General features: G+C 29.4%; 1 protein-coding gene across 1 annotated transcript; it reads left to right on the forward strand.

Annotated features, from left to right (window-relative positions):
* The first annotated feature begins 42109 nt into the window (after positions 1–42109).
* On the forward strand, positions 42110–118826 carry LOC129960149 (monoglyceride lipase-like). The gene is made up of 7 exons (XM_056073333.1): positions 42110–42253; positions 85465–85571; positions 105317–105453; positions 107218–107328; positions 110550–110723; positions 111431–111562; positions 112836–118826. Exons 1-7 carry the CDS (start codon positions 42141–42143, stop codon positions 112932–112934), a joined length of 873 nt encoding a protein of 290 aa, XP_055929308.1. The 5' UTR covers positions 42110–42140; the 3' UTR covers positions 112935–118826.
* Positions 118827–121269: the final 2443 nt, after the last annotated feature.

Raw genomic sequence — 121269 nt, forward strand, 5'->3', positions numbered from 1 at the left:
TGTTGTAGGGCAAATTCAATTCGTAAAACAAACTTGTCTTCTGGAGTTAACAATCAAAGTATTAAATTTACGTTATGTTATTGTGAATATAAAGCTGAATTCAGTTTTGCTTTTCATGAATATTGTTGCGGAAATAATTCCAGTGGTTGTACGGGAAATTTAGTTCAACAAGCTGGATAATGGAAAAAAGGCTTTGTTCAAAGAATATTCCATGCAACACAAAGCACAGGTAACAAAAAAAATAGCTAATATTTACACAAGGACAATACTTGTAAGCATGTACCGATTTTTATTAATTGGGAGGAATGGATGTATGCGGTAAATGTAAGTAAATTTTATATTACACAAGTTAGTTTGCAGCTGTCAAAACGATGAGCTTCTTTAAATACTTTTTGGCACAATTATCTGCCGTTGATGAACAGCTTGTTCGACCAGTTTATTGATTTTTGAGGCTGTTAAATTATTATTCTGTCTCGCTTTTTTTTAAAAAATTTTTACCTTGTTATTTGATGAGATTAAATATAGGAATCTATTTGAATCTACTGCAAATTATGCGCGTGCAAATTAAAAATTGTAGATACAGCTAAATAAATCCAACTTGCTTTGAGTCAATATCCGAAGGAAAGAACTCTTTTTTTTTTAAACTTAATTTTAACTCATACAAAAGCATACGAATGAATGTCACGACGCACGAGTATGAATTTTATCATAACATTAAAAGCATTGTTACAAACTGTGTATAAAATTAAATGTAAAATTTTAGTAAAAACGCAAAAAGAAATTCCTTGAAATGGAACTGATATCATTGAAAAAGTAATTTTTTTAAGTTTTAAGTTGAAGCAAAAGTCATTTTTGTGATATAATAGTTTGAAAGATATGAACATTGATTTCCATAAGGAAACCAGAATAATTATTTGGAGATGGTAACACGTTCACTGAATCAACTTTAGGCCCAATATTAGGAGTATCTAATAAGATAACACTTTCTTCGCTATCTCTGAACAAAAATAGAGAAGAGGTCATCTAAAAAGATAGCAGGTGTGAATTACAAGCTGCACTCAACATGCCAGTTTATTTTCGCGTTCGGTTCAGCCTTCTGTTTGACATCTATCATCTTTATATATATTTTTTATCTGGCTGAATGGAGGTTTCAAGGATTTATTCTTATTATATTTTGTAACTCTATTAGTTAGTTACCTTGAGAAGCTCTGAATGAAGCTCTGTAAAAACGTTCAACAAAACACTTAGAAACCTTTGTATGACGTTTGTTTACATTTGTTATCATGCGTCAATAAGAAATACACACGGTAACGTTTTATATACAGGGTGAGTTTGACCTGATATGCCAAACGAAAAAGAGTGTCAGAAGAGTGCAAGTGGATCATAAAACACTATGTCAATACTGTCGTATATCTTACCGTTTGCAAGTTATGGCGAATAAAGTAATTGTTCTACCAATCAGAAAAAAAAAAAAAAATCAGCCAAATTGTTTAGTTTAGCCGAATTCAGGTACAGCATATTAAAGAAACTAAACTTTATCAAGCTTTAATTAATATTTGTGCATATATATTGTGAGGATCTGCAATGAAACTATCCAGAGAATGCTAGGGCAAAAAATACTTCATGAAGTTTATGATGAATTTTTTGGCAACTATTACATTTTACTTTTATGTATAAATATTGTCTTGCTTGTTTTTATTTGTGTCTAAACAGAATTGAAAATTTTCGTGAGGAAATATAAGATAAGTTCAAATTATTGCTCTGCTCACAAACGGCTATAACTATTGAATGAATAATAATACAGATTTAATAGATGGAAGCTCAAAATGAGCGCCTCCATGGTTTCTAGCTCCATTACAGGGACATCTACTACAGATGGGATGATTTTCACAACCTTGAGATTCCCTAGTGATATGGTCTCTTTTCAGATTCACCCTCCCCTCTAGCTTTTGCTTCCGGCTATTTTACTTCTCACCTCTCGGTATTCGGAGGCCTCGGAACTGGACGGTTTCAGGTTCGAGACCCGATTCCACCGGTAAACCGTCGCGTAAGTGGATGCGGTACACTTTAAATCCGTCGGGGCCAAACATCCTCCCGTGTATGTGGTGTGGAAGTTTGGAGAGGGGTGTCAGCTCAGATGTCGTCCTCTGACAGCAGTTCAAAATTACGAGGTCCATCCCGAAATAGCCATAGCGTTGCTTTAAAACGAGACGTTAATATAACTAAACTAAACTCGGTATTCGAATTCTTGAGTACAGGGCATTTGCATACGGATCGTAAACGTCCAATAAATCATCTACAGCTAATGAATGAGAGTGATTGATGTAGATTACTAGGCTAAGTAGTTGTGGACAAAAATGCTTTGCGAGCAGATAAGGAAATGAATGATTTTTTGAGGAGTAGTAGGAGATACGAGTACAGTGATATTGCTCTATTTCTAGCCGTAAACATTTAATTAAAAATGTTAAGTTTCCTATACATATTTATTAAGAAATCTGATTTGAAATTAAGCTATTAATTAGTGAATGGTTTATTCTATTATGGTTAGAGACATCATCCCATTATACTCTTGTAATTTTTGAAAGGAAAATTCGGAGATTTTGAGGCAAAGGTCTTGCGAACCCTTTGAAGGTAACAAGCAATTTATTTTCTGCTATGAAAACCACAAGAAAAATTAACCCTCTATTTAAGAAACATAATACGCACCCCCCATTGTACCATTAAGAGATTACTGCCTAATTAAAGAAAGCCTCTTAAAAAGGTGATTTCAAAATGAAACCAACGCCTACGGAGAATTAAAATATAAAGGCAATCAAATAACAGTTTCAGGTATTCGTTGAGAGAGTAAAAACGGCTTTGAAAATGTCACTCAGAATTATTTACGAAATGCAGGTAACTATTAGTCGTTCTCTTACATGCCGGAATCCTGGCATAGGGGTAGCGCGTCTTCCCCGTGAACTGGGCGTCCCGGGTTCGAGTCCTGGTTTGGGCATGGTTGTTCTTCTGTTGTTCTATCTGTGAGATGTGTGAATGTGCCCTCCTGTAAAAAGGGGTTGTGCAAGCGAATGAGTGATGCGTGAGTAGCAAAGTCGTACTCTTGGCCCTAGTTGGCTCTGCTATAAAAAATAAGAGACGTCCCCCTCAGCCTTAAATCGCTGTCTTCGTAACAGCGGGCTTGTCGGTGGCAAGTGCCATAAGAAACAAACAAACAACGTTCTCTTACATTCTAGTGTCTAACACATTCATTGAATTAATGAATTTTCAGTATTTCAATCTACAGTTCAGTAAAATTTTAAAGAAATTTAAGATTCAAAAATCACTCGGGAAAATGCTTCGACATGTCAAGTGCACTTTATATTATTTTAGGGTTTGAAGTAACAATAATTGTTCCAAATAGGATTTGTCATCTAATTAGTAGATTAAGTAAATTCGAAAGCTGAAGGATTAAAAGAAATGACGTAGCATGAATAATTCTTTAGTTCATGAAATGATAATGTGTCTGTGGATCTGTCTAATCGTCTATGTAAAAGCTATAATTCAAAACCGCAGTAAGACAGAAGGATTAAATTTGGTATGTGATCTTGGTATCAGAATTCTAAATTTATATTGAGTTTTGCATATAATAGGTTAAAGAGAAAACATTCAAAATTAACATTCAATTTTCTTCTTTATATTATGAAACTTAAAATGAAACGCGAGTATTTTTAAAGAATGAAAATAAATGGAAGAGAAAACATTCCAGTTAGTTCTTATAATTTAAGGAATGTCTTTAAATCTGTTTTTCCACCTGCTTTTACCTCAAATGAAATGTATACTATTATAAGTGTATCACGATGCATTTTCATTCTGTCGGAAAGTTTGAGCTTTTATATCCCCTTCAAAAAATCAATGGATCATGAATAAACCTTTGTCAGTAAAGTCTTTGAATCGATTTAACCAAATAATTTAAAGCATTTGCCGAATATCTTGTTTGAGATTTAGCCAAATAAATAGAAATCTTCAGTACAAAGACCGTGTAAGTGTATCCTTGCAAATGTATGCATTTCATCAGTTTAAGTCTTGTAAGAAATATTTAATGAAGTTTCCCCACTGAGTCAACATTTTCTGCTTTATTCAGGTGGCAACAATTCTTAACATTAGATGCAGTAGGTGTAGAAATGAGTAAATCTTATCTGCGCTAAAAATTTCCTAGTTTATTTTGATGATACAATATTTCAACTGTTTTCAAACTATCAGAATATTATAACAATTTTAGTTTTTAATTGGCAATTGCTATTCCTTCTTCTGATATTTTTTTATATTTACTTTAATTCATATGTGATTTTATTTATTAATTTATTTTCTAAGGAAATATGGGTTTTGTCAAAGAGTTTCAAGTTGTGGAGCATATAATATGTGTTTTTATAAATGGGAATTAGAAATTTCACATTATTATTCGTTTACAATAAAAGCAATTTATGCCTTAAAAATTACTATTTGAATGCACTTCAATATTTTGAAAGTTTATGAAAAATATTTCTAAATTTATTTGTCCTGAAAAAATTTCACAGCTATTTTATGAGCGCCATGTGCTATAATTACTTATAAACTTTAAGTTTTTGACTGAATTATAACTAAAGTACAATTTTGATCTCACACCGATGGGTGGAAACTGCGCAACTTAAAGACAACTAGTCATGATAACTTTTCCTAGTCATGATAATTTTTACATTCCCTTTATTCTTGAAAGTATATTCTTAACGAAATTTTAATTTAAAATATAGACATTCTTTACCACAGGCAAGATGGACTTATTTTATGTTTATATTAGTCAAACTTCACCTATTGAACACTGCTAACGCTCCACACAGCAAGGCACTAAAAATTCGCAGTGAAGCCACTGCCTCGCAGTGTTTGAACATTTCGAACTGGGACAAGATGACCAGAGTGAGTTGACGACGATATCATCATGTCTTAAGTTCTTATATTTTAATATCTGGCTTTTATTTGCATTTCTTACTTATTTTGTGAGATTTTCTTGATTAACATGGTCCACAAAACTGTAAGTCGAATAGACCTACAGATAAAATTTCAATAATTTCACCTTCGAAAGGTATACCAGTTTCAAAGGAAACACATAAGGCACAACAGGAACATGTAAAGCAAAGGACACAAAATGCAAAAAAAAAAAAAAAAAAAAAGCTATTATCATTAAGAAATAGAGATTTGTTTTCTGATACTCATGACATGAGCTGAAATGTCCAATGTTCGGTTCCCGTATGTTGTGAGATCTGTTTTGACAGTCTTTTGCGAAATCAGGACTGAATATTGCAAATATACACATGACGGCACAAGACATACTCAAATTTACGAGGGAAATTTATGTTTAAATTTTAATAATAAAGTCACATCACTTTTTGCGATATTAATTTATTATAAGCTGGAATTTTGCACATGGTAACTCTTTCATGGCATACTTTTCCAGAAGACGTGCTAAGTCTAGTTTAGTTATATTAACGTCCCGTTTTAAAGCAACACTAGGGCTATTTTTGGACGGATCTAGTAATTTTGAAACGCTGTCAGATGACGTGGACGGCAACTGAGCTGGCACCCCCCCCAAACTAGAAGACGTGCTTAAGAATGCTTAATTAGTATATTAGGCTATATCTTTTAAAAATAAAAATATATTCAACTTTTATCAGGAATCGCCATCTTACAGCGAGATCAAGATTAGAAATTACAAAAATAAAAATTCACCCAACTAGTTGTAATGAAAGAAAATGTCATTTTAATAATAGATACAAAATAAAAAAAAAATCCCTCAAAAACTGAATTTATTAAAAGGGGTCAACTATTAACATCATCACCTCCTTACATACATCATGAGCTAGTTATTGTTCATTTCAGAAAGTCACATTTATTACTTTTGGACGATTTTATCCCCCAAAGTGGTGTTACGCAGTGAATTGTAAGAGCTTTTATTAAATACCCAGGCGTATATTTTCATGCATAGAAAAATTATTAGAACTATTTTTAAAACATTCCTAATTTAATCCATCTTTCCTCTCCCTCCTGTTTTGGTGAATTCAAATTTGAAAGGGGCATGCTCAAAAGAGCACCAGGTATCCATTTCTAAAAACGGACAATGTATGCTTAGCTGATTTCGTACAATTTAATTCTTCACAATTCTTTTGAAGAAAAAACATCTCAAACTGTGTTTTAATTACTACTTTTTTTGAGATTAAGGAAAAGTTCATATAAACCTAAGTCATTTTGCGTGATTTCAGAGTCACTTACTAAGCTCAATTATACTCATTGTCTTAAGCCATGAGTCTCGAATCACAACCACTAATATTACAAAGCCTCTACCATCTTCCGTGATGTCACAGTGCTAGATGAATTTCATTTATTCAGCTTTAAGTTGGTCGGAAAATTACTTTTCATTTTCGTATTTATATGTATAAACCATTTCGTTACCATATATGTAATAACACAATTCCAGATACATGCATGCACTTTCTACATAATTCAGAGAGTATGCATTATCATTTTTTGTAATATTTTCAGGGAAAGTTTAGCGATAGATGTATTTCCTATAAATTCATTAATAAATCAGAAAAATAATGAGACAAAATAAATAAAAAGTTAATGACGAATTTTTATGAAATAAATCAGAAAAATAATCAGAAAAAATAAATAAAAAGTGAATGACGAATTTTCATGAAATAAATCAAAAAAATAATGAGAAAAAATAAATAAAAACTTAATGATGAATTTTCATGAAATAAATCAGAAAAAATAAATAAAAAGTTAATGATGAATTTTCATGAAATAAATCAGAAAAATAATCAGAAAAAATAAATAAAAAGTGAAGGACGAATTTTCATGAAATAAATCAGAAAAATAATCAGAAAAAATAAATAAAAAGTGAATGACGAATTTTCATGAAATAAATCAGAAAAATAATCAGTAAAAAATAAATAAAAAGTGAATGACGAATTTTCATGAAATAAATCAGAAAAATAATCAGAAAAAATAAATAAAAAGTGAATGACGAATTTTCATGAAATAAATCAGAAAAATAACCAGAAAAAATAAATAAAAAGTGAATGACGAATTTTCATGAAATAAAACAGAAAAATAATCAGAAAAAATAAATAAAAAGTGAATGACGAATTTTCATGAAATAAATCAGAAAAATAAACAGAAAAAATAAATAAAAAGTGAATGACGAATTTTAAGAATAACTACAATCAAAATAAATTTATGAATATTTGGTGTAGCGTCAACTTTATGTATGCTCGAAAATCAATATCCAATGAAAACTTTATTGACAAATCAAAAAAAATTTTTTTGAATCTATAAGGGCTTTTGTTGTTATTTAACTATATACTGTCTCAATATTTTTTATTCGAAATAATGGACATGATAATAAAATGCATGCATATATTCCTCAAAGAAGCAGAATGAGGTCAGACTGTATGCATGAGGCGCCATTAAATAAAATAAGTAGTAGAATATCAAAATTTCAGTGTGGGTGCCTGTTACTGTGCTTATTATAAATTATCAACACAGATTGCATTTTGATAAATGCAACGACACTCATTGTTTTCCTAAGTTATATTCACATTTTCCATGAAACTATGAATCAGGGAAATAATACCTGAATTCAGTATTATATTATTTTCCTTCATTTATGGCAGCTGTTCTAATCTTCCATTCAAATTATTGATATTGTTACGAATCTGTGATGCGGCTTCCCAGCATAGTTGGTTCCATAGGAGGTCCCAGAGCTTGGCGACCATTTGGCGACTTGGCGACGACTTTGGCGCCAAAATAGATTATACCCGAAACATCGAGAATTTTCCCGATTTCCAGTAGGAACCGAGATATGCCTCAAACGTTCCTGATTGGTTGAGAGGTTTCTAGCCCCGCCTCCTGAGATCTATAAAAGGAGCTGCAGATGCCCGGGAGTAGTCGTGAATTGAGTAGAGTAGTCGGAATCGAGCCTTCCTGAGGTAAGCGGAGCAGCGACGGAGTGAAACTAGCTCTGAACTAAGCTGTGCGCTACTGTCTGCAGTAGAGTCTGGTTATATGCTGCTGTGTATGCTGTTGTTGCTGCACTTCTCGGCTGAAGATAATCGTCTTCTGTGCTGTATATAGTTGTCTTTTTTGTGCTGCCCTATGTCTTCTTGTAAATAAACGTCGTTGTTTTATTTTATACTGCCGCCTGGTGATTGAGCGTTCTTCACACCATATAACTTCCACTATCCAAACGAACCCCGGAAATTTAGTAATAATATAATTAGATTTTATTAGCAAACAAGTAATAATAGGATTATTGATGCAGTTCAATTCCCGAGCTAAGTTCATATTTTCAATAAAAGCTGACACTTCAATAATTTGACATATAATACAATAATAATGTTTATCTTGACAGATAATGCAATTTCAAGACCATGATTTAATTCGTTATTTAGAAACAAAATTTTGTTTCCTTTATGAATAATATTCCAGAAATTTGGTATATTTACTAAAGAAAAGCTTGATTGAGTTTCTCACGCTTTTTAAATACTCTTAGATCATATTTCCTCATTTCTATTGCATATCTTTCTTATCTCGTCATATTTCTTTTTTCTACAATATGTAGAAAAGGCTTTCCAGGACAGCGTTTTCTTCCAATTTATCGTTCCATTTGCTAGGAATTATTGAAGATGACAAATGCTATTTAAAAGGGTCACTTGATAATTAACCTGATTTAGAATCAAGTGTACTTCTTTCTTTTTCAATGCCATTTGCTCCAAATTGCATTTCAGAGATTTACAGCAAATTATTCCTAAGTGCTTAATTCCGTTTCTGAGAAATGTTAAATTTAATCACAGCAATATTTAATCCTTGCAACCACTTTATCACTTCAAAAGATCCTCGGAAAAGTCTTTAAAAGACTTATATATTCGTCCGATATGAAAGCAAATGTTTATAAAATCATTTATAAACTTAAATGACAATTATCATTAAACGGAAAGAGTGGTAAGATAGATTATAATTTTTGTCTTTCACAGAAGCATTTAATTTCTGTTACTGGAGCAAGTAATACTTTTATAGATTTGCCACGAATTGGAACCCAAAATATAATTAAAGTAATTATAATTTAAATAACTCAGACATTTGTAGAGCTCCTGATCGATCCTAATTTCATCGATCAGTTCATTGAAATTTGGTTTATGCGTTATGCGGCCATGAGAAAAAGAAAATTGCAGAAAAAGGTTTAAAAGAGCAATATAAACAGAATAAATAGCACATGATGAATAAATAGATAATATAGAATTTTAATATATAAAATAATGTTTGTCGTTAAAAATTTCAACAATAGACTGACTTACTTATTAAGACTAAAATTTACAAAATTAAAAAAAAAGTGAAGTATTTAATTGCTGCTTTGATAGAATACATTTTAACTTTATATATTTTATGACTGTAGGATTGTTGATTTCTAAAAGAAGTAATCAGCAAAAAAAAAAAAAAAATCTTTGAGTGTCGTTGATGCGTAAAATAAAATATTACGTTTAATTATCATAACCATTATTTCTGCAACTACTGATCAGATAAAATTTATTATGCTTATTTGTTATTAAACGGTGAAAAAGAATAGTTATCTTCATTTTTATGTTTAATTTGTTTTTGTTTTATGAATTTCTAATACACAGGAAATAAGTAATTTTTTTATACTTAATTTTTTTTATTTTTCTAACTTATATTTCCATGTAGCATGTTATGTATATATTTGTATTTATAATGAAAATTTGGAAATTTTTTTTTATAATATTTGCAGCTTAATTTCCTTATCGTATTATTTTCTGATCTTCACACTTTTATAGTTTTGCTTTGATGTCCCTACTTTTGATAGAAATTTTTTTTAAATTCTGCTTTACTTTTTAATACATTAGAAAGAAAATGTTAATTTTTTTTGTTTTTGATTTCATCATTTTCTGTTTTATATTCTGTAATTTATAATTGGTTATTAAAAATATTATAGAATCTTGTAATCAGTTTTTTCCAAATTTTTTGGCAAATTTCTGATAGCATAAATTAAAAAAAAAAATCAACAAGTTTTCTGAGAAACTTTGATATATTTAATATATTTTTTTAGCCTTTTTGAAATAAAGTGTCGATAACTTTTAAGTACCTAATGTTTTAAAGTTCTCAGGAGTAGGTGCTTTTAACTAATACATTTCTAATGTTTTTTTAATGTTTTTAAAATTATTTACATTTGGGTATTTGAATTTCTGATGTTTTAGCGTATTTAAGATAGACGATATTCAGCTTTTACCTTTCTAATTATACGTTTTGAATCCGTTTTTAAAAATTTTGAGATTGAATACTAGTAGCTTTTATTTTTAATGCTTTTATAATGACTACAATTACATATAAAATACCTGATTCATTTTTTATTTTTTTCTGTTATTACTTTTAGCTTTTATTTTTTATATGTTAGATTTCCATTTTGTAACGCATTCTATAACTGGAATCTTTTTCTGTAGTATATATTTGCTTTTTAAATAAATAAATTCACACTGTCATTTATAATAAAGGAAACAGAAAGATGAAAACACTCAATAAATAAATAAATTCTTAATACATTTTTCAGAAACACATTTTTATTTGTTATTAAAAAGTAGATTTTTATTTATATTATTTTTTTTCCTTTTCGTCTTTTATTTTTAATTTATTACTATAAAATGTTCAAATCAATTTTTCTCAAATTCCCTATTTTGTAGCTTCATTTGTATGGACACAAAATTTATTTAAAATCAATTGATTAACTGAATGTAAACTTTTGAAAAAAAGAAAATTGTTCATTGTCATCGAGAACATATAACTGTATAAAACTTCAGAAGTCTTACACATCAGGAAGTTAGTGCTAAACTGATATACTAACTGCATATTTACAAACATGAAACAACTAAAATGAAATAAAATAGTATAAAAAGTGTAATTTTTTCTATCTGAATTAAAAGTTCTTGAGTTAAAATATCATATTTTGATTTAATTTAATTATAATTTGGGTTTTTTTTTATTTCGAAAAATGCTACATAAATTTTACCAATTGAGCACTGAAACTGGATGCTGAAATATTAATTATATGACTAAGAATTGTTTCAAACATTTCTTAAACATATAATTAATATTTCAGTTAATATGTTGGCAGCCACGTGACTCGCATGTAATCAGATGATCGCTTTCTTCCTATCTCTAACAATAGGAGAGTAGTAGCCATCTAATTCCATTATACATGTAAATCAGAGCTATATCACGTATTAGTCAAAATGTTAAAGCAATCCTTTATACTTAGTCTTATGCTAATTACGGAAGAAAAACTTCCATAAATTGTGTTGTTTAACACTGGAAATCGTAAAAATTAAAATATTTTTTAATATATCATATAATAAACTAAACAGTTGAACAAATAGTTGACATTTTTTTAATCACCAGGAGGAATTACTTCATATTGAATAACCATTCTGTTTTTTACTTTTAAAATAAAAGCAAGCCGGTGTCCTGGTATAGGGGTAGCGCGTCTTCCCCGTGACCTGGGCGTCCTGGGTTCGAGTCCCGGTTCGGGCATGGTTGTTCTTCCTGTTTTATCTGTGAGAGGTGTGAATGTGCCCCCCTCTAAAAAAAGGGGTTGTGCAAGCGAATGTGATGCGTGAGTAGCTAAGACGTACTCTTGGCCTTAGTTCGCGCTACTAAAACAAGAGACGCTCCCTTGGTTTAAAATCACTGACTTCGTCAGTGAGCTTGTCCATGGTAAGTGCCATTATAAACAACAAAATAAAAGCATAATAGTACCGATGTTACGAGTTCGGACACATGTCGACAGTTAGTGGATACAGTTAAACCTTAATGCGAAACCATTGTACATTATACTATATCGTACAAGATACTGGTTTTGTAGGAAGTTTTTAACTTTGAAACTTCCGAGAAGAACAAAGCATATGCCAATTCCTATAATTATGCCATGCCCTTTGAAATTTGGGAGCCACTGCTCATCTCGGGAAAGAAAAAAAAAAGACGCGATGTCACATTACAGAGTGATGTAAAGTGACATTACATGCCATGCGCTGTGACGTTTGAAATGTGACGGTATTATGTATGCATGTATCTGTGGTACAACGTATGTATCAAGTCATTTATTTATTGCACCATTAAATAGTATATTACACCATTTTTCATTTTCTCAGTTTGACGTGTGGGTGCGCATATGTACCGTACCGTTTTAAGTGTGGATGTTGCTGTTAATCTTGGGAAAAAAGAGGAATGGCATCATATCACACTGTAAATTAACATGCCAGTAAATAACATGCGCAGTTATGTTTGACATGTGGTCATGACGTCGTATGATTGATTCCATTAAATATTTATTCAGTCATTACGATTTGCCCTGCCTTTTCTCAGACTTTACAATATGCACAAGTGCACCTCGCTATTTTAAATCTGGAAGCCATAGCCAGTTCATTTGGGGGGGGGGAGAGGAGTGACTTTCATCACAGATATTAAGATAACATGACATGCGCAATTACATTTTACTTCATGCCATTTATTTTCAAGTGAAATCTTTTCATTATTTATACGCTCAATCGTTTTGGTTTATCCTGGCATTTCACAGACAACATAATGCACTCGAGTATATGCCACCATTTTAAATTTGAAAGCGTAAGTTAATATGGTGTTATATGACATGCACATATACATTTGATATATGAGCGTGCCATTATATCAATCGACTTAATTAAGTATTAGCTCAGTCGTTAGTCTTGCTCTGCCTTTTCTCAGACTATTTTTCATTTTACAAAAACAATAACCTCATGGCGGTTCTTCTCTTGAATATCATTAATGAAACTACGTTACCTGACCTTTCAAGTAGGGTGAGACATCGCTGTCTTATATAATTTATGCTTAAAATGAAAGAAGTAAAGAATAGCTTCGAAGAACTGATATTAATGAATCATTCTATTATGCTTTTGTTTTCAAATCCTTAATGCTCCTTTAAAACATAAAAAAAGGGCGAGTTTTACGTTTAAGGAAAACATATCGCCTTGTAATTAATGCCGTAGGAAGGAATAGATAGTCACAAGAGAATAGCCTCTTTCATCCAAACTTGAATAAAGTTAAGAAAATGGAGAGTTCAGATTGTTAATTGATAGTTAAGTTCCAAATAAAGTTGGCATGTTAACGCTAATGGAGTACTTTCCACAAATCATATTATAAAAGAATGTTTTGGTTCTTGAAAGGTTGATGACCCACCTTTGTGTAAATAGTAATAGACAAAGAATAAACGCCCAAATATTGTTTGTATTTTTCAGAAAAATGTTTTTATCAACATAGAGAGAAATCGTCAATGACATGCTGTTTAAAAATGTCTTGTCGGTTTGGTTAGTTTAGTTATATTAACGTCCCGTTTGAAGTAACACAAGGGCTATTTTGGGACGGACCTCGTAATTTTGAATCGCGGTCAGATGACGAGGACGATACCTGAGCTGGCACCCACCTCTCTACACCACACCACACCACACCATTCCAGCGGGCGGACGTTTGGTCATAACGGATTTAACGTTCAACAGACCCCCTTACACGACGGTTCTTCGGTGGAATAGGGTCTCGAACCTGAAACCCTCCCGCTCCGAGCCGAGACCTTACCACCAGGCCACCTCGGTCTTGTCGGAACTTTGTGAATGGAGATTCGTGATGATAAGATGTAAGCAGATGATTAATTCAATAACAAAATCGAATTAGGGGATGATCCTACCATCTAATAAGCATGTTTATTGTTATAAATATGAAAAATCTATAAAAAAATTATAATATCGCTGAATAATTTCTTTCGAAAAGCATGTTTTTATCATCAAAGGAACTTTCTATAAATGTCACGCTCTTTGTAAAATACTGCTGGTCGAAACTTTATGGGATGGGATTCTTGTTGATAATTAATAAGCAGATGAGCAATACGAAAATGAGATGTAAAATGGAATATAGACCGACATTTAACTGCTATTTACCAGTAGCACTTAATGAATATTTATATTATTATAAATGTGAAATACTGATAAAAATGTATAAAACGTATACTTTCAATAGTTTTTCCGAGAACTATGTTTTATCAACAAAGAAACTGATTATAAATGACAAGCATTTTGAAAAACGCCATTTGTCGGAACTATAGCAGCAGAGGTAATGATAAGAATTAATGAGTTGAGAAATTCGAAAAAGAGATGCAAATTGGAACGTGGATTTTTCCAGAATGCAATATGTTCATAAAACTTAATGAACATTTACACTGTTATGAATGCGAAGTAGTGAAGAAAACGAATATGATATACGCTTCCAATAAATCTTCCAACAGAGAATCCCTTTTTTATCAAAAAAGAAGCCGATGATAAATAACACGTGCTTGGATCGATTGACATTCGGTGCTGATCGGATCGGCTTTGTGAGAGTGATGACAAGAATTTAACAGGTAGGCAAGCTTAAAAATGAAGCGCAAATGGGTTCCAGCTGCTACGAATGATTCCAAAAATATTTTACAAGCATTTTGTATTAGTAAATCGTCAAGACTTGTAACTTTAATCGTTAGCAATCGATTTCTATTTCTATTTTTTTCTTCTTCAAATTTGGCAGGTGAAACAGAGACAAGACATCTCGATAATTGCCCTTGAAGTTCAAAGCGGCATAACTTAGCATAAAAGTAACATTTATTTTTAAATAACCAGACACTTCCGTAGTAGAGTATGATTAAATAATCTATCTGTATATATTAAATTACTAATGACTCATAACTTTTTGACAAATGACTGGTAATGACAGATGAAAAAAGATCAATTCGACAAACGAGTGCATATACTATTGGTAATGATAGATGGAAAATATTATTTCATGCGTAACAGATAAGAATCATAGTAAATGAATTGAAAAAGAAGTTTACTTACATTATGATGTTTACATACATTAATGCAGAGGGACATAATAACTCTACCAGTACTGAAAGGCCCTGCACTCCTATCATCCATAATTATCAATATGGATGATAGGAGTGCAGGGCCTTTCAGTACTGGTAATCATGTCAATAATTATCATAGATCTTTGTAATAAGCTTCATCTTTTCAACGCTTAGTTCATTTTTACATTCTTGTATATTAAGTATAAACGGCGGGATTGGTCTCTTCAAAACTTTCTCGCATATCCTCTGATAAAAGTGGTATTCCCTTGCGCAACCCACATAAAATTAAGAACCTTGGGCAAAGACTTCAATGCTACAAGTAGTCATACTTTTATTTTCTTAATTCCGCACATGACAGTTGAGTGCTTAGTAGTATATTAAAGAAAACCGGTAGATATTTGTATATTATTAATCATATGTTATTGGCAAATAATGGCTACAAAATATCTCATTAGTACGGGATCTTTGACGATTAATCAGTGAGATACGGTTAATTGACAACTACCAGAAATCCGAATACGAGAGTCATTTTTCTAACCAATTGAAACCAAAATTTTACACAGAGCTACAATTGAGTTACAAAGGCGTACAAGAAATTTCGTATATTTAAGTAATTTAGTTTCTGAATTATGTATTTATATGCTTGTGAAAGAACAGGTTGAAAGACGGCAAAGTATTTAAAACGAAACCTAACAGAAATTCGCTTCAAAATATCAGTGGGTTGACATCTACCCAATGTCGTGTGGTTGTTGATTAATTATATACCAAAAAATAGGCATTTGACGCATAAAAGCTCATTTAATAACCACGAGCACAAAAGCAATACAACATTGTACGATCACATAAGCAAGAATGAACAGAAGAGACATAGAAAAAAACAGTCAGCAGTTACGTCATTTACTACTTCTCTTCTGATTGGAGGAGAGGGAAAGATGCATTTAGCAAGTCTTTCACAACATCCTCTCCCTTTTTGAGAAGCTAGATAGCTGCTCAAAAACTAAGTTTAAGAGTCACTAAAATTAAGTCTATTAGGTCTCTTTATTTCACGGCCGAATCTCGACACTTGAAGCAAGTTCACATCGTTGACAAAAGTCTCCATAGATGAGTCATCAGATGAACCTAGCTGTTTTTGAAAATCACTACCACTCTCCTTAAGAGGGAATATTCGTTGTAGGGGACGAACTAATGTAGAATGTTGAGTTTTTACTCTTACTGTCCTCACATGTCCATCTTTTCCAGATATCAACTCTATGACCCTGGCTAAAGGCCATTGACGCTTTTTCACATCATCATCAATTAATACAATATCTCCGGTATGTATGTTAGAAGACTGTGGATGTTGTCGATGGCGCTGAACCAACTGGCCAAGATATTCTTTTCTAAATTGCTCTCTCAGCACTTGGATCATTTTTGCTCTAAATCTCAATCTTTTACGAAGACGATTACCATCCAGCACATCTAAGTCTGTTGTTTCAGATGATTTGTTATTACATAAAAACATAGTTGGAGTGATTGGTGTAAGATCCTGCAAATCCTCTGATTGATAAGTCAATGAACGAGAATTAACTACTTTTTCGCATTCACATAAAATTGTTTTTCAATTCTTCAAATGTGAATATAGCTTTACCAAGAGTTCTTCTCAGAAGCTCCATTAAAGTTCTAACAATTCTTTTCCAAAAACCACCCCACCAAGCTGCAGTAGGAGGTAAAAACTTCCAGGTTATACGTTGTATTTCGGCATATCGTGAAACTTCATTCCAATCGACAGCCACTCACTCGTTCTAAGCACCTCGGAAATTTGTTCCGTTATCGGAATATATTACTCGAGGTCTACATCTTCTGGCTACAAAACGTCGAAATGATAACAAAAATGAATCAGTAGAAAGAGAAGAAACTAGTTCAAAATGCACAGCTCGAAAAAGGGCACATGTACAGATTACAATCTAAGACTCATCACCTCGCTTTAAGTACAGATGACCAGCTAAGTTCACACCAACCACTTCAAATACTGCTGCATCTTTAACATGGTCAGCAAGTAAGGAAGATTCAGGTTCAGCAACAAATGATTTGCTTTTAAATCGACGACACTTGACACAATTATTCCATACTTTTCGAACTGTTCGTCTTGAAACTAATACCCAATATTTCTCTCTAATTAAGCTTAAAAGCAAATGAGTTCCATTTTCAATTAAATTTGGACCTGTATACAATAATTGATTGAAACGTTTGCCGCTTTTTCGAGCGATTGAGTCAAAAACTGGCCTAATTTTTGTAGTAATACTATCATTTTTAATCACTGGTCGATGCGGTAAAAAATAAGTTTTTTATTTACTTCCAGTCTTTTCTATTACTTTTAAATCTTCCCACTCATTAAATACCGCTTGGTATTTAATGAGTGGGAAGAAGAGTAATTTGTTTAGTGCATTCACACATTCGTTTATGCCTCTTCAAGGCCAGCTCTTTATTCGAAAGCACTTCACACGCGTTTGCTCTTAAGGGTAAACTAACTTCGCATGCGCCATCCGATAAAATTTACATATTGTTTTGAAAATACTCTAAAGCTTTCAACTGCTCTTTATTTTTATTTATTTTCTCAATTGGGTCATTAATTCCAATAGTTTCAAAATCCCATAATTCGCTTATAGAAGCATTTTCAACATATAGAAAGAAAGAACACTCAAGGTTATATCACAGTTTACATTACCACCTTTACATAAATTCTTTCTCCAACATTTCCTAACCGCGTATTAATTATAAACAAACCGGATCTATTGGGACAGATTCATCCACAAACATCTGCACCCAGAATAAGTTGATTTCACAATCGCTGTTTCTCAAGTCAGCTAAAATAATCCCTTTCTTCTTTAGTTGGTTTATGAGGTTGTGATCAGTTAATTTTGGCGCACTGCCACAAATCTTACTTTCCACATAGAAGCTTTTAGAAAAAGAATATGAATCATCGAGTGTTGAAACTTTTAACTCGAACATACTATTATGAAATTGAGTTTTTGTTTTCTTTCCTCCGAACAACATATGTTGCAATTTTATTTATTTGATTTAATACCTAAGTTTTCTATTGCTTGTTTAGATATATAAAAATACTGAGATCCGCTATCAATCAAAGCCCTAAGAGTAATTGATTTACCGTCCGCATGTATTTTCACAAATAGACATTAAATATACAATATCTATCTACATTACAGTTATTAGACAATGAATTAGTTTGATTCATGATAATGATTTACTCTTAACACTATAGAATTAGCACATATTAAATAATGATGGGGTTTTTACAATATACACATTGATTCTTAACTTTACAAAATTTAGAAAAATGACCAATAATGAAACAGGCAAAACAAGCTTTTTTTCTTAACAAAATGTTCTTTTTTCTTCTAAAGGCATAGTTCTAGCTTCAAAACAGTCCTTGGAAGAGTGTTTTTTGCCGCAAAAAATACAAAGTAAGTGCCAGGGGTAAGTGCCAGAGGCGTTTTTATCAAACTTGTTTACCAACATGGAAGCAGTTCCATTATCCGGAACAGATTTTGGGCACGTATCTCGTTTTCTCTGCGAACCAGAAGCAAAACCAGATCGGGCAAGTTCAATGAGTTGTTCTCCCCTCACTTCTTTGTTTGGGAAATTAAGTAATTGTCCCAGGCTCAGAAGGAAAGGTTCATTCACATATCATGATTGAACGAGAAAATTTAACTAAAATATGACCCAGGCTCAGAAGGAAAGTTTGACGCCAGTCATACTGAAATTCTAGGAAGAGAAGAGAAGGCATGTGAGAAGATAATTATAGTATAATACAGAAACTGATTTTCCAATTCCAAATTTCTTTTAACCCATTTATTAACTTGAAAATTTTAAAAACTTTGTTGGATATAAAGAGTGCTAGGCTTTCTCATATTTGGGTATATTTCAGAATTGAGTATCCAATTCTCAAGCTCCTGGTTGCGAGTTGGATACTCAAAACCACGAATTGAAATCTTTTACTAACGAAATTACTAATTATATAATAGAAGTTCCATCTATTGCATATTACCAATGCATTGTCTTAGCATGACGAACTCCCAGATGCTCGAAGCCCTACCGATATAAAAAAGCTAATATACTCACTTCAAAAGAAAGCTGCTTGTGTTCCAGAAGGTTTAATGTTTATGATGAAATCTTAAATAAACTTTTGTGACTTCAGGAATATTTTTTTTTAATTTTAAGTATACATTATTAAACCACCGGGAATGATTTTCCCAAAACTTCCTTTCATAATTCGTAGTAGAAATTACTTTTCCCTCCCACATGAAAATATTTGAATTTAGGCGAAACCATGAACGCTGCGGTTGTTCAAGTATTTCATTTTCAGATTTCCGCACATGAACGTTTTATACTTCGTAGTATAGTAAAAAAATCGAGTACTATTTTAGACGCTTTTTTTTCATTGATTGACACCAAAATTTGATATAGATTTGCAGATTTAGTATCAAAATCGGAAACGAAATTTCATTTATCTAAGTCATTGAATTTTTGAGTTACTGCATTTACAAATTTGAAAACATACATAGTTGAATTTGTTCTTTTTCGAAGAGTTAGGTTTAAAATTTGATAATTATATTTACGATTCTAAAATTGTGTACCAAATTGTATTGATCTAGCTTTTTGCGTTTTATAATTATCGTTCACTTGCAATCGGATAAAATGGCAGAGACACATTTCGACACACAGAACCTAAACATTAAAGAGACACATTAAACTGGCAGAGACACATTTTCTTGAGAAAACATTTCGCTCAAAAATTTATAGGAATCTAAAACTTTAGTGGAAAGATCATATACCAAATGTCATCCGTTTAGCTCGAAGCATTTTTGAGTTCTGAAAAGTGGAGATTCGTCGAAATTCCAATTATGAATTTTTTAAAGATTACAGTACTACCTCTTGGTATACTTAATATACAAGAAAGTGAAAAAAAAGAACAAATATATTCGCCATATGCTAATTTCTAGCTGTATTCCATCATGTTTCTCTGTTACAATTCCGCACAGTCTTTGTGTTCTGATTCTCCCTATTGTTAGAGGAAAAAACACCGCCCAGCAGAAGCCATGTGTGTGAAGCGATCGGAAGAAACCTTTCCAATAGTAAGTCACAGGCGCCACTTGGCCGACACCGGTGAAAACATGGATGTTCTGATCTTTCAGGAAAAATACATTCTAGGAAATTCAGTTCTGGGGAACCTACATCATCCGAAATATCTGACTCTCGTACTATCTCAAATGTGAAAAGAAATAAATGAATCCGACCTAAAGACTTTATCCTCTCTAAAGAATTCCCAGAAGAACGATCTTCTGGGAATTCAAACCGAGGAATTTTCCAGTGAAAATCCTCCAAAACATTTCTCCAACAATGATCCCTCATTACCCGAGTATTGAGGGGTTTTTTTCTTCAAGAATGTTGCCTGATGAGCTCTGAATACATACAGTAGGCAAAATGATTATTTGTACACCACATTTTTTAAAGTTTTAGAAACATATAAGCAGCTATTTTATTCATTGCGACGTGTGAGCGTGAGCTTGTTGTTTATTTCTAAGTGAACGAACGAACGAACGAACGAACGAACGAACGAATAATATTTTGAAATAATTGAAAATAAAATCTAAATCTAACAAACTTGGAAAATTTCTTGCAAAAAGTATATTTGTACACCTGTATCTCCGGTAAGTATTACTATCATTTCATGTAATTTTTCACATTATAGTTAATTTTTTGGATAGTTTGTATTTTTTAAACGTTGAAGGTTATCTTTTTTAACAGTGAAGGTCACTCGCAGAGAAAAGTTGAGAAATGGCCACGAAATCAAAAGAAGTCTCTTTAGACATGAAAACTCATATTGTTAACCTTAATAAAAGTGGAAAATCTTATCGCGAAATTCAAAAGATGATTAACAACTTTACAACTATTGGTCGTAAGAAAATATAAAAATACTGGACGCGTTGAAAATGAACGCAGGCTATGCGGCCCGAGTAAATTAACTTCAAGAAATAAACGAAGATTTGTTAAAGCAGCTATTAGAAAACTACAAATTTCTGCTCAAAAAATTGCAGATGACCTTTTCGCATCTTCTAACATTAGAGTGACTGCTCAAACAATAAGAAATGTGTTACATAGTGCTGGTTTAAAAGGCAGAACTCCGAGGGAAAAAAACCCAATGATCTCTGAAGTAAATAGAAAGAAGCGTCTAGTATTTGCTATGAAATACAAAGACAAACCAAGGGACTTCTGGAAAAAGGTTATTTTTTCAGATGAGAGTAAGTTTGAAATTTTTTCACCCCTTAGTATCCGACAAATCTGGCGAAAAAATAAAACAGCCCTTGATAGTAAAAATGTACTTCAGACCCTGAAACATGGAGGTGGAAATGGGATGGTTTGGGGCTGTGTAGCTCATGGCGGTGTTGGAAAATTACACTTTATTGACACAAAATTGACAGCTTTAGGTTACATTGATGTGTTGCGGCATAACTTATTAGACAGTGCTAGAAAATTGGGTATCGGTGACACTTTCTTATTCCAACAAGATAACGATCCAAAACACACTGCGATAGTTACTAAAACATGGTTGCTTTATAATGCGCCAAGACGCCTTGAAACCCCACCACAATCCCCGGATATAAATCCAATTGAAAATTTATGGATGCTATTGGATGCTCAAGTCCGAAAAAAAATATTACAAGTAAAAATAGTTTGAAAGAAGCACTCATGGAAGCTTGGGAAGAAATAGATCAAGAAACCACCAAAAAGTTAATAGAATCAATGCCAAGACGTCTTGAAGCAATTGTAAAAGCCAATGGAATGCATAGATAGTATTAAATTTCTATAAAATAATTATAAACCTGTTTAAAATTTGTCACTAAGTAAATATACAAATACTCTTTTTGAATAGTTTTTATAAAGTTTTATTCATTAATCACCTAAAGTTTATGTGATTGTTTTTTTGTTGATAATTTATTATTATTTTACCTCACTAGAATATATTTCTGCAATTTTAACTTAGTTACCTTATTTTATTTTGCTATAATATTACAAAATTGAAGTGTACAAATAAACATTTTGTCAACTGTAGCTCTGCCATTTTTCTACCTCTACATAGCTCCTGCCAAACATGTCAAAGATTTTGTGTACTGTATTAAAAATTATTATTAAATTATAAAAAGGCGCGAACTGATATATTAAGAAAAAATATCGAATTCGGTTTGTCTTCTAGATTAGATGTAACTTTAATTCCGCAATTTTTTTTTTTACTCTAGTTCAGTAAAATATTTGAAAAGTTACGTAAGTTTATGTTGCAAAGATTTGTGGTTGAGAAGCTTCTAGCAAGTTGGTTGGTTCTCACCTTCCTGGTAGACTTACAAATAGTAAGGGATTGGCTACCCATTACAGATGACGAGACGTACCTCCCATGGGACGGGTTGTACCAGGGCCGGTGATGGCTCTTAGGACTCAATTATAGTTATTGCCAATGCTGTCTTGGAGTTCCAATCATTCAGATTTTCCATATGCCTCCGAGCGGGTCGAGTATTCAATTATTATTATGTTGCGACGGTTTAACCGTGGTTTAAGGAATTATTCTTCAGAGAAATCGTTACGAAAGAGAACAAGTGCTTACATTTAAATATCGTGTCAAAAGATTTATAGTGTTTTTTCCTGTTTTAATGCCGGTGGCAAAATATGTTATTATATCTTCTGACTAGAAATTTGTTTGGATATTATTGACTCTAAAACGTTTATTAATTTGGTTAGTTAGTTAAGTTATATTAACGTCCCGTTGTAAAGCAGCACTAGGGCTAATTTTGGAACGGACCTCGTAATTTTGAACAGCGGTCAAATGACGAGGACGACACTTGAGCTGGCATCCCCCTCTCCACACCACACCAGTAGCGGGACGCTTGGCATGACGGATTTAAAGTGCAACAGACCCCCTTACACAACGGCTCTTTAGCGGAATCGGGTCTCGAACGTGAGACCCTACGGCTCACAAGCCGGGACCTTACCACCAGGCCACCGCGGCCCATATTAACTTGGTTTAAGGCTTGATGGTGATTTTATGTTGTTACTGTCCAAATATTGCTCAAATTGAAGCACAAACTGTTGCATGAATTGAATTGTTTAAACCAATGGGATTATTATTATCTTCTGATTAATGAAATGACTCAGAAAACAGTTATATTCATTATTAGTCCCATAAACTAGAGGTGGAATAAAGAAAAAATTATAAAAAAGACATTTAAAGAACCAAATGTGGTTCCAACGGAGCAAAAAGTCTGCTTGGGTTTTGTAAGGAAGAAACGATACTTACCTAAAAATGTCGTATTTTGGTTCAAACTTTGTGTGCTGAAATGGATTTTAAAATTAGAAAATACATTTTGCTTTAATTGTACTTAAAGAGTTGGTGCCCCGATACGAGGAACAAATTTCTTTATTTGAACCAATGGCCCAATTTTTTTAATGTCATTTTATCTGCTTTAGAATTTATTTCTTAAAAATGTAATTGTATTGTTTTGAAAATGAACAAATCAGAAAAAGTTTTCTAACATATTTTTTTACAATTACTTCTCCATTATTGTACATTAAAAATATTTTGATAGTTCGACATTTTCCCACTATGTTGCTTTGGCATATCCAAATTACAATTCGTTAACAATGGGAGAATTGCAAAGGAATTCGTCTAATTTTACAGAAACAGGTTTTCTTGCTTTTGGAGATAATACGAAACACAGAACAGAAAAACTAATTTGAGCTTTCAAACGGAATGCTAATATCTGGATCAAATTTTGTACAATTTGTAGGGATCAAATCATTTTTCAAGGAAAGTGGAAACTTAGCTGAATTTTAAGTTATTAATAGTTCTTTCAAATCTTAAGACGTTCTTTAATTCCTCGAAATAACGTTTGGAAATACGTACCATCCTTGAACGTCATTTGATATATGTCACATGACTGTCATGGCAAAAAAATTAAACAAGTAAAAACACGTAGTACTTTTAAAGTCTGCTTCCTATTACATGTTAATTTTGTCTTTTGAAAGTGGTGCAAGTCTCGAAAAAATTAAATATTAGCGAATAATTCAATTAAAAAATAATTAATTATGTCAGACATCTAATGGTTCCACTAATTTATGAATATATTATTTGATTAAATAAATTTTTTTTACGCGAATTTAACTAAAACAATATATAATTACGGTCTGTAAATGGACTTAAACTTAATTAGTCGTAAAAATCATTTAATTAAAAATTAATTATATCTTAAAATATACTTCGAATGAATTCAATTTTGTTTGTAAATAATAATAAGAAATAAAATAGAAGAAGTATTTTTTATATTGAATGTTAACTATATTTATATATTGTAAACTTGAGATCTGACTTATATTTTGGATTTCAATTGTTGTAAAATAATTTTGATTTCTTATTTCTTCCTACCTGCATCCCTATCTGATGTTAAAATGAAATGATTTATTTTTGGATGAAAATAAAATGAATAAGGCTATTTTGGACACACGAGATGAATCATGTGACCCCGCCAAATATATAATGAAACTGGACTTTAAACTCAATCGCAATGCAGTGTTTTTTTATTGGCCAATATTAAACTGAACAGAGCATTGACGTTTTTTCAGATATTAAATATTAACGTGATATAAATAAAATGTTATTGCTAAATTAATCCCAAATTATTCGATTTCTCTTTTATTAATGGACTTACACCACTTTCAAAATAGACGGTTCATTTTACCGGCATTTTCTAAATCTTTTCAAAGTGTGTTCGCTATGAGAGGAATTATTGAATTTTTCTCACAGGGTACATTAACGAATACATATCACAAGATATGGTTTAAAATAAAATCAATTATTAATTAATTAGTCTTTCCATTTAGACTAATTAATTCGCATAATTAATTAGTCTAAATGGAAACCTTTTACCGTAAACATCTGAAAATATTATTAAATATCATCGTCTCAAATTCATTAAGAAATAAAGTTTTAATCTGGAGTGCCAGTTTAAGAGCAACGGAAACATTATGCTTACATGATTTTAATTATAATGTTCACCGAGGAACTTGTTTCATTCAAAATATCATATCATCTTTCCATTTTTTTTCTATAGCTCTTCCAACTGTTCTCCATTGCTGGAATGGCTCCTGGAATTTGTGGGATCGCTATTAGGTTTCTCGGTGAATTTTCTCTTTACTTCTCTATTGCTTCGAATTCCCTTTTAAAAGTGAATGTTAACTTCAAGTAAAAAATTTCACTTAATCGAAATTGGAGAGTAGAGTTTGGATTTTAGTTTTTCCCTTTTCATAAAAGTCTGGTAATTTGGAATTAATTAAAATGGAATTTTCCTTGTTATTCACCATACTTCTATAAACTTTAGTAAAAACAATACATTTATTAGACAGGTTTTAAAGATTTTCTTCGTAGTCTCAAATTAAATTAATTAAATTATTTAATTAATAATTCTCAAATCATTAATTAAAATATAAGCTTTTTTACTTATAACATGCATCATTTTAGTTCAAATTTACGGTTCTAAAATATTTTTCTTATTTATTGAGCCCTCAAAAGTTACACCTATCAATCCAAAATAATGTATACGGTGCATAAAAGCCATTAGGGAAGATTCATAGAGCATACATGTTACAACATATAAATCAGCGAGAGGTTTTATCTTGTAACATGAAAATGATTGTAACCTGAAACTTTCTCGATATCCCCCCCCCCAATAATTTTTTTATCCCTCTTGGATGCTAAACCTATGTGCCAAATTTTATCTACCCAAGGTCATTGCATTTTGAAGTTACCTTGCACCCGAGAAGTTCACCAGAAAGATTTCCTGTGAATTGTTTTCGTTCAAAATTTGATGGAAATCTACAAATTTGTTCGTAAGTATATATACCAAATTCCATTTGAGCAGCTCTAAGCGTTTTTGAGTTATGGTGTTTGTTCACAGGGAGACAGACTGACTTGCCGAGAGATACGCTGACGTACATTATACCAAAAATATACTGGCTAGAAAAATCAAAATTGAGATTAACGACTTAAAAGAATTAATATAGATCACTGATGGAAAAAACTAATACAGAAGAAATAACAGAAAATAATTATATAGAAAAGAAATAATAGAAAATAATTATATAGAAATATTTATAAGATATATGTAAAAAGAATAAAGAAATATATTAAACAGTCAAATACTCAGAAATTCCAGAGTTAAAAGTCTGTTAAGAACATTCCTTGAAAAGTTTTGCAAACTCGTGTACAAAAGGAGAGTTTTCAATCTAACTTCAGGGCTTCCTTTTCATGTTTCTGTATTTTGTACTACAAAAGAAAATTTTCAAAATACCCCTCGGCTGCTACATGGTTATACTTCTCACTTTCATCGAAGAATCTCTTCTGGTACGTTTTGAAGACACCATGTCCAGTAAAAATCTGATTAAGAAAAAGTCATATTTTAAACTTTTTAGGTTTACTTTGTCAAAAAAATTCCTTTGTAACTTTGCTTTTATAGAATTAGGCAATTTGTGCTGCCAAAGGCTCAGAGTATTTTATCTTTAATTTTTTTTAATTTGAACTTTTGAATATATAATTAAATAGTTTTTAATAACATATAATTTTTGATTGTGGCTTTGCATTTTATGTAGTCTTTTACCCAATATTATTTGATTCCTTGGATGTACTTAGTTATTTCATTTATAAGATATTTTAAGGTTTTTATTTTCTTCATTAAGTTTTTCTAATGCCATAAGAATGGATTTATAATCTGAAATGATTGTACAGTCATGCCATTGTTGTTTGATTATATATTAAATAATACACTGAATGGCCAAAACTTCAGCTATAAAGACCAAACAATGATCTGAAAGTCTATAGATTCTATTTTCCTATTCAATCCCATTAGTAAAATTAACAAAGCAACAACCAACTTTGTCATCTATTTTTGATCTATCTGCGTAAATTGTCTTTACGTCTTCTTTTTCTAGATATCCCAATTGAGCATCCCATTCGTGAATCCTGTTTTTAAATTCATGATGCTATTCTTGACTCCACTCGCAAGCATTTTCGCTTTTATGCAGAATTGTAGAGAACTGCTCAAAATTCGCAGCATTTCGTTTGATGCAAAACGATATGATTTTGTAATAAAAAGAATATGGTGAATTTATATCAGTTCACCTTTTAATTTAATAATATCTTATTATCATACTTCCACTCCATAAAGGAAAATCTTTCCAAGACTAGGTAAATATATTTTTTTAATTACTTCCGCTTTCAATCTCCAAGAAACTCTTACGATTCTTCTCACCTTCTCATGAATTTTCAGGTTTTTTTCATGGATTCTATTTAAAAAGTAATTAAATAAAAGTTGGAAATCGAATGTAATCCTAAATTTTCGAGTTATGTAAAGTATCTAATTCTTTTCCTATTTAAATGAATTCATGAAGAGTTAGGATGTCCATTTTTGTAATTAAATTTGATACTGGTAAAATTTAAATGAAATCTGTTAGCCCTGGTTCAAATTTTAGCCTTACTATCTCCACTCATTACTGCAAAATATAGAAGACAAATTCTTTAGAAGAAATCATCTACAAAGGAATTCAATTATTTGTCATTACGTTGATCATGAAAACTGTAAGCCTCATTGACTACAATAAACCAAAACACTGGACTACAGATTGAGTCCTGGGGGATTTAGATGTTATACTACAGGGTGTCCTGAAATAGATTGACTATTTTCAAAAATGTACAGGAAATAAATTAAGATTAAATGGAACAATTCGTGCAGCAAATTCATGCGCAGGGTATAAATTTTGCCTCCCACAGTTTTTGGTTTTAGTTCAAAAAGTTTTCGTTAGATGGCACTGCAGACAGTAAACATATAAATAAAGGAATAATTTAAAATCACATCACAATTTTTCGAAATCTTTCAAGAAATGGAAATATTATATAAATATATAAAATATTATATTTTAATATAAATATATAATATTTTTTCCTGTGTACTAGCCGAACGGTGCCGTCCAACAGTTCCAACTGTCTTATCCTCAACAGTATCTGCTAGTTTGAATTTCTTGTACAGTTGCTTTATTGCAGCCTCTTAGTCATTTGGAATTGCACTGGAAGCTTCTTCTTGTTGCAGTAATACTGTCCCCTAATCAGTGGGATTCCAAAATAAGAAAAATTCTTTCCTCCAACGAATGAGTCATTTTCAAAACTTTCCTACAGAATCTGCTGCTCAAACGTTTCTTACAGAATCTGATGCTCTACTGTTAGTTCAGTCATAGAATATGCCTTTTAAAGTCGAAACAATAACCCCTTCTGGGGCTGCGTATTTAACGATTTGCATTCGGGAAGAACGATAAAAAGGGACAGCGGTTCAAAATTACGAGGTCCGTCCCAAAATAACCTAGTTTTACTTTAAATTGGGTGGTCTATATAATTAAATTAAACTATACAATATGTGGCGATATACTTGAAAAGCTTGGTATTAAAATTCATAGTAGATACTTTGAATTATTAATTGAATTTGACGTTTGTTATAATTTTAAAAAGAACCAGTGGACTGGTATGCTTTAATAATTAATAATTTGTAAAAATAAATTGTAATTATACCAATTTCCATTTATCATGTTCAGTGAAAACCCTATGTAAAAAGTGCAGTTTGAACAGCTGTCTCGTTATTATGGATGAGTTGCAATGCACCGTCAACAAGCGAATGTTGAAAATATAAAAATTGCACGTTTACAGAGAATAAAAAATAAGCAAACTTTTACTATAAAAATACTGAAGTGGAATATTCTTGAAGCTATGAAATCCATTTCAGCTGTTTCGAATGCACTACTTGAGGCATAAAGGGAGGCGTATTTTAAACATCCAGAATTTTCAAATGGGAATGATTATGGTGAAGCTATTATAGTTTTAAACTCGCCAGATAACGAATTTGTTAGATGTGCTATTACAGCTTAGTTTAAGGGACGGACCTCGTAATTTTGAGATTCTGTCAGATGACGCATCCCTTCTCCAAACTTCCGCATCCCGCCAGTGGGAGGACATTTGGAATCGACGGATTTTGCGTGCACCATACCCGCTCACACGAACGTTCTTTAGGGAATTGGGTCTCGAATCTGGAACCGTCCTACTTCGAAGTTCAGACTATTCCACCAGGACACTGAGGCTATTATTTTTTTTTTAAGATTATAGAGAAAAAACTCCTTCTTTGCCAATACGCAAGGTCGGATTAAAATATCTGAGTATCCTTAAACAAAATAAGCTTTGGAGACTCCTCTCCTCTTTCGAATTTACCAAAGCAGATATTTTAAATAGATTTTAGTTTTTTTTTAATTAATAGAAGCCTTTTCAAAGTTGTTGTTGTTGTTGTTTCTTATGGCACTTGCCATAGGCAAGCCCGCTGTTCGAAGACAGCGGATTTAGGCGGGGGGGGGGGGGGGAGCGCCTCTTGTTTCTATAGTAGCGCCATCTAGGGCCAAGAGAGCGACTTAGCTACACACACGTCATAACCCTTTTTACGGGGCGGACTTCATTCACGTAATATAAAAGTAATTTCAAAGTAATATAAATTATTGCAAATGGAAATTATAAATCATTTAAATGCAGGTATCAATCATTTAAATGCATTTACGAAAGCTGATTGCAAATTAATTAAAATTTAAATTTGATTATAACAAAAGGGTAAATTACAAATCATATTTCTAAAATAAGTTTTTAGGGCTGTGACTTGGGATTCGATCAACCAATGGTAAAATAATAACTGCATTAACCTCCATGAGAATTTAAAAAAAAGACTCAGGAAAATTCTGATAATAATTTTCTGAAATTTAAATAAAAATTGATTTTGGTTTGAATATATTCGGGACCCTTGTAAATATAAATGACCTTTGCAAATGAAATGAAAGCATAAAATTATATTAATTTTAAAATACTTTAGTGGCACGAATATTTTGAGACCTTGAGACCCTTAAAGCTGAGAGATCACTTGACATTTGCCTGCTTTGCCTATTTGGTAATCCGGTATAACTGAACAAATATAACGGAGGTATTATAGATGCAAGTAAGTACTGTATCAATATTGAAAAAAAATCTAAGTGAAAAAATACAAGCACCTGTACAAATTATAAAAAAATGAATATATACTAAATGCAGAAACTATTCATATGCATGAGGTCACATAATGAAATTAGAAGTTATAGAAATTCGAAAATGGAGAAACGTGTACAAAATAAAATTTTCGCTAATCAAATACATAAAAATGTGAATATTTTGAACAGTAAACGAAGTAAAAGGGACAAATACAAAAATATGAAATAAACAAACAGATAGTATTAATTCAGAGAGGGGTAAAAATTTTAAAAAGAAATATATACGACACTGAATTTATAGTCCAGGTAAAACTGGAAAAAATAGTGTTAATGTATATTCAGAACAAGGAAAAGATTGTTTTTTCCGGTCAAAACTAAGGATAATAGGAGTTTATTTATTTATTGCCCACTCCGACTCGGCATATACAAAGGGTGTAAAGCATTGAGATGGACAAAGAAAAATTCGAGTACAAAAACAAAATTGCGAAACAAATGCATGCAAAATGTTACATCAGTAATGAATTACACAAAATGTGCAAAAGCAATAACAAAAATACAAAATTCTCGAATAATTCAAAAGGCAAGGCTTGCGTATACGAACAAATTTTAATCAATCCTACTATTTGATTAAAATATAAATATATCAAAAGAAAATTTAAAACATAAAACACTTTACAGCATGCATGATTATTCAAAATGCAATATTTAAAATTTAAAGCAAAATTAAAATTCCCACTAACATTAAAAGAGTCAAAGTTACAATTTTTCTCCACACAAAAAGTTTTCTAAATAAGCGGCTGGAGACCTAAATTTTCTTTAATTTTCATCAGACCACCCTTATTATTAATAATATCATAGACTGATTACTCCGACCACCCGAGGCACACAGAAAAACTTGAATGACCGGACCACCGCAACATCAACTCTGGCGAGAACTGTAGTTCAGACCTAAAGGCCATCACCGGCCACGGTACAACCCTTCCCTAAGGAAGTACGTCCCGTCTTCGATGGGAGGTAGCCAACCCCTACCTTTTCGTATATCCACAAGGGTTTCCAGTACCAGCCATCATGCTGGAAGTTTCTCCTCCTCAATTAAGTCCTGTCCCCCCCCCTTGTGGGACGGAAGGTAATAATATATGTGGTCTAGATCTATAATGCTAAAACAGTCCTATAATTTTTTAAAAACTATTAAGAATTAAGAAGCAATTTAAGGCATGCTTGACTGCTCGGACTTCCCTGCTATAGTAGGAACATAAGTCAATAAATGACAAATTGATTCTCAATGACTTTTGTTTTACGACGTTCGTTTTCATTTTTAAATTTTAAATTCGTAATAAGAAATTAAAATTTCCACTAACAATAAAAGGATAAAAAATTTCATTTTTTTTCTGAAAAACTGCTTTACTTAGATAATTCACTACAGATACAGATAGTAATATTAACAATTTCTTGGTTTTTTTCCCCTAATCCTAAGAATTTCCTTCTTTCTTCCCAAGCTACTACTATTAAGGAGGAGGCCAATATACATCAATGTTTAGTTGCACTGTGCTGGATGGGAATGTAGCGCGTGTTAGTATTAAGTGCTTGGCCTTCTGGATTCCACTAGAGAAAGTGCAGCAGAGCAGCGGTAGCAGGGGGGCAATTCCCCCCTGTCGGCAGCGTCTTGCCCCCCCGTCGTCGAAAAATTCAGAGTTTCGTCTTTAAGTGTTTACCACTTGAGGATGGTTGTAGAGAAATGCGCATTATCTTATATAATTATTTAAAAACAGCCTTGAACATATATTCTAAACAGTCGTAATATCCAAGTAACGATTAAAGTGTTTTGACTATATTTGGCAAAATAATCGATAGAGTGGTAGGTCAATAATATGATGTATTTTGCGGACAATTTTTGATAGATCAACTAAGAACTGAATGCAATGGATGTCTAAGATGTTAAGTTTGCAGATTTTCAGACATCTGATTCAAATGTCGTTCATTCAGCTTACAATCTGTACTACTTTTGACATATAACTGACAAACTAATAAGTGAATCTAACAACAAACGACAAGGTGATAGGCTCATTTTGTTGGCAATTTTTGATCGGCCGACTATGAACTCAATGTGTCGAAGATATTAAGTTTGCAGATTTTCAGACATTTGATTCAAATGTCGTTCATCAAGCTTTTAATTTTCTCTACTTTTGGCAATATAACTAACAAGGTGACATGTGAATAAAACATAAAATATGTCGCATTTTGCCAAAAAAATTTTTTATCGGTCGACCCAGACTACTATGCGATGTTCATTCAGCATATACTTTATATTTTATTTAGCAGAATAATCAATAAGCTGGCAAGTGAATAAGACGTCACGTTTTTCTCGACTAATCTTTTTCCCTTCGGCTAAGATTTTATCATAAATTAGGGGAAAAAAATTATTTTCATCGAACACTTCAATTACTGCCAGTGGAATTATTAGAGAAATTGAAGCTTTTATATTATTCATAAATAGGACGATAGAGTTGTTTTCCATAATTCATCATTCAAATTCAAGTTCTAAAGTTAATCGTCGTCTTATTCATCTAATTGTTATTTCTTCTGTAACGAATCGGTAAATTTATTTTATTCATTTCACTATGAGAATTGCTTGACTAAAATCTAGTTATTGGTTAAATTAAATTTAATCAAATACTCATTTTTTTCACACGGTTGTGCATATGCATGCTAAAAAAAGTTACTTTTCTGTAGCGAAATTTTCTGGCTTCATTATAAATTACTGAAGTAAGTAAATTGTACAATTGCAAATTAAGTTTATTTACAGTAAAATATATGTTTTCTTTCGCAATCTAATTTATCAAGCTACAATTATTACACTAAGGAGGTATTATCGACTACAACTGACGACAAAAAATATTTGTGGTATGGTAGCTTTTTAGCTACACTAAAAGAGTTTAATTAAGTTTGCACTAAATTTCCTAATAAATTACTTCCTATATTATTCAAACTCTGCATTCAATATTATGACTATGTAATCGGGGAACGTATCTTCTTATTTTTTATTCTTTCAATTTCTATTCGCTGCAAAAACTATATCATTTCACATGTTTCTGAATTTTTAATAGACTTTATATAAATATGTCTTGATAAAAGGATGATTAAAATTGTTATTCATAGAATATTCATATATAACACATTAACCCCTTGACATACGAATTTACTTAACTTCCTAAATGGATGGCAGATCTTTTTTGGGATAATTATTGTTATTTTAATCCCTAGAATAATATAAAGGCATTTCAGGTAATGATGCATTTTCAAGGGATTTTTGCATTTTAAATTACATAATTCTTTATTTTAATTGCCGATTTAAAGTTAAAAATTTATTAATTCCATAGCGAATCAGACTCGTCATTGTATACGAAGGGGATAAGAAGAACCAATACATGCCATTGAGGGGATAAAACTCACTTTTTGGGAGGAAAATATTAGCTTGCAATAACTTTGAATTAAAAAAGTATTTAACCATAAAAACGCATCCCTAAAAATGAAGATAGGGGAATTCATATTCAAGATCTAATTGTTTCTTAGTAAAATTCACTGGTTTTTTAAGCCTAAATATATATTGAAAAATAAATACGTGGGGGATCTACTGTTTAAGCAGTCCATAATTCATGAGAATATTTTTCATATCTTACATAAAATAATAAGTTTGTACATATATTTACAAAATATTTCCCCCAGTATTCTTAAGAAACGACATCATTGTATCTTTTCCGCATTCTATATTGATCGTGTCAGAACTAAAGTAAATTTTTTGTTGTATTAAATGTAATTTGTTGTATTTTTGTTACGCACTAAAATCCTCGAATTCGAAATCTATCTGAATTCCTGCTCGTTGCTGCAAATATTTTAGGTAGGGGGGGAACTACGCTGAAAAATCGATTTTTGGTGAAAACATCGAATATTTTTTATTTATTATTTTAGATTTCTGAAAAAGTTTCTTTTATATAATTTTTTCTTTGAACATTTATTTTAAATAGCTTCCGATATAAAATAAGAGCATGCATTTGTTCATTTAGCATGACGCGTCATTCTGGCGCAATCTGGGTTTCTATCTATGTACTATTATCTGGAAAGGAATACAACATATATTTTTTAAAATTTTAGATCTCAGAGAAATTAAATCTCAACGGTCACATAAAGAAATAGACTCAAATATTGACAATTTTTGGATGGTCATTAAAAGAAACTGAGAACATTTTTTTACAAATTCCTTTGTAAAGCTTTAACATTTAACAATGAAAGAAAAGATCAGCATCTGTATAAAAAAGATGTTAAATAGTACTTGATTTTCTTTAATTAAATTAATTTTAATTAATTAATTTCTTTAATTTAAATTCTTAAAATTAATTATTATGAGTTATTTTGAAGCAAATGAAAGATATTGTGCTTGCCCCTCTGTCGGCTTTGTCTTGCCTCCCCGTCGGCAAATATCTGCCGCCGCCTTTGAGGAGCATAAGTCCATAAGTGACAAATTTCAATGTTTTTTACTGTATTTGCTTTAAACATATCAGTTATAGGGAATATATAACCAACATCTGACAATATTGTTATGAATCTGTTATACCGATGACGTACATAGTTAATCTCATCACTGAAAAGAGAGATTTACAGGGATTTTTCATGGATACCGAATGGATGCCTGGTAAAAAAGTTTGGCAGGAAAAAAATACTTGGCGACTTTGATGACAACCAGAGGGAATGGTAGCTTTCTCGCATTACTAACTGCATGCCAATGGCGAACAACATTACAAAAGAGTTTATCAGTTTGCGATCTTTGATGACTTTTTAGCGATTAATCTCACACAAGCACCAGAAAATCGATAGTTTATTTTTACATCGTTTCTAAGACCAATTGAAACTAAAATTATGCACAGAAGAAAAATTTAAAAAGATCACATACCAAATTTCACGTACTGAAAGTCCTTACGTTTTTGAGTTATAGCGTTTACATGCCAGTGAAATTACAGGACGACTGAAGGTCATTGTGCTACAGACACTTAGCTAAATAATAGCGAATGATAGTTGTAGTTAAAAATATTATACTAATATTATTAACTAAAAAATATTATTAGAAATGGTCTGGATGTGGTTCGCCCTGTCACCAAAACGTCTATTTAGTTACTGTAAAGAAGATAAAAAGGAAATAAAGGAACAGGCTTCAAACAGAAATTTTAATAGAGAGTAAAAATAGGCTTTAACGTCGCCAGATGGGTAATTTTTATGCCATGCCTACGGAAATTGATGTTCATATCTTTCTAAAGAATTATCATACAAAAATGATTTTTTTATTATCTAAAGACTCAAAAATTATCTTTATAACGACATCATTTCTATTTTCTATAATTTCCACCTAAAATTTAATAATATTCCTTGATTCAATTTGATGTACTATCTATAACAATGTTTTAAATGTTATGTTAGAATTCAATCTCATCCATCAAAACATTCATTCGATCACGCGCTTTTAAAGAGCATTAACTCCATAGGAAGATTTTCACTTTCGATTTTATTTCATAATATTTACACTTTTTAATTTGAAGCAAACTAATTTAATTGAATTTATGATTTGCAGTTCTATCAAATAGTAAGGTCATTTTTTAAAAAAAAACAATGCATTCCATATCTTTCTAACAACCAAAAAAGTCATTAATCTGGGCGAAGAAACTAGTCGCCAACGGTGACTAGTATTCAGAAATTAATAAAATTCATATTGTAAATATCTTCCATTGCTAAAAAATGTTAAGAATTAGTAGTTTACATATTGTAAATATTTTCCATTGCTAAAAAATGCTAAAAATTAGTAGTTTTCATATTGTAAATATTGTCCATTGCTAAAAAATGTTAAAAATTAGTAGTATTCATATTGTAAATATCTTCCATTTCAAGGAAAATTATTTAAAACGCGCAATTTTCGGCAACTTTATTTCCTGTAAAGCTTTCATGATTTTTAATCTGAATTTTATATACTTATTAATTTTGAATTCAGAAACATTCCAGGACAGAATGATTCATTTTGAGGAATGTCTCTCCGTATGTTCATTTAAAAACTTTTTAAATAGTTTCTACATCATCATATGCTTCAAGGTTTTCTTTTCTTTTCCTGATATGAGATATCAGCAGTTCTTTCCCCTTTCTCTGCACCTTTGCCATCATTTTCTGGATTTTGTCCAATTTTTTTTTTGTTGTTGTTCTGCTCCTCTGTTTTCAATCATTCCAAAGTAATTCAATTTTAAGCATTTTGCATGCAAAAATTTGTTGCTATTTGTAACATTTCATTTTCATTTCAACAAATTTTAAAAGAAGATTTGCATTGTTAGGAGATTTATTTTTCTTCGTATCTTGAGTTACAAAGCCTGACTTTATACAATCTAGAAGATTTTGTATCCTTGTGGTTCTGATCGGAAATATTTTAAAACTGGCTGATTCTCCCCAAATTTGGCAAATTCCCCATTTTATACGAAAGAATTTTTGAAATTAGTAACAATCAGAATGATAATTAGGAATAATCTAAATGGATAAAAGAATGTTATGTACTTTTGTTTAGTATAATATGATAGTGTGAAAACACTTAATACATATATTCATAACAAACAGGTTTTAAAACATAATTACTTTCATTAGCGCACGCAAATATTATTTTCCTTCAATTATTTTTTACTCTTTAGGCTTTAATGTAATATTTAATACTATAAACATTATAAAATATTTGCTAAATTTACGTCCAGATGGCGCCACGCGCATATTTATCACAGTTTAATTTAATTAGTCGATTAACTAAAAATTCAATTTTGTAAAAACTAAAACAGAATATTGTGATTGTGAATATATAAATGTACAAAATTTAAAAACTCTAGAATATCATGAAAAGAATAAAAAACAATGAGAAAATTCCATCTTTACTAATATTAAACAAATCAAGTTAAACAAATATTAGAATAACGTTTAGACTGTCCTTATTGTCAAAATAATTTTGTACTATTTTGCATGGATGGAAATGTGTAGTCTCAATTCAAGGCCTATTTCAAGTTAAAATTAATGAATGCTATCTTTTCATCCGATTTGAAAAATTGGTCTGAATCTGAACATCGATGGGACTAATTTAATCTTTAAAATGTCTTCATTTTGTGAGAAATATATCCTAATTTGAGAGAGAGAATCTAGATTTTTTTAAAACGAATTTTTAAGTATTTATGTTTATTTTTTCATTCTAACAATTGAAAATATCGAATTCTATAAATGGTAATTTACATTGTTTTTTGAAATTTCCCGTCTTCAAATTGTTTCATTAACAAAATCATAAGTTTACATAATTCAAAAGAAAGATCTAATAATAATACTTTATTTTACTTTTTTGTTCATTTCGAGAATTCCACTTAAATTCCTGCGAGTTTTAAATAGCTATTTTGATGTTTGTAATGAGACAAAGGTTATTGAATTAAATATTTGCTAAAGTCCAGAAGAGATAAGATATTGCCTTAAGATTCTATTCTTATCATGACCTATCGTGGACTGATTAGATAGGTGTCTTACCGTTGAAATACAAGTTATAATCTTTGCATATTTCGTGATATGATGAAAACAGTGAAGTATTTAAAGATAATAAAAGAGTTGGAAAATGATGCCAGAATGTTTACTCAAAAACGTGATTTCTTGTCACTTAATGCACTTTCTGCTGGGATGCATATCAGATATGGGGATAAGGAATTACAGGAAAGGTAATGCAGGTTTCGCTGGTTCTAGGGAGGGTGTGGGGTCGAATAGCCCTTTCCGATAATGGAAAATACTTCTAATCAAATAGGACGGTGGTAGACATTTAAATTCCTCCCACAAATTCTGTATGCTGTCACGACGACTACCATTCAGTTAAACTAAAATACACCCACAGGGAGGAATGTTACTCACTTTTAGCTCTCTTCATTAAAAGACAATAATAATGTTAACATCGCCAATGACTATTACAGGAGAGGGTGATAAATAGGTCAGGGTAGTCAGTTATAACTATTATATTATTGAACTTACTACGTTATTATTCTGATGTGTGTGAACCGTGTTACTGTACGGATGATCAATTATTCCGGATTGCCTAGTGTTAGAGTGATGTGATTTCTTTGCATTTCTTTAGCTTTGTTGCATTAGAAAATTTTCTTGGAAGGCACGAAAGAGATTTTTATGTACTTAAAAATAACACAAATAAAATAATTTTATTTAAGAATACCACAAATGAAAGATTTTTTTTTTACCATCACATTCCCGCAAAGGACATCTCAAATACGAGGACGAGTAGTCAGCTGTTTAGAGTTGAGTTTCTAGCTAATTAAATGTTAAGGTAAGAGCAACAGCTAAAAACTGAATCCGAATGAGCGTGCCATAATGTGAAGTTTTTTGCTGCCACCACAGAAGATGGTTTTGTTTTGCGGGCGGTCGGTCATTCAAATTTTTCTAGATGACCTTGAACTGAGGCAGCGTTTCTTATTATCGCCATTCATCAATTTGCAAAATCAAAATATTTGCAGAGCTTAACATTACAAAAATGAAATTTAATATTCAAACAAATGATGGTTTTGGAATTATTTTAAACTCTCTTTGAAAAAAAAAAATCCTTTGAAAATTGCCACACATATACATGCATACAAAAGAAGAAAAGCTCTGCGATTATAACTTTTCATTGTCAAGAACAGCTTTCATCATTATTTCGAAATAACATTTGGCATTCATCTTTCTAGCATTAGAAAGGGAATTTTTGCACAATCTGTCAGAGCTGAATACATGTTTGATTTTGAATTATTCAAAGCATAATCTTTCGCTTATTTGGTAGAGAATTACTGGTAGAGAATTGGGACTGGTAGAGAATTACCGTGCCAGCTGTATAGTAGTAGAAAGACATATCTCTTGATCATCAAAGCCTTTACAATGCATTATATAAAACTGTTTCTGTTTCAACGCGCGTAAACTTTCGGGAACGTTTTCATCTATTCATTTTTCTAGCTTAAAATAGTTGAACGAATTCTTGCATTTTGTATGTCAAAATGATGGACAATGATAAAAAAAAATATTTGGAAATAGATGGAATTGAATGGCACATGGATCTTGCCTGTATTAATAGTCCAAACTAATTGTCATCAACGAATAGATATAAAATTACAATGTGAAACGTTTGGGAAAAAAAACTTAAAAAGGAAGGCCACAATACAAAAAAAAAAAAAAAAAAAAATCCTGAGTAATTCAAAATACTGTGACAAAAATTAATTCAAAGTCATCAAAAGCAGCCAGTTCCTGAAGAAAACAGAAAAAATTATTAAACAGTAATCACGTGTAAGCCACTAGCTGGCTACCCCGACCCCGGGTGGAAGGCATATAGAAAAATCTGAATGACCGGACCGCTGTAACAGCAACACTAGCGGGAACTGTGATTGAGTTCTAAGGGCCATTACCGGCCACGGTACAACCCTTTTCTTGGGAAATACGCCCCGTCATCGATAGGAGGAACCGGACCCCATCTTTTTGTGTACGCACCAGGGTGGCGAGAACCTACCACCATGCCGGAAGCTTCTCACCCTCAATTACGAGGTGCCCCCCCCCTTCGTGGGACGTAACCACGTGTAAAATATAAAAGGATACTCAGTCTAAGTGTTTTCCTTTGATTTTCCTCAAATACCAACCAACACAATACGGCATCGCATTCACAGACAACAAAAAACATTCATTCAAACTGATTTCATTCATTCATCTTGTTGCATTTTTGTGTTACCGCGTTTAAATACGCACATACGTCCCTTCGATGATTTCTACCAAAATGTTGAAAAAAATGATGATATTATATAGGGTGTTCATTAATTATTGTCGGGGTTTCCGTACCTCATAACTTTCGAATAAAAAATATTACGCAAAAACCAATTACGTATTCGTAAATTACAACTCAAAGAATTTTATTAATGATATTAAAGTGTAAAGCTTGCACAATTTGCACTTTGTAGGCATTCAGCTGAAGGCAATTATGTATTCGTAAATTCGCTGAACAAATTTTGACTTTTGATAATCGTGCGGGTTCTCCGAGCCTCATATTCTACAGTTATGTTTATTCACTTTTTCTGACACATGAAAAGTGGATTCGTCACTGAAGAACCATTTCCGAAGGTAATTTTCATCATCCTCAATTCGAGTCAAAATTTGTTCAGTGAATTTACGAATACATAATCGCCTTCAGCTGAATGCCTACAAAGTGCAAATTATGCAAGCTTTACACTTTAATATCATTAATAAAATTCTTTGAGTTGTAATTTACGAATGCGTAATCGGTTTTTGTGTAATATTTTTTATTCGAAAGTTATGAGGTACGGAAACCCCGACAATAATTAATGAACACCCTATATTCATAACGCGTCATATTTCCTCCATCTATCTTCTCACGCTTTTGAGATCTCGAGCTTACTAATTAAAAAACAGCATTATTCAAAATGGCGATTTTTTCGGATTTAGGAAGCGGCAAAACGATGAGATTCATTAAATTCTTCAAGTCAAATCCTATGAGGATTACGATAATTTCTCTTCATACAATTTGCATTCCAGCAGTTAGAAAAAAAAAACCATAATTTTTTGAGTATTAATTCATTGTAATTCTAAATCTTATAACGCAATATTAAATCTGATAACGCAATCTTTTTTGTGTGCGCACCAGGGTGGCGAGAACCTACCACCTGCCGGAAGCTTCTCATCCTCAATTACGAGGTACCCCCCACCGTGGGACGTAAGCACGTGTAAAATATGAAAGGATACTCAGTTTAAGTGCTTTCCTTTGATTTTCCTCAAATACCAGCCAACACAATATGGCATAGCATTCACAGAGAACAAAAAACATACATCTGATTTCATTCATTCACCTTGATGCATTTTTGTGTTACCGCGCTTAAATACGCACATATTTCTCTGCGATGATTTCGACCAAAATGTTAAAAAAAAATGATGATATATTCATGACGCGTCATATTTCCTCCGTCTATCTTGTCACGCTTTTGAAATCACGAACTTACTAATTAAAAGACAGCATTATTCAAAATGGCGATTTTTTTCGGATTTAAGAAGCGTCAAAATGATGAGATTCATTAAATTCAATCCATTTGCATACGAGCAGTTAGAAAAAAACCCATAATTTTTGTGAATTAATTCATTGTAATCCAAAATCTGATAACGCAAATACTCGCCGAAACACACTCATTTCAAATGACAATTTCAGTTGGTGATTTAACTGGCAGTTTTAAAATGAAGTTTTATCGGTAAAGATAGAAAAATCCAATAGCGCAACACAACTTTTTCTTTTTCTTTCTTTTTTTTAAAGGAGATTTTTCTTAGTATAACTCAAAAGCAAATCAATATCAAATGATAATCAGGTAGCAAATACAAATACCCTGTACTACAACCTCCCATAATTTTTGAGTTCCCATGAATTATAAAATTAAACATCATAACGCGAATATGCGCATTGAGTAAACGCAATTCTCACCTAACAGTATAAAATTGGCAGTTCGGAAAAAATGCACGCGTGAAAACTGGTAAAGTAAAATGGGACAACACAACTAAAAAGAAAATACATTATTATTATTTTTTTCTTTCATCCCTATTCAAAGAGCTGCGACTAAGCAAAGCCGTCATTAAAAAAAAAAAAAAAAGCAACGAGATTAATCGGATCGCAAAGTGACGAAACATAAATTATCAATCAGTAACGATGTGGAAATGAGTGGATTCCAAATTTAGACATTATCAATCATATAAACTAAATCCGATAACGTGAAAGAAACGATGAGGAAAGTCAAAATATCCAAAATTGGAAATTTTCAAAAATTGTGAAAAAGTTTGCGGATGACAAATGGCAAGGAAAAGTCGTTTCGCGCATGGGCGAGGCGTGTGATGTCACTTCCGTCTAGGCAGGGGTTTTTAGTAGTAAACAGAGCGCGTGGAGAAAACGGCTCAGAACGGACGCGTGCCAGTTATGAGTCTGTTAGCAAACAGCACGCTTCAGGTGAACGTATACACCTCGACCATTCAGAACAGCAAGGGACAGCATTTGTTTTGCAAATACTGGGAACCTTCTCAGCGTCCGAGGTAAGTTTTCTGTCAGTTGCGGCGGTTTTCTTTTCTTTTCACCCGCTTTTTTTGATAACTTTTCTCGTGCGTTATCACAGTCGAGTATCGAAACAAGGTGACAAAGTTTCGTTATCGATGGTTTCTCCTTTCTCTTGAATTTATCATGAATAGAATATCTATTGCAAATCCAGCGAAACTCCCATTAGAATGCACTTTTAATTAATGCGGTTTGGGAAAGTTTGGGAAACTTTAAATTTGTGTGAGAAGAAACTTTTTGAGGATGTGAGATGATGATTTTTAATTTGATAGCTTGTAAAATCATTATTTTCTCTCTGTCATTTTTTTTTAAAAATCATCCATTCTACATAAATTATCGTCTTCTAATGCCTTTCCGTATAGTAACTAGATGACAAAGTTATAACTTTTTTTGGCAAATAAAGTAAAACTGTCTTCAGAATACAGTTTTAGTAAATAATGTTTGGAAAGTTCCGAAGAAGTAATTTCGCGCAATTTTGATTATTTCTGAGAGTTTTTATAGTTATAAAAAGAAGATTTTAATTTTTTTATGCTTTTTTTTTCATCTCCGTGAAGAGTTTTAGACTTTTGAATTTTTTTATAAAGTTTTATATATATATTTTTCATGAAATATCATTTTATCGTATCGAAAAGAAACTGATGAACTTCGTATTTTATAATTTCTTATTATCTTATAATTTGATGAGAGTGTGAGCTGTTTTTGCGAGTAAAATAATATTTTCCTCATAATGCGCTTTGAATAACTTAATGTTTTTCAGAATTTGTTATGATTGTAAGATAAAGATTTTATTTCGTGAGTTTAATGCTTTTTTCCTTTGTGTATTTCACATTTATGCTTGTCTGTTTTCAAAAAAATAATTCATTTATTGTCCTTGAAATGTAATTTTAATATGGTTATTCGCAAAATAAAAGCGGCAGCCGAGTTCGGTGCTCTTTATTTCTGGCTTTAAATATGGCAAGAGAATAAATTGTTTTTGAAAGCAAGTAACATTCTTCTACGAAAGCAATTAAATTAAGCAACTTGGGGCGAATAGTTTCGTGCCGTTTCAAATATTACTAGTGTTGGAATTTTTTACATGCAAGGGGAAGCTTTTTCATTTACGCTTTCAAAAATTCCAGTTACAAGTTTATATTTGTTTAGTTTTATGAAACAGTCTCTTTGTTATTCATGATATTTAGATTTCCCAAGTCACTTTTACAATAGATGCAACCTCAAAAGTGTTTTGAGGAAATACATAGCGCTATATTTGGTTATTTCACTTAGGACTTGAAAGTAGGGAAATAATAAGTGCAAAAAGAGAACGGCTAAGAAAACTTTGTTAAATGATTTCTATTGTGAAAAATTAAAATTTTGTTTAGAATTTATATTTATTTATTAAAAATAGTGTAAGTTTTTTGCCATGACATAAGTAATTAAAGTCTTATATTAAACATAAAAAAAGTTGGAAAATGCTTAGTATGTTTTGTGTTTATAACTGTATTAAATATAAAATAAAGCGCTTAGTATCTAATTTTAGTATCGTACATTTTTGTATTATTTTCGACGGCCTTATTGCTTATACCCAATGAAATCTTTTTTATTGAGCGAAATAAAACTCCCCTTGAAATCTAAATTTGAAATTGAATTTGCAAATTGCTATATCAATTTTTTGTCTTAGAAATGGGACAAGTCCAAGATAGTTCATATTTCCATTACAATGGCAGTTTCTTCCACGAAAGGATCTGGAAATGCGCAATTACTGGGAATTTTTTTTTTTTTTTGAGACATGGATTTCAAAACGATATTTAACAAGATATCTGCAGCAAAATATGAGATGCCTTTCTATTTTTTTTTAACCTTTATGTTGAATTTACTCCACTTTCAAGTCCCGTCCAATTGTACGCTAAAAAAAGGAAACGTTAGTTGGCTTCGGATAGAGAATATGTTGGCAACTAACTGAAATTTTTTTAATGTAAATTAGTAGGATATCTCAAGTTCCTACAAGCCAAAAACATGCTTAAGCAGTAATTGAAGTGACAGCGAAACTTGGCTGATCCAAAGGTATTTAATTCGCATTAAAATAACTAATATTTTCCCGATTACTTGAATTTCTTATTTATATGACGTTAAAATATCGTTTGTAATTCAGATTTTTTCTTGTTGAATCGATGTCAAAATCGATAAAAAATATGAAAAAATAGTTTATATTTCTCATTTCGTTTTGTGAATTAAAGGCATTTGTATCTTGTGTCCTCAGGGGCTGTAAATGCGTAATTACTAAAGCCTTTAATTCTTTTGAAAATCTTACTGCTATACAACATATTCAATAAAAAAACAAAGTTTCTCTCTTTTTAAAAAATTAACGAAACTGCAATGTTTATACTGAAATGTTCTTTTACTGTTGTTGTATGCAAAATGCTGCATAATGGTTTTTTAAAAAATTACTTTCAATTAAAGTTATTATTGTTTTACTTAGAATTATTATCGCTTTATTTTTTATCGTAATTTGGCAGCTTCAAAGCACTTGAATTGCGCAGTTAAAAATAATGAAATAAAGTACAAAAAAGAGGATACTGACATCAATTGCATTAGTTTCTTGTAATAAATAAGCGAATAATGGTTTTTTAAAAATTACTTTCAATTAAAATTATTATTGTTTTACTTAGAATTATTATCGCTTTATATTTTTAACATCAATTATTATTTGTTCATTAGTTATACTTTTTTATTGACTAAAAAAAAGGTATTATTTGACTTGTTAAAAATTAAAAAAAATTAAAAAATGCTACTAATTATTGATTAAAGAATTTTAATTTCTCCTGCTATGCTGTTCTGTTCCTTATTTGCTCTTAATTCAAATTTTTGAGTGATAGGATTTTTTATCGTAATTTGTCAGCTTCAAAGTACTTGAATTGCGCAGTTAAAAATAATGAAATGAAGTACAAAAAAACAGGATACTCACATCAATCTCATTAGTTTGTTGTAATAAATAAACGAATAATGGTTTTTTAAAAATTACTTTCAATTAAAATTATTATTGTTTTACTTAGAATTATTATCGCTTTTTTTAACATCAATTATTATTTATTTATTAGTTATACTTTTTTTATTGACTAACAAAAGTATTATTTGACTTGTTAAAAAATGCTACTAATTATTAATTAAAGAATTTTAATTTCTCCTGCTATGCTATTCTGTTCCTTATTTGTTCTTAATTCAAATTTTTGAGTGATAGGAATTTTTATCGTAATTTGTCAGCTTCAAAGCACTTGAATTGCGCAGTTAAAAATAATGAAATAAAGTACAAAATAAGAAGATACTCACATCAATCGCATTAGTTTGTTGTAATAAATAAGCGAATAATGGTTTTTTAAAAATTACTTTCAATTAAAATTATTATTGTTTTACTTAGAATTATTATCGCTTTATTTTTTTAACATCAATTATTATTTATTTATTAGTTATACTTTTTTATTGACTAAAAAAAGTATTATTTGACGTTAAAAATAAAAAAAAATGCTACTAATTATTAATTAAAGAATATTAATTTCTCCTGCTATGTCGTTCTGTTCCTTATTTGTTCTTAATACAAATTTTTGAGTGATAGGAATTTTTATCGTAATTTGTCAGCTTCAAAGCACTTGAATTGCGCAGTTAAAAATAATGATATAAAGTACATTGCATTAGTTTGGTGTAATAAATAAGCGAATAATGGTTTTTAAAAAATTACTTTCAATTAAAATTACTATTGTTTTACTTAGAATTATTATCGCTTTATTTTTTTAACATCAATTATTATTTATTTATTAGTTATACTTTTTTTATTGACTAAAAAAAAATATTATTTGACTTGTTAAAAATAAAAAAAAAATGCTACTAATTATTAATTAATGAATTTTAATTTCTTCTGCTATGCTGTTCTGTTCCTTATTTGTTCTTAATTCAAATTTTTGAGTGATAGGAATTTTTATCGTAATTTGTCAACTTCAAAGTACTTGAATTGCGCAGTTAAAAATAATGATATAAAGTACAAAAAAAGAGGATACTGACATCAATTGCATTAGTTTGGTGTAATAAATAAGCGAATAATGGTTTTTTTAAAAATTACTTTCAATTAAAATTACTATTGTTTTACTTAGAATTATTATCGCTTTATTTTTTTAACATCAATTATTATTTATTTATTAGTTATACTTTTTTTATTGACTAAAAAAATATTATTTGACTTGTTAAAAATAAAAAATAAAAATGCTACTAATTATTAATTAAAGAATTTTAATTTCTCCTGCTATGCTGTTCTGTTCCTTATTTGTTCTTAATTCAAATTTTTGAGTGATAGGAATTTTTATCGTAATTTGTCAACTTCAAAGTACTTGAATTGCGCAGTTAAAAATAATGAAATAAAGTACAAAAAAAAAGAGGATACTGACATCAATTGCATTAGTTTGTTGTAATAAATAAGCGAATATTATAATCAATATTAGGATTAATACGATAAGATACAAAATTAATTTAAGAAGTAACCTTCAAAAAAAAATTTTTTTTTGAATAATCCCAATTATAATGACTAAAATGGAGATCAGAAATCTTCAAATGATGAACATATATCTAAATTAAATTCGAATTCTGAATGTATAATGCAATTTGTAATTAACTGCGTAGAATATACAATTCAGTATTCAACCACTGCGTAGATAGATACATGTAATAGATGTCCCAATAAATTGCGCAACGCATGTAAATTTCAGGAAAATAGCAAGTCACATAAAAAAAAAAAAAAAAACGCAGCTGAAATAGGGAATAATATGTAAATGACGTGGTTGCACCCAGTTCCACTTGACATTTTTTGATCCGCTAATTGCCTTCTTTCCTGAACATTCAAATTCGCGTTCATTCCAAGAAGATAATCAATTCAGCTATCTGTATTTATTTTAAACGTCTGAAATAGCTTTCATTCGTAAACATCAAATGTGTGTTTTGAAAATAAAAACAACTGGAGATTGTTTATAGTATAATCTTTCGAAATTTGATTTTAATATGCTTGAGCACAGAAAAAAAAAATGTTGTTTTCGATTTCGCAACAATTTACTTCCAGAATTTTTTTTTATATATATTTTTATTTTCGTCATTGCACTGTAGTGTAAATTTCATAATCTCGTAATGATCATTTTTAAACAATTAGAAAGAAGTAAAATATTTATACTTGGAAGGAAATACTTATACTAAGTATTCATACTTATTCATGCTTGGAATATTAGGAAGCAATTGGAATTTTCCCCCGATCCTTTGAATGTTCTTATCTTGTTAAAATATTATTTACAGTTCGAATTTATTCTGTTTTATTCCAAATCAAAATTAATTTTTTTATAATTGATATTCGTTTGTTAAATATGTGCGTATCTTGTATTTTCAGTAATCATAACTTTTTGGCCTTTAATTTAATCAAAAACTTCACTTCTGTTCCATTTTTTTTTCTTTTAAAAATCCATAAAAATTTCTTACATTCTTAAAAATTTTTTATAAGTTTAATTCTAAAATTATTATATTTATTTTGAAGTTTTATTACGCAATTGTTTTATTTAAAATAATTGTAAACTGTTTGCTTATTAACATTATTAGTTTTAAAACGATAAAAATTTAATTATAACCATTACTTTTTTAAACTGATTATCATTTATTTATTAATAATAACTTCCATTTAAATTATTAAATACTATAAATATATCATTACTAGCGTTTTTAACAAAGAAGTTTCACTTTCTTCTGTCGTATGCATTTTTAGACCCAGTTTTTTTGGGATAAATAAAATTTTTATTGTGATCCCAGCAGCGTCAATTAGTTAAGTTCTGCTGTAGTTAAAAATTAATTAACTAATCAACCAAAAGTAAGTGGAGTCTTAGATTGCGTGCTTTATAAAAAGTGATCGCATAGCTAGAAGATGTGCCTCTTTTTGTCTTTTTTGATTTACTTTTAATCCATATAAAGTAATATATGACGAGCATTTTATATGGTCCAGATACTTTGATTAATAATTGCTATTAAAATACACTTGTTAATAACTAACGATGAATTGCATAGATAAAAATTTAGGAGTCAATCTATGGATTCACAAAGTTTTCAGATTTCATCTTGTGTGCTTCGATTCATATTTTTCCTTGCATATCTAGGTAGAAGATGTATTCATAGCAAAGTTGATGATAAATAAGGCGTTTATAATTCATAAAAGATGCAATTCATTTTAATTTAATATAAGACATATGCTTCATTTATAATTGCAAAATTAAAACATAAATATATTACGGATTAATTAAAAAAATTAGCCTTTTAATTACATCCATTTTATTTTCGTGGAAAATTTTCTTTAGCCTTAAAACTTTTTCGAAACTTTTGAAAACACTTTTTGGAACAAAGCTTTTCATTGTTTTAATGAAACTCTAGCCAATATCATTATTTCATTAAATCTGTCTGTCACTTTTTTTTGTCGCTGTTTTAATTTCTTTGGACGAAACTTCAAGACAGAATTTTCTCATAAACTTTTATTTATTCGATGTTTCTTTAATTCTGACGTTCTTCCTATAAAACTATCATGCTATGTTGCCAAGACGTTATCATGATACTAGATATTGCAATTTATTTTCTATTTCTTATGTGTCCTTCGTTTCCTGACGTTTTGAAAGATTTGGTGTTCTTTAGATTTCTAGATTTTTTCCTATATTTCTATAAATAAAGTTACTTTAAGTTCTAAATATCTGGAACATCAATTAAAAGGTTGATTGCTTATTGCACGAAAAAAATTGATAGAAAGACTTAAAAGAAGAAAGGAAAAATGTTATTTTAATGACCTGTGTGAAAATGAAATTTAGCTAGAACACTTATATAGCATGTAGTTGTAATGGCTCCATTTGTTTGTGCGTAGATATAAAGTAAAGACCACGTACAATTTATAATTAATATAATCATGACTGTGACAGATTATAAAATCGTGGCAGCTGAATTGCATTAATGTCGAGAATAATTCACCTTTCTTTCATTATTGCCGATTTTTTATTCCTTTTTTTTTACGTCATATATTTCTCCATTTTATGAAACACATACCACCAAGAATTTGCGTTAATACAGCCTTTCATTTTTTTTTCTATTTTAATTCACTTTACCTTGTATATCAGTTAAAATGTTGACTACTTATAGCAGGAAAAAATGTTTAATGGAAGGAATATAAAAAAAAAAAAAAAAGTGGGGAGAGCGAGCGAGAGAAAAAGAGAATAAAAAAAATGGTATGTTAATGACTTGTGCGAATTTTAAGTTTAGATAAAGCATTCATAGCTTGGGATTATAATGATTCCTTTAAAGTGGTTTGTATGTAGAGGTAAACTAAAGAAGACCTGTTTATGACATGTGTGATCTGGACACAATCGATAAAGAATCCATTAATATTAAGTGCTTCCACACGAACTAGGAGTCAAATAATTTCAAGAGCAATCACTTTTTCTGCCTCATTGAAGCAATATACAAATCCAGATTTAAAATTAGATATGAATGTCATGTTTAATGAGTTAGAGAGTAAATCTGAGCTTAAAGGATAGGGAGAGCATTTTTCTTGATTATTAGCAACATTGAACTCTTTAGCGTTCAATTCTTCAATTAGATAATTATTTTTTTGAACGAAATTGCTGCTTTTCCCATAAAATGGAAATAAGTAAGAAATGTCTGCTAATGTTTTGAAATTTAATGAAACATTACTTTTGCGCATAATCATTTCTTGCATAATCTTTTTTCGTTCGAAAGCTATACAAAATGAATTTGCTCCATTTACATAAAGAGAAAAAAAATCTATTTGCAATCCAGTGTTGGATATATAAATTAAGCACGCGAATTTTGAGCTTAAATTATGCTTTCAGCATAAATTAAAGTTAAAATGAGACAAACAAGGAAAAAAAATCCGTTCCATACTTCTCGAAGACACCACACTGAAAGCAATTTTTGTTTACTTTTTATCCCAAAAAATATTTGATTTGAATTAATAGTGTTTTCAAATACAGTAATGGCTTTCAAGAATGCTAATTTAAACAACAAATAAATGTGTAAGATACCACAAAATCTTTTAAAAAGGAAGTTCAAAAACAATGATTTTCAAAATAATGTCAAAATTCTGGTTTTCCATAATGTTTGCTTCGGCATTCATTGGCAAACAGTGAATGTAATAATTGAATGCATCCTGTAAAAAGCAGTATGAATCTAGAATGTCTGAACTTAAGAGAGTTTCTGAGCATATGAATGGTGATAATTGATACGCTACATTTTAGTGTGGAATAACAAACGCAAAACGTAAAAATACATTTAAGCTGTGAGGCTTCACAATTTCGTAATGAACTTATTCTCGACTTTTTTTTTTGTTTCAGATGAATATCTACGTAATTTTTTTTAGGTAAATACGAACAAAAGTGTTTCCTAAAATATTTGTATTCAGCATAAATACCAAATTTAACGATTGCATGTATAATTTGAAAGGCTTTGAAATTCTCCGATGCTCCAACCTAGTAGAGTTCCTGAACAGATGGACGTCAATAAATGATAAGCCATAACATATTTTTTTAAGTATCGTACGCAATTCTCCGATGTTCCAACCTAGTAGAGTTTCTGAACAGATGGACGTCAATAAATGATAAGCCATAACATATTTTTTTAAGTATCGTAGAGCAGATGGACGTCAATAAATGATAAGCCATAACATATTTTTTTAAGTATCGTAGAGCAGATGGACGTCAATAAATGATAAGCCAAAACATATTTTTTTAAGTATCGTACGCAATACATAGAAGTAAATATACGCTGGCATGTATCGAAGTTTGATAATGATTTAATATATTATACATTATTTGAAAGAAAATCTTTAGAATTTAACTTTAAAATTATTGGAAAACATAATGGGAATTTAGAAATGCGTATGTGATTATGAAACTTCCTGCATGTAAACAATTTTTTATAAAGAAAGCACTAATATACGAATTTAAATATTTATACTCATTAATCAAGAATATTGATAGATGTTAAGTTTAATCTTGATGATTCTTTATTTTAAAGATATGTATGTGAATATAAAGAAAATCTGCCGGTTTGGTATATTGGTTTGCGTGCAGCATTAGATTCCTGGATAAAGTGATGGTATTTTACATCCTTTTTTAAGCCACAATGTATATCATATGAAATGGAGACTAAACCAGGAGTATAGAAAATTAAAATATTAAAGAAATTATCGGTGCACAAAAAAGATTTTTAATCAAAATCCTAGATTTCAAAATAAGCATCGTAAAACGTGAGGTCACGGAGAAGGCAATAAAGCCACAATGAATATTGTAAGAAAAAATATAAAGAAGCATTCATTATATAAAAATGCATTATGAATGCGAATACGATTTCAATTTACTTACAGTTTTCCTATCTACGCCTCGCGCTTTTGCGATTTTTGTTTTAACTTCCAGACTTTTGAAAGAAAAAACATATTTTTCCTTATTAATACATTGACAAAAGTGTTTTCTAAAATCTTTATGTTATTTTCTCTTGTTTTTTTCATTTGTAGACTTAGTTTTTCTTAGAAATGAGAATTTTTGAGTGAATCAAACCTTTAGCGTGGTTTCTAAGTTCGATATATGTATTTTTATTTTTCTTTCTTCTTCTGTCCTAAATGATAATATTTTGAAGACATTTAATAATTAAATTTTAAACTCACACCCTTGAAAGAAAATTAAATTACTTTGTAAAGCGCAAACTTGAAAGAGAAGTTGAAATCTAGCTTATTCTAGAGGTTTGCCAGTTTAAATAACATCAATAAATATTTTACAAAAAATATCTATGCCTATAAGTACAGAAGATGGAAATTAAAAAAAATAACTCTAACCGTTTCCTTTATGTGTATGTGTGTGCGAAATATTTCATGAATAAGGCATCAAAAATAAAGGCTGACTTGTTTGTATCCTGAAAAATAAAAAAATTAAAAGTTATCGGTCAATTCTTTGAAAAATGGCAATTTTCCAAGGATTTTAAAATTAAGAGAATTTACACGAAAGAAAACATGGAAAAAGTAATTGAACGAAATTTTTTTATATACAACATTTATATTTTTAAATTGCATTAACGTAAGAAAAAAACCCTCCTTAACTCCTCTAATTTGCTAGTCAGGTCTATGCATCGATAAAGATGTCTCTTGTCAAAAATACACAAATTCTGCTAGAATGATATCTTTCTACCATTTCACTGACTCGATTTTAACGTTAAAATGAAAAAAAAAGCTGCCTATTAAATCTTCTTGAATCGCCCATTCTTCAAGGATTTTAAGGATTAAGATAATTCATGAGAAGCGTGGAAAAGAACTGGATTTTCAAATTCGAGGCTGCATAAGTCTGAAAGTTATGTTCAACAAATTATCAGAAAAGAGTCACTTTTCAGAGAAATTTCTGTTTTCTATTCTGCTTCTGTAGCTCCATATATACGTGTATAAAAGTTTTAGCCTGAAGTATTCTCCTGGTTTGAACTTTAAAGCTCGTGTACACTGCCAACAAAAGAAGAAGAAAAAAAGAAGAAGAAGAAGAAGAAGAAAAAAAAAAAAAAAAAAAAAAGGAAGCCAAGCTATATTTTTTAGAATTTCTTTCTCCCTTACTGACAGTTACTGTAATATTTCTAATAGAATAAAAGTGGTAACTATCGTTAAGTACCAAAGGCTCCTTGAAAAAAATATGCTGGAAAATCGCAGAAAATACACCTAGTTAGGTTTCCAATTCCCTCTTCTCTGAGATCTCTTTTAAACTATTTAGAGGACTAACAGGGCAATTTTTACATTTATCGAATTATAAAGCATTGCTCATTTAACAATTTAACTTCAAGGACGGGATATGATTTTTTTTGGCACTTGCATTTACTACTTTTATTTTCAATTTATCTTTCTTCCATCATTTTTTTTTATAAAATAAATAAATAAATTACAACTGATAATAAAATTATACTTTTACTATATTTTGGAGAAGAAATATTCCTTATTACTATATTTTGGAGAGGATATATTTTCTGTGGCCTTTTTTTTTTTTAGTGAAAGTAGGAACAATTTTTCATTCTCTTGAGAGATGGTCAGATGTGAAATAGGTCTTTGATTGCTAAATGGCTGATCTTCTTTTAGAAATTAAAAGGAGAATCATTTATTTTCCTTTTCTTCATAATTTGAATTAGTTTATGTACTACAATTAATTATATTATTTTTCATAACTATCGGAATCTATTTTTTGGACATCTTTTTTTAGACCTATTAGGTCCGATATTTGATACAGATTTACAGTTTTTTTTGACAAGATTACGTACCAAATTTCATTTATCTTAGAGGTTACATTTATAGGTTATCAGGCCCACATGCATAAGAATACATAGTCTGAAAGATGATTAATTCTTGACGGATTTGGCTGATAATTTTATACGGAGTGTAATGATAAAACTATAAGCCAAATTTCATCCATTTAGCTTTGCTTTCGTTTTTAGGATATTGTGACCTTAAATGAACAGTCACAATTCCATTTTTTTACGGACTTAAAATGCTCTAAAATCCGGAGATATATCGAAAAATTGAGGTCAACTCTTTTTTTCTATATCTTTCGCGTGAGGAACATTATTCGCAAAGTAGAAAATTGATCTACGGTAGCATTATTTTATTCAAAATCATTGAAAAGGAAATAATTTGATTGAAATGTGCTGAGTTAACACGAAAAAACTTCAAGTATAGAGGAAATAGATTGTTTTGAACAAAGTCCTTCATACAAACTGAAGGTTTAATTGTTCTTTATGGGAGAGGGGCGTGCTTTTCCTATTTCTATGCTAAAGTGACATTGAACGAGTTTCATATTTTGTAATGAATTATTCTCTTTTCTTACAAATACTTGATTTGAAACAATAATAGGAATTTGTCACGAAAGATAGATTTTCTTTCTTTCTGTCTTCCTTGTATTTGCCTGAGAAAAAATCCATCTTATAAGGAATTTCATAAATTATCAGGTCAGCTTTGAAAATTATTTCCTTGTATTCCGAGGAAAAGTTTCTTTATATTTATTTAACTTTTATAATTAAGTACCAAAAAACTTTTGTTTGGTAGGAAAACCTTGATTAATAGAATATAGCCAACAGGTTTTATCTGACAAATTAAGCATTCAAGTTTTAAATATACAAATTTAAACAATATCGAGTGAAAAGAAAACAGACTGGGAGATATACTAAAAAAATTTTCAACGATATTATCGCTGATTCAGTGTTATCGCTAATGCATTAATGTATTAGATAATCGAGATTTGTCTTGTATTATGTATTATGAAAATAAAAAAAAATCAAATTAAGGGTTCATATACTTTTTGCTTCAAAATAATTCCTACGTAGCGAACTCAATGATAATGCGAACCTGTGAAAAACAAGAAACCAGTTCGGAAGAGTTTATCGACAAAAATAGTCTCTTCTTTTTATCGACAAAACAATCGATTTGGAAGATGAAAACTGTCATCATGCGCCTTTCTGAATATGTTTTCTGTTGAAAATGAAAACTGAAGCAGCAGGAGCTGAAGAAAAAACCGACATTTGGTTGAAAAAAATGTGTTTTAACGCATAAAGAACTCCACATTATACTCAGCAGCAAGTCTAATTCAGTATCCCATTAATATTTCAACTAACACTACATTTCCTCTGCTGCTTGTTTCATCAGTGAAATATATAATATGAATGAGGCCTTACTTTTATTTGAAAAGCAGGAAGAGGGTGTCATATATTTTTTTTACATGTTTGTTGCTTAATAATGCGGCTCGGTCTAGCTGAGATGGCCAAGGACTCGTTATATAAAGAAAATCCGATAGCTTGTGTTTGCCAAGGCAGCCTTGGACACTGAAATAGAAGTCTGTATTAATTCCTATTTATGGGAATAGGTTGATTTTTCAAATGATTTTCCGAGTCAACTGGCCCATATTTGAATTTTTTTTAGAAGGAAACCAAAAAAATCTATAACAGCCAACCAGCAATTTTCTGCTAAAACATACATTGGTCGACCAGTTTTTGAATAATAACTAATGAATAAAGGAGCCAAGATAGAAATCATTTCTTTCGACTCAAATGTTTTAGCCTTGATTTGTCTTAAGCCCCTGGTGAGCTTTTTTTATACGTCTGGAGATTTCGATTTCAGTCTACAAGAGCAGAAGATGAGACGCTTTGTGGGCATTGATTTTTTTCTGTCGCCAATTTCAGCTTTTTTTGTAATGTTTCAAATGCCAACTCTTTGACACAGTTTTGACAGGCAAGTAATTAGAGACAAAATGTTGGAGTAATAATTAGTTGCATGATGTACATTGATAGTAGTTGGTAATGTACATAAAATCGCAGGGATGCGCTGTCGGATAAGCCGTTAGCAAAAGTTTTTCTTTTACTTAGCATTTCAACTTAGAGGTCGAAAGGATATTGGAACCTAATCCGCAGTTATAGCATCTGTTGCGCAAATTTGATTTTTGTAGCTATTCGCTTGTCCGACATTGCTCGACATTTTGTCACTAATTTTTTTACCGACAAAAATAAAATGTGTACAAGTAGTCTGAACAGTAAGCAGATTTAGTTCAATTATGAGAGTGTCTCCGTTTTGAAGTAACAAGAGAAGAGTTTTAACTGTGGTCAAAGGACAAATGTGAGATATTAGCCAAGTACCTCTTTTCCAAAATTCTATAGTAAACGGTAACATTTAATTCCATTTGATTTAATATGCAACAATGCCAATGTTGGTTCAGGTTTTCAGATTAGATTTGGCGGATTCGAATCTGAAAACCTTCAATCAACTTTGAGACCAGGCAGTAACAGCTCGAAGAATAAGTGGATAATGAATACAATTCCAATGTCAATGGATAGTTTTGATATTTCAATGTTAATAACGTCATATCTTAATCTTGAAATAAGTATTCATTTATAAGTTTATTTATAAATTTCATCAGATGTTTAATATAATTAGAATAATGTCAAACTTATGAATTATAATTTTTGATGGGTGTCTTCGTATATTTAAACTCATGGACTGGAATCGCAAAGTCCCAAATATTATTTTTTATCAAAAATTATTTTTTATGTTTTAATATTTTTAAAGTATTCGACTTATTTTGAAGAAAGTGGCTTCCTTTCTGAAAAGAAAGTATTGTAAATCGAAGTACGATTTTCATTTTTCTGAGATGTAAGAATTCCAAAATGATATATTTGAACTGTCAGGAATTCTTTTCTCCACTTAAATTTAGACTGCTTTTCAGAACTAAATGAGTTAACCTTTTAGAATTATAATGAGTTTATTAGTTGATGGATAGGATAGAGGATACAGATACATCAAGAAACAGATTTCTCACTTTGATCTCAGTTTAAATCAATAGTGTAGCGATAGGGGGGCAAAAGGAGAAAGAGGGGCGCTATACTCCTCTTGTACTTGGAGTAGTCTTGGTGGCGCCGCAAAAACTGGAGGGGGGGGGTCTCTATTCTTGTTGAACTAGCTTAGTTAGACAAAATCCATTAGTGTATAAAGAATGTCTACTTTAATCTTGACCCAAATGTTAGTTTCTAAACCGTTAGAGAAGCATATGTTTCCATTTTGAAAAATGCATTAAATGACTTTAGGAACTCGATTTTATATTTTTTGAATGCAATAAATGCATTTCTGAAAAAAAAAAATTTAAGAAATTTAATTTTTTATTCAGTTTGTAGACTTTATTCGTCATATGGAATGAAATATTCACAACACATTAACATTTTAATAAAGAATACTCAATTTTTATGTGATCAAGATTATTTAAAGTCAATTAATGGTTGCCTGGTGGAAAATCGCCCATTCATCGGCGGATAATTCTCGAAGTGATAATTAAAATGGTATAAAATAATTTAAATAATAATATCCAAAGCTTCATAACTCGACCAGTTTTAGCCACAAAAGTGTATAACTTTTTTGAATTTAGGATGTCATGAACATTTCATAAAGGTGCCTAATTTAACTGGCGAACTGTATAAATATTAGAATTTCGTAAATTTTTCCAAAATTTATTTAATAATTCAAAACAACATCTTTTTTCAATAACAACATTTACATCGTTTTTATAATTAGAACTATATACCTATTTCTGGCGATTTAAAAATTAGCTATTGGGCCACGATTTTTTTAACAGGAATTCAACATGCATATTTTAACAAAAGCCACTAATAACAGAATATCTGCTACAAAATCTTGAAGAGAGAATTGGTACACTGTAGAAGGTATTTAAAGAGGATTATTGCACCGGAGCTGCACTTTGCGTACATGGACAAATTTCCTTCTCCATATTCAAAGAAAATAGTCGTAAGTGACCATTTATGAAACGTGAGAAAATCTGCTGGGGTCTCACAGCGGATATGGTCCGAGTAGAAACAGAGAGAAGAGCGTACAAATTAGAGTTTGCTCGGCCAATTTTTTACATCGGAAGTAAATTTGTACAACGTTACGATTAATGAACGAGAACAATTCTTCTGAGTATTCGCAGAAGCCGCCTTAGCCAGTTTTTTGCCATTTCATTGCCAGCAAGCCAATATAGAATTCAATGGAGATGAATACTATGCCGGGTAGAAATTTTACATAAGAATACGACTATCACCAGTAAGAGATCAGAGTTGGATTGGAACAAAGGTATCAGTTAGAATCCAACAAAGGTATCAGTTAGAATATAGATCTCTGAAAAAAAAAGACAAAGAAGATTAAATGGTGATAACTTATATATTTTTTAAAGTTAATGTGATAAAAACGAGCTAGAAAAGTTCAAATATTATATTTCAATGCATTTTAAACGTGAATAAGATGCTTTATAATTCAAAATTCTTCATTATAAATTTTACCATTACTTGTCTTAATTTTATATAAAATTTTCCAAAGATATGTTAGTTATGTGAATCAACATATTTTTATTATGTTAATTTCTTGTAAGTTTAAATGATAGCAAAGGACCCCAGTAGTACACGTATATTGTACAATGCTGCACGATATTAAACAATATTCTGAAATGTAGGAATTCGCCAAAATTTCGAGTTCAAATTTTTTTCAACGATTACAACACTCTTGTCTTTGAATACGAGAAAACAAAACAAAAAAAAATCAGAAATCACTTTAAAATGTATATCTCTATTATTTGAATCACAGAATTTATTCCATGCTTATCAAATTTATTATACAGAAATTCTACGTCCTGTCAAAAGTAATTACAGGATTCAATTTTATCATCTGACCGCGGTTTAAAATTACAAGGTCCGTCCCAAATAGTCCTAGTATTGCTTTAAAACGGGACGTTAATATAACTAAACTAAACTAAACTAAACATGATTCAATTTTGTTTCTAATCCCCATATATTCAAGTATGATGCACGTACATAGCGATTAAAGGATTAATTCGTATTGAATAATCCGAATTAAAAATGCTCAAACTAGTCAAATTCTACTAAATAAATGAAACTCATTAAACTCATTTAAAAGAAGTTAATTATTTTGGGCCTAACTTAGTACAGTAAGTTGATTAAAGTACTTATTTTATTACGATTATTTTTAAAAGAATAAGCTGAAAGCCTTGTAAATGATTGTATAAATATAAATATTTTTTCATGTCCTTCATGTAGGAGGCGCATCTGAAAAGGTTAATTTGAATTCTGCGGTTTTCTGTTCAGTTGTAAAGTAAAAAAAAAAAAAAAAAAAACTCTCGAAGAAATTTCTGATAGAAGCGATTATAACGAAGTGTTTCTATTGCACCATACTTCCTCTTATATTTGTTTATGCTCGCCGTAGATTCTGAATGCCCTGGGGCTATGTTCAAGTACCGTGTTCGTTTTCCCTGTCAACAACAAAGAAAGGTCATTACAAAACCACAAATGAATGGCTTTTGCTGAAAGTTCCTCTACAGCTCAAAGAATGTGAGGGGGTTGGAATATATATTTAGAAAATTTTTGTTTGTTGCAGACAAAAAGATACAAGTTAAATGCTCTGAATTGTTAAATTTCTTTGAATTCTGGGAAATATTTTCGTAAGTTTCAATTACTGTGTTTTGAAAAGCGTGAAGGATGTTCATTGCAAGATTGAACTTATATTTAAAATGTGCACAAAAGGATGATTTTTTTTGCAAATATTTAACACTAAAATGCTGTCTTATAAAAGGTAATTTAAACTTTTAAAAATTGCATTTAAATATTTTTATAAGATGAGCACTTTTTGTAGCTTTATCATTTAATGCCATATTCCCTTATGGTTAGCTGCATCGCATGACAAAATACAATTATCTTCATTTCCTCTTTCGATAGTTTTTCAGTCGAAAGAAGAATAAGTAAAAATAATAAGTTTCCAACCAAATAAATAACAATTGCAACAATACAACTTGCAGATATTCTTCATTTGGTTGATTACTTATTATTGCATTCTGTGTGTGTGTGTGGGGGGGGTTGTAATCTCCTATTAAATTATTTTATTTCCCTTTTCTGTTGTGTATAAAGTAAAAATATTATACTTTGTAGTACTTTCCCCTTATGGTCAGCTGCATCACATGAGAAAACACTGCTATGTTTCTTTTCTCGTGATATAGTCTGTAAGTAAATTTAATTTCCGAAATAAGGATAAAAACAACCAGTAAGTAACCAGCCAAAAAAATAATAGCAGCAATAATGTGGTTTCCTTTTCAAAAGCTGAATCATCAAAAAGTGTATTGTTTAATTAATTTAGAGAGGAATTTCTTTTCTTTAATCAAATTAAAATAGAAATGTTACTTTATTACATGTTAATACTATATCATTAATTAAATTTACGTTGTCGTCTCTTTATTAAATATGGATAATATACTTCTAAACGTTTCGTTTCAATTCTGTACCTACAAAACATTTACTAAAGCTGTTATATACGGCTAAATTTCTTAAAATTTGCTTTCAACCAAATATTTCAAAATTTATAAAAAAAAGGAAATAATGGAATATATTCAAGTTTTGTTAATAACAGTATTAGGCCAGATACACAATTTAAGAATTTTAGATTAAAAAGTTGCAACAGAACACGCAAATTATTCAAATACTGATGACTCAGAGATGAACACATTTAAATCGAAAAGCTATTTTCAGATATCTAAACTAATATCAGAATCCTAAATGTTAGTTCATTTCAGAGTTTCTCGAGTTAATACTTTCGAAACGGGGAGGTTAATATAGCTAAACTAATCTAACGTATCGGATAACAACTGGAAACATGAACTATAATTTTAGAATGGCCGAAACGTTAAAAACATTTGAATTTGTCAAGCTTTTCAACTCTAGCAAGCTAAGTAAATAAAGAAAGTAACGAGAGGGTGTTTAAGAGGAAACAAGTTTTCCACTTTACATATTTCTATAAAATTTACCAAATAACCGCAACAGATTAACTTTCTATCAATCAAGTATTGTCTCTCTATTTTCATTACTTAATAATTGGTAATTTGCAGTCAGAGCAATTTTTTTTCAGATGAAGCTTAGGTTGCAAAAATGATGATTAAATGCAAATTTTAATAAACCTAGTCAATTCTATCCTACTCTATATGTAATGCGCAGCTAATTGATATAAGGACGTGACATATTCGTTATTGAAAAAGTAAAACACTATACCAATTACCAATTTTTTAAAATTCTTATTTTTAATTTATCAAATTTTTTTTATTGTGATATCTTTATTTTTTCAAACAAAACTGAGTTCTAAGTGCATAAGCAAGTTCCCAAAGTAACTTTAATTTATCGAATCACCAATATATTTTCTATACAGAGATAGTTCAGAAAAAGATATCGAGCACAAGTCCAATATCAGAAAGTTATTACTTTGAGTTAGAGCTGCTGTCAGTGTAATCGATCGCCAACATTTCAGGTCGATATCTTGATGTAATTTCCAATCTTCTTTGACTGAGAGCAGATTAGAGAACCTAAAAATCTTAAGGAAAACCACAAAAGGTTTCTTTAAGGCAGAAAAATGTTTCTACTACATGAATTGAAGAGGATCAATGCTGATGAAGACTTTTAAACACTAGTTTATTGATGTTCAAATTAAGTTAATAACCCAGTAGTCCAGTAGCTATTATTACTTCACCAAATCCCGAGCAATAATATCTTCTTCCATTTTTTGAGCATTTGCAGAAAATTTTTCCTTCTTTGATAAATATTCTTTGCTAAAATTAAATTTGCTTACTGGTGGTCCTTTCTAAAATCAAATAATGTAGTTGTTTTGAGAATTCAAGGAAAAATTCTTTAAAAAAAAGAAGATTGATGTAAATACTACAAAATTAAAAATTCGAACTTTTTAATACAAATTCATCAATAGTTCTAATTTTTTTCTTATTTTCTTACAGATTTTTAATTTTTTAAAATCATGATGCTAAAATATTGCCTAAAATTCAAAGAAATTGTCTATATCTATACTTTTAACTTTATTTTGGTTAAATAGGTAAAATAAAAAAAAAGATCATTTTTTTTATTTCACAACTCATTTTGCTAGTTAATAACAATAAGTAATCGAAATATTTAAGTTTTTAAGAGATGATTTATATATAAAACAAATGCGATCTTCCATTACAAATAACAGGTTTTATGTTTTACACGTTTTTATTGAACTTAATTTCTTTCATGTTTCCGAAGATGTGATCTTATAACCGATTTCTCACTGATTTTTTATGTAGTAGATAAAAAAAAAAAAAAAAAAAAAAAAAAATGGAAAATTGTGTTTGAAACTGCAGTATTGTAACATCCGCCATCTGATAGTGAATTTGAAAAAAAAAATTGTCTGTAATAATTATAATAATAAATTAAGAAATATTTAAAGTGTAAAAAGTAGAAAACAAAGTAAGTACATGCTTTGAAATATAGAAAATTATGATTTTTTTATTGATATCAAAACAAAATCTTAAAAGTGTGGCGAGCCTGTGTTGGAAGAAAATTAAAACTCGATGAATAATACATGAAAGAAAACTAAATATTCATGTGAAATAACGAGTAATTAAAATTCCAACCAGATTATATCTATCAAAGTTTCATTCTATCATTTGATCTTGAGCATAGAAGTTTTTTTTTCTGTTTAGCAGTCTAATGAAATCATATTTTAAAAAGTTTTTTATTTTTTAATTATTCCTTGCTTGTACAATTTTGATATATTGAGTCTTAACGCTATTCAGAACTTTTGAATGTTAGAGTTTAATTTTTAACTTAATGACCACAGATGCATTGTACTCATAGAAGAATTTCTTGCTAGAATTTTAATTTTTCCTTTTGAAATTCTCGATAGAACATTCATTCTGTAGGATATAAGAGCATTCATTTCTTTTTACTGTATGTTGTGAAAAGTGATAAACCAATTTAATATGCATAAAAAATTTATGATGAGAAAATTTTTATGGAAAGTAATTTGCAAGCAGGCATACTTGTAAAGAGTGTAAAAAGTGAAATAAGACGATGAAGAAGATTCTGTCATCCAAATAAGGATTTAGATTGATATAAAACGTATTATGTATTTGTTTAACTGAAAGAAAAAGACTGATTTTGTGAAGCCTAAATCTGGACAAGCTTGTTATAGAGATTTATAAAGCTATTTTCTGATTCGTGCACTTCTTTAATCACTGATAAAGTTTTGTTTATTTTATTTCACATGATTTCGAGTTGTAGTGCTTTTTTAGTATTTGTTCGAAGGACAAAAGTCCTGGATGAGTGAAAGGCAATCAATCTGATTAGATGAATTCGATCTCCAGAATGATTCCGCGATGTCTGAGAAGTGTGGAAGCTAATCAATCCTATTAGATGGTTCGAACTCAAGAATGTTTCTAGGAAGTCTGCAGTTATCATACATTAATTCTTTTGATTTCGATCCTATTTAAAAGTTAACTTCCTCAAAATATAAAAAAGAAAATTTTTAAATTATCATTTTATGTTATTGCATTTGGATGTCATCTAAAAGTGCGACAGGCAAATGGTCCGCTGACTTACTACTTTCTGAATATTTTTTTTACATTTATTTCCATAGAAAAAATATATAGTTTTATCAAGGATTTTGCTTGATACTCCTGGCACAAAGGATTTAGAGAAAGGGTGTAGGACAACATGCTCTGTTATAAAATGGTGGATGGCATCTACGCCCAACTTTTCAGAGCGCCGCGCCACATCATTAGGAAGACGCTTGACCATAGACATCTGATTTAATATACATACACGATGCATTCTTGATAAAACCGTATTACGAACCTAGAAACTCCATACGTTTTTAATTATTTTTCCTTTAAACATTAAATTATAATTTAAGTATTAAAAGAATAAACATTTATCTTTGCATAAAAATAAGTAGCATATTAATTAAAACTGTTTGTAAATAGTTAACTAAATTTAATAATTTTACTTTTTTTTAAAAATGCATCTGTATTTGTAATTTTTTCCTTTCAAAATTTTAATTTTATTATTATCCATTTTGATAATAAATATTTATTTTGGATGAAAGAAATTAAAAATATATTAATTAAGAGTATTTGTAAATTTTGAATTAAATAAAAGTTATTAAAAAAGAAAAAAAAAATCCTAGCCAGGTTCGAACCCTGTCCTTCCGCATACGAGACGGTTACCTAGACAACCATGCCATCAGGTTATCAGCATATAAGCTTCACCAAAAGTTTGAGAACCATTTTCTCCAAATTGGCTGGCCATGGCGTTTTAATATTTTCATGAATGAACATTCTAAATGTATACTATCATTATACTAAATCTCATCCCGATCTCAGATTTCAACCCCGTGACCTCCCCTTGCAAGTCTAGCACATATCTTTCTTGGTATGAACCACTCCTTTAGTATTGGCAATACTCCAGATTCTTCGCCAGGTATGTTCTTTTTACTGAAAGAAACAAAAGCACGGACTTACTCCTTTTCTCACTTGTATAAGTTTGATTAGCATAAGAATTTTTAGGATTAGTATTCGAACTCAAGAAAGAAAAGTTTGGTAAAGAATTTGTCAATTAAATTGTCGCGCCGATCGATACAAAATGTTGCCAAAGCGTCACTTAATCCTTCTTAATTCAAAATACCTGACAAGAAGTTGGTTCGGGAAAACTTCGACACATGTGACTGTGTGTGAAGAATCATTTCTCATCTCGTTTCCATAGCAACAGCCCCTAAGTCATCGCATCCATTGGGCACACAAGGTTTCTTTGAGAAAAAACATCTTTGATATTTTCTTAAGCCTGGGGTCTTGCCTTCTTCAATTTTGACTCTGTTCTTTTTCTTGTTGCCACGGGTAGTTTGTTTCCAAAATGGAGTGATTTCTTTCGAGAGAAGGAACTGCCATAGGGTCTTTAAACACGAAATTAATATTGAAAAATTCCAAAAAGAGCCACTGAGTGGAAATGAAAGATGATACTTAGAAAAGTATTCATTATGTACAGATTAGTTGTTTTTCCATGAGAAGTATAGAAATAATTTAGCTCAAAAGCACTGATAATCAAGAAAAAGGCTCCAAAGATTTCTACAATATTAGGAATATTGAGATATTTTTGAAATTATTCAGAAGTTAAAGCACTAAGAAGAACGTGATTTTGGAATAGTCAGTTTATGTCGTTCAAGGATTATATTTGAAAAACTTTTCATTTTATCAAAAGGCCATAATTTTATTATAGCAAGTAATGTCTTTAACGTATCAAGTGATATTTCCCAGTAGCATAAAAATATTATACAATATAGCGCATTATCCTATAATGCAATATCTGCAATATTGTAGTGAATTTTTTAATTATATTCAAAAATTATTTCATTTTATATTATAGCGTATAAAATTACACAATAACACTGTATAATATCAAAGAATAATGCACAATGTCACATATCTTTTGATACATAGTTTGTAGAAGTCTAATGGAGAAATTATGATTTTTCCAACAAATTATTTTTAGACTTTTTTTTTTTTTTTTGCTGGAAAATAAAAGTGTTTACAAATCCTCTTCTCAGTTTTTATTACTGATTTATATTAAATCAAAGTACACTTTCGACTTATTTATCTAAAGTGCTTCATTTGTGAATTTTTTTTTAAATAAGTTAATTTGTTCAGTGAGTGATCTTGCAACAAACAAATTCTGTTAATTTGATTAACTCATTAAATCTATGGCGCATTCGTTAACTATGTCCTGCTTTCAATTACACACCTCACACGTTATTATAAATTATGTGCTGCATCAAATAAAATTCATACGTTTTATATTTAATGCAAAATATTTCATAAATAAAATAACCATAATTTGCTCAAGGTGCTTAAATAATATTCTAGTCGGACAAATTTACTTGCCAATAGCGTTAATATAGTAAGAAAAATATATTACGCAAAAATAGTTACTTTACCTAATTGTTTTCATAAATTGTTAGCTATTTTTTTAAATTCTGTTGCTTTAACTTAATAACTGAACATATGAGGAGTTTATTAATCATCCCTTGCGCTATCTTATGCGCTTTATATACTATTATATGTGTTACATGTAATAAATTTATTTAGGAACACAGTTTTTAAAAAACTCATTTTTATTAGCACGCTAAATAGTGGAAATCTTTTAAAATTATTTACTAATTTTTGTTCTTTGATATATAAGTCATTAAAATAATTATTGCGAAATCTTTATAATATAACAATGAAAGCAATTTATTCTCAAATTTACTGCCAGAAGATGTATGTAGAGCGGAATTTAATTTTTTAATGAAAATTTAATTTTTATTTTAATTTTTAATTTAATTTTTATAACCGTCACTCTTTGTTAAAGATCAACGGATTTTTCTTATAAGACCGTATCTGTGAATGTTTAACCGTTTCTGGACCACAACAGAAATTAAAAGAAGGCAGTTTAAAGGAAATAATGGTAATTAGTATATAGTTAATAGATGGCTTCATAATGAAAAATGACAAAAGTAATATACATATTGAAATGGAAAAAGAAAGCAAAAAATTCAAAAAGAAAGTTAACTTAGCCTGTGAAATTACCAATTAATATTTATTTCCTTAACTTAATATGTGCTTCTTGGAAATTATTAAAATCATTTCCCAAATTAGTATTTTGATAATTCCCATAATGAAACTTTAGCAATAAATCATCTGTGCTGATATTTTTTTAGTTCATCGAATGAACTTTCTACTTCCTCAGTCGTTACTTCCGCAAAAAGGATAGTTAAATATTTCAATGTACTGACCTATTAGAAACAGGTTGAAGGTAAAAAAGGAAGTATCTGATTCCTGTTTCTTTCGATAGGTTTTGAGATAAATGTAATTAGCATTTCCTGTGTGCATATTTATTGCTGATATATTTTTTAAGATTTAAATTGACTTTTTCGTATTTACATAGATGGGATTTTGTAATTAGCTTTTTACTGACTTCCGGATCTGGCAGAATTTAAGTTTTCCTGATAATACACTATTTTAATATTTTCAAAACCTATTAGGTTATCGATTACTTTAATAAATTTTAATTTCATACTTCTATTTTCCTTTACCTTTACTTAGGGGATTTTTTCAAATTTTCTGTAAAGTGAAAAAATTCCCTAAAATTCCACTGTATTCCAAAATATTGTTTGTTTTATCAAACATAATTTAAGAACACATTTTTTACTATGCCTACTTCGGTGAAGCTGTTTTATGACGTTCAGGAAAAATAATTCTTTCATGATACTCTTTAAGACTCAAATTATCTTATTTTATAGTCTTCAAAATGAAATATATATAGATATAGTATTCATATAGCTTATTTATATAGATATAGTATTCTGTATGATTAGGCGATGGAACTTGATTAATTAGAAATCGAAGATTCCATAATAAAAATTCGAATTTTTACAAAAGTCCAAATTGTGAGTTATTTATAACAGGGCCTATAAATGATGTCTACAAGAAGAAAAAAACAATTTTTACAATAAATCGGGAGTAAATATCAATTCTCAATATTAAATAGTTTTAATAAATATTCAATTAATAATTTATGGTTAAAATAAATTAATAAGGTGATAATGACTACGATTAATGATTTTAATAATAATAATAATTTCAAAAATAAGACAGTAATGCTAATAAAGCTAATAATATACAGAACTTTCAATTAAAAATAAAAAGCTATTCATGCAGTTGGAGTATAAAATTATAAATACTAAATCGACATTTCTAACTGACTTTTATTATCTATAGATTTCCAAAATGAATGTTCAATTTCCATATTTAAGGGCAGAATGAATGTTCAATTTCCATATTTAAGGGCAGAATGAATGTTCAATTTCCATATTTAAGGGCAGAATGAATGTTCAATTTCCATATTTAGGGACAGAATGAATGTTGAATTTCCGTTGGTAGTGGCACTGTGAATAGTTTTTTTTTTTTTGCAGAGTTTATAGAAATTTCTGTATATAGAAACCGCGTTTAAAACTTTAACTTCTCATAATCAATGATTGTGCATTTTCCACCTTTCATACAAAGCACTCACCAAGTTGAAACTTTTGTTGAGTTAAATGCGCAGAAACTGTTCAAATTGAACCCAAGAGTAGTCTGCTCTTTCTCAGATTATCATTAATCATGAAACAGAAGGTATGACAAGCGTCAAAAATTTCAGACTCAAGATTTTGACGAAATTCCATATTTTAGGCCATCCTAAGTCAATAAAAATATTGGAATTATGTCTATATCTTTTTTATAGCTCATAGATAGGCTCAACTAGTCAAATGAAATCTGATATATGGTTTATATACGAAAATTGTAGCCTTCTATTAAATGGTTCTCATTACAATATAGTCCATACTTCCGACAACCACGAAAGGGTACAATCTGACATCGGCATAGAGGTAACTTGACTCCACACCATTATTATACCCACCGGAAAACCGAGAACATTTTTTTACTTAAACAGTAACTTATCATTCCTATATTTGAAGAGCTTCTCAGTGGGACCAGTACGTGTATATATGAGCCTAATAACTCAAAAACTATAAAGCTATGTAAATGAAATTCTATTTCTGGTTTTTCCATCAAAATTCTAGACTTGATTCTAGATGTCCAAAGGAAATCGATTTTTTGTTCAAAGCGAATAAATTTATAACAGAACCCATCTTATTGCATAAGTGCCCTAGAAAGTTCAGGAGGGAAGTTATTACTTTTTTTTTATGTTGAATAGATTTCATTCCCATTTAAATTGCTCAGACTTAATTTGCGTGAGATGAATAAAAGAGCTTTTAAGATAAGACTAAAACAAAGCTGTAACTATCATCAGCGTAAGATGGCTGAAGTTTTATAATTATTATTTTTACTATTTTCCAGTTATGTCATTATGTTACAGAGATCGTTCAAATTATTCATTCTATATTAATCAGATAACTGTCTGAATTCTTGCACGCGTCTGATTTTGAACCGGTCTGATTAAAGGGAACAAAAATAGAAATTTCGACTAAAATTTTCATCGCATCTTTTAATGCATTGATTATTTTGAGGAGGAAAAGAAAAACAGATGAAAATAAACGTGAATAAAATATAAAAATTACTTCAATAATCGATTTAGGATAGGCAAGAAATATAATCTTTTGGAATAATTTTAATTGGATTCATTATTTTAATTCATAAAAATTACATGCATTAATTTAAGCTGAAATAAAGAGAAAGACAAGAAGAATGATTTATATTGTAATTAATTTATTTACAACCATAGCTGAAATTGTTTAATTCGATGTTGACAGCCTCTTCAATAAGAGTTCGATTTTGAATAAAAATTTGAATTCACAAAAGCAGTCTGATAATTTGTGCAGAGAATAAATGACAAATTATTTAGTTCGAAAGTTTTGCTTTCTTTTGAATGGTACGAAATTATTTACCATAAAGTTCTTCCCTAATATTAAAAATTAATGGAATTTTTAAGACCGACAACAATATTTTTCAGTGCTGCGACAGAAATGAATCCAATTTCATTTTTCCATTAAAATACGCGATCGCATTATTTTTTTTTCCATTGTTAAACTCGTAGTTGTAAACACTTGATTTCTTTGAAATATTTATAATATCATCCCAAAGCATAGTTTGATTTTCTCGCAGATTCCTTTCAAACGATTTTAAAAACATGTTTTTCAACTGAATCCCATTGAATGAAGAGGCGCAGTTTTTATTTGAAATGTTTTGCAAAATAAAATATTGCTCGGATGGGCCTGATTTCCAGATATTTTCTGTAATGTGATATTGGATTTTTGCTTTTTTTTCTAATGGTATTTTTTCAAATTTCATTTTAAATTATGATTTATTTTAAAGCGTTTTTTTAGATATTTTGATTAAAAATAATTCAAAATTAAAAAATAGATTATTCGGAAACTTCTGACCTTTATATCTTTTTAACTCACTCGTGTAACGTTACACACATGATATTTGGCTCAGCTATCTATTTAGTTGGTTGTTTCTCTATTATCTCTTATCTATAGTAGAGAAGGGGTCATCTAATTTGATAGAAGGTTCTCTACAATTAGATAGAAGGTTCTGTAGAATTAGATAGAAGGTTCTGTACAATTAGATAGAAGATATCGCAGGAGGTTCCCTCAGCAGTCGACGTGTTATTGTATATTTTCTTAAAAGGCAGTTTTTTTTTTGTAACTTAATTTTGTCTTCCAGTTATTCGTTTATTTTTTCAAAGCCTCACGCTATTTTTTTTATCTAAAATTCATGAAAATGTAGATACTTTGCAACTTTCCCATTTGTTATTATTTTCTATTAAATTTGGCATTACACAGACATTTATTTCGATGTATTTAATATTAAGATACATTATTTCAAAAGTATGCTTCGAAAACGGCAATTCATTTACACATAAATTTCGATTTTTCTCGTATTCAAATTTTTAAATCTTATCAAACAAAAATTGGTGAATTTTTAAATATTTATGTATAATGTAATACGCAATTATTAATATTAATAACTTTTTATTACATTATAATAATTATATATAATTAAGACTCTGCGAGAACCAGCATTTCATGCAAATGTTAGTAATGGTTAGTAATTATTGAATAAGAAGTAAAATCGCAGCTAATAAATAAAATTGTTATTATTATTATTAAAATTATAATGATTTAAAGCATATTTTTAATAAATAAAATAATAAAAATTATAATGAAAATATATTGATTTACAGAGTAATGTCAGTAAAAATAAATAGTTTCATTAAAGAAACATTGTAGAACAAAATAAATGGTAATATTCATAATAAAAGTATTCGCTTTTAGAAACACACACACATTTGCATTTTTGCTTGAATATATTGTTTAGCAGACTTCAAATGAATTAAGGACCCTGAAAAATTCTCATAAAATCCCTAAAAGCATCAGATAGGGTAACTTTTTTTAAAGAAAAAAGAAACAACTCAGAAATGAAAGAAAAAAGTAAAATATTTTGTTTTGATTTCGAATCAACTAAAGCAAAATCGAATTACAGAATAATAAGCTTATGACATTATAGACATTTAAAAGGATCATGGAAAAAATTCGAATTGATGACTAATTCCATTTAAAAATGTTCGAACCAGATAAGTTCAACTCTATACTATAAAATAAAAATTTATTAAATGGAGTGTTCAAAATCTTAACTTATTATTTTTGAAAGTAGTATAAACCCTTATTATTTAGTTTTTATATTTGGATTATAAAGACAGCGTATCAAAATCTCAAATCTGACGCTTTTCAAAAGTCAAATTGTACACTTATCAAAACATCAAATAATTAAGTTCTTCGTAGCAAGACTGAAAACATTTTTATACAGCATTTTAAAGGAGTAACCGGTTACAGATAAAGATAAATTTTTACAAATGATGAAATTTTAACAACAAGACAGTATTTAAAAAGTTCTCAAGTTTAAAAATTAAAAAAAAAATTATTTAAATGAAAATTTAATTTGCTTATATGTGCTTTAGTATTTAAAATTTCCCTTTCAATTACAAAAAGAGCCGACAATTTATCAAAACATCAGATATTTGGATACTTTCCTTTTAGGGAAGGTACAATAATTCTTACATTATTTTGAGAGAATAAACACCTTCAGGTGGAATCAAAGTTTATACATGGGAGATCTGATTCGGAAATTACAATCTATTTAAACATAGTAAGGAAAAAACATGGCATTCACTTCCGTTGTTCAGTTTTTCTACTTTTAAAGCAATAATTTAGGTTAGTAGGGAATACTTGATATGAATTATTTTCTTATGGTAATAATAAAATTTAATATCTTCGAGCCATGTCATAAACTTGAAAGGCGAGTTCGAAAGCATAACATCACGTCAAAGGATAATTTACATGCAAACTGACAGAAGAATTAACGAGCGTGTTAAACAGGTTTAGTCATAAATAAATAATAAAAAGATATTTGAAACCGTGTTATTACCAGATTCTAATGAATGGATAGGAAAACCAGGCTTCAAATTAGAAAGATGGCATCTTCTTTTGCCATCAATTTTGTTAAGTATTCGCTGAAATATTTTGCAAAATGTATCAAGATTATCCCACTACAATTGCTATTTAGCGCAAATTAAACTAGTTTTGAAAGATTGTATCAAAATTTGTAACATTTGTCTAATTTTATGCACATTTGTGTTTTGTATGCATTAACTAGTTTGTAAGCAAAAATACGTGTCACACGTTTTAGAAAGTTTCTCTCTCTCTCTTTTTACATTTTTGTATACTAAGTGTACAAAGTGACTACTTTGCATTTTTTGAATACAACTACTTAGTATTACTTACTTATTATTATTAGTGAATTAGTATTAGAACTTAGTATTATTATTAGTGAATTAGTATTAGAACTTAGTATTATTATTATATTTACTTAGTATTATTATTAGTGAATACTTTTACTTAGTATTACTTACTTATTATTATTAGTGAATTAGTATTAGAACTTAGTATTATTATTATATTTACTTAGTATTATTATTATAATTACTTAGTATTATTATTAGTGAATACTTTTACTTAGTATTACTTACTTATTATTATTAGTAAATTAGTATTAGAACTTAGTATTATTATTATATTTACTTAGTATTATTATTAGTGAATACTTTTACTTAGTATTACTTACTTATTATTATTAGTGAATTAGTATTAGAACTTAGTATTATTATTAGTGAATACTTTTACTTAGTATTACTTACTTATTATTATTAGTAAATTAGTATTAGAACTTAGTATTATTATTATATTTACTTAGTATTATTATTAGTGAATACTTTTACTTAGTATTACTTACTTATTATTATTAGTGAATTAGTATTAGAACTTAGTATTATTATTATACTTACTTAGTATTATTATTATACTTACTTAGTATTATTATTACTGACTACTTTTACTTAGTATTACTTACTTATTATTATTAGTGAATTAGTATTAGAACTTAGTATTATTATTATACTTACTTAGTATTATTATTTGTGAATACTTTTACTTAGTATTGATGAATCTCTACGTTTTAGACTTCCTTTGAAATAAACATTTCCGGAATTATCTCTCTTTATGAAAGTAATAGACGTATAGACGGATAATATTCTAAATGTTATCTTTGTGCCTAAATTGTAAATGTCTATGAAAATTTAGAAGAAATCCATCTACAGAAATGTTCTCTTTCTTTGATCCTGCATGCAATTAGACACGGCCAATCAAAAACGCAATGAGGGTAAAAGATGAAACTCCATTTATGAATTTGCAGTGGGATGAAATGCATTTATGCAGTGATAATGATAAATCGTTGGCATAATTAAAATGATGAAAATGAAACTAGTATTTTGAAGCGTTGCTAGAAGACAAAGAAAACGCCATTTACACTCCTAGTGCCTATAATTTCCAATATTATTTTGAAATTGAAGCAGAATTGGAAGTACCGATATTAACGCCATTTTACACCATCGAACTAAGAACACATCAAGTACTTTGTCTGTTTAGTGGGTATATGAGGGAAAAAAGCAACCCATGCCCTTAAGGAAGGAACTGGACACTTTTACTTCTGCTCCAGGTTATAGAATCATAAAGACGGTTTTTGTAATTTCAATTATATAAAAAGATTATGCACAGAATGCAACGACTGATGAAATCAAGTCACATGATGGTAAACCAAAGGAATCAATACTGACACATTACAATGCTACGATATAACAAACTAAAAGTTCAAATTTTTTTTCTTTACTATATAATAATTACATCCTTACGATGCAAGAAACATTTGATATATTTTATAGTTACGATATTATTATGCATATTATCACCTCTCTGCATTAAACCAAAAATCTTCTTACACTTAATCACATTTTTTAAAGGATTAGATAAATTTCTTTTCCATCCGCTCCATAAGTATCTTTTCCTTAACTTTCTGAATATTTTCTTTGTTAAAACTTAATTTTATATTTTTATTGCCGATTAAGCCCGGAAGTACGTCATAAAAAAGTAAGCTCACGATCCTTTCGTTCAACTAAACACTGTGTCAGTGAAGAATCATTAATTTATAACCTGTTCTCTCCAACAGACTGTTCAATGATGGATCGCCAACTTCACTGAGAAAAATTTTTCTTCTTGAGAGTTATAAATCTTCGTAAGCAATCGATTTTTTTTCGGTTTCCTCAAGCGGAGAAGCTTTTGGCTTAGGATGATTTTCAGCGGGGAGTTGATGGAACTGTAATCCATGGATGATCTTCAGAGGACCCTGAAAAATTTCTCAAAAATGGGGGTGGAAGGAATAAAGGGTTGCTGAGGAACAAAAGGGTGAAAAGAAAATAAGGCAAAGAAAATAATCGTCAGAACTGTCATTTCTGAATTTCACATAAAAATGAAGCCAAATGAGTCATTTAATTGCACAGTCCTTTTTTGATCCAACATTGTTCTTATTTTCCATTTTCTCATATACGAAGTAGTAAAATTATCGTAATCGTCAAAAAATTCGATCCCGTGGGTTTGATGCCCTTTACCGTTTCAGACCTTAGTTCAACCTGAACCCTCGAAATAAATTATTAGAATTATGTCTGCCTGTTTGCGAACGCGATAGTTCAAAAATGCTAGGAGCTAGATGGATGAAATGTGCTACATGAATTTAACACCAAATTTATAAATTTATTTTGCAACGAAATCCATTTAGAGGAAGTCTGTCTATCCGTCTGTCAGATTACAAGCAGACACGACAACTAAAAAACATGAAGATCTTAATAGATAGAATTTTGTGAAAGTTAAGCAACTAAAATGCTGATCCATATCAAATTTGGAATCATATTCTCAAGATATTGACCATCTGCACTTTTGCAATTAACGCAAAAACGCAATGCATTAACGCAAAAACATTCAATACGGTATGAAAAAAAGATGTCGAAAATACATAATCGGTTTTTCGTTCCTGTGTATTAACAGCATGCCAACAATGAATCGCCTAAAAATCATCAAATACCACATTTTAGATTCATGCCAGAGAGGAGTAACTATTTTTCGCCAGTGCCTTCCAATTAATACACAAATTCTGATCTAAGAAGACCATTGGGACCATTAATCAAACCTTAAAGACTATCAGATAATTATCTTTAATTAACTACGAAACACGCATAGTAATAACGCATAACTGTAATGCAGGAATATATTGATTTTAATTGTACCATTGGAACATTAATTTAAATTGTAAATATCATCGAAAGCAGGTAGAATATGTAACTCAGCATATTTAATAAAAAGATCGGGACCGTTTGTATGGGGAATGCGATGTCCGAATAAAGCAATTTAATTCAATCAATCTCATATTTTACTTATAAATAAAATGCTTTCGGAAATATCAAAATGAAGCGAAAGTGTTCAAAGATACATATATTTTATAAACAAATTCCGAGGTTTCTTTTCAAATTTGCAAGTTTTTTTATCAGCAAATGGGGTGTCGCACTAGGTCTTCGCGAAAGATTTGTGGGATTTTTGTAAAAGTCCCAGATCAGGTTACTGAACATTGAATTCCTCAATCCTCTATGGAAGGACTCTGACCACGCGCATGTCTAGCGGTCACTCATCAGTGAGATATTCTGCACCTAGTTCCTAACTATATAAAGCCCATGCTCGGAATGTGTAGCTAATAATCGTATATATAAGGTATCAAAGAATGTTTGCTCTATATGCAATAGCAGCTGAGCGTTGTCAATATTTACTACACTATCCTGCGCACACTATAACATTTAAATAGATTTGAGTATTTTGATTCTTGTTGTTGCGTCTTATGGCACTTTCCATGGACAAGCCCGCTGTTACGAAAACAGCGATTTAAGCCGGAGGGGGAGCATTTTTATAGTAGCGCCAACTAGGGCCAAGAGTACGAATTTGCTACTCACGCATCACTCATTCGCTTGCACAACCCCTTTTTACAGGAGGGCACATTCGCACATCTCACAAATAGAACAGCGGAAGAACAACCATGCCCAAACCGGGACTCGAACCAGGGACGCCCTGATCACGGGGACGACACACTACCCCTATACCAGGACGCCGTCATTTTGATTCTTAATATGCAAAAGTGTTAAATTGTTTTAAATGTCATAAAATTTAAGCATTTTAAATATTTTAGTTAAAGAAATCAGTGCACATGCACTTAAACACACTTGCATTCACTCGAGCATACACATACAAGAAATAAATGTTAAAGTCCTTTGAATCTCAATGGAGGCGATAAAAAAAATCTAGAATTTATTTAGTCCGAGTTCATGCTTTGAATTTCAAAAAGATAAACAAGAATAAACGCAGTTTCAAGATGTGAGATATTTTAACTTGTAACTTCCCCTAAAAATACGATGCAACTCATTTGATAAGGGATGTCCTTAAAGAAATTCTCTAGAAAAAAAAGGTATTTGTTTCCTTTCCTAATATTTCTTCATCTGAAGCATTTGCGATAAAAAGAATTCTCTGCGTTAAAAAAAACACGAATAAGAAAATGGCAAAAAGAATCTCTGTTGTTTGCTTTTTATTATTTCAAAGGAATAAAATATCGGTTGGAGCGGGGTTTTGAAACTTTGCGATTAAAAAACGCATTCGTCATCGTTAGTTCTTTCAGCTGGTTTTTTTCTTTCTTCCTTTTTTTTTCTGTTTTTGATGCCAAGAATAGAAAAAGCGATTGTGAAGAGACTGATAAGATTGCAACTACTTTTTTTTTTATCGCTAATGTTATATTTGGCCTTCTGCTTTTCTCTCAACTGGATCCCTTTAATACAGAAGTAAGAATATTGTTAATAGCATAAATGCAACGTCCGGTGATTTAATTATTATTTTTTGATTTTTCAAGAATTTCTTGGGTGCACAAGAAGAGGATGGATTTCGTTATAATTATTTTGCATGAAAAACATGGAAATTAAAATCATTTGATTTTGACTGAAACGGATTTTTAATGATCGTGAAATATAGCTTTCTAAAATGAAAATTCTAAAATGAAACCAATTTGTCAAACTAGAATTCAAAATTACGTTTTTTTTCTCTCTGTTGTATATGAAGTATACGAAGAGAAAATATTGTGGACATTAAAAGATACAATTCCCGATTTTAATGAATCTCCGCTTTTTAAATTCCCCTGAATGTCATTTTTTTTGGAATTACATGAAATGAATGATTGATTATTCTGTATCCCCCCCCTTCTTGTAATCTTTTTTTTTTTTTTTATTTTCGTATTGTGCTTTTTCAAGATGGTACTTTGTAATTAATTTTTCATTCATTAATTAACATGTTAGAATTCTGAAGTTTTTTTCACTTTTGTGTTTCCGATGACTATGCAATATAGAAATGTTTTTTCCGATGTTTTATTAATTAATCGATTTATTTTTATTTTAAAAGTAGGAATCTGGTTGCAAACTGAGAAAGAAATGACTTTAAGATACCATAATAATTGTAATGAAGGAACATAAAGTATATTAAAAGTTACAAAATAAAAAAAAATACAATTCCGCTTTTATCAATATATTAAAATGTAGAAAATAACTTTTTTTATTAAATTTGATGGGAAAAGTAGAAATCGTAAAATCGAAAAGAAATTAAGTAAAATTTGTAGTATGTTTTTTTAAAAAATGGATTTAATGAATCCAGAATATTTATAATAAGGAATTGTGAAGTATGTTAAAGATTAAAATATAGAAAAAAACTTTTTTATATAGAACAAGGTTTTTAAAAGCACGTTTTTATTAGTGTAGAAATTATTTAAATATTTTTAAATGTAGAAATTAATAAAGTCCTTTTTAAATGTAGAAAATAGTATTGTTTTTATTAAAAAATTATTCCAATACAAAAAATGTAAAATTGTGAGGAGCTGAAGACAACTTGAGAAAGAAATCTAGTTGCATTGAATATCATAATAAAGAAAATTCCTAAAAATTAATTTAAAATAAAAATGTGATTAAAATTCCGATTTGCTAAAAGTAATATTATCATAACGTGATTCTTTTAAGATACTAACAAAAACGTGTTTTTTAATTTCTTAAATTTTTGTTGATTTGAATAAATTTAACACGTTTGGGTTGTAATATTCTCTTCTTCAAATGCGTGAAAGAAGGAAAAATTGGTTTGCATTTTCTTTTTGTGAACCTGTTCTTGTACAGGTATCCCCTTGACCTAACTGTGGATGTACCTGTACTAGTATTTTTACATTCAAAGTCAAGGGTACATCCGTAGAAGACAATCTGTCTATGCAGCAGCTGAACATACAGATTATTTTGAATTGCAAATGCAGGCTAACGGATAATTTCTCTTCTAAGAGGAAAAAAAAAAAACTATTTGACTTGTGAATGAATGGAAACATACTGTATTTTTTCACAATGATTTTGTCCGTTTCCGGGTAATAAATTAGAGATTTTGAAAGAGTTTTTAAAACACACTTTTACTAATGCACTGAATAGTAGATTTTGATACTTTAATTATTTTTTACTTTTAATTCTAGAGTTCTTTTGCTTATCAAACTTATTACCAGGTGGTGCCACTGGTACGGAATCAAAATTATTTTATTTTATTTACAATAAATTTAATTTCTGCTTTTTAGTTCTTAATCTATAATTCATTGTTACAAATATTATATCTTGAAACCAATTTTTCTCGGACTCATTACAAGATGACATAAAATTCTTAGAATCTTATGAAATGAAATTTTAAAAAAAATATTCTATTAACTGATAATTAAGATCTGAATACATTAAAATACCGCATTATCATCAAGAATAACTATCTGTACAAAATTTTAAAAAGTTATTATTTTAGGTAGTGAGTGAAAACTCCAACGTTACAAAATTTTCTTTTTAAAAACTTGAAGCAAATCAAACTAAAAATGGGCAAAAAAATAATAATAAATCCATTGGAACATATATATTACTCGTAGGGATTCAAGTTAAACCCTTTTTCTGAAATTTGCTTTTCTATGAAAAACAAACGTTTATCTAAAAAAGAATAATTTTTATAGTTATATATAGATTTCTGAAAGCCGTTTAATTAGTTATGTCAGTTAAACGTTATGCCAATAATAAATACTATATTGTATTGACCCAAATTTACACTTTTTATAGGATCAAAGAATGGTTTTGTAAGTCGTGGAAAAGTGTAAAAAGCGGGAAAAAATTGCATAGATATAAATATTCAAAACAAAAGTTATACGCTTCTCACAAATGCATAGTATTAATGTTGTAGAGTATTTAGCTCTTATACTTAGAATTTATTTCAAATAAATATCAATCGTATTTATTTATTAGTACTACTGTACCTTTATAAGCTTGTTTATCCACTGGCTAGACAAAACTAATTTAAGAAAAACCAAGAATGAAAGCATGTAATGTAAATTATTCTAAGTAAAGAAATGGAGCATCTTGAGAAAGTTAAAGAATACTCTTTGTTAAAAGACGTAAGCAACGACAGGAACAAAACGAAACACAGATTTATTTCATTGGAAGCTGAATCCTAAAAAAATTCCCCGATAGCTTTTTTCTTAAAGATTTAAAGAGTTTAGTGGTTTTTGTCTTTTTCCAAAGTCTTCTGGTGTAATGCGTAAGAGCTTCAAGGTAATCCCCGCGATTCGGTTCTATTGTGCAAAACTCTTCTGTCCAAAAGGAAAAAAAAATATTCATTGCATTTCCATTTTACACAATGGTTATACGTCTCTTGAAAAGATAATCCTATCAGTACAGGTTTCTTAAAAACGTAAGGTTTTAAATCATCTTACTGGCCGAATTAAAATTTATTTTTGACTTCGCCGTTCGGAGAATCGTTAGCTAAAAACTATGTAGCATTTCTTTGGTTTTAAATTTTGGAAATTTTTTCTTAAAATATAAATAAATAACCAAAGGAGAAACATTCGACTTATAAATGATACTTATGACAAATTGTACATATCGTCCAAAAAGTTTAAATATTGCTAATCTGCTTTTATTAAAGCAGTAGCGTCTCCCATTAAATTAATTTTGTGCCTTTATTAACTTGATTTTTAAAGTTGAATCGTGTTTAAATCTCTCAACACCATTTTAGTGTACTTTGTGTCGTCAATACACAATACACAGCGCCCATTAGGAGCTCAGGCGAAAGGTAACATTTTATATCATTACATGGCATGTATTATGCATCAATGAAACTCATCTTGTATTATCTACTTGTCATATGCGAGATGAGAGAAACGCTGGAGAGATATACTCCAGAAATACAAGATACACAATGTACATTAGACATTCTGGCGAAAGGTAACATTTTATATCATTACATGGCATGTATTATGCATCAATGAAACTCATCTTGTATTATCTACTTGTCATATGCGAGATGAGAGAAACGCTGGAGAGATATACTCCAGAAATACAAGATACACAATGTACATTAGACATTCTGGCGAAAGGTAACATTTTATATCATTACATGGCATGTATTATGCATCAATGAAACTCATCTTGTATTATCTACTTGTCATATGCGAGATGAGAGAAACGCTGGAGAGATATACTCCAGAAATACAAGATACACAATGTACATTAGACATTCTGGCGAAAGGTAACATTTTATATCATTACATGGCATGTATTATGCATCAATGAAACTCATCTTGTATTATCTACTTGTCATATGCGAGATGAGAGAAACGCTGGAGAGATATACTCCAGAAATACAAGATACACAATGTACATTAGACATTCTGGCGAAAGGTAACATTTTATATCATTACATGGCATGTATTATGCATCAATGAAACTCATCTTGTATTATCTACTTGTCATATGCGAGATGAGAGAAACGCTGGAGAGATATACTCCAGAAATACAAGATACACAATGTACATTAGACATTCTGGCGAAAGGTAACATTTTATATCATTACATGGCATGTATTATGCATCAATGAAACTCATCTTGTATTATCTACTTGTCATATGCGAGATGAGAGAAACGCTGGAGAGATATACTCCAGAAATACAAGATACACAATGTACATTAGACATTCTGGCGAAAGGTAAGAATTCTACTACATTTACATCATTACTACTATATCTACATCATTCTACTGCATTTAAAAGAAGTAGGTGCCCATGGAGCTCATATTGTATTATCTATATGTAATGTTGCTAGTTCAGCGAAACGATGGATAGACATGCTTCATAAATGCATGATATACAATTTCTATTAGACAATAAGGTAAAAGGTAAGATTCTATATTATTACATCACATTTAAAACTTCTATGTACCTATGAATCTCATGTTACATTATCTACATGCCATGTTGACGAGATGAGTGACAAACATGTTCAGGAAATGCATTATAAACAAAGCCCCATAGACATTCATTCCAAAAGTAAGATTCAACCAGGATATTTGACGCAATAATTGTTCATGCCATTTCCCTGGACCTATAATGATAAGAAAGTATATTCTAAATTCAATGTTATATATGGTTAAAAATAATTCAGAATTTTCCAATATTTGAAGATAAGATACATAAAGTATTACAGTCTATAGTTGAAGATAAGATGCAGAAGAAGTATTACAGTCTATAGTTGAAGATAAAGTGTCACAATTTCTTTCTCTTAGAAAAATTCCTATGAAGTATATTTCGAAATCTTTCATTTAATAGGATGGTTTTTTTCCCTCCAATATTTACTTACCTTCATTTTGTATTAAACTAAATTCAAAAATCCTTGATTTTATTTAAGAAGTAGAGGTTAAATAGTTTTGATTCAATAAACACTTCTATATTCTTTGGCATGAAGAAAAAGAGAAAATTTGACCTATTTTTCTCGTATGAACAATGGCAATTTGAAGAGCATTGTCATAAGACAAATAAAGATTTCAACTACTAATCGCTAGCTACGGTGTTTGAAAATTATTCTGTTAACTTTTAAAAGTCAGAATGCATTGAAATAATCATTCTATTTAGAACAGAATATTTTAGAAAAAAATTTCTGTATCATTCTTAAGACTTTTTTTTAAATCTAAAAATGTGTTTCTTTTCAAGGACTTTTATTCTTAACTGTATCTATAAAATGTTTTTTTATTTGTTTTCATGGAATTTGAAAAATATAATTATATATAATTAAGTTATCTACAAATTTATTGCAATAAATTAATGAATGGAAACACTTTGAATTATTGCATTTATTTTATATCACATTCAGTTTGAATAGAACGAAATAAGAGAATAAGACTTATAAAAGGTTTAATTCGTTTAATTTCTTAATTCGGTTTATAGTTTCTCGAATACAAGGTACACTATTAAAAATTATTGTAATCACTAAATATCCCACCTCGAAATTTTGATAAATATCCACATTTCAGATATCTATGAGTTCGAACACACCCTTTTGAAATTATTCAGTTTGTGAAACCACTGATACAAAATAGACGTGAATTTTGGTAGACTATTTTAGCACTAAAATTGTAGATGTCTAGAAATGAATTTTGGTAGACTATCTTAGAACTAAAATTGTAGATGTCTAGAAATGAATTTTGGTAGACTATCTTAGAACTAAAATTGTAAATGTTTAGACATGAATTTTGGTAGACTATCTTAGCACTAAAATTGTACATGTCTGCAAATATTCCATATGTTTCAGTTATGTGAACAGATTTAAAATTAGCTAAATTTTTGGATTCTAGATTTTAAATTAGCTAAAATAAATTTTGAATTATAACTTCGTTAATAAGTTTCAAATCTGTTTAATATTTTGAAACCAAATCAGTTGAAAGATTGGCTGCCTGCCTGTTTGTATCTGCCTGCCTGTGAATGCTATAACTGAATTCAGCAATATAAATGAATAAATGTTTGATATTTAGATATGGATATTTTATAATATAAATCTGTGTCAAATAGTGATCAAAAGTCGGTAAGGTAGTCTGTCGGACTATTCACTTGCATGTGAACGTGGTAATATGAAAATGAATTAAACTAAGAATACGAAATTAGGTATGCGATTTTGATTTCATAGTTGTAGCTCTGCATAAAAATCTTGACCTTTTTTGTCAATGACAAAAAGGTCCAAGCTGTATATTAATTTTCTTCTCTATAGTAAGTAGCTAAACACAAAACGAGTCTGATTGCGCAAACATATGAGAAAATGAAGTTGAGAACACTCCCGCTGACTATTGAAACATTCATTACTTACTTAGATAGATAAATTGATAAAAGAGTTGTGGTAAGTAATATCACTTTTACTTTTAGAGCATTTGAAGCATTCATTGCTTACTTTGATACGATAAGTAATATCACCTTTCCACCTTGTCTCAATTATTTTAAATAGTCGTATCAGATACATTTTGAAATTTCCAATTAATAAACAAATGAACAAAGAAATATGGCCATTATTAAATTTTTTAAGCCTTAACTGACTGGAAATTTCCTAGAACGTCAAAAACATTCTTTTAAGTGACATACTAACATGGCATGCAAACATTCTACATATATAGTTTTAACATTTCAAATTCCAACAATATTTTTTTCGTGCATAAAATGCTTGTAACAATAGTAATATACTTATGTGTATATATGTATATTACAGTCATTATGATGAATCGGTTTTCATGGATAATTATAGGAGAAAGTGAGTAATCAGTTTATTATATGGCTAATATGGATAATTACCAATCAAGGTGATTTATCAATTTTTCAGTCAAACCGATTACCCTCATTAACCATAGCATTTATATATATATGATAAAAACAGAAACAGAAAAAAAGGCATTCACATTCTGTTTTCAATTGTATTTGGTTTTACCTTAGTTTCAGCCGGAAACTCCAACGTTTGTTTAGATTCCTCCCCTCCCCTATTAATGGAGCAACCTGTATATGCATACATAGATAATATATATATGTATGCATGCATGTATATATGTATGTATATGTGTATGTTTTGTCAAATCAGCAGCTTTACGGGAATCGTTGGGCTATCGTGTAAGGCATATATATATCAAGCCAATAAAAATTACAGTCACTACATTTTGAGAAACCTAGCAAAAGAGGTTTCACAACAATCTTCAGATAAATTGTTTGTACTTCAGTTGACGTATAAGTGGGTTTCTTTTCAAAACCTAAGCAGTTTTGGAAAGAATTAATTTTTATCAACCAGGTTTTGAATATTTACATATAATGTACAGTATTAATTCGAATTTATAAATTAAATTCGAATTAATAATAAAATATAATTTTTTTTTCATATTTTGATTAATTTATACATTCACTGCGTGAAATATGATTTCCTAATTGCTTAAGAATTAACATATCTGAACCAGACCTCTTTAGAAAAAAAAAAATAAAAAAATAAGTAAAATAGAATAAATGAAATAAGATGCATGTGCAAATCGAACTCATTTGTAAAGCAAATAAATGAACTTTGCAATGTCATCAACAGCTGCCTTGAACAGTTTTCCTAATTTTTTAAAACTTGAATGCATAAAAAACATGGGCAGAACACGAAGACAATTTATGTTTGCATCAAAGTCATCTTTTTTTTTTCTTTAAAGAAACATCCATTTATCATTTATCTTTGACCTTTGTATGTAATCGGCTTAGAAGTTGTCATAAAGAGCTTCGAACTGGCTTCTGTATACTGTGTGAAATCTAATAAACGATTACTTTGTAAATATTTTATGTTTGTTTGATTAGCTCTCAAATAACAAAGGAGGCTTTGTGCTAAAAAAGCATAACTTTATCGTATTGGAAATATATTTTCTGATTTTGTTGTTATTGTTGTTGCAAAAAGTGTACTGTCAACTATAGTCTGAGTGTTATAATCGCATAATTAGTGTGAAAAGATTGTTCGCAGTGTTATTTCTTTTTAAGGAGAACAACAATATTTATTTTTAGTTGTAAATGGAATCTTTTACAAATTTATTGATAAGTCCTTAAAATTTCTTAATAAAAATAGCAGCTCAAACAAAACACACATTATTGATCCGATGAAAGAAAATAATCACAATTTTTGAAAATGGTTTCATTAGCAAAATATAAAGTAGAAATTTTTTTAATTAAAAAAATCAGCATCAAAGACGAATCGTAAAAGCGCGAAGCACTCAAAAAGAATTCTAAGTAAATTGAAATTATAATTGCTTTTATAAAATGTGTATTTTACTTTAAAAGAATATTCAGGAATGTTTTTGTCAATATATTTATTATTAAGTTTTTGATATTTAGTATTATTTTTAGTTTTTTCAACTTTGTGAATATTCACACAATAAATTAAAAATACGAAATCTGATGTCTTGCTTTGTCATTAGAATAACAGATCTATGTTAAATTTTAGAAGATATCCTTCTATAAGTTTCATATGTGTCAGTTTTTCTATTCTCATAAATGTGACCACATCAACTCAAAAACGTAGCATGCTAGATAACTGAAGTTTGGCATGTAGTTTTTGCACCCAAACTACAGATCTGTACCAAAATTGAATAATTATAAAAATTAAGAAGTGTTTTTATCTTTAAAAATTGAATAATTCTACTTATTTTAACATTTTAAAGGTTTTTTTAAAAAATAATCCGTATATTTTCTATGTTTATTTTTAAATTTATATGTTAGAAACTGTAAACCTATAACATAAGAGCTGAAAATATGATATTACTGAGCTAATGTTTAAAAATATACCTTTTCAATCCAAAAAACATCTCTTGAATAATATATTTGTTATTTATGAGCATGTACGACCTGAATAATTTGTTATTTTACAGGGCTCTTGTTTTCCTCTCCCATGGATATGCCGAGCACAGCCTTCTCTACGAACCACTTGCCCAGACTTTAGTTTCGCACAATTTTCTGGTTTTTTCTCATGACCATGGTAAGCAAGGCTTTTTTTTTTCTTTACCCACATTAGTTCAACTTTCATGTTTGTAAAGTTAGAATTTTTCTATCTATTTTTTATTCCCTTCCTGATATGGTAAGTCTGGTATGGTAAGTATGATAATTTTTTTATATTTAATGCTTCTTTTTCCCAACACAATATGTTAATATTTGCAGAACATCAATATCAATTAATCTATATATTATACTGCACTTTGATTCCGTACCAAGAAACGCCACCTGTTAGTGAGTTTGAAGAGACCTCATTGTAAGAATATACTTAATAATTTTAATAACGAGTTATGAGATTTATTATAAATGTAAAATCTTTTAAGAATTTTTCGATCAACGCTATACGCTTTTACGAGTTTTGTTTTGGCTTTCAGATATTTGATAAAAAATTATTTGCTACTACTTAATACACTAATAAAACAGGATTTTTGACATTCTAGGGTTTTTTCCTGGTACATTTGCTGATGCCCATTGAATTTTAAATCTTTTTTATGTAAGTTATTGTAATTTGCATTACTTTTGATGGGCAATCTTATTAAATTTTAAGTGATTCTCAATACAGAAAAAATATCCGTGAGTTCTATGTGCAGTGCAATTGAAAGCAGTTGCACTAAATAGACATAACTAGGACTTCCTTGTAAACAAAGAAAGGAATAATTCGAATTCGATACAGAAGAAAGACTAAAGTTTTTCTTGCGTTCTCAATAATTGCCCCATGTGATTGCTCTTGGTCACATGAGCAACATTCGTGCGGTAAACCATTTCATTATCATATGAAACACTTTTTATACGTATCTTAAATTCGTTTTCTGTTACATGCGAAAGAGGCGTTAAGACAAGATCTACGACGTATTTTAATAAAACGAAGATGCCACAAGTGACTTCAGATTTAAATAGCTATATACAGAACATGCATGTGACTACGAAATGCACAATAATGACAAGAAACATACTTCACAGTATCTGGCGGGAAACGGATTACCGCATGGATGTTTTTCGTATTACCAAGAAAAGTCACAATGGGCAATTATTTAATACTCAAAAAAACATTAAGATACGTATAAATTCATTAGCAATATTAAATATATCTCTATTGTGTTCAAACCTCTTCTCCCTGCCGTTGTTTACTTTGAATTATTGCCATTTGCAATCGGTTTATTTGCTTTGAATATCCTTGTAATTTAATTATGCGTGAAAATATTTAATTTCTAAGAAATGGCTCTCCAGTCATACGATATTTCTGAATAACCAACTTTTAATTGGTTAGAATTGAGCAAGTATTCATCGGCTCGGTTTAAAAATAACTATCAATCAACTTTTTTCGTTCATTAAGTTGACCAAAATGGACAGTTTCCGCTCGTCAAGGAACCTCAGAATGTTTGTAATTTCATCCAGCACATCCTTATTTCTTGCATAAAACCAGCAGTTTCAAAATTGCCCTTGATTATAAAGTGACATTGCTCAATTCAAATTTTGCAACGATGCCGCTAGCAAAACTCAAACATATAATTTTACAAATTAGTCAATACTTTTTACGTAAATTAGGTAAAAATAAATAAAGCATTTTTTAGGGCACACAAATTTAGAAAATTGCTCTTTAGTCAAACAATACTTCTGAATTACAGACTTGAAATAAGTAAGGGTTGAGCAAGTGTTCATTATAGCAAAACTCAAACAAATAATTTTACAAATTAGTCAATACTTTTTACACAAATTAGGTAAAAATAAATAAAGCATTTTTAGGACACACAAATTTAGAAAATTTCTCTTTAGTCAAACAATACTTCTGAATTACAGACTTGAAATAAGTAAGGGTTGAGCAAGTGTTCATTATTTATCGCTTCAGTTTAAAATTCATTAGCAAATAAATTTTTCTGTTCATTAAGTTTATGAAAATCAACAATTTCTGCGTATCAAGGAAGCTCAGTATTCTTTTAAAATTTCATCCAGTACATCTATATTTCCTGCATAAAGTAGTGGTTCCAAAACTGTACTTGGTGATGAGGTGGCCTTGCCGCATTTGGATTTTGCAACGATGCCGTTTGCAAATCTTAAACAAGTATTGTTACAAATTAGTCAGTATTTTTTGCATAAATAATTTAAAAGTAAATAAAACATGTTTTAGGTCACATAAATTTAGGAATTTTCTCTCCAATCTAAAAATATTTTTGAAAAACAAACTTTATATCTGTTGGTGTTGAGCACGTATTCATCACTTGAGTTTAAAATTAATTCGCAAACAAATTCTACTTCAAGTTGATGTTAAATTCTCCATTAAGTTCAAAAGTTTCCCACTTCAAGGAAACTCAGAAAACCTTTAGCTCCATTCAGTACGTCCTCATAGTTTGCATAAATGAGTGATTCCGGAACTTTTTCCAAACTTTCCAAAACTTTTTATTGTGTTCTCGCTGAATCCAGATTTTGCTCCGGTCTGCATATAATTAATGTACAAGTGCAACAAATAATTTTGAAAATAATTACAATTTTTATATAGATTTGGCAAAAATATATAAAATGCATTTTAATTCGCATAAATATTTATTGAACGAGACTTCATGCACATAATAATCAAGGTATGGCTGAACCTGTTATTCCAAACCCAATTTTTTCAAATAGTGGACTTTAAATAGAAATAGCTACTTTCATTTCCCTTTCCACACTGATGCTTGCACCATACTTTGATTTTATCAGGGAAACTGCAAGCATTCACTCTTGACAGATATAGGAAGTAGCAAATAAAGAGAACATTCTATAATCTGTAGCAATTATGAAATTTATTTAGTATCTCGTTGTGACCCTGCAGGAAAGTCAAGATTTATATTGAACTGCGTAGCGCATTTTGAGAAACCGCTGACATAAATGAAGATATCTTTTTTTTATATTATTATTATTATTTTCTGTGTTTTAAAGAATCTCGGATGCTCTTCTTCATAGATTAAAAGCAGTTTAATTAAACACTTCTTAAAATGCGAATAAATTTTTGAAAAAAAAATATTGAAATTGTCATCCCCATTCTATCAAAAATTTGTTGCTTGTTTGTTTTAACTTTTCTTCGAAAAATGTTGGGCATGGACCTATTTAGTTTGAAATATTATTGTCACTTGTATTGAGATAAATCCCATTTAGTTTGAGTAATTATTTTCAGAGGTAATTTAATTTATCTTTAGTATACCTCGAAACTTCACTAATTCGAATTTATAATATGAATTCGATTTATCTAAAAAAATTGAATTAAGAGAGACTGGATATACTAATGGGTTAAGCTAGAGAAATATCATTTATCAACTCAAAATAATGGTAATAAAACTTTATTTATTAATATATTATCGCCTCAGTAATTAATCAGTGAAAAATTACTGAATAAAGTGATAACAATTATCATATATCCATCTCTTCTGAAATAATGACACCAAAACCCAAAATAAATCCACAAAATAGTAAAATTTAAATATTCTCTCCTTTTTTTGGGAAAAGATAACAGATGTTGTTAACTGGAAATTAAAATTTTCTTCTTCCTCATTATTAAGGAAATATTTCAATATTTAAGATACGACTGTAAAGTATTTCGTTAGAACCATGTCGATGTGCTGACATAGTCCGAATGGGAAGGAAGAAAGCTGGAAAAAGAGAGCGTTTGAAAGTTTCCGATATATATATATATATATATATATATAATAGATAAAAATAGTTAAAAGGGCATTAATACTTTAGTTTATTAATAATATTTCTGAAATAAATTTCTAATTCATTGAGCACTTTAAAAATATTTCTTACACTCTTTCTTTATTCTCATTAGTATTGACTGGTTATTTTTATAAAATTAATTTTATGAACTTATATATACGTGGTCAGAGAAAGAGCGGTGGGGGTTTTTCAGTTAAATGGCATCTATTATTGTTTTATGAGCAGATACGAAGAAATTTTCATCTTGACAATTTTTTAGGTGCATTGTCTGTCCACTGTGAGAAAGATTTAAGTACAAGGAAAGCAGATTTCACTCCATTCAAAAGTTAAATTACCGGAAACTGCTTATTCTGCAATTCCGTTGAGGATAGTGATATTATCTTTACGGCTAGAAAGACGCAAGACATTTAAAGTTACGGTATTAGATTTTGAGTGCCTTGAAATAACTAAAACTAAGCCAAAAATTAAACACCTAGGCAATTCAAGAGTTTTTATTTTTTAATTTAAGTGGCGAGAAAAAAAAATAGTTTTTAAAGCACGGAAAGATTAAATGTATGACGTCTTACAGTCATACTTGACTTAATTTGAATTTTTTGTATATATTCTATACATGAATTACGTTTATCTTTTTGAGCTTATAAACATAAATTACACACACATGCGAATTAATATTATCATCATTCATGAGTAAACTTTAATTTTGTAACCCATATTAACATCATCGTTCCATGAATTAATTTCAAATTTATAATCTTATCATATCATTATACATGAATTAACTTTAATTTTATAAGATTAAATACATATCGTTGAACATAAGTTAACTTTAAATTTATGCGCTTGCATACAGAATCTTATGATTTGGCGGAGACTATACAGTGATATTTATATAAGAAATCTTATGAATCTTCTTTATATAATTCTTTTTCTTCTAATACTGCTCTAAGATAAGAAAAAATATTAATAGAACAAAACTGTGATTTAATGCTTGCAATGGTATGTGAATTTTCTCGAAAATAAAATAATGAATGAAAATTAATTATTATGAATGCTTCCAAACGGGGTGATAATCTAATAAACTAAACCGAAGAACTAGTTTGGTGGAATTTAGTTTGCTAGAACTGTAGATTTTTTCAAAGTTTCGGTAAAATTTGTCACTTTTTTCTATTTGCATATGTCTCGATAAATTAAAAATGCAGCTGTGTTGTGTAGCGTTTAATCAACGGATGATTATATTTTGTATACATTTTTGGTGTTGTAGGGCATTTATATTGTAGCATTCGTATTCATTGGAATCTGATATCACGATAGTAATCAAATAAAGATCAAAAGATAACAATACACTAGGCGCATAATGTTGTGTTTTTTTCAAAAAGGTATGAAAACTATAAATTAATACACATAAAAAACTTATCGTGATGTTATATATGACAAACAGTAAAAGGCAATATAATTTACAAGAAATTTTACTGAAAAAAAGTATTACTTAATTTTGAGAAAAATTTTGTCTCCTTGCCTGACGGTTAAGCTTCAAAATGGAGGAGGATACACTGGACATTTGCCAGCCATTTTTTTTGACAATTTTTCTGTTATGGGTAAAGTAATGATACACTATAAAACAGACAGTGCAATCAATATTATGAAGAAATTCATGTTTAGAGAAAAAAATTCTAATATCATTTTTATAATTTCTATGCAGACAGCATCTTTTGTTTATCATTCATTTTAAAGTTGGCCCTTGCCTTTAGAAGCACTCTTATTACGAATGCTCAGCGAATTAGTGATAAAAATGAATGGATAATATATTTCCAATCATTCTTTTGAGAATTATGATTTTATGAACTTAGAAAAAAATTGTCAATGATATGTTTAGAAAATACATTTCGAACTGCGTGAATGGTGACTTGTGACCATGAGATATAAGTTATTTTCTAGATTAAATAGTTTGTTCTAGAAGTCTATTTTTATCATAAAAGACCCTGACTGTAAATGAAAATATTGTTGACAGAAACTTTATGGGATACGATTTTCGTTGATAAGAAATAAGCAAAGGAGCAATCGGAAAATGAGGCGTAATTTGGAATATGGAGTGATAATGAACTATGATTCACTAGTAGCACTTAATGATTATACATATCATATGAGTATTCATAAACATGAATACAAATTATACTTTTGAAAGTATTATTCCGAGCCTTGAAAGCTTTATTCCGAGAGCCACGCTTTATCAAAAAAAAAAAAAAAAAATACTCCACTTCAAGATTTTTTGAAAACACCACGTGCCAAAACTGTGTGCGGCGATTTTGATGATAAGCAACTGAACACTTCAGAAGTGAAGTGCAAACTGGCATGTGGATTGACACTGAATTGCGACATGTTCATAAAGTTTAATGAGTATTCAAACTGTTTTGAACAAGAAGTAGTGATAAAAAACGAATACAAAATATGCTTTCAATAATTCTTTCTACAGAGAATCGGGATTTTATTAAAAAAGAAGCTGACGGCACTTGGATCTGTTGTTAATTCCTGTTGATCGGGAAATGCAATGAAGGGCAGTTGCCTCCAAAAAAGTCTTGTGAGAGTAATAATAAAAATTAATCAAATGAGCAAGCTTAAAAATGAAGTGCAAAATGCCTACATTTGTTATGAAAGATTCCAAAAATATTTTACAAGCAGTTCTTCAGCAATTTGCTAATTGCTATGAATGGTAACATTCATCTTCAGAAATCAATTTCTATTTTTTTAATTTGTTTTTTCAGTTTTGACAGACGGAACAATGACAAGACTTCTCGATAATTGCCTTTGAAGTTCTAAGCTTCATAATTTAGCATAATAGTTACATAAATCTTTAAATAAACAGATATTTACTTAGTAGAGTATGTATATAATGTAAACACATATTTTTTAAGCAGTTGCGTGGCCGAAGAGAGGGACACTTTTGAATTTTCAGAATTTCGCTTTATTCCTTCCCGGGAGGCATAACAATTTATGTACAAGAAAGAAGTGACGACGAACTGACTTCCATTCACATCGCGATACAAATGCAAAGAAGAGAAAAGAGAGCGAAATATTTTTCCCAGTGATTTTATACTGTGGGATTCTGATAGGAATTTCTTTGACACTTGTCGAATTAGGTAAGGGTATTTAGGTATCTTTAAAAGAATGATGTTTTACAGAGGTCGTGTAGCATTAATTAAATAAAAAAAGGTGGAATTGGATCAGGAAATAAGAGGACATTTTAGAATAAAGTTAATATGGGTTAAATTAAGATAAAACACTGGAAATTAATTAAGATTTTAATTAGATTTTAAAATATCATTACGTGTATATATTAAATTACTAATGTATTAAATTATTAATTACTCATAACTGACAAATGATAGTAAATACCAGTAATGACAGATGAAAAAATATTAAAATTTCTTGAGTATAATGGTTAATGTGTTGAGTGCAATCTTCATGTTGACGCAGGTGTCTCTACTTGAAATACTAGCCCGAGGTTTGTGGTGGTAACATTCTTTCCCGAGATGAATATGAATACTTAATGCAATTGAATACAGAAATACTTTGAACAGAATGCCTCGTAATGAAGACAGAAGAATCTGGCATGAGTCAGCAAATACCTAAAAGAGCCATATTTCTATAGACAGTAACAGAATGATCTGGTGATTTCGAACAGTCGGAAATTTTTTCACGTTTTCCAGAAGCCGTGCTAATTTTATGGTCTGAATTTTCGATAGGGGGAGGGGGCTTCGACGGCTAGTTCCACTTCCAGGAATCCAAACCATATCTAGTTCAGAATTTTTAACAATTGCAACCCTTTTTCTTTGTATATCGTATACGAGGCTTTATAAATCGTATAAGTATACTTTCTATTTCTGTCTTTGCATGCGAGAAAGTAGAAATGACTGTAATCGCTTAAAAATTTGACTGCGAATTTTTGATATAAGAAATATTTTAACGCCCGAGGTATAAAAGTGCAAATTGGCACACGAAGTCTATGTCAAATTCGCAGATTTCTGTCAAAGTTTGAACAAAATCCGCCAGTCTTTCTGTTCACAACATGATTACTCAAAAACATAAGAAGCTAAGTGGCTGAAATTTGATGGTTTTAATTTTAGAATTGTAGATATTCCTAAAATTTAGTATTAAATCTGGCAAACGGGTGACTGTATGTCTATTTTTTTCGATCGTAAGTATGCGACAATTTAACCCTTTCTTAGTCCATGGATATATGCTTCCACCAAATTTAACAATTTTTGAATGTAGGTTGCATAAATTCTCACATATTTTTCAATAAGACAAAATCCTAGATGCTTCAGTTTTTTTTTATCTCACACGAAATGATGTGTGTTGATTTGTTACTTAGTTATTGATTAATCAAATTAAATTTTCCAATAAACTTAATGAAATATTTTTCTTAAGTCAATCTCAATCCTAAAATTATTTTAATATACCATGATTAGAAAAAAAAATACCTTTTTAAAGAATTAAAAATACAACAAGAGCTACATAAATGAAATTAAGTGTATAATTTTAATCTGTAAATGGGATTCTAATTTTTAATCCATTTGGCATAAAAAAGAATCATATTTTATAAATGCAGAATAAAGTTGAGGGAAGAATGGTCTTGATGATTCTTGTGAGATGAGTGCTATAAATTCATAAATTCTGTTGTACACAGCATTTTCTAGTCGATTGATACTGAATTTAATGCCTGCTAAAATTTCAATTGATTGAAAGATAAATAATTGTCCTAAAATGTGCATACTAGATTATCGACAGATCCTTCGCTCAAGTTACAAGATATCAGCGAAATAGTTCTAATTGAAACACATGATGCATGAAGGCACGTGGACTCTTTTATAAAAGAGTATTTAATAAGAATAAAATATAGCACTTATTCATGACATTCCCCGAAATTTCATAGATTCATTCAATTCAGTTAAATATTTCCCTGGAGAGGTACATTATAAACCTTTGCTCTTTTTCAGTGCAGTTATAAACTCACATTTCTAATTTCAAGTTGGAATGAATTTCATTAAAAAAATAAAATAAAATTAAATTCGTTAAAGTAATGAACATTTGGTTGATAATATGTTCGAATTCATTCAGTATAATGAAATCAATCATTTATCTTTCGAAATATCTTTCCAAAGAGGAATCTGGAGAATAACAGTGGAATATGGGAATTATCTTTGATTGTTTTGTAATTTAAATATTTTGATTCATATTCTGTACATTCTTTATTTTAGTTCAAAGCTGAATATTCAACAAAGTAGTTGGAATTTTAGATAGAAAATTTTATTAAGTTTACTGTGAACTTACTTACCCATAAAAATTCAATTTATTTTATTCGAATTTTGAAACTACTGGCCCTGAATGAGTTAAAGAAGCGAAAAAGATATTTTTAAACTAAAATGTCTGTAATAATTTAAATGCATTTTTAATAGGCTTAAGTGAAAATACAGGATCAATGAATTATTATTAAGCAATTTTAATAAAGAAAGCTATTGTAATTATAATAAAAAATATTTTAAGAATTTAAAATTAATAATAATGATAAATAAGGAAGTGATTTTAATACATAAACGATGTACAATATTTTGAGCCGGTTTTCCTGTCATAGGGGTAGCGCGTCTTCCTCGTGATCTGGGCGTTTTGGGTACGAGTCCCGGTTCTGGCATGGTTGTTCTTCATCTGTTCTATCTGTGAGATGTGTGAATGTGCCCCCCTGTAAAAAGGGGTTGTGACAGCGAATGTGATGCGTGAGTAGCTAAGTCGTGCGCTCGGCCCTAGTTGGCGCTACTAAAAAAATAAGAGAAGCTCTCCCATCTGCTTAAAATCGCTGCCTTCATAACAGCGGGCTTGTCCATGGCAAGTGCCATAAGAAACAATAACAACAACACAGTATTTCGAATAACTATTGTGCAATAAAAGTTTTAGCATAAACAGTGCAATTCATTGCTTATAAGTTCAATTTTTTTTTAAGTCCCGAAAAACACGAGTCCGAAAAACCCAATTTTTGAATTATATATGTTTGTGAGAACGTAACACAAAAACGGCTTGAGCTATTAGATAAAATTTGGTAAATGATCTCTAGTCCAAATTTGTAGATTTCTTTTAAGTTTTGAACAAAATCTATTCAAAGAAAAACTGTCTGGCCAGCTATCTGAATATATGTTAATGCGATAATTATAAAACGAAGAGAGTTAAATAGATGAAATTTGGTAGACATATTTAACATCTAAACTGTCAATATGTACCAAATTAGGTGCCAAATCCGTTAAGGTACGGATTTTACAAGAATGTAAACGCGATATCTCAAAACGGATTGATTTAAATATATAAAATCTGCTATGCAATTTTGTGATTATATCTGTAGTTCCGTGTTAAACTTTGGTCTTAATCAGCCGAAAAAAATGTGTCCAAATACGCATTCGATTTTCTTTTACTTATGTCAGTGAGTAATCGCCAAAAAGTGAAAAGGTCGCATTCTAATAGGCTTTTTTGCAATTATTATTCATCAATGGCATACAGTTAATAATAAACAAGTGCATTTATTAGAGAGTATGCGAGAAAGTTTCGAGGAGACCACACCCGTTGGTTTGATTAGATAATCTGTAGAGCAGTATAGTCCTCGAGAGAATCAATAGATTAAAAAAATATTCACACACAATCAAAAAGGGCACCAGATATAGGCATATTAATACAGTTAATAATAAACAAGTGTATTTATTAGAGAGTATGGGAGAAAGTTTCGAGGAGACCACAACCGTTGGTTTGATTAGATAATCTGTAGAGCAGTATAGTCCTTGAGAGAATCAATAGATTAAAAAAATATTCACCCAAAATCAAAAAGGACACCAAATATAGGCATATTAAATGACGGAAACAATTCAAAAGTTCTTTTCAATTTTGACTTTGAATGACTGATATGAATTCCTTAATTAATTACCCCAAAATGAATGTTTGACTTTTGAACGCAGAAATGACCGAACTTCAGAGTTTTACCTCATACAGACCAAAATTTAGGTAATAACTTTATTTAGTGAAAAATACAAAAGTGATAAATAAAAAAGCTTTTAAGTAAGAACGGACTTTTAAGTAATGCTGCACTGAAATTGCTTGTCCTTGATTCAGGTTCGAAATATTGCGAATATTGACATGTCGAAACGAATAGATGACAGATTTAAGAAAACAAAAACAACTATTATCAGATACTACTATCTGAAATTCGAATCTATTTATATAACATGATGCACTTTATTTTGAAATCATTTTGTGTACTTCCATGCTAACACACTTGTTGAAATGTACAGAAGAAATAAAACTTAAGCAATGTGACCTGACTCCCTTCAAGAAAATTCACGAACAAGAAATTCAAATATATAAAAAAATTATAAGAAATTATTATAAAAATATATATATAAAAATTAAAAATGTTTAAAAAATCATTTTTTTAGGGAATACACATTTATTAGAGTATTAAAAAGTGAAAAATAAAAAAGTAGAATTTTTTTTAAATTTAAAACTCGCAAAACTATGATGCTGAACACAAAGATATAAAGATATTAATCTTAAATAAAGATAATGAGAAAATAATTCCTAAACATTTATCATAAACTAGCCGCCTTTGGCATTCACTTCGTCAAAAACATTAAAATATTTTTTAAATTTAAATTAAACTAAATTTAAATGTCTATGAAAAGTTTCTATTAAATGTTTTGTATAATTTGGTCCTAATAGCTTCCTCAGCGAATATTTTCAAATTTTGATCAATTCAAACTTTTTCAGCAGCCTTAAGCTGTTCCGATGACAGTGTTATACATTTCCCTAATCTTCTATCTATATTTTTATACATTCAATTATACCGCTGAAAAATCAACAATCTTTATAAATGGACATTCTTTAAATATCATTGCTTGATTCTGAAGTTAAATTTTAAATGCACCAAAATTTAAAAAAAAATATTTAAGAAGGTCGTTTTTTACCGAAACCAACTCAATAAGAAAAATAGAAGTCGAATTTTCACATCTTGATAACCAATAATGAAAAAATGCCAGGATGAAATGATTGTAGCAACAATGGAAACGATTTCAGTTTCATTTAACTATTAAATATATATTACTGTAAAATATGATTAAAATTATTTTTAAAAATTAATTAAAAATTTTGTTAAATATTTAGTTAATTAAAATTCCAGTTAAAATTACAAAAAAAAAAAAAAAAAAAAAACTCCGAGGTAAAATTCCCACCTTTCTAAAATATGTATATTTGTAAAGTTTGGTATCTCTAGGTAAAACGGTATGGTTTGTGGAACGCCAACAGACACACAAACATCCCTTTTTATGATTATTAGAGATTAAAACCTATTATTAATTAAATTAAAATTTCAATTTTTTTAGAGTATTTGCGACTTTTTTTATGACAAAAATATATATATTCCTTCCTTTTAGTACTTTTATAAAAACACGTTTAAAAATATTCTTATATTATTTTTTTTTCCTTTGTTTCTCATAAACAGGCGAATCTTTTGCTCCTACGAAACAAACCTGGACTTTTGATTGCTTGTTGTTTTTATAAAGAATTACAAGACCAAAAACATGCTTCACTTAATTTTACAAAAATTTCGAAACACGAGAACTATGTATTCAAAATTTCTGTGTTTCTGATTTCATTCTACCAGAACTGTAATAACTTAGAAATATCTATTCAAATGAATGAGTGTTGATGTGTCATACATAATTTTTTTGCCCGTTTCACTTTTATGCCTCTGAAGCATTTTTTTAAAAGCATATACATAACGCATAATTGTTTTCAACTTTTGTTCCTCTCGCCTGAGTGAATCATATCTTTAAAAACACAAACATGAACACGTTTGTTCATTTAATTTCAGAGATATTTTTTTAAAAAAAAGGTTTGTTCTCAAGGAAATATCCCACTATTTATATAAATTTAGATATCCCGACTTTTTTGTTTGTCTGTCCGGAAATGCATTTTCCTAGAAAGAGCTTTCTTACATCATAAAAATATTCTTGATTTTATTTTAAGAAATTATGAATTCTTTTTTCACACTCATTTCATATATCAAAGACTCTATATTCAGATTGATTCAAATACAGACAAAAAAAAATTTGGCAGATATCGATTACTCTATTTAGAATATTTCCAAGAAATTCAATGAGAAACTATTTAAAAAAAACGAAAGTAATTAAATAGAATTTAATTTCTGAGTAATGCATTTATTGAGAAAACTATTTCATAAAAACTTAAATTCAAAGAACTTAAGTATATCCTTTTAGAAATGATCCGAAAATTATTTCACATTTTGAATTGATTTCTTTGTTTTGACGATAAAGTGAATTAGGCAACAAACGGATGCATTAGATATCGTTTCTTATAGAGTTTTATTAAATATTTCGGTTAGATTAAATATTTCCATGAATTTCCAATTTATTTCTCATTTATTTTCCTTTTAGATATCGTTGAATTCGCAGAATTTCCAATTCTTTTAGACAGAATAAATATCTCAAAAAAATGTTCGTGTGTGTTATTCACTCAAAGAACATGCTAATTCAAAAATAAAATTAACTGGATGGTGAAAAGTGTTATGAAACTTTAATGAAATTTGGAGAAAACCCATGGAATAAACGTACCATATTTTGTAAGAAGACGAAAATAATCAACAAGTTTGCCACGATGTTCGTTAGTTCTGATGAAGAATAATAAATTTATTAATTAACTTAAGTCAAACTGTTTTCAATAAACATTAACCGTAGTCATATTTCTATACATTTACTTTGGAAAGAAATTCTGTAAACAAATTACTGTAGATTGATGCCTAAAGCAAAAGTTGTTAGAAATAGTAAAAAATAGTCTTATTTTTAACTACTTTTAACAACAATATAATTTTTTAGAAGAAAATAGCAGAGTAATTTTCCAAAAAAACATATTTCTGTCTCTTTCTTATTTCTTGCGAATCATATTCTCTTGAAATTTTTCTACAATAGAAAGAATTGAATAAGTGATTTGTTAAAGAATTGAATAAGTTAATTTGTGAAGCAAGACCTTTACACAAATTAACTGAAGCTAAATCTAAATTTAATTGGACAGAAGAATGCGATCAATCTTTCAACAGTTTAAAGCAGGCTTTGAGAACTTCCTCTGTCTTGACCTACCCTCGGACTGACAAAGATTTTATATTGGATACGGATGCTAGTAATGAAGGAATAGGGGCCGTGCTATCCCAGAAGATTGAAAATGAAGAACGTGTCATGGCCTACTTCAGCAAGAGCTTGAGTAAGCCAGAAAGAAATTATTGTGGCACCCGTAAAGAATTTCTAGCCATTGTAAAGTCTATAGAGCATTTCCATCACTATCTCTATGGACGGAAATTTCTTCTCCAGACTGATCATGCTTCCTTGAGATAGCTTTTAAATTTTAAAGAATCTGAAGGTCAGATAGCTAACTGGATTCAAAGACTTCAGGGGTGTAAATTCGAGATCCAGCATCGCAAAGGGATCTTTCACGGAAACGCAGATGCCCTCTCTCGAAGACCCTGTAGGGAAAGCCTGCAAACATTGCTCGAATGCGGAAAAAAATGTTCGGAATGGAAACGGATATTTCCGTGAAAGTTTTAACAATAACAACGGTGGATCCCTGGTCTTCAAATGAGATACAAAAAACACAGTTGGAAGATCCCGCTATTAAGCCAATTTTGAAGAAGAAACTAAATTCGGCGGATCGACCACCTTGGCAAGAAATAGCTCCGGAAAGTCCGGCAATAAAACGACACTGGGCTGTTTGGGACTCCTTACATCTGAAAGACAGTGTTTTATACCGCAAGTGGGAGAGTGATGACGGAACTTCCTGCCGATGGCAATTATTTCTCCCAAAGAATAGAATTCCAGAAGTCTGCGAGAGACTCATGACAGCCCAAGTGGAGGGCATTTTGTAATCATGAAAACTTTGAGTAAGACAAGAGATCAATTTTATTGGGATCGACTTCGCGCTGATGTTGAAAAATGGTGCAGGGAATGCCATACTTGCGATGCCCAAAAAGGACCTAAAACAAGAACGAAGGGTCGGTTGCAATGTTATAATGTGGGAGCACCATTTGAAAGAATAGACTAAGATATACTAGGACATTTTCCTGTTATGACAAAGAGCAAAAAGTATGTTCTAGTGTTAATGAACTATTTTACAAAGTAGCCCGAAGCAATTCCCATTCCAGATCAGAAGGCCTCGACTGTATCTGGAGAATTTCTTCGAATCTGGATCTCATGTTATGGCGTGCCTATGATTTTGCATTCTGATCAAGGAGCAAATTTTAATTCCGCGTTCTTTAGTCCGCGAGGTCTGAGTCCAAAGTACAACAGAACTGTGAAGGAACTTATACTATTATCAAGAGATTAAACGATGTCATCTACAGAGTACGGAGGTCGTCGAATGCCAAACCAAAAGTCATCCAGATTAATCGACTGGCTCCGTACCGGGCCACTGATCATAGTTCTATATAATGAAACTGCCCGGTCGTACAATCTTTGAAGGGGTAACAATATTACAAAGTGGTAAAACGTATCCCTGACATGCCAATTTTGGCGCCAAACTTGGCAACTTGGCGAGAAATTTGGCGACCTTGGCGATAAAAGGAATCTTCTAGAAGAATCCAGATGGTCTGAACATTATATCAACAGAGATCAGTTTTTCCTTGAAGCTTGGAGAAAGTTCTGGAACTTTCCCAAGATTACATCACTTCCTGTCAGCGATATCACTTTCTGTGGAGAGACTATAAAAAAAGCAAGGACTCAAGACCGAGGGGGGGTGGAATATTAGATAGCAAGCAAGCTGCAGAGCTAGTGATTAAATGCGCTGTGTTATTACGATTGATTGATGAATTGCTTTGAGTATTTTTACAAAAGCCTCATGATTTCACAATTTTGCTTTGACAAGCTTATTTTTGATTTAAAAAATTTTGCATTTCCTTATTATTTAGTGTTAGTGTTGTTTTTTTAAAAAAAAAACTATTTTTGTTACTTGATTACTTAAATTTATGTATGCAAATGACTTGCACTTCGTCTTGTGATACAAGGACTTATGACTTATCAGTATTCAAAGCTAACTGACACACAGAATTATCACTTAGCTCTATTCGCCGCTAATTGGCTCCATACTGGTTTACCATATGGAGCCAATTAGCGGTTAATTTACTCCATAATTACCATACTGGCCTTTCGCATTTTTGCTGACATGTTCTCGCAATTTTTAATGTTATATTAAATTGCTTTGCATTTCAGATAAAGATTAGAAATCAAATTACAGTATACAATTTCACACTCAGAAGAAAGTCACAATAGTTTTATTGCTATTAAATTTTCATTTGATACTAATTATTTTTTTTAAACTATAAGCGAGCCAAGAATAAAGTCTGGAGTATTTTTAAATTGACGAATTTGATTTATAATAAATTTTTAGTTTTAACTAAAAAGGAATTTCTTTAATTACCAAATGAATGACGACAAGTTAGTTTTAATCTATGGAAAAGTTTTTAAATGAGTGTTTCCTGATATAAATAAATCAAAAAATATATATTTTTAACAGTAACTGACTGTATAAATCTTAACTGGATTTGCGAACTACATTTTTAACGTTTTGCTTAAATGTGACTTTAAGCGCTTATGAGTTTTTTCATAATTTCTTCATGTTACTTCAAAATTTAATAATACAGAGCTATAATGGAAGAAAATTGTTAATTAACAAAATTAAGAAACAATGAAAAAAAATTTTTAGTTCCACTCACAACAAAGAAAATATTGTTATAAAAATAATCAAAATATATCAAAATAATCTTAATTAGTGAATAAAATCTTAATTAAAGTATTTTACATCAGCATGGTATAGTTAAAAAATAATTTAAAATGGTTTAAGAATTATTTTCATGCAAAAATATTTTCAGAAGGTATAGAGAAAACATATCAAAATATCAATTTTTAATTAATTTTAGTTAATTTTCAATTAATTAAAAATCTAATTAAAATTTCAAAAAAAAAATCATCCCGACATGTACATTCCGAGCCTCCTAAACATATTTGGACAATATTTGATAACTCTTGCTCAGGAGTTCTGTTTTACCCAACGTCAACTCTTATACAAACACACACAGTTTCCTTTATTATTAATATAGAAAAACATTACTAGCAGTTTAGCTTTAAAAGCTTAGATCTTAGTAATGAATTATATAAATCTTTCCAATTTTAAAGCTTCATATTATATATAAAAGCTATAATCTTTAAAAAAGTCCTATTGAACTCATGTAATTCTCATTTGAGAATATTAAATAAAATTTAACCATTTTGTTAGATTCAGCAATAAAAATGTGAAAATTCTACTTTTATAAAAATTGATTAATTGAATTATTCGTTTTGCTTTAAAATTTCATATTAATTCTTAAGTAAGAAGTATAATTTCTTACTTAAGAGGAAAGGGATTCCAAGGGATTTTAAAAGCATCTAGTTCAATTTTATTTAATTGTTAAATTCAGGAAATAATATTTTCTATTTAGCAAAATATACAGTACATAAATTAACTCTTATTGTATGTGTTTTATTTTATTTTTATTTTTTAATAAATTTATGTTCTTTTAAATTTTTAAAAGCTAAGTTTTCCTTGCCTTTTTCAAAGACAGTACAAAACATAGAAAACCTGAGCCATGGGACTTCATTTAGAAAATTCAAAATTCTTCTTCTTATATACTTAATTTTAGTGGAAAATGAATTTATTGTTATCTTTAATTTATTTATATAAACAAGCTATTACTTTTAGAATTTATCAGAATTATTTTATTATAGGGAAAACATATAAAAATATTTAAAAAGTATTTACCAGGAGATTTCACATTTTTGCAAAATAATTATGTATCTCTATCTGTCCTCAATAGATGGCACCACAATTAAAAACGAAACAGGTTATTAGGATGTTACACAATAAGACTACACAAAAATAGACACAATTTACTTATAACTCTTTTTTGAAACATGTTTTTTAGTAATTTGTATCCAATGAACACTTTTTTTTTCTTTAATTTTTTCTTCTTTATTTTTGTACGTTTTTCATTTATTCCCCAAATCTTGTTCAGAACATGTTATTAAAATTAATTCTGAGCTTAAATTTTTAATTAAAATCTATTCATTAAAAAATGGCTTTATTAAAAATTATTAAATTGAAGAATATTTTCTCATTTCAAAGAAAAATGTAATGAATAGGCACTTTTGTTAATTAATTATCCTAATTGTCTTGATTAGTCGAAAAATTGAAATATTAATTATAATGATGAAGATATGCAAAAATGTATAGTGCAAGGTTGATAAGCAAAATTGTACAGTGCAAGCCTGATAAGCAAAATTGTGCAGTGCAAGCCTGATAAGCAAAATTGTACAGTGCAAGCCTGATAAGCAAAACTAATAATATAATATTTAATACAAAGTGTTTTTAGGCCCAAAACACATCATGGCTAGAAAGGAACCCAAGTTTATAGTGATGTGAAACTATTGATGCAGCTGCTCAAATAATTTTTAATGCAGATACAAACTGTTACTAAGAAGTGCTTCTAGTTATCATAAAAGTCACTGAAATGATTGATAAAATTCGTCTGACTTTTCAAGGTGAAAAAAAGAAGTTGATTGTAACAACGGTAATTTCTTAAAACCAAAGTTGAGCTGCTTTCTGAATTAAATCCAATTATGGAAGAGTTGTTAAAAGTCGTTTTAATATCATTAATCTTAGTCAGCTGTTCTTCAATTCCAAGATAGAATTTTTTCTTCTTCTTTCTATATTATATGAGGAATAATGTCACTCCATGATTTTCTTCCCATATTTTTATTTTTATAGAACGACAATTTATCTTTATAAAACGCGGTTCAAAATATTATCCAAATATATCTAAATTTTAATGCAAATCTCACAATTGTATATAACGTTTAAAATGTTGCAACCATTTTCAGCACGAGTTCCTATTTGTAAGCATATGTACCGTACCCAACCAATCATGCTCATGTGATAACTGAACTTGCAAATACATAAGATATGCAAACATAAGACCCATATTTAATAATCATAAGATGGTATGTAACTGTAAAATAAGGCAGACTCCATAAATTATTAATTAATTTATTTTAATTGAATTTTAAATACAAATTATAACTTTTAACAAGTTATAATAATTTTTAATCAAATATTAAGCTCGAAATATGATTTTGAAATTATAACTTTTAAATCATATACTGTTAATCATATACTAGAATTTAATTTTCGGTTAATAAATTAATTTCATTCAGTTTTAATCCAAAGCGAAAATCATCATTTGGTAGTGAATTTGAAAAAAAATTGATTGCAAGATTTCGTATTTATTATAGTAATGAATTGAGAAATATATTAAAGACTAAAGAGCATAAAATAATAAAAAAATATAAAAAGTTAATAAAAAACACGCTTTTATTAATCTAGAATCTTAAAAATAATTTTTCATAAAAAAAATCTGAAAGTCAAAATTCGAACAAGTGTGAACTGTTGAAAATAATTCTATAAAGAAACTGATGTATGATAAATACCAAAAAGAGAAAAATCTTAAACTATCACCAAAAATTAAAACACATCATGAACTTGATTAAAGTTTTGATTTATTAGAGTATTTATTTAAATCTGCACTTCCCGCTTCATCGATTTTATGTTTGAGCTCCAAAGTTTTAATTAAAAAATGATGTCTTCATTTAATATGCTAAAAAAATAGTTTTTTTAAAAAAAAAACTTTTTTTTGCTTTTGAGATTCTTTTTGTTAGAGGAAAAAGGTAATAAGTAACTCGTGAAAAAATTTACCATCTGTAAACAAATACTTACTATGCCCATTGTGAGTGAATGTTACATTATTTCTATTAACTTAATTTGACATAAGTAGTTCAGCATTCTTTATTATAATGTGACATTCCTCTCTTCTTCTGTAATGAACTGCAAATTGTTTTGAATGACCCGGTTTCAAATCTTTTATTCTAGTTGGTCATGGTCAGAGTGAAGGTTCCAGAGCCCAGATAGACACATTTGAGAAATTTGTCGACGATGTTTTCATGCACGTGGATAGTATCAGGAGGAAACACCCCAACTTGGACTGCTTCATTTGTGGTCATTCAATGGTATGTATGAATTTTAGTTCAACAGCATTCCCCCCCCCCTGCAAAAGTTCAGAAACAGGTAAAAAAAGAAACTCGAGAAAAACTTAACCATTTCTAAACAAATGCTTTCTGTGCCTATTGTGAGTTAATGTTAACTTATTTCTTTTTGCTTAATTTCACACAAGTAGTTCAGCATCTATTATTACAATGCTGCGTTCATTTTCTTTTCAGTATTGAATAGCAAGTTGTTTTGGAAACACCGGTTTTAGAAATAAAATTACAATAGAAAAGAAATAAAATTACAATTTATTCTGAAAGAAAATGAAAGATTTACTAGAGAATCTATTATTTATTTTCTGAAACTTCATGTAATAAAAGCTTTAAATAGGAATCCTTAGAAAGTACAGACAAAAGTGTTTGTGTCTAAACACAATCTCACCTATATTATTAATTCGTTTCTAGAAATCAGAAATGCATAAAAACAGTTAAATTCAGTCATTAGAAAATGATTATTCCAAAGTTTTAGTCGCACATAAGAGGAACTTATTTAAAATGTTTGTGGGTCAAGAAAATTCCACTAATTATGAATAATGTGGTTTGGTTTGGTTATATTAACGTCCCGTTTGAAGCAACACTAGGGCTATTTTGGGACGGACCTCGTAATTTTGAACCACGGTCAGATGACGAGGACGACACCTGAGCTGGCATTCCCCTCTCCACACCACACCACACCAGCAGGAGGACGCTTGGCATGATGGATTTAACATGCAACAGACCCACGACGAACGTGAAACCCTACGGCTCACACGCCTGTACCTTACCACCAGGCCACCGCGGCCCTATGAATAATGTGACGGGTGGCTACAGAGTTAGACCATAATTTTTTTAGCAATCACTTTATTGACTCAAACAACATACAACATAATACTTTATGTCATTTAAAACATCTTTCCTGTAAGAAAGCATATGTCGCTGTTACTTATGGCACTTTACAAGCCCACTGACGAACTGTCAGTGATATAAGCCGAGGGAGCAGTAGCTTCTGAGGGCCAAGGCCCCTGAGTATCCAAGTACCGAAGTCTGACTTCTAGCTCATATGAAGATGACACATACATTTGCATAACACTTTTTTACATGGGGGCTCTTTCACACGCCTCACAGATAGAACACAGAGCAGAGAACAACCATGCCCAAACTAGGACTCGAACCCAGAACACCCAAATATATATATATAGATATATATGATCTAATTAAATTATAAAAAAAATAGATAGCTTTAAAAATTTGACAATTTAATTATTTTTCATTAATTTTAATATTGTTATAAATTTTTTTAAGTTAATTGAAATTAAATATGATAATTATTTGAACAAATTTAATGGTTTGAAATTTTTGATAAAAAATGTTAATATCTATGGTCTTAAGTCTAGGGAATAAAGATATATTTATCTTGGCTTGTAATAAAATTGCAGCTTTAGTGCTTCACTCAATAGGTCTAGACATTGTGTCTAGTCAAAGTTTTTTCTATGACCTTTCTGAGATTAAAATAATTCTAAAAAAAAAAAAAAAATGAAATTTCGAATATTTCTCCCATTTTTTTTTAAAATCTGATAAGAACCTACATTTCTCTAATTAAAAATCTATGCTGATTGTACTGAAGGCAATAATTCTTATCTCTAAAATGTCACTAATTAAATAAACTGCATCTCATTTTGTTTCCTCTGTCGTATTGTTGAAACTTCTTTTGCTATTGTATCGAATATATATTGAGCCATTTTTTTACAGGGTGGAGCAATTTCTATTCTGGCAGCTTTGAGAAAACCAGATTATTTCAAAGGCATCATTTTGATTGGCCCTGCTGTTGCAACAAACCCGGAAGTAGCTACGCCTTTTAAGGTAAGATATATTTATAGTCATGTTTTCATTATATCGAAAATGTCATTGAGAATATAATGTTGTTATGGGCAACTGTTAGTTAGTTGTTAATAACAATTTAACCAAAAAAAGGAGAAAGAGTTAAAAGTAAATTAAATATCCGATTCATTCATATTATTCTAGAATTGAAGATCAGAGTAAATGAGATTTATTCATAGATTATGACCGGCAAATTAATTCGCCCATCAATAATACATTTTAAACGTTACGTGTGGCTATATAGCGAAATTAAACTAATTCGATTTTTTTTTGATTTTAGAATTTTTTATTTAAATATTATCTGCAATTTTGAATTCATATTTTATTGATTTGAATTTCTTTTGGTTAATCTTAAATAAAAATCATAAACTTATTTTATTATTCTCCTAATTAAATACATTCATACAGATATCCTTATTATATACGATTAAAAGTGAATCACTCGAAGATTTTTCTTCTGTACAATTCTTCAAAAAGCTCCCTGACACTGCTGGTTTATTCGAGACTAATTATAGCCCAATAAAACTTCAAATGCTTATCTTTATTGAAATATATTCTTCATAGATGTTTGAGATATTTTTGCATGCAAGTCATATAAAGATTTATACAAACTCAATTTTTCAAATAGAATTGCCCAGTTTCGAAAACATTCTCCATACTAAAATAGCTCGAATGCTTGTAACGTTTTGTAATTTTGAGTAAACAGGTGATGAGTTAAGGCCATAATTCCGAATGTTAAATGAGAGTTCTCGTTGTTTTTAAATATATTTCAAGTTATAGTAAAATTTTGATAATATTTCTTATTTTATATTAAATTCTCAAAAAAACCAAAGGTGGTAAACTTTTGAAAATATAGAAGTTTATTTTATATTTCTGTTATATTTTAAATTCATAAGATAAAATTTCTTGAGTTGAAACTCTGAAAAATTGTAATGCTAATCGAAGGAGCAAGATTTGAAACATGACTGTTCCAAATTTTATACGTTTCCATCCAATAGTTATAAAGACATTTAGCAATAACCAAAAGCTTTTAGAACGGAGAGCATTTCAAGTTTACAAAAGGATTTTCCTGAAAGAATAGAAAAAAATATTAAAAGGGAATGGAAAACAAAATATGTCTTTCAACGTTGCTTTAGAATCAGATACATTTTTTTCTTTTTGAATTAAATGAAAATGCGAGAGAAAAATACAATGTATGTAATATATTCTACTTTGCTGAAATTTTAAGAGAAGTTTTGTTTGAACAAATGGGGCCCGATTATAGTTGTAGAAACGATCTCTGAGATCGTTAACGATGAAAAAAAAGTACCGTAGCAAAATTATTTATAAAGTACGAATTTATGTAGTATTAAATGTATAAATTAATAAATCATTACTGAATAAAATTCAAATTCAATCCTTATATGTCGATAATGCAGTGTCATTGGACTTTGACAAAATGCCATTTTTAAAAATGAAACAAAAGCTTAAAAGTGCTTAGGTAAATTAATTGCTCTTTTTTAATAATCTTAATGGTAAAAAGAGATTAAATGTAACAAATTCTTAAAAATGATTTAAAGTATCCTCTGGTAGAAACTTGAATATGAAAATCTAAAGCGTTATCCTATTTATATTTAAATTATAAAGAAATGCTTCAGGAAATAGTTTTTAATCTTTTATTTTTCATTTGATCCAGGTATCTTTTTGATTGAAGCTGGTTTTGTTAATATTAATTGATAAATTTATGCAAAATTTTTGATTGTGTGAAATGGTATAGCTCGAGAATGCTATTTACAAATTATTGCTTTTAATAACAAAGTATGAAATTAAAAGCACGTATTTTCAATTTCTATTTAGTCATGTTTTATCGTTCTTAACATTGAATTTTAAAAAGAACTATTAATATTTGATTGAGAAAAATTATCGTATTAACGATTGATATCAAAACTTGTGTAAAGGAAAGTTATAATAGACATTGAAATAGACCCGAATTCTTTATTTTTCTTGTATATGTTGGTTATTTCGGGCCAATTTTTCTCTCTCTCTATATATATTGAATAAAATTTTTATATTTAAAATTTATATAAAATTTTATTTATTATTATTATTATTTATTTGTTTATATTATACGATAATCTTATTTATTATTTATTATATTTGATACATCTCAAAAATCAATAATTGCTGGCATTTTTAATTTAAAAAATCCCGGAATTTTTTCTCTTGTACTCTTTTTTTAGACCTACTTTTTCTGAATTCGAACTTTTGAATGAATGTAATTATTAATGCAATTTCCATTAAATTCGAACAAACCCAATTTCACTTTAAAATTTATACCCCTATTCAGGGATGTGTGACAAATAATATGCTTATAGGATTCAATCCAGGACAGAATGTACTCCCCTTTCCACCGTGGAAATAACACCACATTGCATTATATCTTGTAGTAAAGTTACACCCATAACCTGACCGGTTTAGGGCACACTCAAACTTGACTATCAGTTAGTTGTATTTCGAAACATGACTCATTGCATAACATTGGCTTTTACTAGTAATATAAAGCTCAATGTCTGTGATCATCAGCCAATGTGAGTCTATGATGCTTGAGATTTATTATAAATGAAAGTCCTCTAAACTGACATCTGCTGACATGCTACACGGACTACACGGGCAACACGGTTATGATACACGGACTTCAAAAAGGCAAATACCATAAGCCTTTCTTTGAAAACAGTATTCAATTTGCTCAGCGTCAATCATCTGTCCGCTGGAAAACCGCTCAGATAGACATAGTTCAGAAGACGTGAACGGTCTTTCAGCTGTCCTTTCTGAAAAGAAGTATCTTTTATGAGGTATTCTTGATACTGGTAAGATGAAATCTTAAAAGCTGCAACAAATTCTAAAATGCAAAGCTCAATACTTCGAACTCGAATAATTATTCCAGATTCACATTCGATTAATTGCTATTATCAAGTTATTCAACCTTTTACAAGACAAACAAGAGTTCAAAAGATTGAAAGCCATGATGATGCATCATACTAATGTCAGTTATAAATTTGCATGCAGCCATCCTAAGACTAATGACATTTTTGTTTGATTTTTAAGCTCGCAATTTAAAAACTTTTTAAGATTTTATTGAAGACAAATCCCATTTTTAATAAAATGCAACCATTATTATTATGAAAATGAACATACGGTTTTAATGATACCAATTTTTCTTACAGACGACAGTAGCAAAGATTTTGCGATGGGTAGCACCCCAGTTTCCGATAGCAACTCTGGATTTGACTCTCGTGAGTAGCTGTCCAGAAACAGTAAAAAAAATGGAAAAAGATCCATTACGATTTCATGGCTTTTGTAAAGCTGGATTTGGAGCTTCTCTCGTGGATGCTTGTAAGGTAAGCTATCATGTGACGTCTTTTTGTAATGATTATGTAGAATATTTTGTTTTTCATGTACTTTGTAAATTCCAAGGGATTTTGCAAAGGATTTCGAGCTTTTCTTATGAAGATTTGTTTATTGAATTCTGGCAGAATATCTTCTTTGCAATGATAATGCACAGAATTATATTTGCTGTCTTTTGAAAAGACATATTCTGAGCTTCAGTCATGAAGGCGTGCTAGCTGTATTCTTACCAATTATCATCTTGCATTGACTTTATTAAGCATTTTCTGATTCATGTTTCAACTGATGCTTGTATGGTGCTATTAACGGATGAAAAGAAACCTTGAGTGTTGAAATATAATGAAACGCCTCTCTGGACGAAAAGCATTTGCCTCGACCTCATTTTCAAATAAATATGATAATAATGAAAATAATCTTTACATATTTGTACTATGCTATTCAGAAATAATAAAATCCTTAAAAGCGCTACATTATTTCAAAAAAATGAGAGGGACATGGTTTTCAGAAACCGTTATCGACAAAGCATTAGCATGAACAAATCAAGAAAGAATATATTTTGTCTTATATTTCTTAATTATTAAATATATAATATGTCCACTAAACGGTTTACCAACTAGTATAGCAAGATCTTTCTTTTAAATCATACTATTATTGTAGAGAAAATCAAAGGTAAATTCAAATCTGTATATTTTGTTTTTAGGAAATACAGAGGAGAATTCCAACCATTACATTTCCGTTCATAATTTGTCAGGGAGAAGAAGATAAACTGTGCACTCCCGAAGGTGCCATTTTTATGTACGAAAAGTCTGCTTCAGAAGACAAGACCATCAAGGTAAGAATTACTTTTCACTGAAACTTCTAAGTATTTCAAATTCACAATGCAACTTCATTGTCGAGATAAACATACATAATTTAGTCTCTTGTTTAATGTTTTTTAATCACTCAGTCATTTCATGAATCAAGATTTATTAGAATTTTTTTAATCCTAAAATTATGTCCATAGCTTTTTGCCTTATATTAAAATTTTATAACCAGATTCCTTTTATAATTAATTTAGGGCGAATAAGATATATTTATTGCATCTACAGAGGGTTTCTGAAACCATGGACAAGCTATAAGAATGCGTCAGGACTGCAGAAGCATGCTATTTTATAACTTTAAACGAGCAATTGTTTTATATTTATAAATTTAATTCATGTATCTCGGAAAAGGCTCTAACGATCTGCTTTTTAAGTTTATCTGTATATATGTCTTTCCTACAGAAACGCGATTTTACACAATTTTTTGTTTTTTACAATTAACTATTAGAATAAGTATATTCAACTTCTGCTTCAATGCCAGGGCAGTGCAGTATAGTGGTCAGAATAACATGGGAGTTGGGGGTCCTTCGTTCGAGTTGCTCTTTTTTCTTTAGTTTTTACTTATGTATTTATATTTAATATTTTTGCTTTTTAAGTTTATTTATATAGATGTCTGTCCTGAAAAAGAAATACAATTTTACACATACACACAATTTTTTTTATAACTAACTATTAGAGCCTTCTTCTATTTGCTCACATGCCGACAGTGTCGTACAGTGCCATCTCGGACCCGATTTCAACATGGTATAACTGAGTGTAAGATCAAAAATATAAGTAATGATAGATAAACTGTAAAATGAATACTGTAATATAGCAGGTTATTTCGAATAACATGTTAAATTAAGTGCATACATGATTTTTTTTATTTAAATGGCCAGTTCACATGTAGGTAAGATAGTAATCAATATATGATTCGTATCTCCGAATATTTTCTTCGAAAAAACATGAATTTGCAAACAACTAAATAAACGAATTAAAAAAAAACTTCCGGATGAAGTTCAGTCTTCCAGATATTATTTCTTTATGCGAGATTATGAATGGTGAAAAGATCACCAGAAGTCCCTTGCTTTGGCCATATTAAAGATTGAGTGAGAGTGGCTCTATAAAGAACGAAGTACTTTGATCTGTTTATATGTACTATGATTTTAACAAAAAAACTATTTATATGTAATATTATAATCTTTACTTGCTCCTCCATTAATAATCCCTAATCCTTATTTGTTGTTTTATTTGTTTTCCTTTTAGATGTACCCGAAAGCTTACCACAGTCTTCTTTGCGAGCCAGACGGAATTGCCGAAGCTGTCACACAAGACATTCTTGACTGGATGACGGCAAGATCATAAACCAAGGAGCAAATGAGATTAGCTAGTAATCTCTTTTTAAAGATGCTGTTTTTACAGCTGTAGGACTATATTCATATTTTAACCATTTGTTTTTGTTTTTCTAAACTTTTGTGCTCGTGGTTCTATTTTACTTACAATAATCCAAATTGGGGACTCGCGCACTGAAGCCTTAGAAATAGGAGACGTCCGCAAAGCAAACATTGCATATTAGTTCATTTGATATTACATTGCAAACGGAATTTCTTTTTCTATAGAAAGTCGTGTTATTAATTTTTATCGGCGAATTCTCGCTATTTCTCAGGATCATATCGATTGATAACTTGAAATGTTTTTAGCAAGTTAAATGTAATTTTGTAAAAAAAAAAGGTTTTCTACTTTATCTTCTTCATCTTAAAAAAATTCTTTTATAATGTAATATTTTCTTTTAGGGAGCTTGTCTAGATATCAAAATGTTCAATTTTAACCTTATGTCATCAGTTAAAAAAACAAAAGCTAAATCTTTTTTTTACTTACTGATCTGTGTTTAAAATCCATAATGTTCCCCAAACAATTGTCAATCAATTAATTTTTATTTTAATATTTTGATCTAAGCAGCCAGTTACCATAACTGTTTGTATAATTTTTAATAACTAAGAACTGATTTTTCTGTGCTTCATGCTACATTATCTGAGCGTTTTGTCATGCGTTTACGGACTGCTAGTATTTCAGAATAATATTAAAGGACACGTCTTTTCTTTCAGTTTTATTTCCTGTTTAACAATCAATCAAATATTATTTCCAAACAATAATTCTCTAATTCCGATGAGCATTGAATGTTCTTCTGTATTCTAATAACATGACTGAAATATGTTCACTTCTTAAAACTCCTTTCAACTTCTCATCTTTTTCTGCTAGTTAGGAATCCTAACTCTAAAGTATTATGTGATTCTTGGAATCTTGGAATGTAGAAAATACTGGTTCGTTTTAATATTTTCCATACTCCAATATATATATATATATATAGTCCCAAAAATATATATTCCTAAAATCTATATATTCTAGTTCATATTTACTAGAACATATAAAAATTAATTATGCTTGGTTAGTTACTTTAAAAAATTACTCCGCTAAGAGTAACAGCATTTGTTCTCCAATCCATTGCTGCCAATTTCTTTTATTTATGTTGAATTGTCAGTTCGCCAGCCATTCTACTTTCATTCATTTATATGCTAAGAGAATTTCAAAACGTGCATTGAATAAAAGGTAATGGATACTTTATCTTTTTTGTAGGTGTCAATTGATCATTTTTCTTTATTGTAATTTTACTCAAAGCTGTTTATTTTTTTCTGAAAGATTTTGTTTAGAATTTCTAAAATTCATGGCTCTCAGTTGCATAGGAATTCCAAAAAAAAAAAAAAAAATCCATAAATGACAGATGCTTAGAATTTTCTGAAAGAAACCTAAGAATTTTTAGAAAAACAAATTTCTTTTAACGATATTTCGCATTTGAAGATGATCAAATTCATTTTGAACAGAATTTCTACTTTTCATTCTAATTCTTACTTTAAAGATCAAAAGGGAAAGGAAGACCATTGAGAAATGATGAGTAAAACTTTGTCAAATATATTTATCTACTCTCAAACTGTGTTGGTAGATTTCACATTTCAAACGTAATTCTCAGAAAATTATAGATTTAATAGTATCTAATTACACATGATTTATTTATAAAAAGTACTATAATTATCATAATTTTGTTTATGGCTCTTCTTCGAGAGTTTCATTTTTAACCTGATTTGGGAAAATAACATTCATAGTTGATAAACAAAACTAAACTCTAAAAAAAAAAAAATAAAAAAAAAACCCTGACAAAATATCTAAACTGCTCAAATATGCTCAAAATGTATGGATTTGGAAAATAACAATTATAGTCTTGTGTGATAATAAATAAAACGGAACTCTTTTAAATCATCAAACCTTTCGTTCGTTTCACTTAAAAGCTCAAAAAACTAATGGCAAAATATCTAAATGAATATGCTAAAAATGCATGGATTTGGAAAATAACAATCATAGACTTGGATGATAATAAACAAAATGGAATTCCTTTAAATGATCAAGCTTTTTGATTTTTTCACTTCAAAGCTGAAAAAACTCTTAGCAAAATATTTAAATGATTGGGTTTGGAAAATAACAATCTTAGTCTTGGGTGATAATAAACAAAACTGAATTCTTTTAAAACATCAAGATTCTTCTCTTTTCACTTAAAAGCTCAAAAAATTCGCATTGATGATGTGATTGATCTAATGTGTTGATGATGTGTGATTGATCTAAATGATTGTGCTCACATGCACTAGAAAAATACCGATTGACATTATGTTGGTAACATTTTTCAGCATTATTGATCAGTAAGTGACTAAATGCGTGCAGTCTGTCTCAATCGCAAGCCGTCGTTTCATTTCCAGACCAAAAGTTTTGAAAGCCTCAAGAACAGAACTCATTGCATGTTGTAAGATATTGCACAATTTTCATTATTTGAATTTTCCGTGGAATCATCAATGATCAAAACATCGTCCTGCGAAATAGATGTATTATCAACGGAATGTGCTAGAAATGCGCACAATTTGTTACATCTCGCACAAGTAAGGACCAAATCATGAGCTTCGGAATATTTTTAATATTTTTCAATCAAAGGATTCATTTCTGCTTCTTATCAACACCATTTCTTTCAAATTTTATGACTGTAAACATCCATCTTAATATATTCTGTTTTTATTTTCTCAAATAACCTATGTTTTTATTTGTTCTTACTTTTAGTGGCAAAATAAAAAGAAATATAAACAGAAACTGTTTCATTTAAAAATAATTACTAAATTTGTCTTAACAGAAAACTAAAATTCGCATGCAATATTAGATGGATTTGGACAGCTAAAAGTTTTCTAGTTAACAAGGTATGAGTTTTATTAAGAATTTCGTTAGTAACGGAACTACCATACAACAAAGAAAAGTTACCTTGAATATTACACCTTAATTAGAGTCCATGACAAATAAATCAAATTTTTCTTTTCTTTCCCAAGCAAAATATAAATAATTCTTACTTTATCACAGTTGTAAAATCCACGAGAACTTTATTTCTGTTAAAAATAGTAAGCACTTCGGCTTAAATTTCTCGAAGATAAGGTTCTCTTTTTCACAATTAGAATATGCTGTGTCTGACTAGTCTCAGCATTTAAGATATTATTTCTAATTATATAGTCCTAGATGGTGAAAATATAAAGATCATGATACTCTGAAAGTAATTGTCTTTAACCATTTTACTTTCTCAATGCTCATTTATTTTTGGCTCAGTTATTATAAATTTCTAAGGAAAAATGTAATTTGCTTATTGATAATTTTTATAAAGTTTGTCTCTTTCACCTGGACATATTTTATGTCCATGCATTGTTCGCAAGTGGCGTCAAAAATTTTAATTTCTTGATCAACATTTTCATACTATAATGTCAACTCAATTTACCTGTTTCTTGAAGAATTTCAAAACATTTTTTTTTTCTAGTGGACCATTGCTTTTTTGATTGCATTACCTTTATTACCTTTTATTCACTTATCCCTAGACATTATACATTCTTAATCTATATTTTTGCAAAATGTTTGCTTGAGAAAGGTATTCTTCGGATTATTTTCGGAAGAACGATTTGAAAAGATATGTTTACTATTGGCACAGTTTTGATGCATGCAATTCTCCTTGATATCTTGGATGGTACTGCAGTCAACCTTATGACTAATCATGAACAATTTCCATATTGTTCCCAGTATTTAAAAATATACAATGTATATTTCGATGTATTATTAAAAAATATCCCCAATCTTATTTTCAGTCTTTCTATTTGTTGCGTTTTTCCTCTGCTATATCTTTTTAAGTAGTTTATAACACATTTCAATTATTCACTGTGTAATTTCAACAATGTACAAAAAAGAGATTTCACTAAGTGTACATCTGTATTGTCGAGTGTCATCGTTATTGTAGTTTTAATAGGAAAGTGCTATTGTTTTTATAAATGGAAAATCTTTTGTTAAAAATCTTCGTAAACACCTATAAATGAAGATTCCATCCAGGAAAAGACAGCGAATAATAAACATCTTACGCTGTCAATGGATATTTAATCAGACGCTTATGCGAATGGCGTAGAGTAAATTTATTCGCATCGATTTCATTATGTTCATATTTTCTATGTTCACCATTTAGTTAAGAAAACATTCTTCACTTTTCATTAAAAAGTTAATCTAACATTTAACTTATCACTGAATTTCACAATTTCTTTATGAAACTAATACTAGGTGATTCATATTAGGTGACTGGGGTTGGGTTTGGTATTTGTTTCTAATAATTGTACAGTAACACTCATTCAAATCGTGTAATGTAAGCATTTCAGTGTTTTTGTTTATTTTCTTATTGTAAACAAGCGATTTGAGAATTAATTTTCTAATAAAGAGATCAGAACAAAAATAAATGTATTATAAGTCTTCCACATCATTTTGTATGAAGCAATAGTTTTGAATAGTTTTGTATTTTATCAGAAATTTTTAAATAGTTTACACATGTTTAATGATTTATGAAGGAAAAGAAGCTTAAAAAGAAATCTTCAGTGTATAATCAATCTACAATTAATTAAAATGTTTATTTATCATTGAATACGATAAAATAATGCTAGTTAATTATCAATTTAATCAAATCGCGTTATAAAAATTGATAATAATTACAGACAGATTGTAGATTCTGAAAAAGTAATAAATGGAAAAAAGTAATAAATATTCCTCATAAAAAATAAGTTTTTATGAGGTTAAACTAAGTTTTTAATTTACTGTTTATTTTTAAAGTTTAATGCTCGATTTTTATATTCAAAGATATGGATACTTTTGATTTGCTATACTTAACTATTTATTTATTAAAATTATTATTTTTCCAAAAATTATAATATTTGTCACTTTATTTATTGAAATTACTCATTGTTTAATTATTTATTAGATATGATTTATCAAAACCTTTATATATTGAAATTAAATATTTCAATCTCTTTCAGTAAAAAAAAAAAATTCTTTTGTTCTATTTGATTTTATATATAATATTTTTCCATACGAATTTATGGATACATTGAATTTTAATTGTAATTTTACCTGTTTTGAATTTGCCAAATTTCTTTGTGCTAATATTTTATTCACTTTCATAAGCGTTAATTTATTTGCCATTATTGAGAAAAATAAATGATGTTCTACAAGTGTAATAGCAAATCAATCTGATAGTCTTTTTTAATGCTTAGACTAACACATGTTTGTATGCATATGTAGCAATAATGGAATTTGTATACTCTAATTAAATAATAAAGTATGTGCTTAATTTTTTTTTCAAATAACAGAAGCCTTGAAACACAAAATGTGACAGTTTTGAATCTTTGAAAGTTATTGTTTTTGCTGTCTGAAAAAAAAAAAACTCTTTATTGAATAAAAATTTTACCACTGAAACATCATTAATGAATTTTACATTGTGTATCCAGAGAAAGAAAGTGGTGATAAAATATTATTTCGACAATAGTTGTTATTATACAATGTAATGCTCCATTTTATAAATAATTTCCAATGTTTTTTTTTCTCTTTTAAACGAACAAATCTAGTTAATTTTTTGTTTACTTTGTATACTGTATAATTAGTACTTATTCCCAGTAGTTATTGTTTAAGAGTTGATAAGAGTTTGTGATAAAGAGTTCATGTTGCATTCAATGAGCATAACATGAAACTATGGATCTGTTTCTATGGGACATGAATGAAATATTTTGGAAGGAAGGTTACTTTTCCTCTTGTGTGGACAATTGTATGATCCAACTTCAAGGCTGTAAACTTTATTTTAATAAATGATTAATTGATTTAGTGTTTCGATTTTCTTCTTGATGAATCTCTTAATAAATCTTTTATAAATTAATTCTTTATAATTCACTCATAAATTAATTTTTTAGATCTTTCACAAATTAATTCTTTATAATTCATTCGGAAATTAATTTTTTTATATCTTTCATAAATTAATCCTTTATGTATCTTTTTAAAATTAAGTCGTTATCTATTTTCTATAAATTAATTATTTATATAACTTTCATTAATTTTTTATATATCTTTCATAAATTAATTTTTTATATATCTTTCATAAATTAATTCTTGATCAATCTATTATAAATCAATTTATAAATTTTTTATGAATTATGAATCTTCAACATTATTTTCACAATTTTTTTTCGCTCAAAATGATTTTTAAAAACTATTCGTTTTATGTAAAAAAAAAAAAAAAAAACATTATGACATAGATTTATAAAAGACAATATTAAGTAAAAAAGGCATATGATGAAATTGTTAAACAACCATATGACAGCATAAATTATCTTTTTTTAAAGTAAAAGAATTTTTTAAGAATATAAAAGTATCACGTAAAAATACAGTCTAATGACAAGTGTAATTATGCACGTTATTTACCATTTATTATCAAGCCATATTCTGTGTTATGACTTTTTGTGCTTATTCCAAAATTTAATTAATGCAGAACATTTAACGTATGTTAGACACTCACCGCATTGAAAAATATGTAAGTTTTGAAAAAAATTTTACATCAAATAATATACCTTTATTTTGAATATATATTAGGGGTTTGGTTTGTAATGCTCAATATATTTCATCTGAATATCAATAAATTTACCTAAAATTAGAGGGAGCACGAGTCAATTGTAATTAAACTGCAAGCTAATATGATTGATTGTACCTGCACTTGTGCCAGGAGTGTTAGCAGATTCCAAAAAAATAAACAATAACTGGAATAAAATGTTGTCCTTTTAATTTTTTTCACACTCAAAATTAAAATAACTATTTACAAACAGCTTTTTTAAAATCAAAAATAAATATTTATTCTGCTAATATTTGAATTATGATTTATTCTTTAAAAGAAAAATAATTCTAAATATGAATCCATAATTTTTTTTTTAAAATTTCAACATTATATAAATTAAATTACCAATTTACAGATAGTTTTAATTTCATATGTTGCTAATTTTTTATGCAAAAATGTGTGTTTATTCTGATATTTGAATTATAATTTAAATTTTGAAAGAAAAATAATTGCAAATATGAATGCATTTTTTTATTTCACCATTATTTCAATTAAATTATAATTTGCGGATAATTTTAATTAATATGTTACTCATTTTTTTTTGTGAAGAAATAAATATTTATTTTCCTAATACTTGAATTATAGTTTATTTTTAAAAGAAAAATAATCATTAACGCAAATGCGTTTTTTTAGTTTCAAAATTATTTAAATTAATAACTTACATATAATTTTAATTTATTTGTTACTCCTTTTTTATGCAAAAATAAACGCTAATTCATCTAATGCTTGTATTACAATATAATTTAATTTTTAAACAAACAATAATTATAAACATAAAATTATGATAATTATTAATTATAATTACTCGCGTCAAAAAAATTACTCAGTATTTCTCGAAATTTATTCTACATTCAATAATTTTCCATTATATACAAGAATGAGATTGGTCATTATTGTAAAAACATTGGAAACAAAATATATTTTGACATCTTTCACAATTGATATATCATAAATGTTCAAAAAAGTAACGTTTCTTTAAAAGATTAATAAGAAAACAAACTTTATTTATGTTCAAAAATATTTATCTTTCATCAAAAAATTGGGCAGAGTACCAAGGACATCGTACAAACTTATTAAAAATTTTTGAAACGTCTGCCTATGCATTCAATAACAATTCTTTTATGCCCGTTAAAGTATTTCTTTCCGATTATTAATAACAAGAGTTTCCTTACTTTTTTTAAAAAAATTATCAGATGCTCTCTTGAATGTACAATATAAATAAAATTGTTAATATTGATATTAAATATTGAGTTAGAACAAATAATTTGTCATTATTAAAATCCAAAAATTTTAAATTTTATGTTTTTTAAGATGATAATAATAATTAAATTTATAATCATTAAACTTACGTTCATAGCTACTATTTTTTTTAAAAATTAAATGGTATTTCAAGTACAAAAAGAATAAACATTTATACTTGCATAAAAAAACATATTCATTAAAATTATTTGTAAAATTTTTATTTAGTTTGAATAATTTTTTAAAAAAAATCAAAAGGAAAGAGAAAGTTACACTGAAGTCCGAACTCTGACCTCTCACTTACAAAGTAACCTGGACAAGTGGGTTGAAGACCGCTACTATCCTTCAAGGAAATTTACTAATATATATGCTATGAAATATTTTTGAAATTAGTTGGTTATTAATAATGTAAATAATAATGAA

The sequence above is a fragment of the Argiope bruennichi genome, chromosome X2, assembly GCF_947563725.1.
Source record: "Argiope bruennichi chromosome X2, qqArgBrue1.1, whole genome shotgun sequence".
Classification (NCBI taxonomy): domain Eukaryota; kingdom Metazoa; phylum Arthropoda; class Arachnida; order Araneae; family Araneidae; genus Argiope; species Argiope bruennichi.

Excerpts from the sequence above, each read along its gene's own strand:
- LOC129960149 (XM_056073333.1), top strand. The coding sequence starts at position 42,141 with ATGAGTCTGTTAGCAAACAGCACGCTTCAGGTGAACGTATACACCTCG. Across the intron at positions 110,724-111,430 it reads CTCTCGTGGATGCTTGTAAG|GAAATACAGAGGAGAATTCC; the intron begins GTAAGCTATCAT and ends TTTTGTTTTTAG. Across the intron at positions 111,563-112,835 it reads CAGAAGACAAGACCATCAAG|ATGTACCCGAAAGCTTACCA; the intron begins GTAAGAATTACT and ends TTTTCCTTTTAG.